General features: G+C 35.3%; 1 protein-coding gene and 1 non-coding gene across 3 annotated transcripts; both read left to right on the top strand.

Moving 5' to 3' along the window:
* The first annotated feature begins 15,814 nt into the window (after positions 1 to 15,814).
* On the top strand, positions 15,815 to 121,088 carry LOC126967651 (orexin/Hypocretin receptor type 1-like). Of its 2 annotated transcripts, none has more exons than XM_050812227.1 (8): positions 15,815 to 15,967; positions 68,787 to 69,334; positions 77,354 to 77,501; positions 85,075 to 85,216; positions 93,014 to 93,126; positions 107,482 to 107,581; positions 112,791 to 112,903; positions 118,412 to 121,088. In XM_050812227.1, exons 2-8 carry the CDS (start codon positions 68,828 to 68,830, stop codon positions 118,603 to 118,605), a joined length of 1,317 nt encoding a protein of 438 aa, XP_050668184.1. In that variant the 5' UTR covers positions 15,815 to 15,967; positions 68,787 to 68,827; the 3' UTR covers positions 118,606 to 121,088. The 2 variants fall into 2 exon arrangements, with proteins under 2 accessions (XP_050668184.1, XP_050668185.1); XM_050812228.1 differs by lacking the exon at positions 15,815 to 15,967 and adding an exon at positions 50,014 to 50,158.
* Trnaa-ggc (transfer RNA alanine (anticodon GGC)) lies at positions 20,035 to 20,107 on the top strand. The gene has a single exon. It is a non-coding gene; the product is annotated as a tRNA-Ala (tRNA).
* Positions 121,089 to 131,441: the final 10,353 nt, after the last annotated feature.

The raw sequence follows: 131,441 nt of genomic DNA, 5'->3' as shown, positions 1-131,441 counted from the left end.
ACAGGAACAGTGGAAATATGCCATTCCCGATACTTTTAGTGCAGCCCTCGTATGTTCTTCTCACGAGCTGAACTTTTTACGAACATAATATGGTAAATTTAGTAATTTAAATGAAATATTTGTAGTGATGATTCAAAAGTGCTTAGTTTAAGCCTATTTGAATATAGTTTATATGACTTTGACTTAGATCAACGAAATGTAGAAATGAAAAACTAGTCACTTTTGTATAGCTGAATATTTTTGTTTAATCTCCAAATTATGTTTCTAATCATAGAAGTTACGTAGACTGTACATAATATTGCCAAACAGTCTCCCGCCGCGTCTGTCTGTCTGTCTGTTCACGATAAACTCAAAAACTTTCAAACCGTGTCATAACATACGCATGATAACTACTTAATAACAATATAAATGCTCACAAAGCAAGCTTACTAAACGATTCTATATAATGCAATACAGTAGATTTTATATAAAGAATAAAATTATATTCCAAATTACATTCATAAGATTATAAAATCTTTATATGAAGAATTATTATTAGGTGGACCATCTATTTTCCAAACTTCTTTATCCTCTATATATGGTGGAAGCCAAAATCAACAGTAAATTTATTTAATTTATTTAATACATTAAGAAAAACAGCAAGTAGACATCGAATGTTCACTAGCAAAACTTTGCTGTGAAAAAAGTAAAAGGCATTATATTTTATAATATTTATCTAAAACGTAGGAGATACTTTGTTAAATTATTTAGTAAGTTATATCGGATTTTTACGAGTTTTTCCTTTCATTTCTGATAAAATATGAATGTAACGCTAAAGGTACAGTTTTTATAATTCTCCTCCTTTGCACACGAGTCGGCTAGATTGTGCGTACCACATCGGCGCCTATTTCTGCCGTGAAGCAGTAATGTGTAACATTATTGTGATTCGGTCCTAAGGTCGCCGTAGCTAGTGGAATTACTGGGCAATTGAGACTTAACATCTTATGTCTCAAGGTGACGAACGCAGTTGTAGTGCCGCTCATAATTTTTGGGTCTTTCATGAATCCTGAGCGGCACAGCATTGTAAAGGGCAGGGCGTATCGTCATTTATTCTCGTCCCTCATTTTCATAAAACGAGAAGAAGAAATTGCCTCAAGTGTTTTCCATTTCTGTCTAAATTGATATAATTTTTCTTTACTGGCTTCACTCATCCTGTTGTTCCTATGCATTTTAATTCACCTTCTCTTGCTTTTCTACTACCTGCCTACTCTAAATTGTGGAAGATTTTGTCGATTATGGGTTAGCATTCTTGCAATATGCTCAACTGACGCAGTTAAATTGACGAAGCCATGCAAAAAAGTAAGCATATTTTACGACTCATGCGTTCATTGATATTAATTAAAACAAAAAAAATATACACTAACTTTTGGACTACATATTCACAATTACAATATATAGCAAAATATTTATAATACAGGGTGAACCAAAAGTCCGTTTACATTTGAATCGGTTGCCACGTCTAGCACTGGCGGCGAAGGGGGGTGGAGGGGTTACGCATTGCAAGAGCGGCCAATGGGAATTTAGTGCCATGGCGTAGTTTAGCTGTAGTCGATGTGCATTTTGTGTACGCGAGTACTATCGAAACAACGATTCTGCGACCTTAGCTCAACGAAAGTTTTGCAATCATTACAAGTTACGACACAAAAATCAAGCTCCATCAGGTGTGTTAATTTAATAATGGGTGCTCAAGTTTGAGAAGACGGGTTCAACATTGGATTTACCTCGATCTGGCCGGCCTAGAACATCGAGGGACCCCCAAAAACGTGGAGCGAGTAAAATCGTCTGTTCGTGACCAACCTGGACTATCAACTCGAAAGCGGTCTGCTGCCCTTAACGTGCCAAGATAATGATGTATTAAACCGCATTCTCAAGAAAGATTTAAGTCTACATTCCTATAAAATCCAAATGGAGCAGGAATTAAGGCCTCAGGACCATGCCACTAGGTTGCAGTTTGCGAACGAAATGGTAGAGCGATTCACCAGTTTTACAAACATTTTTTTCTCAACTAGGCACACTTCCACCTAAATGGGCATGTTAATAGACAAAATTTTCGTTATTGGAGTGACACTATGTCATGGTGATCAAAAACCCTTGCATTCCAGCCAACCAACCCAGTAACTGTTGACGAATTTAAGGATCGTATTCGCACAGAAATCCAAAACATCTCAACAGAAACATGTAAAGCTGTCATCGAAAATTTCCGCCCTAGATTGCAGCAATGCCAGAATAATGAAGGATTGCATATGGATGATGTGATTTTTAAGAAATAAATTCCCCTTTTGTTTACTATCGAAAACAATAAACAGTTTTGATCTACTGTAATTAGTTTTTTTTTAATCATCATTCCAATTATAAACGGACCTTTGGTCCACCCTGTATTTATATGATAGCAAAATAATTTTAAAACAAAAATATTTTCTTATTTTTTAAAGGACGGATGTTTCTTGTCGGAGCCACCGGACAATAATGAATTAAAAGATCACGCAAATATTTAGTGGGTGCTCATTGTGTATAACTATCATAGGCTGAGATCTATCGAGCAAACTTAGTCTATGCTCAGACTTTACTCACGTAAAACTTACGGCCTTATTAATCTGAAGCTGTACCAATATACCCGATAAGACATTCTTATCGCCTTATATTGGGTGAATTGAAATTTCCATACAAACTTCTATCGCTGGTAAGCCCGTCGTCCCATTGACAGACAGCGTGTACGGATAAGGTGAGTTACCGTCGATAAGTTTATTGGGACAGAAAAGTCAACGATAGTTACGATTTTTATCTCAAGTAAGAGATAGACTGAATATTGGGAACGGCCGTTAGTCGATAGTAAGCTTAGCATATTCTTTGATTTCGTTTTTGTAGTTATTTGACAGCAATCAAGTAAGGATCCCTTAGGCCGATAGCGTGAAATACTTAGGCACTCAACTAGATAGACGTTTAACATGGACTAAACATATTTTCACTAAAAGGAAAGCCCTGGGGCATAAAATGAGAAATTTGTATTGGCTTCTAAATCGAAAATCTAAATTAACACTACAAAATAAGCTTCTTCTATACAAAATCATAATTAAACCGATATCGACATACGGAATACAACTATGGGGCACAGTCTCAAACTCGAATATTGAAATACTGCAACGGTTCCAATCCAAAATACTTCGAATGATCACTAATGCTCTATTGTACATTAAAAACGAACGTCTACATCGAGAGTTAAATATAAAAACTATAAAAAAGGAAGTAGTAGAGTCACTACGGACTTATCAGAAACGCATGCAAAACCACCCAACCCGGCACATCATTTATAAGATTGAAAAGACGAGCACCACAAGATCTGATGAACAAGTGGATTATGAATAATATTTGGGCAAATAACTGGATTCTGCTCCAAACACGACCCTTCGTACAAATACCTAAAGTCCAGCTAAATTTTATTATTGACAGATTACAGGAAAAATAAAAGTTAAAAAAAAATATACTGAGCTAAGACAAGTTCGCCTTATATCACATCTAGCTAAGGTTAAAGTTAAAGTCTAAGTTTCTTATTTGCCAGAAACATTCACAAGTAAAGTTGTTACAAATTTAAGAGCAGGCACATGTTTCGTCTTGAGAGACATGCAAATATTTTTGTGGTTTCTTTTCACAATATTATAAACCTTACCAATCAATAATTACTCCTACATTTCATTTGACCAGTGGGAGGATCCTTTGCACAGGATGCCGGCTAGAATATGGGTACCAAAACGGCGTCTATTTCTGCCGTGAATCAGTAATGTGTAATCATTACTGTGTTTCGGTCTGAAGGGCGCCGTAGCTAGTGAAATTACTGGGCAAATGAGACTTAACATCTTATGTCTCAACGTGACGAGCGCAGTTGTAGTGCCGCTCAGATTTTTTTGGGTTTTTCAAGAATCATGAGCGGCACTGCATTGTAATGGGCAGGGCGTATCAAGTACCATCAGCTGGAGGTCTGCTCGTCTCGTCCCTTATTTTCATGAAAAAAAATATTAGACCAACGTAAAGCCTACTAAAAGACCCTACAATACACAATTACAATAATTAATGAAATGCTAAAAGATAATGTAGTAAAAATAATCACAAAAAATATAATATTATTTGTAAAAATAGTATTGGTGCCAGTTACAACTTCGTTTGATAATATTCGTTTATAGAGTAAAACAATATTTTTTAATAGTGTTAATAATTTAAATCTATTTAACACTGTCTGTTCTCTTATTTCTTTTGGTAATTTATTAAATATTTTTACACACACATGACAGTTTTAGTTCAGAATAAGAAGCATTTTTAATTTATTACAAACATAATATTTTTTTTTAATATCAAAACTATGTCATGTTAAATAGTATTGGTAAACAGTAAATAATTTTTCATACAATTTTTATCTAGATTGAATTATTAAAAATGGCTCCAACTGTAAATGTTAAGCGTATTTTGGTTATTTTTTTCGCAATGTCTATCAAAGATAGTAATGTACAGGAAAAATGAATTTTCTTCTCATTTTCTGTAGATATGATGACTTACGGTACGTAGACGGGGTCGCTAACTATGAGCCTTATGAGAAAGCTCATGGTCGCTCAGAGGGAAATGGAGAGGGCTATGTTCGGAGTTTACCTGCGAGATCGAATCAGAAATGAGGAGATCCGTAGGAGAACCAAAAGTTACCGACATAGTTGATCGACCAAATGATTGTGAAACTGAAGTGGCAGTGGGCAGGGTACATAGTTCGACGGACAGATGGCCGTTGGGGCAGTAAAGTCCTCTACGGCCACGTACCGGAAGACGCAGTGTTGGTAGGCCCCCCACAAGATGGACCGACGATCTGGTCAAGATTGCCGGAATACGTTGGATGTGGGCAGCGTAGGATCGTCGTGGAAATATTTGGGGGAGGCCTTTCTCCAGCAGTGGACGTCTTACGGCTGATAAAGAAGAAGAAGAAGAAGATATATAATCATTTTTTATAAGAATTAAAGCTTTATACAAACCGTTAAGAAATGGTTTGAATTATACGCTGTTTTGGTAATTTCTTTGGATAGCGGCCTTAACGTAACTTAAATCTAAGTACGCTCTATTTTCAACCTAAGACTTTGAGCAGATAATACAACTTACCAGCTGGCGGGAGATGTGGTCGATGTGTAACTTATTTTCTTAAATAAATAGTTCAACTAGAAAGGGCTACTAATAACCACGTCATGTCATATTTCAGTCACATAAATCATTGCCAACATTGCCGAACGCCAATTGCTAATGGTGTAATTTTGCTTAACATTAAGCTGTCCCAAACAATAATCATTCAAATTGTACAAACACGATAATCGTATTTCTGTCAGAGAGATTTAGGCAGGATGCACTCGAGCGACTCTGCGATTAAAACAAGCGACCAGTGACAAACTGAGTCGCGTAAAAAAGCTAATAGATATAATAACAATCAATGAGACAATTCACTCATATTTTCTAGCCCCAAATGAGATATATTTTTATGCATAGCCTGTACTATAGTGGCCCGACAACGATTTATTTAATATTTATTTATTTATTTTACAAACATTGTGTTTGAAATAACGTTTAACTATATTTCAGCTATAATTAGTGAAAATGGTACATTTATTATTAATAATAATATTTTATGTGACTTATTGTTTAGCTTTAGTCGCCATAACTTTTGTAATTCTCGTGTGTGAAAACAAATAGGTATAAAGGTTATGACGTAAAGATATATATTAGATAATACATAATTTTACTTCCACCAACTTCAGGCATTCATAAAACAATAGAAGTAGTTCTAGGTCATTAGTTTATTTTGCATCTTATGATAATACATTCACGCGATAAAATGAGCGCAGCTGAGAAAAATGCGTTCGTGGAATCGTTTGTATGTAACCATCCTAACATATGACTCAACCTGTTGGTTATTAATATTTTTGTTGAGTTATTTCTATTTGGTGATTTGTACCGGTGGTCTACCTCCCAGTAAAAACAAAGTTTATTTTAAGAGTAATGGTAATTGTGCTTACGAAACTGAATTTTTCGATGTTGAAACTAGACAACAGTATTATTAATATCTCTAGATGCGATGTATAAATTCAAACTCAAAAGGTTCATGGATCGAGTATACGATAATTTATATTTATATTATAGTTAAGTCTATATTACTTTTGATGAAATAATTTATATTACTTAAACACGACTCATATATTTGATGACCTTACAAACTAATTTGTTATGTATATTACAGCCATTATAAAATTCTATTTGATAGAAAAGAGTGGCCATTGAGTTCCTTATATGATCTTCTCACGAGCTGAACTTTTAACGAACATAATATGGTAAATTCAGTAATCTATATATATAAAAATGAATTGCTGTTCGTTAGTCTCGCTAAACCACGTACCGAAAGACGCAGTGTTGGTAGGCAAGATGGACCGACTAGATAGTCGGTTGACCAGAAGGTCAAGATCGTCGGAATACGTTGGATGAGGGCAGTGCAGGACCTATCGTCATGGAATTCTTTGGGGGAGGCCTTTGTCCAGCACTGGACGTCTTCCGGCTGATGATGATGATACAGAAGGAACGTTTAATGAGCTAGAACACACGCCAAATGATGATATGGTTTCATTATGATTTTGCCCCACTAGAACGTGAAAACCATATTATTATGTCAGTCGCTATCATATAAAAGTCATACGAGCCGCATCAATAACTCACCCTTCAGAGCATGTCACTGCGTCATCGTCAAATTAATTTAGCAAATGTGTATTTTACGACATATACGACGCCGAACATGTTAACATTTATAATGGTATAAACCTTATAATATTCTCATACTATTAAAGAAGCATTACTATAGATTAAATTTTAATATATTAGATCATTTTATTTTAATCATTTACTTAGAAACAAAATGACATACCGATATATACATACTATTCTGCGCAGCAGTTTGTCAGCAGTAATTCTCGTGTTTCGCATATTATAAATAATATCTGGACGACCGAGCCTTGCTCAGATTTTTAAGAATGTACAAAACTTGAACAAAAAAAAAGTAATAGGACATCTGAATTAGAACCTTGGTCTTCTGCTTTCCGGATCACCCAATGTCACATCTGAGCTATTATAGTCTTGTATATATATATAGTGGCAAAATTTACCTTTGCATTCTAAGGTAATTGTAGCTGTTTCTTAGTAAAAATACGGATCAAACTACTTTTCTTTAAATTGAAACCTAGCTAGATCGATTTATCGCTCCCGAAATCCCCTGTATACAAAATTTTATGAAAATCGTTGGAGCCGTTTCCGACATTCAGATTATATATATGCATGAATTACTCGTTTAAAGATATAAGATTTGTCTCGAAACCAATAATATGTTTTTATGTGTGACAATTTAATAGTCCCTACCAAATTTTCTTAAGTCTATTTACTATGGACTTTGTACTAAGTAGGTAATTTTTTTTGTTTTGCAATTAGACAATTGTGGCGCTATATGGGTATTATTAATGTAGGTATTACCCATTGCATACCGTAATAACATAAAATTTTAGGTACCACTAGCTTCTTTTTGTTAGATAGCTGAGTTGAGTAGGTATGCACTCTCTTTACTACGAATTACGATATACCTATCTCGACATTTTATATCTATACGTTAAGTTTTTTTTCCTAAATCGCGATTTTTCATAAAAGCATCTTTAAATCGGCAATTGGGAAATCGTAAGGACTTGCTCCAAATTTAGTGAGTTCATTGAGTGTAAATTCTAATAAGATTTGTCTTTACCATATTCGACACGTCTTTCGCCGTTACACGAGGCATCATCAGGATATGTACACTCGCCAAATTCTAGCACGAGACTGTCGAGTCACTCAAGTCGAGAATCTTAGCGAGATTTAATCTCAATAAAACTAACAACATTTGGATAGTTATGGATATCCGCAAAGTCACGTCTAATTTAATAAATTTTTATAAACACTTAAGTTTTATATCTCTTTTTTATGAAAATAAGGGACGAGACGAGCAAGACGTTCAGCTGACGGTAATTGATACGCCCTCACCACCCATCACAATGCAGCGTCGCTCAGGACTCTTGGAAAATCCCAAAAATTCTGAACGATACTACAATTGCGCTCGTCACCTTGAGACATAAGATGTTAAGTCTCATTTGCCCAGTAATTTCACAAGCTACGGCGCCCTTCAGACCGAAACAAAATAATGCTTATCCATTACTACTTTACGGCAGACAAAGGTGCCGTTGTAGTACCTACCCATAATCTAGCCCGCATTCTATACCAAGGAGCCTCCCACTGGTATATCATTGTTAAATACTTAGTCAGGCCATAAATACTGTTACAATTAAAAATAAACAAAAAATTACATTTGAATTTGGAATCTGTCAATATTATATGATTGTTCTTTAAGTTTTCTCGTTTTCTCATTTTGGCGCCAATACATTGTACAATATTAAAATGGAGTGAATAAATATACCGAATCGCTGTGATTGCATTATACAAAGTAGGTATGGAGCCAAATGCTACTTTTAAGACTGTCCATACGCTTGGTTTAAGTAAAATATTTATGTACCGGACTATTAATAGGTACAATGAGCCCTCCTCTGTTTGTGACAGAAAAAGATCTGGCCATCCACGAAGTATTCGAACGAAAAAGGTGGTCAAAGCAGTGAGGGAAAGAATTCGAAGAAATCCTGTCCGAAAGCAAAAGATTTTGTCTCGGGAGATTAAGACAGTAACTAGAATCATGTCGTATTTTAAAAGATGACGAATGACTTGCAGCCTATAAGAGACGTACTGGTCATTTCTTAACTGGTAATTTAAAAAAGAATAGGTAAAATCGAAACTACTACTGAAGCGGTACGCAAAGGGAGGTTCACAGACAAATTTTGTTTTCGGAATTTTTTTACAACTGAGCAACATTTTAATAAACAAAATGACCGTATTTATGCTCAAAGCTTCGTAAGGAAGCTTCCCAATTAGTCGACAGAGTGCAACGTGGGCACTATCCGACTTCAGTGACGGTTTGGTGGGGTATTAACTATGAAGGCGTGACTGAGCCATACTTTTCTGAAAAAGGTATCAAAGCATCGGCACAAGTGTATCAAGATACCATTCTTGAGAAGGTAGTGAAGCCCCTTAACAACACCATGTTCATTAACCAAGAATGGTCCTTGCAGCAAGACTCGGCGCCGGGTCATAAAGCTCGGTAGGTACGCAGTATTGGTTGGAAACGAACGTTTCGGACTTCATCAGAGCTGAAGACTGGCCGTCGTTTAGTCCCGATTGGATTATGTGAGGTTTAGAGAGTATGGCTTGCTCCAAACGCCATGATAATTTGAGTCCTCAAACTATCCGTACGATTAGCAGTGAATAATTTTCATGTTTATAAAATAGTTTAAAGGCAGTCCAATACAGTTTGCAGCCAATGGAGACGAACTCGAATAAGCTTTTTATATTTTAAATTGTTTTATATTTATGTATTAAACTAACACACTGTAAAAGTAATAAATGTTATTTGCAATAGAATATTTTTTTCAGTATTTATGGCAAGACGAGGTACTTTTACATAATTATTAAAATAGACATTATGTTAAAAGCCTGGTAGTGACAGCAGCCCGCTACTCTTTGTGCTAAAATCTAAATCATTAATCAATGTTCCAACCATTACATGAAATAATTACTCTATTTACATTAATGACGGCTTTCTTTCTTTTATGATGTTATTGATTTATAATTTTAAAATATATGTTTATAAAACATAAGCCAAACACAAAAGTATATTATTTGAATGGAGTGAAAAGAGACGAGACGTTATCTTGAACTCATGAACCCTGATGAAGGATCTCCGAATGGTCCAACACTAGTCGGTACCCACACCGATCAACCGTGAGTAAAGCCGTGTTAATATATTAAGTTATTATGACATTGTCTAGATTTAGGATGTTAATGAAAACAAGTAAATACACCGACTCGGACAGGTTAGGTGAAGGGGGATTCGAATCCCGCGAATCGCTTTTCATTTTTCTTGTTTAAATATGAATGCTGATACACAAATAGTATGCAACTTGTAAAAGTTGATTAAAATAATCCAGTTGGGGTTGAGATATCGCTTCATTGTGTGTCTTCTTCCGCATGTATCACGGAGTGTTCTGAAGAGCTGTTTGCCCTGGTTCTTGCCGCCGAATTCCTCCTTCTGTCCACCATCTAGCGTTCGTCGGTTTTCAAGGAAATTTCTTCCACGTACAACAAACTGTGGAATGGGTTTCCTTGTGCGGTATTTCCGGGACGATGCGACATTGTACTCAGCTTGGTTGTACGTGGAAGCAAGTTCCTTGAAAATCGCCCAGTACAGGAGTACCAGGTATCTAGATAGTGAGAATGATATCGTAATTTGTGGCGTGTCGTGCGAAGGTGGAATTCGGCGTTAGGGATCAGGTGAAACAGCACTTCGAAACACTCCCCGTGATAAATGAGGAAGAAGACATACAATGAAGCGACATCTCTACGCAACATCAAGTGATCTAGCCGTTCACAAACCACTGGGTCCCCGACAATTCAATTTATAATTAGTCACGGACAATGAAAACAAGTCTTGTTACCTTGAATTACAAAATAACAAGTTTAACAAGCAGTGCGACTGAGGGTTAGCCCTAAAAAATGAGATCTCAATTTTACCAAACCACCTAGAAAATCCATAACTAGTTATTTGTCAAACCGAAATAACATTTCAAGTGTGAACGATGAATGGCCCTATAAATTGTTATATTTCTATCGCAATTGGGTTTCAGAAATATTTTCTCTAGACTCTAATGGGTTGGGAAAATGATTTTTCGTTCTCGTCGTTCATTTTACATGAAAGTTCAAGATTTTCTTTCCGCGTTTATTTACCTTAAATAATAATATCCGAACAACCGAGCCTTGCTCGGATTTTTAAGAATGTACAAAACTTCAACAAAAAAAACTAATAGGACATCTGGATTCTATCCGGGGTTTTCTGCTTTCCGGATCACCCAATGTCCCACCATATTATAGTCTTGTATATAGTGGCGAAATTTACCTTTGTATTCATTAGAATATAACATTAGTTATTGCAGCTGTTTCTCATTAAAACACGGATAAAACTATAAATTTTTTTAATTGAAACCTAGATAGATCGATTTATCGCCCGAAATCCCCTGTATACTAAATTTTATGAAAATCGTTGGAGCCGTTTCCGAGATTCAGATTATATATTACATTGCTCGTTTAAAGATATAAGATTAAATAAAATTTGCCATTTTGTTCGATGACAGTTGGTCATCTTGTAGGCAATGACATGATCCCGTTGCCGTTGTTGATGTTAATCTGATACTGCCTAAAGAATTCTAAAGAGACCGAAAACGGTGGGAATCTACAGGTCCAAGAACAGGGCTATGTGATGGATACATTAACACCTTTAAGCCAACTCTCTTAATTTCTGCTGAGTGGAGTTTTGTGTGTGGTCGTTATCAATGTCAAAGCCAATAAACCAGCGGGAGGCTCCTTTTCACAAGATGCTGGCTAGTTTATACGTACCACAATGGCGCCTTTTTCTGCCGTGAAGCAGTAATGTAAAAGCAGTAATGCTTGTTTCGGTCTCAAGGGCACCTACCTCATTTTCCCAGTAAAATTACTAGGAAAATGAGACTTAAGAGCTTATGTCTGAAGATGACGAGCGCAATTGTATCGCCGCTCAGAATTTTTGAGTTTTTCAAGAGTCCTGAGCGGCACTACATTGTAATTGGCAGGGCGTACCAATTACGATCAATTGAACGTTCTGCTCGTCTCGTTCCTTATTTTCATAAAAAAACTTTATTTTACCTTTAGAGCTTGAACTCATTGTTTGTGTAAGGATACTTCGTGAACATGATGATCGTCATTACTGTCGGTATTTGCATCCAACAAATACAATGATTTATTAACTATAACAGGTGACCTGGCACCACAAGCAGCACCGTTCACTAGTTGACGCATGGAGACGACCCGGCAGGCGACACCGCCGCAAGCAATGCCATTCAGTGAGCATGACGAACCACCAATACCTACCAGTATTACGAAATACTAAACTTCATGCTTTAATATTAGATATCATCATTCATTAGCAGTAGAGACTGCAAATAACTGATGATATCCGATGATATGATATCTGATGATCCGAATCGATAATTCTGCCCACGGTAAAAGGAACGAGCCTTTATTGCGTTCACTTCTCCGAACTTGCACTTCGCTGATCTGCCACTGTTCCTCTTGCTGATGGCGGTGCCTTCAGCAGATATCTTCTTCTTCTCCTGGATAACTTTCCACTAATCACTACTTCTTCTTTCTTCCTTCTTTTCCTTTTCACTTTCGAGTCTGAACTAGAACACTTTTCCGCTGAGCTACGAGTATTGTTGACGGAGCTGTCGAATTTATCCAAGCCTTGAAGTTTGACAACTCACGTCACGTATGTCGAAGCGTTGCTACTCAACGATCCCACCATAGGAACAGCATCCTTACTTGGCATCGTCTCTGTACCCCTAGTAACGAGATTCTCAGTACATTGGCGGCGGATTTGATCTGTTCCATTTTCAAGCACTGGCACTCAGTACACCGGGAGGCGAACAAAAAATAGCCCTGATACAAAAGGTACGACCAATTTGTCTATGCATTTTTTTTTGTATTGGGTTTATACCTGAATAATGAAGACTATTGGCCCTACAAATAAAATTAACATAAAGTTATACTTTAGAATAAACAAAGAATATGCAAAATGTTTACAAATGGACATGTTGATTATGATTGGTTTATTCGGACGTATAACGTTTCCCGCGGCTGCTTGACATTAGGGAAACTTCAGAATTATCATTATATTGACAGTGTTGTCAGCGATATAGTCAACAATTTGCATATTCTTGATTTATTCTCAGGTATAACTTTATATCAAGTTTATTTGTAAGGCCGTATGATTATTATTATTATTTATTATTACGAGTTAACTCTGGTTTTGTCACAGTCTGTGAAGTATGTCTGGTCTTTGACCATGACTCTTTTCAGACGTTCTTATCGTAAGTGATCCCTTTTTCCAGTTAACAATCTCTTCAAAAACGGTTCCGTTTCATTTCGTCTCAATAAAGAATTGCAAATGACTACACACTTCATAGAGTTTCTTTCAGTGAGGTCGTACGATACGTGTGTGTTTTTTTTTAAATAGGTCAAAACTTTTTTTTTTAATTTAAACAATCTTTATTCAATTAGGCCTAAATTAAGCGCTTTTGAATCGTCACTATAAATATGGCCTCCAATGCCCCCGCCCGGAAAAAAATAATTCAAATTCCAAATTTCTATATTTGATATTACGATATATATACAAAATTACTTATAATCTACTTATTAAAGCAATTTACAATTAAGCCTTATATATGTAGGTATCAGAAAACTTATTTCTACAACCCTATCTACGTGTTGAGGATAAAACTTTATTATGCTTAAAACCTAATACATATGGTTTGTGGGGGAAAATCCAGGAAACTGGGAAAACCTGGCTATTTGGGCCTGGCGTCGCTGTAAAAGCCTTTAGGGCTTTCAGCATAGAAGAGGCTTTCAGTCGGTATACACCCCCTGGTGTTTACACCCGAGCCCGACATATGGGCCCCGTTTCGGGGTTTCAATACGTAAATGTTATTATAATTTTTATTATTTATTAATATTTTCATCCTTTCCAAAAAAAAAATAACGATACATATTTCTTTAAAATATTGTATTTACCATTTGTTCGGAAGAAGTAGAAGTGAGAATAACATACAAGAAACCCATCGGCCACTCTTTATTGGATGTAAATTAGTTTGTAAGGTGCTGCATCCAATATATGAATCGTGGTAGTAACAATTTACCAGTGGGAGGATCCTTTGCACAGGAAGTCACAACGGCGCGTATTTCTGCCAGCATTATTGTGTTTCTGTCTAAAGGGCGTCGTAGCTAGTGAAATTACTAGGCAAATGAGACTTAACATCTTATGTCTCAAGGTGATGAGCGCAATAGTAGTGTCCCTCAGAATTTTTGGGTTTTTCAAGAATCCTGAGCGGCACCGCATTATAATGGGAAAGGCGTACCAATTACCATCAGCGGAACGTCCTGCTCGTCTCGTACCTTATTTTCATAAAAAAAGCGTTTTAAATTCCAATTATTTCATAAAAAGTAATAAAGAATAAACTGTATAAATATAAATTATCCTATCGTAATGGATGCATCAACCTTTAGAGCTTGGATTCATTGTTTGTGGTCAGTTCCCGCTTTATAAAAAATGGCATCCATTGTATCCGTAACAGAGAGTGATAAATCTTTTTTCATCTGTGAGGCGAAACTCCTCCGAAATTCGGTTAAACCAGTCTATATGAAATTTTGTTTGTAGATATACAAACAAAATTTACCCGATAGGGTAGGTCTAAGAATCGGCCAAGATCTATTTTTATATCTCTATATGATAAGGGTGACCCACGTCTTAATATTTTTTTATGTTTTTGACATAATATTCAATCACAAATTTCCATCCATCTACAATCAAAACCTATTTTTATATAATTTTTATATTATTCTTTTCCATCCACAGGGTTGACCGGAATAGGGTTGTAAGATGGCAATTGAATACAATAATTGTGGTACGATATATTTGGTAGCTCTGTGAATTGGTCATTATCTATTTTTAAAACACCAATAAATTTTTATTATTAAAATTCTTCTTTTTGTTCTTTATATTAATACAACGTTTGCTGGGTCAGCTAGTCTTATATTTAAATTTCTGGCCTGATATCTGCTACTAAATACATTGGCCGGATGAGCTGCCGCGATGGCACTATACAGTTACGGCCGTTCCCAATATTCAGTCTATCTCCGGTTGTGTCCTACTGGAGATAGAAATCGTAACTATCGTTGACTTTTTTGTCCCAATAAACTTATCGACGGTAACTCACCTTATCCGTACATGCTGTCTGTCAATGGGAGGACGTAGGACGTATAGCTTACCAGCAATAGAATATTTTGTGGAAATTGCAATTCATGCGTCCCAATATAAGGCGATAAGAATGACTTACGGTCGTCCCCAATATAATATCTACAGTTAGATATAAATCACTACCTTCTACTGTCAGTTAGTAGCTGTCAATAATCTGAAGCTGTCCCAATATACCCGATAAGTCATTCTTATCGCCTTATATTGGGACGTGTGAATTGAAATTTATAATGGCTGTAAATTAGTTTGTATTAGGTGCTGCATCCAATATATGAATCGTATTAGTTACAATTTACCAGTGGGAGGCTCCTTTGCACAGGAAGCCGGCTAGATTATGGGTACCACAACGGCGCGTATTTCTGCCGTGAAGCAGTAAAGTGTAAACATTATTGTGTTTCTGTCTAAAGGGTTTCGTAGTTAGTAAAATTACTGGGCAAATGAGACTTAACATCTTATGTCTTATGTATAGATACTAATTGGGATATATGGCATCATTGAAAGTCAATAGCGTATTATCGATAATTCGTTATCATATATCGGTACAAAACAAAGGCGCACTCAGTTCCAGAGTTGTTAATTCGATCTATAAATGAGATAAGATAAATCCGGGGATTTTGATACCTTTTAGCCGATAATTGTAAATGATATCCATCATTACAAAAGTATTCGATAATAATTTCAAGTGATTTGTTTTGTTTTAGAATTCAACGTCTGTTTTGTCAATGGTTAATGCATAATACTTAGACAATAGATTATTAGTGCGGTACATAGAGGGTTTGTTTAAATTTATTAGATTTTATGAAGATCTTATTATGAGCTTTTGAATATAGGTACAATATATTAAGTATGTTAGCATGATGTGATGTTTACCTGACTGCCTCCAAATCTGCTTTATCAACTTGGGTAAGTATTTTGAATTTGTATATTATGAACTAAACTTATTGTATATGATGCAATTTTGTATTCGAAAACAAACAGATATATCAACGATTTTTATATTTTAAAAGAGCTTGATAAATCTCGAAAAGAAAAGTTTAAAAACATTAATGTTCTCATTTCTTTTTTACAATTTGTCAACAATATTATAATTCTTTGTTTTTATCGCGTGATCCTATTAGACTTCGAGTACCCCACATTAGAACCACTTTGTACCAAATAAACTGTCATGCTATGTGTGTAAAAATATTTAATAAATTACCAAACGAAATAAGAGAGAGGACAGTGTTAAACACATTTAAATTATTAACACCATTATAGAAATATTGTTTTGACTCAGTAAACGAATATTATCAAACGAAGTTGTAACTGGCACCAATACTACTTTTACAAATAATATTATATTTTTTGTGATTATTTTTTTGAGATAATGTATATCTCTTAGCGTTTCATTAATTATTTTAATTGTGTATTGTAGGGTCATTTAGGTATTGCTTTACGTTGGTCAAATTATATTTAAGTTTTGATTATTAGGTTTATTGTGAACCACAAAAAATATTTTCATGTCTGTCTAGACGAAACATGTGGCTGCTTTGGAATTTGTAACAACTTTACTTGTGAATGTTTCTGGCAAATAAAGAACTTTGACTTTGACTTTCAATAAATGTTACTGAAATTGTTAATGTTATTGAAAATTATTAATAAAACAACTGTGTGCATGCGAACTCTCAATTAATTAGGTGACATACGAGATAATGCAACTGCAGTTATTCAGACGGATAGAAATTAAATTTCCCAGGAGATTTATTGAAGGATCTATAGGCGCGTTATAAAAAATAAAATTTAAAAAAAATAAGTAAATTTTTCTGACGTTTGCGCCGTAGCTAGTGAAATTACTGGGCAAATGAGACTTAACATCTTATGTCTTAAGTTCTGACGAGCGCAGTGCCGCTCACAATTTTTGGGTTTTTCAAGAATCCTCAGCGGCACTGCATTGTAATGGGTAAGGCGTATCAGTAACCATCAACTGAACGTCCTTCTCGTCTCGTTCCTTATCTTTATAAAAAAAACCTGGGTCTATTCACGATATAATTAATCGCCATAACGGTGATATAAAATAGCAACCTGCTAACAGTTCGCAAACGAATTCAAAGTCGTAATACGCGGAAACTAACTAACTGCGAAAAGCACTATCATGTCGAGCCGCAACTTTTCAGCACAAGTTTACTTCGAGAAAAACTAGTCTTATAGCCAATCAGGCAACCCGTATGCTCGTTTGTCCTCCTCTTCCATAAAAATAAAGTGTGTATGTACTTATGTATGCACACAAGAAGTTATACTTCTTTGGTCTAACGAAGCAAAAATCATTAAAATGATTAATTCCTCGTGCTATTCTACGATATAAGAAAGAGAAAATTTTGTAATAAAAATGCAAAGATGGCTTTGCAATTAATTATTAAATAATGAATACGGCTGTTTGGGCTTGAACACTTTGCCTGTCCTAACAATGGACAAGAAACCAAAAAAAAAATCACTCTCATCATTCTCTCATAACGCGCCAAAAGAAGTATAACTTTAAAAACGATATATAACGACTATATATGACAAAATAATAAAGTTAATATAGTAACACTTAACATTATATGTTATGTTTTTAAAGTGATAACCGTCACTACTAGAATTAATACACAAATAAAATTTAAAAAACAAAGTTTTATGAACGATGCGGGACTCGAACCCACGACCTCCGGCGTTCCGTGCCGTTGCTCTAACCAACTGAGCCAACCGTTCAAGTAACGCAGCGTTACAAAGTCTTGTTTGCTTTGTTCAACTCTCAGGTTGTGGCTTAAATTACAGGATCTACTTAACAGTCGATAACCTGCTCAACCCCAATATTTTCATATTAGGAAATTGACTTGAGATGTCGCTCCTGTGAATCTAAACAATATGTTATGTTTTTAAAGTGATAACCTTCACTTCTAGAATTAATACACAAATAGAATTTGAAAAACAAAGTTTTATGAACGATGCGGGACTCGAACACACGACCACCGGCGTTCCGTGCCGGTGCTTTTACCAACTGAGCCAACCGTTCGAGTGACGGATCGATACAAAATCTTGTTTGCTTTGTTCAACTCTCAGGTTGTGGCTTCATGTGCAGGATCTACTTAACAGTTGATAACCTGCTCAACCCCAATATTTGCATATTAGGAAATTGACTTGAGATGTCGCTCTTGTGAATCTAAACAATATGTTATGTTTTTAAAGTGATAACCCTCACTTCTAGGATTAATACATTGTTCTTATACAGTATGTCCGACAATTTTTTAATAAGTCTCTCATACGTCCATTACACATAGACAAAACAATGTATTAACTAAACCGACCTTGATACTAATATCCTTCATATTGGAAAATTTATTGAATTAGGCGTTGCTTTGTGGAAATCCATAATTATACAAATTATTTAAGTTTTTTTTAGTGTTAATTCCGCCAATATTTGTCTTCAAAACAATTCGACAAAATCGAGACTAAGTCTCGTGCCAGATTTTGGCGAGACAACACGTCCTGAGGGTGCCTCGTGTAGAGGCGAAACACGTGTCGAATTGTTTTAAAGACAAATATTGACGGAATTAATACTAAAGAAAACTTAAATCATTTGTATCCTTCATATTGGCAAACAATGCTATACGTGCATTGATTGCAGCAAATACGGTTGACCAAAGCAAAGCCCGGACTATTGGTTATTAGTTCTCAGTATGTGATAGACTTTGACCTAAATATTCTATGAACTGTAATAGTATGGTACAAAAATTTAAATCTTAATCTTGCTTAATTACGGCCGTTCCCAATATTCAATCTATCTCTTACTTGAGATAAAAATCGTAACTATCGTTGACTTTTCTATCCCAATAAACTTATCAACGGTAACTCACCTTATCCGTACACGCTGTCTGTCAATGGGACGACGTATAGCTTACCAGCGATAGAAGTTTGTATTGAAATTGCAATTCACGCAGCCCAATATAAGGCGATAAATATGACTTATCAGGTATATTGGGACAGCTTCAGATTATTGACAACTAGTTACTGACAGTAGAAGGTAGTATTATATCTCTATCTGTAGATAGTATACTGGGAACGGTCGTAAGACGCACACGGGCTAATAATAATAAATTATAAACCTAAATGAAAACTTCTAAAAAAGCTGTACATAAAATACTCATTTGTGCCAGTGCTCCACGCTATTTTGTTTATTTTTGTCACTGTTTAATGTAAATGTTGTTATTTATTTAGTTAAATGTCTATAATGTGATAAAAGTTTAACTTTTACCGTGGTTTCATAAAACCACACAATCCTTTTTTTAATATATTACATTTTCTAATACATAAAACTAACAGCGTTGCTTTAAAAATTTATTTCAGGAAGAACTTCCCACGTCTCCGTAACATTCGTTTAAGCGTTTGTCTACAAACCCATTTATTTTGATAGATCACGTGTTGAGATTAAAGATAAACATGTCTTGAACAAAATTAGTCATTTTTGTTGTATAATTCTGAATACAGTAGAGCGTCTATAATTCGAACTATTTATAGGGAACTGTGTGTTGGGATATGGGTTTTCGGAAAACCGTTATTTTCAGATAATCGAACTACCGTATATTGATTCTACAGGATGTACTTTACCGTTGATAACCTGCTCAACCCCATTGTTTTGTATATTAGGAAATGGACTTGAGATGTCGCTCTTATAAATCTAAACATATTTGTTAAGTTTTTAAACCTTCACATCTAGGATTAATACTCAAATAACTTTGAAAACAAAATTTTTATGAACCATGCGAGATTCGAACCCACGACCTCTGGCGTTCCGTACCAGTGCTCTGCCAACTGAGCTATCATCATAAATAGCTCAATTGTTTATGCAAATATTGGGGTTGAGCAGGTTATCAACTGTAAAGTAGATCCTGTACATGAAGCCACAACCTGAGAGTTGAACAAAGCATACAAGATTTTATGACGATTCATCACTCAAATGGTTAGCTCAGTTGGCAGAGCACTGGCACGGCACGCCAGAGGTCGTGGGTTCGAATCCCGCATCGTTCATAAATTTTGTTTTAAAATTTTATTTGTGTATTAATCCTAGTAGTGAGGGTTATCACTTTAAGAACTTAACAAATTGTTTAGATTTATGAGTAGAGACGAGGGGGGGGGGTGTCATGGCTGTACATTATACCCTGGAGGTCAATTCGCAAAATCGTCAACGATATATTCGGAACTATACGATAATACCCCGAATATATCGCATCTACCCTAATGTAACAAATGTTCGTATTCTATATCGTTTATCGTAACAACATCGTAACCATAGACCAATATTTTTTGACAATGTTAAGAGTGAATAAATTATGCGTGAACAACGATTAAAAATGTAATATTATCTGTGCTATGTCGCTATTAAGTGTCAAAAGTCAAAACATAGCTTAGGCGCTATGGTCCTTAACCATGCCAGACTCTGCACCACCAATTTGCAACATTTACACAAAATGTAAATATTCAAAAATTATTTAATGAATATAATATGACCATTTAAAATTGAATAAGTAATACAAAACTTGCGGATAATAAAATGTAAAAAAAAAGTATCTCAGCCGTTCTCGACGACTTCCGATTTCTCGGGCGGCCATTTGCATTACGCATAAAAGATCAAGAAAATGACTTAAATAACTTAAGGTAGTAAAAATCCTGTTGGATAGTAAATCACATATAATTAATATTATTTATTAAATATGTATGGCAAATTTATCTATACAACTTGAAACGATAATAGCAACGACAGCCTAGAAGCTGTCGTTGAGATTATCGTAAAAGTGACGTTTGATTATTTGTCAAATTCGAATATTCGTCTCTAACATTTTCAACTAAGAGTAGGGTTAGGACCGATAATATCGAAGAATGTTTCGCTCGTTCAATCATCGTTTCGAGACTGAATACGATGTAACTAAGAGTAGGAATCGACACGACGAATGCCACGAAATATCGAATATCGATTTTAAGAGTAGGCCCCCTGGCTCTTCTTCCAATACGTTGGATGAGTATATCACGGACGAGTAAAAAATAAGGACTCCGTGTCACCTTACGTAACAGTGAGGCACCAAAACAAGCCGGTAAACGTGTAAATACATAGCCCCACGCATACACCTACACTACTACAAGCCGATCGGCCGCCATTATGAGATTTGCCATCGTCTGTAACAGATCAGTTTGCGTCGCAATAAAATATTTTAAAAATGCCGTTGTGTGAAAAAGTTTAAGAACAATAATGTAAAAGTATTTGTAGATAAATGATTATCTAAGAGGGAAAAATTGTGTAACTGGTATACCCCGTAACTGCACACACGCTTCTTATTTTACTAGTCCGTGGAGTACATGTGTTTTGTGGTTTCATTACTAGCAACTTACCATAATTGCAACTTCGTTAAGTTCCGTCCTACATTATTAGCTCCTTATAAATTGAGATCTATTCATCTCCGCTTTGACGGTATCCATCTTCTGTTGTCTCTGATTCACCTGAATTTCTACTTATATATCCTTCATTAGAATGTTTTCAAACCACCTAGTAACTGCAATAAACAAGAACGCCTCTATTACATTGTTAACAATGTTACACGAATAAGGAAATTCAATCTTGTTACTTAAAAGTTGAATGGATATCATTGTCAATGTCGGATCAAAATATATTGATGCTCGATGAGACGGCACAATTTTCTAAGACTTCATCTTATTCGAGTCCATTTCCGTGAAGAATGCAGTGTGCATTCTTATACAAGTTCCGGGAATTCGTTCTGTTATAAATAAAAATACGCCTATTGTGTTATTTTACTAAAAATTATATTCGCATATATTCATTGAACTTTTTCTTGATTTGATATGAATTTTTAATATACATGAATTTATGCAAAATAACACCAAATTCTATTTAAAGGCTTTTAATCTGTCCGACCAGAATTCTAATGTGCATTTAGTTTGTAGCATCTGATATTGTTTATTGTGTTATAATATCAATGAATTAATTTAAACACTGTATTGCACTACAAAAATGTTAAAATGTATATATAAAAGTTATGCTACCATAACTTTACTAATTAGGTTTTTTTCAGGCGAGATTTATAATGCTGAATAAAATTATGTTCAACGAGCGAGTCTTGTTAGACGACTTACGTGTGCCAAATATTGTGTTTAATTTTTAAAATGTCGTCTATTACTCTCCCTCCAACGGCAACGTTTGTTTAATCAAAAGCTCTTAAGCATGCCTCGTGTAGAGGTGCAACACGTGTAACTAAAGAAGTATAACTTCAAACAGTCTGCTAATCTGATATAAAAACTTTAATAACTCGCTGTTAAAAGCGAGTTATTCTTTACACTTGCGAATGCTACATAAATAACTACATAGCTAACATAAATAAATTCTAAACATTAAATATTCTGGTGAAAAAACAAAATTTGATGAAACAGGGGTTGAACATATTAGAGAAGAGAAAAGAATCAAGGGCTATGAAAGAAAAGTGATTGTTTTAATTTTGAGGTATTTATTAAAATTAAATTTGTCAGTCTTTCTTTTATAATTAGTAGGCACTCTAAGAAAAAATAAACCAATCAAGTAAAAAAATATTGCCTGTTATATATTATTATTTACTGTTGTCTGATGTAAAATTGGATACGAGGAGAGTTGAAAAAACCTGTTTCAAATCTCCTCAGTAAGAAAATACCTCGCAATATTTATTTAATTCACAATTAAGAAGCAAATACACAGAAGAATTGTAACTATCATGTATTATAACCCCCTTATTCATAATAGTCTGCTAACTTAAAGCATTGCTAATTCTCACTCTGTCTTCTTCTATTGACCTAAGTCAGAATGAGAAAATCCACTCCTTAGCGGCTGTTTTAAGTTAGCGGACCATTATGAATAAGGGGGTAAGTCTTTAGTTAATGTGCTTTGGTAACATATTATAAAGCTTAAACCAAATACAAAACTCTTATAAAAATAAAGGCATATTAAAAAACGTTAAAAACTCACTTTTCATGATTTTTGTCACATGGCACGCAGAACTCGAGAACCGCGAGACTTCCGCCACCTACGCAAATTCACACGTAAGCTCACGGAGGGAAGTGATTGAAAAGCGACGATATCAACTCGATAACAGTTTTAAGTTCCCAGAAATGAATACTGTTTCAAATCACCTCTGTTTCAAATCCCCTCGGTCTCCCCTACAATGAGTACTGAAACCCAGACACTTCGACCTGTTTTTTTATATGAAAATAAGGGACGAGACGAGCAGGACGTTCAGCTGATGGTAATTGATGCGCCCTGCCCATTACAATGCAGTGCCGCTCAGGATTCTTGAAAAACCCCAAAAATTCTGAGCGGCACTGCAACTGCGCTCGTCACCTTGAGATATAACTTGTTAAGTCTTATTTGCCCAGTAACTAGTTACGACGCCCTTCAGACCGATACACAGTAATGCTTCACGGCAGAAATAGGCGCTGTTGTGGTACCCATAATCTAGCCGGCATCCTGTGCAAAGGAGCCTCTCACTGGTAACAGTTCTGCGTTGCACGCGGTTCAATGGTTCGGGCAGGTGCACTTTACTAGGGGTGGGGTGGACTTGACCAAAGATGAGAGTAATAATCAATGTGTGAGAAAGCCCTAGAATATGGATCAGCTTCAAGTATGACTGTCTCTTTAATATAATATCACCCCTAGTTTATTTGAAGCTAATTCGTATTTGCTTTTCTGATTGGCACATTATTACCCAAACGATCGTTACTTATCCGAGCATTACAGTTCAGTCTTTTAAATGCCCACAAAGTAAAGTGCTCAGAGCGCATACAGAAGTTTAACTACGGAAAAATTCCGGTCACTATCAATCAAAATCACGCGATGCACTTCACCGACCGCCTGAGGTTTTTTATTAATAATAATAATAAATCATTTTATTTCAGGCTACGAGGCCCATAACATAAATTCCTTATAGTCTAACATACATACTTATATAACTTAAATCTACGTCACATTTTCGTGAGGTGAGGCGCGGGTTCGGTAACTTCCGGCGGTCGGCGACGTCCGCGATATTTGCGGAACACGAACCCCTTCGGCCACAGCTTCACGTCCAGGAAGATATATGTTCGGTCGGGACGCGAACCACAAAGGAGATCAAGTCTACTTACTACGTGACGCATCACCAACATTTCAACCCCAACCGGAACCTTGTCTTCTTCACCAAGTACTGAATAATGTCGGAGGCCTTGGTGGTTTAAGCGAGAGACGTAGATATACGTCGCTGCGATTACAGGACACAGGAGCTGATTCTGTCGTATTGGTGCTGTGCCACATTGATTACGACTCGGAGGCCTCCTCTTTTTCCACTCCACCTTAATGAAGCCATCCTTTTCAGCCTGGACTTTAGACACAGTTCTAAAAGCGGGTAAATAGTAAATAAGTCCAGCCGATTTAGAGGCCATAGGGAAAGGCACTTACATACATAAACATTAGTTCCTGCCTTTTTTTAAAAGAAAAAAAAAAATATTGGTTTTTGGTGTGATTGTTGTGAGAGCTGAAGAAAGTTAGCCCCCCAGATTTTTTATTTTTTTTTATTACATCGTTAGTTCGCCATTTGTTCTTGATTGTTGTCTATAAACATTTGTTTGTTCTCGATTTATTTATTTAAAAAAAAAATTAAAAATTTGCAATTCATTAAAATTGGTTAGGTTAGGTTATGTTAGAACAGTTAAAACAACGCACGAGCCGAGCGTAGCGTACCGCGGCAGCGGCCGGCGACTGCCAGAACCAAATAGTATGCGTTTCCCCCCATTAACAGGGGGCGGGGCTAAAGGGTATGTATTTAATTAATTATTTTTAAATAAACAACAAAAGAACAAACAATTATTTATAGCGAACAATTAACAACAAACTACGAACTAACGATATGCGATATTGAAAATTCAAAAATAGAAAAAAATTTTTTTTTGGGGGGCTAAGTTTGATGAGCCGTGATTGAGCCTCAAACAATGACCATTCATTATATTCATAGATAGAAGAAGATAGATGAAAGTTCACGAAATATATATAAACATTGATGATACTTTTCTTACAGTACATTCACCTTACGTAACCTCAAATTTGCAGATACATAATTCGTTTTCCCTAATGTTTGGTAAACATTGTCAATTAATATGGGCTTAAACTCCGCCGTGTTTACCATGTGATTATTATTGGTACAGCCCACGCTTCACCCACTCTCTCCATTTTTAACGCTAAAAGAATTCACGTACGTACTAGAGTATATATTTTGTTTCAATTATGAGGAATGCATAACATCACCACGGCGTACCTATTAGTAAAAACCTGTGCCCAATATGTATTTTAAATTTTGGTGAACCATTAAAAATGTGCATTAAAAACCATAAATCATAGAAAATAATAAAAAATAAAAAATCATAAAGAACAGTTATCGGAATAGAAAGAAAGCTGATCTCTATCCCGTTTAAGTTCTTCGCAAAAGAGTGATAGAAGTAAGTAGTAGAAGTAAGTAATAGTTAATAGTTAGAAGCAACTTGAAATTTTATCGGGGCTTCTCTTTGCAATAACCAGGATATTTTCTTTCTGTTAAAATTTTTTCTAAATCTTAAACTGCAACTCTTTTAATGCTTGGATCTGATATATACATTTCTTGATCTCTTATTTTTCTTATAATAGATTTATTTTGACTGTTATAGTTATCCTATAATATAATCTTACCTTCGCTATCAACTCTATACATATTTGGCACATGACATGTTTCTTTGGTCAATGAAGATAAATATTAATTAGTTTAATATTGAATACTCCGTGTGCATTGATATTAACTGGCTAATTGTTTACCTTGGAAATGTTCAGCTTCAGACATCCAATCTGTATAGACCATTTATCTCTTAAATAATTTGACTGTATACAAGCAAATGATTTAATAAGGTGTGCAAAGTATTAACTTTAATTTTGCAAGGTCGAATCCTAATGTATTAATAAGATCTCGCTTTCTATCAGCTCCTACACCTTTTTTTATTTGATAATTTACCATAACTTAAATGAAATACCACTACTTTTCATGGCAACCTATTTGCCAGAACAGGTTGAAAATTTTCTGTCGTACTTTATTCGGAAATTTCAGAAAACATTTTATTTTAAAGGAACACGGATCTTTCATATTTTTGTTGCAATAGATCGTTTTAGTTTTTCTGCTGGAATTCTTTCTACCTTTATTTTTAACTATGATACACTTTCATCATCACTTCAGCTGGAAGACGTCTACTGCTGGATAAGGCTGACCACCGATGGTTAAAGCATTCGTCTTGAGATACTGTGGTATTTGGGACGAGAAGCAGTACGTATTGCAGAGATTTTTTTTCTAAGTGCAAGTGCAAGTGCAAGTGCAAGTGCAAGTGCAAGTCCAAGTGCAAGTGCAAGTGCAAGTGTAAGTGCAAGTGCAAGTGCAAGTGCAAGTGCAAGTGCAAGTGCAAGTGCAAGTGCAAGTGCAAGTGCAAGTGCAAGTGCAAGTGCAAGTGCAAGTGCAAGTGCAAGTCCAAGTGCAAGTGCACGTCCAAGTGCAAGTGCAAGTGCAGGTGCAAGTGCAAGTGCAAGTGCAAGTGCAAGTGCAAGTGCAAGTGCAAGTGCAAGTGCAAGTGCAAGTGCAGGAGCAGGTATAGGTGCAGGTGCAAAGTTCACAAGTGCCAAGCATTTTGTCAAGTATTTCGCCAAGCACTTCGCCATGCACTTCGCCGAGTACTTCGCCACGTAATTTGCCAAATACTTCGCCTAATACTTCGCCAAGTACTAGGCCGATTACTTCACTGAGTTCTTCGCCGAGAACATCACCAAGCACTTTGCCGAGTACATTTCATTAATAAAGTACAAGTACACGTGCAAGTGCAAGTGCAAGTGCAAGTGCAAGTGCAAGTGCAAGTGCAAGTGCAAGTGCAAGTGCAAGTGCAAGTGCAAGTGCAAGTGCAAGTGCAAGTGCAAGTGCAAGTCCAAGTGCAAGTGCAAGTCCAAGTGCAAGTGCAAGTGCAGGTGACAACGGTGTCATCGGTGACAACGGTGACAACAGTGTCATGTTTTTTGGGTAAATAACTAAAGGAGATGCAATGAAATCTGCAACGACACCGGTCCTGCACTCTAATTGTATTCGAACATAACTCGGATTCCTTTCTAACAATTCATAAGTATGCAAGCTTACTTGAATAAGACATTTTTATTTTTTGGGGAACAAGGCCGTAATCTATATTACGCTTAAAAATTTAGTTAAGTTTACAGTTAATTGAGTAGTAATCGCGATAGTTTGTGGGGAACAATAATTTCAAACAATGTAAAGTGTTGTTATAATGTTAACTTAAACTACACTCAATAAAACTTTTTGACTAAAAAAGCTTTCAAAAGTTTACTTAAATTAATAAAAACATTTCTTTAGGTATAAAAAGGTGTCAAACTATTTACGTGGACATTACCAACTTTTTTCTGTGTAATCCATAAAACTACTTTTTTAGTCAATATAATTTTGTCGAACGTAAAAATCCACAAATAACAAATTATTACACTACTCGCTTACTGCTTGTAAGAAATGCGGAGTTTATCCAGATAGCTTAAAAAGAGACTGTGTAAGACCGATTTTTAAGAAGGGGAAACGTAAAGACTTTTCTACTAACTACGACTTATCTACTACTCGAACTATCGACCCATTACCCTTCTGTTATCGATAGACAAAATAGTAGAAAAGTTTGTCTGTGATCAAATCCATGCATTTTATAGGAAGAATGATATCATTTACGAAAATCAATATGGGTTCCAAAAAGGAAAAAGAACAACCAACCTTCTTTCTAAATTTACCGACGAAGTCAATGGATATCTAAATGAAAAATAAACATGTATTAGCACTGTTCATTGACTTCTCGCGAGCTTTTGACACCCTGAATCATGCCCAGCTGCAAAAAAAGTTAGATATGTTGGGTATACGAGGACCTTTGCTCACCTGGTGTGCGGAGTATCTTAGAAATCGCACTTATACTGTAAAAATATGCAATACCAACAGTGACACTGTTACAGCTAACGAAGGCACAACGCAGGGATCTGTCCTAGGTCCTTTACACTTTTTAGCATATGTTAACGATATGAGTAACTGTATTGATTGCACGTGCTATCTGTTTGCAGACGATACCTGCCTTCACTTTGCAGACCGAGATCCCAACAAGATCTGTGATCAATTACAGACAGACTTCAACACGTTGACCAAGTGGTGCCACGATGCAGGCCTAGTATTGAATGCAAATAAAACAAAACTAATCCACATCAGATCACCACATTTAAAATATATACAGCTTAAAAATTTTATAGCTCACAACCACAACTGTTTACACGGGCCTAGTCACCATGCTTGTAGCTGTCCCATTATCGAATTAATTGATAACTATACATATCTCGGGCTAACTATTGACTGCAAATTTAACTGGAGTCAACACATCGATCGCGTATGTAACAAGTTAAGGCAATTTCTCACAAATATAACTATCTTAAGGCATCGTGTTCCTTTCAAAATAAAATATATAATACATAACAGCTTCGCACAAACTTATATACAATACGGTCTCAGTAGTTATGGTCGTACTTCCATACCTATCTTAATAATATATATAAACTACAACTAAAAATCTTAAAAACAATTGTCTCTGGTTCTATAAAGCAAAAATATGAAAACAATGAACTAGGTAATTAAACACTGCAAAACATTACCGATACAGGACCTCTTTAAATACACAATACTTAAACAAGAATTCTTCAACGAAAATCTACGCATAAGAATGGAACACTCTATACGTACGCGGGCGATAACTTCACACCGGTTGCGCACTGAGCGAGCTAACAACTTGTACGGTGAGAGAACAACAAACTATATTGTTAATGTCGCCTAATTAATCAACTACCCTCATCTCTGTCCAATGCAGTGACCCATAAAAATATTAAACAAAAACTAAAGGAATATTTCCTAGGTAATCGTTGATCGCATTTGTAATTAATAAGATGGTGATGGAATGCCTGGGAAATGTTTGAAATATCTGTTTTTTGGTTGCTTCGTATTGAAATAAATATTGGTAAGGAACATATTATCTATAGTTGATTTCTTGTAGGTATTAGTATGTAATTAATTTACTTGTAGCCAATTGTTACTTTTTATAGATATTAATAATTGTATGTAGGTATAGAATTTAATGTTAAGATTATATTTATTTTGTAAAAAACTGAAATAAGGCGTAAACTAAGATAATGCATTGAGGTCAAACCTCTGTGGTTTTTACAATGTATCTTATTTGTTCACATTTTGTAAAATATGTATATCGATAAATAAAAAAAAAAGAACTCTCTGATAAAAATTTAGCTAATGTAATTTGATTTGCTATGACGTAAAAATTAACAAATCGACATGAGACCACTTATGCTTTTGTTCCTCTCAAGGTACGAATTTTCTACATGATATTGTGGCTTACGGATGTTTGCATAACACAATTTACCAGTGGGAGGCCCCTTTGCAAGGGATGTGTACCACAACGGCGCCTATTTCTGCAGTCAAGGATGAATGTGTCACCATTACTGTGTTTCGATCGGAAGGGCGCCGTAGCTAGTGAAATTCCTGTTCAAATGAGAATTAACATCTTATGTCTCAAGGTGACAAGCGCGATTGTAGTGCCGCTCAGAATACAATAAAAACAAATTTATCAAGAATCCTGAGCGGCATTTCATTGTAATGGGCAGGGCGTATCAATTTTCATCTGCTGAACGTCCTGCTCGTCTCGTCCCTTATTGTCACTAAAAAAAAGTGTCAACCCGCAACTCGTTCCGAAAATTAGGGTTGAGGTAAAGTTATTACTCTGCAGAGCAGCTAGTATTGTCATACTATCAGAGAGAATCCTGATATTGTAGCCTTTCACTTCCTTGATGTTTTACACACTCCCATTGAAAGATGGAGCTGAGAGTGCTCAAGTGTATTGGTATCTGGTATTCTCTCAGAAAATCACAGTTCATTTATGTGTGTATATTCTAGGAAAACTGTTAGGATGAATGTTAAAATGTTTGTGAATGTTGAAATATTAAATATTCGTTCCCTTTCACAACCTTTGTAATTGTTATAGTAAAACTAGCTGACCCAGCAAACGTTGTATTGCCAGATAAAGTAATAAAAAATAAAAAATAGATGACGACCGATCCTCAGACCTACCAAATATATCGTACAACAATATCATTATATTCCATTCCCAACTTGCAACTCTATTGCGTATCTGTGGATGGAATAGAATAATATTAAAATCGCGATACAAAAAAAGGTGTTGATCGTAGACGGTTGAAAATTTTAAGTTATATGAATTTTTTGATGTTGGATCATAAAAAATGTCAAATATTATAAAAAAAATATTTAGGGTTGGTGACTCTTATCATTTAGGGATTCTCAGACCTATCCAATTTACAGACAAACTTTCAAACAAATTGATTTAGCCGTTTCGGAGGAGTTTGTTAACAATCATCGAGATACGAGAATTTTATATATAAGATATTGCAGGAGTGAGCTCAACCCAGAGTATTTAAAAGCGTACCCCACGGTTAGATACAACCACAGCCAAGGCTTACTAAATTCAACATGACTGCCTCCGACATACATGTAAAAACATAAAGTAATATCTTACATAGCGCATATCGTTTTTAACCTAATTATAGAATAGTTAGAAACTCCAGTTTGTAGAACAGGAGAAATCAAGATCGTAAATTCTACGTCCACTTTAAGAAGGGTCGGACTCGCTTGAGTGATTGTTTTGGTGTGGATTCGTACACCCGTTTGCCCTTCTATTACTTATCCAGTATGATCTATTGTTATATTATTAATGATGGGCCGGGCTGGATGCAGGTGGCACCCCATAAATCTAATAATAACAACAGTAAGTTCCTTTATTCGCTGACCAAAATAAAGTAGAGCTCAAAGGGCCTACTCTCACTATAATGCCGTTTATTTCGGATTCGATATCCATATTGTTGAAATCATAATTTTGCGCGGCGGCCGTCTTGTATTTCAAAAATGATCCCATATTCGTTCTCTGCACCCTCTAGAACCACGGATACGATACATATAGTTCATTTAGTTTGTTTCAATAGCTATCAGATATATTTATGGAAATTATCCTAACTATAAGCATTATTAATCTACAAGTAAAATAATACGCATAGATACATCTTCCTAGATGCTAGATGCGAGCAGAAGCAATCCCAAGTCCGTCTCCCGCTTCCAGCGAATCACCCCGCTCTCGCCTGGTCATGGCCAGTATCGTCAGAAACGCATGTTTGGTTTAGGAGCGAAGTTCCTTATCCCACAAAGGAAAATCCCCAAATTTATTCCTTAGTATAAATCGCTTAACGCGACAAAATAATTTATTTTCACATCAAAACTTCGGGATATCAATAACAGTCGGAGGCTCCTATGCACAGGGCAAAGGCTAGATAATTGGTACCACAACGGCGCCTATTTCTACCTTGAAGCAGTATTATGTAAGCATTACTGTGTTTCGGTATGAGACCTAACATCTTATGTTTCAAGGTGACGAGCGCAATTGTATTGCCGCTCAGAGTTTTTGGGTTTTTTAAGAATCCTGAGTGGCACTGCGGCGTATCAATCACTATCTGATGATCACGTCCTGCTCGTCTCGTCCCTTTCTGTCATAAAAAAAGCGTTCATTACTCCGAAGTAAATGAATGGTTTTGGAACGAATTTTTCTATCCCACGAACGCATAACCCACAAATCAACCCATCAAAACTTCAGGATTTCAATAACACATTCATTATTATTAATAAAAGTGGAAGTATTCAAGTACGAGAAGAAAGACTAATGAAACTCATCACTACAGACTTTAATTAATTATAACAGTAAGGCTTTTGCGTAATTGGTCACATAAAACTGGATGTTGTAAATTAAGTGTAGCCTCGAGCTGTCCGTTAAGTTGTTTTCAATTTATTGCCAAGTAAAGATAAGTTGGGCTTTGGTAAAGTATCTATGTATAACTTAGAATAAATACACGACTAGTTTTTAATTACCAAGATAAATTGGACTATGTAGATTACATATAAAATAGTAACTATGCAGTCGGTTTTTTAACTGGAACAGACTTATTATCTATACATATAAATAAAATTGGAGTGTCTGTTTTTAATATTGAAATAACCTTTTTTTACTACATGTTTATGAATATATATACGGAACATACACAAAATAATATTTTTTACAATTTTTATCTGTCTGTTTGTTTGTTCCGGCTAATCTCTGAATTGTCTGGACCGATTTTGACGGGACTTTTATTGGCAGGTAGCTGATGTAGGAAGGATTAACTTAGGTTACGATTATTTTTACTAGTACTTGGTAGTAGTAATGTCCAAGACGCGGTCTAACTCTAAAAATAATTTATATGGCAAAACAACGTTTGCCGGGTCAGCTAGATAGTAATACTTTTAAAAAATTCTGACAAAATTATGGATATAATATTTGAAAACAATATTAATATACGTGCTGTCTTATTGTTCTTGGTACATACATCAGCTCTTATAAAGTCCGAAACTTTCAGCCAAGCTTGTGTAGTTCGTGACCAAGTGTAGTTTTGCTGGAAAATTCAAGTTACATTTTTAAAATGCGTATTGCAAAGAGGTTTTATAATACTTCTAAGATACTCTCTTTATTAAGAGTATGGTTCTAGTTCTGTATTCAGAATGGCTGGAATCTTCACTTTAAAAAAAATTAAGCTTTGTAACTCCTTGATAAGACATAACCTGACTGACAGCCACATTAATTTCGTTGACGGCAGTTGAAGGCCGCCCTTTACGAAATTCGTCATGTAAAGAAACCCGACTTCTCTCAAATTCAGCAAACAATCACCTCACGGTGCTCAAGCAAGGTGCTTTTCTCCCAAAAGCATTTTGAAGACGAGAGGCACAAATTCAAATTCAAATATTTTTATTCAAAATAGGATGTGAAATCACTTATTGAAAGTCAAAAAAACTACCACCCATTCCAAAATGAATGCCTCAGGCCTGAGAAGAATGGGCGCAACAAACTCAGCGGTTTTTTTTTTATCAAAAATATGTTTTACAATTAAAGTAACACTTACGAAGTAACAAAGTAACATTGTACAATTAAACTTATTATTTAATAGCCTAAGGGCGGTCGCTCCATTCCCAATTTGTGGTATCATTAAGAAAGTCATTTATGTTATAGTAACCTTTACCACAAAAACGTTTCTTAACAGTCTTGCGGTGAGAGAGAACTTTTAAAATCATAAAAAATCATCGCTCTAAAATCTTTTCGACTTAATTCCATTTTCGTTGCGAACGTAGAACTTTGATGTGTGATAAAAACAATTGACAAATGATTTCCCGCCCATTGTTTTTTTTATAACTAAGAAGCTTGCAACGTTTCAGAAAATATAACATTCGAAATTCAAATAGTTCCTATAGCTAGAATTGCAAAACTTTTTGTGTGCCTCATGTACAACGGTTTCAATTCTTGATTAATTAAAAAAAAAACTATTTTAAAATGCTATTTTAATTTTTATTAAAATCGGGTCCGAGGCTTCGTACTTTTTGCTATTCCTAATAATTCCAATTCCTTCGTCCGTAAATTTTGTTTTCAAAAGTTGTGTATTCATCCCAGAAGTGGGGGTTATCACTTTAAAAACATATCAAATTGTTAGATTTACAAGTGCGACATCTCAAGTCAATTTCCTAATATGCAAATATTGGGATTGAGCAGGTTATCAACTGTAAAGTAGATCCTGTCTATGAAGCTACAATCTGAGAGTTGAACATTATCAATTTATGAACTTCACTTCACTCGAACGGTTGGCTCAGTTGAAGAGCACGGAACGCGAAGGATTGCGGGTTCAAGTACCGCATCGTTCATAAATATTGTTTTCAATTTTAATTTGTCTGAGTAGTCCCAGAAAAGAGGGTTGTCACTTTAAAAAATAACAAATAATTCCTAATAGATTAGAATTGGCCGTCCAAGCCCACTTGAAAAATTCATCAGGTTGTTTTCACAAAACAATTATACATCTCTCATCGTTAAGGTAGCGTTCGAAAGAAACGTTTTCGTTGGATCGTTTTTCCTCAGGCTTACTTTGCAAATCCAACTACGACAGTAAAGTTTTTCAAGTTAATGACCCTATGACGTTTACAGATAATGTGCCTTTCTATTTGGTAACAGAATTTTCTAGAATTTCCCATACAATCTCACACTCTTTATAACGTAAGCATGATAGATTATAATAATTAAATTTTTGTAAGTCAATGTATTGAAGTGGGCGTTACTTTGTGGAAATCCATAATAATCCAAATGTTTTGAGTTTTTCTTTAGTGTTAATTCCGCCAATATTTGACGTGCCAAAATCTGGCACGAGACTTAGACAATCTGTCGTGAGGATGCCTCGTGTAGAGTCGAAATACATGTCGAATTGTTTAAAAGACAAATATTGGCGGAATTAACACTATAGAAAAACTCAAAACATTCGGATATTTTTGTAAGTCATCAAATTTTTATTTATTCAAACAAAAAAATCGCTAACTGATTGGGTTTTTCGCGAAGATGGTGCTTCGTACATTCTCCGCGTCTCTGGGCCCCACGGGCCAAGTGTCCGACATATTTGCGACGCTTGCTGTCTTCGACAGTCGAAGCAGCAGCCCCAGCACCAACTGACGTAATTTGGACATGAGATGGAGCCAGAGTGTCGACGCAAGTCGCGTCCCACACCAGTGCCCTTTCCCGTGCCCAAGCCACCAGGGTCATTCCATGAAGACGCTTGCCATCGCGGCGGATAATACCATTTGGCTCTAAAACAGCTGGTATATTAAGAGCGGCAAATGCCCTGCGGATGACTTCATTACTACTGGCGTGATGACTGACACGGCCTGCCGATTTAAGGCACGATATTATATTACTAGCTGACCCGGCAAACGTTGTTTTGCCATATAAATTGCAGATTTCTTTTCTACTTACTTCACACTTATTTTTTATTTTGGATAATAAACACTATAATTTTATAAATTATAGCCTATGAGTTATTCTGGTGTGTAAGCTATATTATTATAAAGTTTCATCAAAATCCATTCAGTAGTTTTTGCGTTAAAGAGGTCAAAACATACATACAAACTTTCACATTTATAATATTAGTAGGATTATTATTCTACTCATCAAAATTATGTTAAAACACCATCAAAGCTGACACGGGATGCGTGATGAATTCAAAACAAAACCCTATAAATTAATTCCGTACGGTAAATTTTATTGAAATATTTACAAACATAATTAATTCATTCTCAGAACATTGCCAGTTCGTTCCTACCTGATGTCAGTAACCGTTAGAGTGATACATACAAGGTTTTTGAACTGTGGACCATGAGGCTGTCCTTTTGTCCAATGTGTCTTTTCCTTAATAGAAATTCATTTCTAAAGGTTCTGTATACAAAGGAGATAATGTATGCTACTATATATATATCTGTTGGCTTTGTCTGTTATTATATTTTTTGGGTAATTGTATTGTGTTAAATAAACGTTTTTTATTCAGATCATGTATGAACATATGGAATTATGAAATTCCGTATTTTCATACCAGTTGGAGGCTTCTTTGTGCAGGATGCCGGCTAGATTATGGGTACCACAACGGCGCCTATTTCTCCGGTAAAGCAGTAATGTCTAAACATTACTGTGTTACGGTCTGAAAGGCGCCGTAGCTAGTGAAATTATTGGGCAAATCAGACTTAACATCTTATGTTCGTAGATGAGGAGCACAGTTGTAGTGCCGCTCAGAATTTTTGGGTTTTTCAAGAATCCTGAGTGGCACTGTATTGTAATAGGCAAGGCGTATCAATTACCACCAGCTGAATGTCCTGCTCGTCTTGTCAAAAAGTGTCATAAATAAAACACTATCTACCTTATAAGTTGTAAGGTTTAATCTATTTTAATTGTTATAATATAAGAGTACGAAATTTAGCAATAGACATCACATAATTTCTTACAATTGAAAGACTTTTATTAATCTACTAATTAATAAGCTTTGTATATATGGCAATTATATGCAAACTAGATGTGATGTGATGGGAAAAAAAGTTTTCACTTTACGTATTCATGTATAGATTAATGCCAAAGTATACATATTATGTTGAGTAAATTCTGACATGACGACTGATACGACCTGCCGATTTTAGGCAGGATAGCCCCTGACGCCAGTTTAAAATCAGTTTTATATTTATTATTCGTGGGGATTCGATGAAAATAGGACCATTGACATCTGGTGAACCATTATTTTAACTGCTTGAACAACGAACTGATACATAATATTGTTTTGTTAGCCGTGGTTCAATGCCCTATCGTTACTAAAATGAAATTCTTCTACGCAGCTTGCAGTAGAGTGAATTTGGAGAAATTGCGACGTTACCAAAAAGCGTTATAAGCCCTTTCGAAACGTTTGGTTAATAACGGGGTCGTTAGAATATTATGGTCAAAGCAAGTCACGCTTATTTCCACTTTTCAACCTACGCGTTAGATACTTTTTTTTTATGGAAAAGGAGGACAAACGATCATACGGGTCACCTGGTGTTAAGTGATCACGGCGGCCCTTGCCAAGCTTTAAGGAAGGTATAAGCGCTTTTTTTGAAGGATATGTCGTATCGTCCCGGAAACACCGCAAAAGGAAGCTTATTCCACAGCTCTGTAGTACGTGGCAGAAAGCTCCTTGAACTCCCGCACTGTGGAGGACCGTCACACATCCATCCAGAAGGCACAAAATGAAGCGATGTCTCTAAGCAACGTCAACTAATCCAGCCATTCACAGAGCACTGGGTCCCCGACAATTCTGCTCTACGTTGCAGCGGTCAAATGGATCGAGCTGATACTGGGGTGCGCCAGACCAGAGATGACAGCAATACTCCATGTGTGGCCGGACCTGCGCTTTGAACTGAGTAGCTCAATTTGTCTAGCAAGAGGAGAGTTGCTCGGGTGAAATCTGAGAAGAAATATGTAAATAGTTTGAAACAGAAACTGGTTGCCGCGGGATCAATTTTGAAATCAAAGATCCTGCCGGGCAAAATCATATTATGTAATTTAAAATATGTATAATATTATACGAGATTTCCACATCACGATACTTTAACAATAAAGCCCAGAGACTTGAAATTTGGTAGGAATATTTTTTTCAATGAGTAGAGTCAGCTAAGAAATTTCATTCACAAGACATTAGTTTTAGGTTTATTTATTTCATTGGATTAGATTTTTTTAATTATATTTATCATAATAATTGTTCAACAGGAATAAAAAATAAAATCTCTTATGCTCTCCAAAATCATGGAGAACATAATTAGCCGTCAGCTCTTGGTATACCTAGAGGGACACCAGTTGATCAACGACCGACAATACGGCTTTCGCCATGGTCGGTGGGCAGGTGATCTTCTGGTTTACCTAACACATAGATGGGCTGCGGCTATTGTAAATAAGGGGGAAGGCCTGGCAGTTAGCTTGGATATAGCGAAGGCCTTTGATCGTGTATGGCACAAGGCGCTCCTCTCAAAACTTCCATTATTTGGGGTTCCCCAGAGCTTGTGCAAGTGGACCTCCAGCTTCCTCACTAGGCGCAGCATACACTCATTGCTACGCAGACGACAGCACTGGTGATGCCGTATATACGGGCCATACAGGGCTCTCTCGGGAAATCGTCGACCAGTGCCGGGAGAAACTTGTGTCTTCTATCGAGCCCTCTCTTGAGAAGGTCGCGGAATGGGGTAAATTAAACCTTTTCCAATTTAACCTCCAGAAGACTCAATTTTGCGCGTTTACCACTAAAAAAACCCCATTTGTCCTATCACCGCTCTTCGAAAACACTTCCCTTAAAGCCTCGCCTAGTATCGCAATACTGGGTCTCGAAATCTCGAGCGATTGCCAATTTCGTGGCCATCTGGAGGGCAAACCCAAATTGGCTTCAAAGAAAATGGGCGTCATTAATAGAGCACGGCAATACTTCAAGCCGGCCCACATTCTAGCGCTGTACAAAGCGCAGGTCCGGCCACACATGGAGTATTGCTGTCATCTCTGGTCTGGCGCACTACAGTATCAGCTCGATCCATTTGAGCGCGTGCAACGAAGAGCAGCTCGAATTGTCAGGGACCCGGTGCTCTGTGAACGGCTGGATCACTAGGCGTTGCGTAGAGACGTCGCTTCATTGTGTGTCTTCCACCGCATTTATCACGGGGAGTGTTCCGAAGAGCTGTTTAACCTGATTCCTGCCGCCGAATTCCACCTTCGCACGACACGCCACAAGTTAGGATATCATCCCCACCATCTGGATGTGTGGCGGTCCTCCACAGTGCGGTTTTCAAGGAGCTTTCTTCCACGTACTACAAAGTTGTGGAATGAGCTTCCTTGTGCGGTGTTTCCGGGACGATACGACATGGATACCTTCAAAAAAAGCGCGTACACCTTCCTTAAAGTCCGGCAACGCTCCTGTGATTCCTCTGGTATTGCAAGAGATTGTGGGCGGCGGTGATCACTTAACAACAGGTGACCCGTACGCTCGTTTGTCCTCCTATTCCATAAAAAAAAATCTCTCAATACTATATCATTGAAAATATTCAAAATCCTTCGTACATCGTTACCTTTGTTTTTTATTCCACTATGTATTCGAAAAATAGCGATATGAAAGAGCCTTTATAAGGTGTCAATGCCCTATCTATTCATTACACATTTTTGAAGCCATCTTGGATCGAATAGGTGAATTAGGGTCGATTGGACGCTTAATGTGGTGTAATATAAAGGCAAACAAACGGGAAAGTGTGAAACGATTTTCCTTTTATGCCTCTTGAATCGTTATTCTAGTAGGCGTGCGGGAATCTTTCCATTCAACAATATTGTGCAAGAAAATCCGTATTATGTATTTTATTACATTTTGCACATTATTTACACATTGTGAAAGTGCAAATTTTTACTAAAATTTACTTTTCAATACCTTCTGTAACGAATTTGAAGAAGACTTTGTGGGAGTCTGCTTTAAAAATTAATTCTGAGAAAAAACGGTCAAACACCAAAAATAATTTATATAGGCCAAAAACGTTTGCCGAGTCAGCTAGTATTATGTATTTTTGGTAAAAGAGCGCAAAAAAAGAATGCTGGGAGAGTTTCTTGCATCGCTTCTTCTCTCTCTGAGCTCCATTTATTTCCCAAGCGGTGGTAGTGTTAGCAATGACAAATGACATCAAAAAGAATTCTAAAGGAATCCATTTTGAGAATATAAATGCCATTACAGAGTGTATGAATTTAATGTACTCAATAAGTATTTTTTTAAATTTCATTTTATTTTTTTATTTTTCAAATAACTCGAGTTAGTCATGACGTTAGTGTATAATATTGTTGCATCACTTTGAAAATATATTTTCTCATATGGCATGAGTAAATCAAATCAAAAATGTATACAGTATTTATAATTTGTTTAGGGTACCTCTTAATGAAGATAAATTTATTATTCAAACAAAACAAATCTTATATCTATATTTACAATACTACGACTACATAAAATTAAAACTATCATTACGTGGAAGCGTACCAAGAATACTGGCAGCATCACCGCGTTGGATAGCAGTAGCCTTATTGAGGCGCGAAGATAGTATTTTGAACATTCTTCGCGCCTCTGGGCCCCGAGGGCCAAGTGTCTCGACACCTCTTAATGATGAAATTTATTTATTTATCTTTATTTAGATCAATTCGGTGTCCGCTAGTCTTTAAGGCTGAGATCTATGGCGTACTTTTTTATGGATTAGGAGGACAAACAAGCGTACGGTTCACCTGGTGTTAGGTGATCACCGCCGCGCACATTCTTTTGCAACACCAGAGGAATCACAAGAGCGTTGCCGGCCTTTAAGGAAGGTGTACGCGCTTTTTTGAAGGTACCCATGTCGTATCGTCCCGGAAACACCGCACAAGGAAGCTCATTCCACAGCTTTGTAGTACGTGGAAGAAAGCTTAGACGTAGCTCAGACTTAAGTTACGTAAAACTTTGATTAGTGTGATAAAACGCGAACTTGACATATTTTTAGTTTAAGCTCATCGTGATATCAGCTGTCAAATGACTATCCTGTATGGTTGGAAAAGTTGGGAGTAAAAATAAGATATGAAAAAAAAAATTGTCAAATTTTTCTATCTCCTTTCATTTTTAGTAATACATTTCATAAATTGATCCTTATGAGCAACAGAGTCCATTGGTCCAATAATACAGGATGTATTTTATTTTAAAAAAATCATTCTGGTCGATTTCCATCAAAAGTTCAAGAAATTTTAAAAATCTAAATATGCAGTTATTGATTTCTTATAAATCGAGGGCATGACTCCTTTTACGACCTTTCTCTAAGTCTAGTAATTTCGGACTTGGTCGAATCACCGGCCTTCTCAAAAAAACACCAGGTATAAACGAAATCAAAGATTATGCTTTGCTTACATTCATTACTATTCATTACTTCTATATCTCCATAGACCCATCGCTTAGGCACCCAAAGAGATATTAAGTTGAAGTTTTTACCACACAGTTATGCAGTTAGAGCTGTAATTAATATCATATTTTTGAGTGAAACAAAACCAGAAGATATTAGTTTAAAATGTAATTTTCAACTTAATTTTTTTTTAATGAAAATAAGGTACAAGACGTGCTGGACGTTCAGCTAATGGTAATTGATACACCCTGCCCATTACAATTCAGTGCCGCTCAGGATTCTTGAAAAGCCCAAAAATTTTAGCGGCACTACAGCTGCGCTCGTCACCTTGAGACATAAGATGTTAAGTCTCATTTGTTCAGTAATTTCTCTAGCTACGGAGCCCTTCAGACCGAAACACAGTAATGTTTACACATTATTGCTTCACGGTAGAAATAGTCGCTGTTGTGGTAGCCGGCATTATATGGAACTGAGCCTCCCACTGGTGACTTTTCGTATTCTCATCAAAATCTATTTATTTACTACTTCCTTTACATTAGTCAAATCAGGAAATGGTATTGACAGAACAGCTAAAAAAGCAGTTATAGAAAAATTTGATAACAGAAACTTTACAATTCAAAATGAAATGCTATTTCAGTACCGAATTTGCGATAGGACTCAATCTTGCAATAACAAACAGAAGAAAATAAATTAATTTCTGTATTCGTACAAGTCTACTCAAGCAAGAACAACTCGCAAAACATGAAAACTCCATTAAATTCTTAAAATAGTCGGATAACCTTTTTAACCTAATTTATTATGTTTTGAGAATAATGTAAGACTAAGGTCTATTGTTGTTAGCAGTCAGCTCTAAAGAAACTGTCACAAGTATGAAATATAATAGGGCGGTAAAATGATGTGTCAGACAAAAGAGGAAATATTGCTTAAGGGGCTGCCTTCAAATATATAGTTTTTATTTTCTTTTCACTACGTTGTTTATAGATATTACAAGCTGACCCGGCAAACGCTGTTTTGCCATATAAATTATTTTTAGAGTTAGACCGTTTCTTGGACATTGGAACATTACTTTATTTTTCTAAAATAAAAGATTTTTTCTAAAATAAACGTAGCCTAAGTTCCACCTTATTAAATCAGCTACCTGCCAATAAAAGTCACGTCAAAATCGGTTTAGCCATTTCAGATATTAGCCAGAACAAACAGACGGACAAAAATTGTTAAGAATGTTATTTTGGTGTATGTTCCGTATATATATATATATATCTGAATATAATCTATCTAATATAATCTGAATCTCGGAAACGGCTCCAACGATTCTAATGAAATTTAGTATACAGGTAGTTTCTGAGGCGAGAAATCGATGTAGGTTTCAATTTAAAAAAAATTAGTTTTATACGTGATTTAATGAGAAACAGCTACAATAACCTTAGAATACAAAGTTAAATTTCGCCATTATATACAAGACTATAACAGCTTAGATGGGACATTGGGTGATCCGGAAAGCAGAAGACCTCGGTTTGAATCGAGATGCCCTATTAGTCTTTTTTGTTCAAGTTTTGTATATTTTTAAAAATCCGAGCAAGGCTCGGTCATCCCGATATTATAGTAATTATAGGAGAGTAAAATACGGTAGACCCATCGTACTATCGAGAGGAGTATTAAGAAATAGAAATTAAGAATATTATAATGGAAATGGACGTACTCTCGATTTATATAATCAATAAAAAACAAGGGAAGGGCGCTGGTGTGGGACGCTACTTGCTTCGACATTCTGGTTCCTTCTCATGTCCAAGTTACGTCAGTTGGTGCTGGGGCTGCTGCTTCGACTGCCGAAGACAGCATGCGTCGCAAATATGTTGGCCTCAGTGAGTCATACATCTTTGTGCCGTTTGGTGTCGAGACACTTGGCCCGTGGGGCCCAGAGGTGCGGAGAATGTTCAATATATATATATACATGTAGTAAAAAACGGTTATTTTAATATTACAAACAGACACTCTAATTTTATTTATATGTACATGTATAGATTACTCGAGCCTAAACACGACTTATATAACTCGATATAAAGAACACCAAAGTAGATTTTTACGCGATGTTTTTAACGATTTTATTATTTAAGAAATATGAGAATTTAAAATTAAGATTGGAAATTTTTTATCTTATTTTACTAACCTTACAAAAATATTTGTAGGAACTTGAAAAAATTACCACCAGCCTTGTATAAAACTCCTCCTCCTTCCACCAGATTACCGGATAGACTGGTTTATCGCCACTGTCCCAGAACATTATACCTAAATAGTAGCTACGACTAATTAGTTTATCGACAATTTATTTTAAAGTGTTAAGGAATTTTAAAATTTAAGAAAACTTTTTGCATGCTATCTTAAATTAGCCGAATAGAAGACACTACAATAAATTTAAGATCTATAATGTATACTGTATTATTTATTTCTTACTGTAACCAGGAAGCTACGAACCCTCACTGGCTTTCTTTCTGGGCACTGCAAGTTCAAAGTTCACTTGGTAAAAATAGGCCTCAGAGAATCCACTCTACGTAGATTTTGCCAAGAGGCGTATGAGAATCGTAAACACATGTCCTTTACACGTGGAATGTGAGGCCATCGCAATGAGGGTAGGTCACCTCAAGGCCCTCAATAACCATCCAAAATCGTCCGTCCATCTGGCTGGCTGTCTCCCAACATTCCTGAACCCCTTTCGTGGTCTCCACTCCAACAACTTTTTGCCCCATCTTCCATCGGACCTACGACAAATATGCCCCGCCCACTTAGACTTTCTAGCGGCTATGGTTAGAGAGGATATTGCGCCTCTTAAAGGAAGGCCTGTAAGATGTGATTTAGATACAAATTGGACTCCGAATTTGTACTCCGAATATCCGAATATGAAGGGAAAATTCTCTAAGCGTTGCCCAACTGCCTCATCACAATGAGCATAGTCATCGCTAGGGCGTGCGTCCAAGGGGCACAATATCTACAGATTTAAGTGCTTATTTTCCCCAACAACAATAATAATAATAACATTACCACAAATTGAAAGATATCATATAGCACTAACGTTAAGTAGTATTGCTAACTAACGCTAACTACGCTATTGAATCATATTATGTTGTTCTAATATATTTTGAGCGTTCGTCCCAACGACAACTTAATAAGGGCATTGGTTTAGACAAAGCCCTTATCACTTTATCACTTTGTCTTTGTTATAAAAGAAGCTTTATAAATAGTTTCTTGATACGATACAATACGGTCGTTGTAACAAAAATCGGTCAAAGCTTTGTAGACTCGTGTAAGGGTACACTTAGATGAGAAACCTAATTTTAAAATTAATATTTGATTTCAACGCTGACCGAAACCAATTGGATGATACATCTCATGAGAAACCTAATTTTAATTAAATTTATATTCGCTTTGAACGCTGATCGAAACCAATTGGTCAATCAATACCTACATCTCATGAGAACCTAATTTTAAATTTAATATTCGATTTGAACGCTGATCTAAACCAATTAGATGATACATCTCATGAGAAACCTAATTTTTAATATTAATATTCGATTTGAACATTGATCGAAACCAATTGGATGACATCTCATGAGAAACCTAATTTTAAAAATTAATATTCGTACTGAATGTCGATCGAAACCAATTGGATGATACATCTTATAACCTACGGTCTTTGTTAATCTACCATCCATGTCCATGTGGAATCCAGTGGGAGGTTTCATTACGCCACTTTTTTTCTACTGTGAAGTATTAGTGTGCAGGTACTATAAGTGTTTTGATTTGAAGGTCCTCTATGTTAGTTAAATGACTTGCCAGTTACATAATATTCATAATCCTTATTCATCCTCCCTTTCTTTCCCGCAAGCGCACTATAAAATGTGTCGACTTCACTCGCATCCGATTAAAGTGATTCACTTGGGACTGAAAATACGCGAACTGTTGATTTTTTGTTTATTGACAATAAGGGGTGAGACGAGCAGGACGTTCAGCTGATGAAAATTGATACGTCCATCCCATTACAATGCATTGCCGCTTAGGTTTCTTGAAAAACACCAAAAATTCTGAGCGCAATTGCTCGTCACCTTGAGACATAAGATGTTGTCTCATTTTCCGGCGCCCTTCAGACCAAAATACAATTGTTGTGGTACCCATAATCTAGCCGGCATCATGTGCAAAGGAGCCTCCCACTGGTAACACACAGCAAGTATTATGTGGGTATACATCTGTCCGACAAATACTTGAAAAAACTTTTTTATACGTCAATTTTATTGCTATCTCCTCCACATGAAATATTTAATTAAATTTATTGAACGAAATTATATTAGATAAAATAACTACTCTTAAAACAACTTCAATTGTAAAAAACCTAACAGTTTGCTGAAAAATTAGTTTATTACAACATTTTGTATAAAATATTTTATATAGCTTGGATTCACATCTACAATATAAAGAAAAATATGTAATTCGAAGTTTACTCATACAAATTCAAAATAAATCCCATAATTTTTACCTTACTGTCATACGAGACAATTTTGTATTGAGTTTGTATGTTTGTTTATATGTAAATTTATTTTATATTCTGCAATAGTTTTCATATTTTCAATAGTTTTTATCTCTGGTTAATCTACGTCATTCCATATAATATTATTATAAGAATTTACTTTTTCAGGTTTTTCAAATATAAAATTTTCTGTCCCATAATTTTTTGTCACGTAATTTTTAGCTTTCTTCGAAGCCTTTTAAAATACGTTTGTTCCTGATTTAGTAATATCCTCAGTCTGTAAATTCCTATTCTCTTTATTTTATCAAGTAACATTTGGGTTTCCATTATTATGGATAATAGAAGCTATTTATGGCAACACTTTGATCGTATCTGGATGAAAATTTGTTTAATTAAATAGCCTGGGGCGTTCTCTCCACTACAAAGGTTTGCTATCATTTAAAAAGTCACTTATGCTATGTTAGCCTATCCACAGAAACGTTTATAATATTTATTCTAAACAATTTGTAAGCCTTCTGGGATTAATCACACAAATAAAATTTTATGAACGATGCGGGACTCCAACTTGCTACCTAACGCGTTCCGTGCGAGCGCTCTTTCCACTGAGCCAACCGTTCGAGTGACGTATCGTTGATGAAATCTTGTATGCTTTGTGCAACTCTCAGGTTGTGGCTTCATTTTATTTGTGTTTATAACAATTATTTGGAATTTAAAAACACATGGGTTTTGTACATTTTCTAGAAACCTCTCAAGACAGGTCCACTGCGCCGTGTATTCGTGTTTGTTAGCTTAAAAACATGTTTTATAAACTGACTACCTACAGATTACATTTCGATTATTACTAATGAATTTAGTAATTTTTTATAACTAAAACATACTTCAAAGTTACTAATTATTAGTAATAGAATAGTTACTAAAACATCATAGATAATACAAAAAAGAATTTTTAAATCGACTGCTACAGATAATTTTGACGGTTTGTCGTATTTTACACAGATAATGTTTTAAAATTAAACATTTTTACTTTTATAGTCTGTTAATTAATATATATATTATATGTTAGCGTTCACTGAATGAAGTCGTATGATTCGTTCATTGTTTGTGAGTGGAACAAAGAAAATAGCTTGTTCCTTATATGAGTACAGCTGATAACAGAAAGACCGGTTCTTTTAAATGTTATATTGGTGGCATATGGACACTGCTATTCACGTCATTCATTTTTCATATCCGGTGAGACTATATATTATATCAACCCTTGAAAATCCCTTTCTGAGCAACGAAAATGTTTTTCATACCACTTTTTCACTCTTAAAATAATATTGAACGAATGTGATAGCAGGTATGGTCAGACCCGGAATCTTTTCCTGTTTGTTCTTTTGAGAACTAAATCAACTATTGCTAGATTTTTCTGCAACGCTTAAAATACTCTACATCAGAACTCATTTTTGAAATGAAACAAAAACAGATGCAGCAGACGGACTGTTTCGCTAACTTGTTTTGTTAAAAAATTTCACAGTGAACTCGGCTTTAGAAAAGCTTATACATGACCCAACAGAAGATATATATATCTTAAGTTAACCGAGTAGTTGTCATAGCAAGTTTATGTTTCGCCCTGGTGCTAATATTGTTATTATCACATAAAAAAGGCATAAAAAGCATTTATTACTCAAAATTGATTCCTTTAGAATTCTTTTTGATGGAATTTCTAATATACTAGATACTATTACCGCTTCGGATACAAATGGTGCTCTGAAAGAGAAGAAGCGGCGGAAGAAACTCATAGTTTCTAGAATAATCGGAAGAATGCTTATGTTATTGCCTACATTACATAATCAAGAGTATATTAAGAGTGAACAGTTATAATTATTTTTATTCAAACCTTTTTTTTTGTTTAAGAGATGGCAAACGGGCAAGAGTGATGTGAAGTGGCGAAGTAACCGCAAACAAAGGTCTACAGATGTGTTGCCGGCGTTTAAGTTCGCAGTATGCTTAAAGGTCCATTGTATCGGTTCGGGAAAATTGTAGCTGGTAATTGATTCAACAAAATGGCTGTGCGAGGTAAGAAGTATCTCGCAAAACACACGGTTGTAGAATACTAGTCGTCAACCTATGCCTAACCCCTAACCCCCCGGCGCCTATTACTGCCATGAAGCAGTAATGAGTAAGCATTACTGTGTTTCGGTCTGAAGGTCAAATAGTGAAATTACTGGGCAAATGAGACTTAAAATCTTGTCTCAAGGTGACGAGCGCAATGGTAGTGCCGCTTAGAATTTTTGGGTTTTTCGAGAATTCTAAGCGCAAATTCTCTGCCCATTGCAATGCAGTGCGCATTGCAATGGGCAGAGCGTATCAATTACCATCAGCTGAACGTCCTGCTCGTCTCGTCTCTTATTATCATTAAAAAAAAACCTGATGATTTCGCATTTTGACATAATGACCGGTGGTGGAATCCGATTGAAGGTATCAATAATCAGCCCGAACAGCTCCTCTGAATACACCCCGTGATAAAAGTGATAGAAGACGCAAAGAGAACCCTCGTTTCTTCGCATCGCCAAAGACTCAAGCTGATCGAAGACGACTTTATTTCTTTCATTCGAGCCGCTTTTTGTTTTAAGTGGTTAAATCAAGGGAAGGGATCTATAAGGGATTTAAGGAAGATCTGGGGAGCGCCTGCCCCGGTGAGAACAGTACTCCATGTGAGGCCGAATTTTCGCTATATATTCTTCTAGGTGGAGTACTTACTGAGTACACCAAGCTTTTTAGAGGCCAATTTGGCGTTCTTTTCCAAGGGACCAGGGGACTGAACGTCACTCGATATATCAACGCTCATCTTACCTTCCTTGAGTACTTAGTACTTTTTCATAGTAATTTAAATTACTTAAATATTTAAAATTTTAATAAGTCAAAAGCGCTTTAGATTAAACCTAATTGAATAAAGTTTATTTGCGGTTGTAATATAAAAAATAAGTAAACAGAAGTATTAAGTAAGTTTTTATATAGTTACTAGCTGACCCAGCAAACGTTGTATTGCCAATATTAAAATCGCGATACATGAGTAACTGTTGATTGAACATTTGAAGTTGTATATATTTTTTATGCTGACTCATAATCAAACAAAGTTAAAAAAAAATGTTAAAAAAATTCAAAAAAAAAATTTGGCGTGGACCACCCTTAACATTTAGGGTGATGAAAAATAGATGTTGTCCGATTCTCAGCCCTACCCAATATGCACTCAAAATTTCATGAGAATCGGTCAAGCCGTTTCGAAGGAGTTCAACTACAAACACCGCGACATGAGAATTTTATATATTAGATAATAATATTGCAATAGTTTACCATGAAAAGAGTAGGTATAGGAGAGACCCGATACTGGTCGCTTGTCCTTTATGCCAAAAATAATGAAACCGAATGCTGGTTCGCGGACATACTATATCCATTTTAATACTTTAAAATATTTTAAAATATCCCGAATACTTACCTACATCAATATTTTCTATTGACAAAACAGTGTCTGTCAGGTCAGCTAGTGGAATAATAAACATATGCATAATTCTATATTTAAAAATACGTTTAATTAGCCCCAAGATTATTATGAATGAACCCAACTATGAAATTAATTTCCTAGCGCGGAGTTTCCGGGAGAATACGACGCCTTCAAGTTCATAATACTAATGGATCCGACAGACGTTATCTTGTATGCACACACGTCTTAAATAAAATATTAAACTTTTTTTTAATAAGCTGTTACAGTTACTAACGTTTTGATGATTTTTTTTAATAAAACGCAATTTCAATACCAAATGTCATTAGATGTAGTTACTACACATGAACAATTCGACCAATCGACTGTGTGTAAGTATGTGTATACTTTGAGGTAAGTTATTCAACTAATAGAATATGTTAATATTTAAGAAATTAAAAAAAGAATTGTGTTTTGAAAACAATGAACTATAAAGATAAATTTATAGGTTAGAATGTTTGTTAATCATCGCTCGAGTATTATTGATACAAAAATCATGTAAAATACTCACTTGAACAACAAAATTGCAATATATATACTTATATACTATACGTACACCTCAAAACCCTTTACAAACTAATTACGTATTAATGTAATATTTCAATAAGTACGTAATTTATCTTAACAAAATCATGAATCTGAACGCAGCGCCTACTATTGGGACACACTAAAATTAAAATTAAATACTTTCGAATATTCGACACTGCGATCGCACCGGATCCAATGTAAAGCATTCCAAAATTAACAATAAGTTAAAAATTAATTAAGTAAACATTGTCCAGAGTACTGTATTTTCAATTTGAGACATTATCGAATTCAGTGGAATAGCGTAAGACGAACAGACATACATACACACAGAATAATTATATGTAAAGATGTAATATATAAATACCTGTGACTTCTCTAGTCATGCTGCGATGGTTACGAATGATTGTAACACATACGGTTATCTGAACTTCGTTTGTATTCCAAAAAAATATATAAATAACTAGCTGACCCGACAGACGTTGTTCTGTAGATAGTAAAAATACTGTTTAATAGGAACTTGCCAATAATATTTCAAAACATCAAGAATTATTACGTAAAAAATGCTCCCTGTTATTATAACGATATTGTTTCACAGCGGAACTGTCAAACCGTACGTCACTGAATTCTCTCATAGAAAATATGTGCATACAAAACAAATATTGAAATTAAAAATAATTATGGGTCCCAAATCGAAATAAAAACTATCCTATCTCTCAAGTTGGACCAAACTGCACTCCATGAAGTAATCCCCATTTAAATCCGTGCATTAGTTTAGGAGTCCATCGCGGACAAACAACGTGTCACGTAATTTATATATATTAAGATTTAAATAGTGTGTATCAAGCCTAATGTATCTGATTGCTACAATCAGTAACGAAGCTCTCACGTAGCTCGTAGCGGCCCCAACCAATCACTTCAGTCCGAGCAACAGAGATGAGTGGAGCGATTTATTCCCACTGAAACATTTACGCGTGAAGTGTTGTGGAATTTGTGTTATTGTAGTGGCTGCCCATGTAAGTTTTAAAGGCGATATTATAATAATATTATTAATCCAACTTGTAAAATAAGCGCTTTAACGTTGAATTCATGTTTCATTTTAATTATAATATCTTTGTTTCACATAAGAAATTGATACATTATTTAAAACCAAACAGTTACATATTCTGTACAACATATAAAAAAAATATACAAATAATTTTAAAATAATCAAATTATTGCCCTATTTTGTAATATTATCGTGTTTATTGTATATCTTTAATTATATGCTTATTAATAATAATATACTGGTCGGCCGAGAAGTTGTCGTGCAAAGCTAAATTTTGAATTTGGCTCATTTTATTGGCCAATGTTCTGGGAAGTTTTTAAAAATAGTTAGAAGCCATAGGCACCCCATTTTTTTTTGATACCTTGAACATTTTCATGAAATTAGCTGGAGCAGTTATCTTGAACTTACGACTCAATTCTAAACTAGTTCCGCATTGTCTAAACTATTCATAGGATTTAGGAATATAGGATAGGAAACATTTCTTATGTGGTGATTGCAACTGTAGTTAATAATTATCAACAATAAAATTAACTAAAAGTGTTCAAGAAATTAGAAAAAAGTCCTAAACCACAATTAGGTGAAAAAAGCGGATTAAAGGGGAAAAAATTATTATCTCCTAAACTACGCAAAATCGTAGAACACACATAGGGGTGATTCGGATTCTCATCACCATGAGGCTTTCAAATTTTAGCTTTGGATGTCAACTTCTCGGCCACACTGTATACTGAAATAGTAAGCCTAGATATTTTCAAACAATCCGCTTCATCTTTTTAACAAAAATTTAAAAAAAATGTCCACCACATAGAAATCCTCTTTTAGTTTTATTATTGTATAGCATTATTTGTTATTTTATCTTATTTTATTTTATTTTTACTCTTACATAGTCCATAATATTGTATTTTAAATGTATTGTTTTTCGTTTGTTTCAATTTTTGTGTTTTGTATTATGGTATTGTTTTCGATTTCATTATTCATGTTGAGTTAGCCTGTAAGTGAGGTATACTATTTCTATATTTAAATTTAAAAGTGTGCTTTAGACTAAGGATTATATTGTGTGCGACGTTGGCTTCCTAAATAAATAAAATATCTACTCTAACTCTTTTATCTTTAAATAATAAGTTATAGTTGAAAAAAACTTTTTATATACTCTTTAAATAACGCTGTTTAAAAAAATATTTATACTAAAGAAATCAGTTAAAAGCAATAATAAATTAAAAGTAGGCACTACTAGGATAAGTAGTGTCTAACGGCCGTTTTCAACAACCTATCTATCCTTAGTTTAACTTACTAGAGGTAGACAAATCTATCCTTTTACGATTACTTACGTTTCAATAACTTATTGACAGATGTACTATAACTATATTGGACATAACTATGCATAGATAAGATCTTTTCATTAAACGGTGATAGCAATGTATGCGTAACTAGAGACACTTTATTGAAAACGGCCGTGAGTCGTTTTTTCCTTTCATACAAAATTTTAAGCCCTTCATTATTCATTATGATGTCATTCTTATTTTTATTTATTTATTTATTTTTACGAAAAAAAGGGACGAGACAAGCAGAACGTACAGCTGATGGTCACCGATACGCCTTGCCCATTACAATGCAGTACCAGGATTCTTGAATGAATGAATTGCGCTCGTTACCTTGAAACATAAAGTGTTAAGTCTCATTTGCCCAGTAATTTCACTAGCTACGGCGCCACACAATACACTAAACACAATATTTTTTTCAAATTACTACTTCACGAGAGAAATAGGTGCCGTTGTGGGATCCATAATCTAGCCGGCGTCAAAAACTACCACCCATTCCAAAAAGAATTCCTCGGCGGGCTTTTCTTTTTCATAAAAAAATTTAGTTGCAAACTATGAACGTACAATTATACTTTGTATTTAATTGCCTGAGGACGGTCGCTCCATTCACAATCTGTGGCATCATTAAAAAGAAAGTAATTTATGTTATAGTAACCTTTACCACACAAACGTTTTAAATATCGTAATACTTTTGTTTTGAACATTTTCTGAGATCTTCTTGTAAAAGCATCATTAGCTAAAAAAGCATAAATAAATAAAAACACAGTTTAATAGAAAACTTAAAAATACTGTGATTAACATAAATATATTTTATAGAAAAAAAGTGTGGGGCGCATGTTAATATATTTTCAAAATGACTTTACTTTTATCAATATCTGTCAATCAACTATTTAAACAATTGACACATGGGGTACATGATTTGACAACGAATGATCTTTTATTTAAATAAATACAAACTTCAAAATACCACATAGAGATATGGCGTTTCAATTTAAGTGTAGAAGGCTCCTACTCTTGTCTTAAAGTAAATCAAATCACATTGTAAACACTTTATTCATGTAGGTCAAGGAAATTACACTTATTAAGCTTAAAAGTTTTCTTTTCTTTTTCGGAAAAAGTTGAACTTTAATGAGAAGAAGTGCCAAGAAACACACTGCTATTCTTTTAAATTAATATTTACAGCTTCATTGTTTTACAAACACAATAAATATGTCTAATTAAGTATAGTAGATGTGTCCGTATATACAAGTATAGGTCCTTTTATCTGTCTCATTCTGACAAGCGGGAGAGAAAGGGAAGTGAATACTTGTCAATAATTGTACCATATTTTATGGAAAAATATTAGTTTTACTAAATCATTTTCGCTTTTGGCCAACCCATCTTCTACAAGTAAAATAAACTTACTGGTGATAAGACACAACATCCTTTTTTGCGTCGTGAACGGATTGTTTGGGCACTTTTTTATGGCACAATTATTAGACATGGTGATTGACACACAGTTGGCTAAGGAGAAAAGTGTGCTTACATTGTCTTTAAGCACACTTTTGCGGTTCCGCTATCAGACTGCGAATAATATGTCGCTATGTATAGAACGTCATTAACAAAGTCAATATTTACTACGAAATTTTAAATTTGCGTTCAAATAAAGTTGTGTATAAAATGAATTAAACTTCTTCCTCTTTTTCTATTTCACCTGAAGCAGGCTTTAAATCAAATAATAAATGTTACGTTTCAGTATATTCTTCTTCTTCACACGGGCGCTTTCCGCAACTCGACGTCATATGCGCCTATTTTGCGTGCGAGGGTGGTAGAGGCTACTCCAACCAGCCTAGCTCCTCCAAGAAGTCACCCAACCTCTTAACGTCGCGGAAGACTTCCCGAAGAGCGCCTGGTGACCCCAGGTGCTTCGCCCTGTATTTTGCCACCTCACTGCATTCCAGCAGAACGTGAGCTGCTGTTTCCTCTGCCCCCAGGCAACCTCTGCATAGAGGACTGTCCGTGACACCTATATTAAAAAGATGCATGTTTCAGTATTTTGGCATGAAATAATATCAATTGCAATGAATTGGCATATAAAGTCGATAATTCATCACTATGTAAAAACTAGTGGACCCGATAGACGTAGTCCTGTACACACGTCTTAAACTTGAAAAATCGGTCCAGCAGTTAGAAGGAGTTCACTAACATACATGTGAGCAGGAGAATTATATTATATGGACAGAATTAAGAATCTTAACTAATCTCAAATTCACTGGAACACACAAAAAAAAATCATCAAAATCGGTCCAACCGTTTAGGAGGAGTTCAGTTACAACAAACGCACAAAATAAATATAATATTACGACTAGCTGACCCAGTAAACGTTGTATTGCCGATATTAAAATCGTGATACAAAAGTAACTGTTCATCGTAGATGAGTGAAAATTTGTAGTTGTATGTATTTTTAAATGCTGACTCATAATCAAACAAATTTAAAAAAAAATGTCAAAAAAATTAAAAAAAAAATTGGCGTGGACCACCCTTAACATTTAGGGGGATGAAAAATAGATGTTGTCCGATTCTGAGACCTACCCAATATGCACTCAAAATTCCATGAGAATCGGTCAAGCCATTTCGAAGGAGTTTAACTGCGACATGAGAATTTTATACAGGTGTCCCAAAGTTATGGGACATGAAGGGAAAGTACCTTAAATATCGCAGAAAGGCTATTTTACTGAAAGAAGACTTTATGTTATTTTTAAAAGTTAGTACTTCTGCATTCTAAGATTTTCTTAAAATTACTTGCATCGTCTGGGAATCAAACCGACTGAAATGTAAAAAAAAACCCTACTTTTATGATGCCAATCGAAAGAATGGCCAAAAACTAATAACTCTTCTTAAGTAACATAGTATTTTAAAAGAAAGGAATAACGTAAAATGAATTTTTTCCTACTTGGATTGGTACGAATGGACCGATTAGATGGCCGGCCAGATCCCCGGACCTTACACCATTAGATTACTTTTTTTGGGGATACGTGAATGATATACAAAAAACGATTCAAGAACGTGGGTGAGTTACAAACAGAATTGTGCCATATCATATCGAGTATTCACCATAAAATGATAAGAAAATCAACAGGCAGCGGACTGATTAAAATATTGGCGATTTGCGTAAGACAAGAGGGATCACATTTTGAGCATTTAATTAATTAATTTACAAAAAAATACCCACTTAATTGACTACTTTTTTTAAAAATACTATGTTACTTGAGAAGAGTTATTAGTTTTTGGCTATTCTTTCGATTGGCATCATAAGAGTAGGGGTGTTTTTTTTACATTTAAGTCGGTTCGATTCCCAGACGAGATAAGTAATTTTTAGAAAATCTTTGAATGCAGAATTACTAACTTTTAAAAATAACAAAGTCTTCTTTCAGTAAAATAGCCCATCTTCGATATTTGAGGTACTTTCCCTTCATGTCCCATAACTTTGGGACATCCTGTATATTAGATGTCTTCCGCCGCGTCTGTCTGTCTGTCTTTTCGCGATAAACTCAAAAAATACTGCATCGATTGTCATGCTCTTTTCACCAAACGATTCCGTGTTTCACGAGGAAGGTTTTAGCATATAATTTGTTTAATTTTTGTGTACATTAACAGTATTTGTTGAAGATGTCGGAATGAAATAAGCCGTCTGGGAGCTTTCAACGAAAACGCTGTCTAAATCCATTGAGATATAACAAAATAATTTATGGTGGAACTGTGTATCAAATATTTTTCTACAGAATGAATCCGCGATGGCATATCAGATCAAATCAAATCAAATCAAAATCAGTTTATTCACGTAGGTCACGGAAATGACACTTTTGAATGACAAAAAAAAAAAAATCTTATTGAATCTACCGCTACTTCGTAAAGGGTTAAGCTAATGAGAAGAAGTAGCAAGAAACTCATTGCCACTCTTTTATATCAAGATTTACATTTACATCGATTTACAAATCATTTCAATTACAATATAATATGTAAAATGTAAAATGATGCAACAGACACACTCAAACGTCAAATAGTCAATGTCTTATATAATACTAGCTGACCCAGCAAACGTTGTATTGCCGATATTAAAATCGCGATACAAAATTAACTGTTGATCGTAGATGGGTGAAAATTTGAAGTTGTATGTATTTTTAATGCTGACTCATAATCAAACAAATTTAAAAATAAAAAAGGAAAAAAAAAATAAAAAAAAATCGTGTGGACCACCCTTAACATTTAGGGGTATGAAAAATAGATGTTGGCCGATTCTCAGACCTACTCAATATGCTCACAAAATTTTATGAGAATCGGTCAAGCCGTTTCGGAGGAGTACGGGAACGAACATTGTGACACGAGAATTTTATATATAAGATTATATCATAAGTCTATCTCTTAAGGATAACATACTATATCCATTTTAATACTTTAAAAATTGGCAAATATAAAGTGGCAATGTAAAAGCGGTTTTCACAAATACGATATTAATCTTTATCATTTTATTACTACATACAATCATTAATTTCCGATGGCTTTAGACTACATTACTCCCGAATACGTAGGGTACCACATTTTTATTTCTATTGACAGAACAGCGTTTGTTGGGTCAGCTAGTAATATTATAAGTACTGAATGACAGCATTTTGGGTGACTGCCTACTCGACCCACTTATTTTAGACTCGAACCAAAGAATAACATCTGTATTTTTCTTTCTTGGTAGGTATTTTGATAGTTAGATAGAGAAGTGTCGATTTAAACGTTTACTACACAAAGAGATGTTTAGCTTGGCAACAACTTCAAAACGTTGAAACAATTTATTTTATACTTTCATGTTTTACAGTAGTATTTATACGCTATACCTATAAATATATATATATATATATATCTTGTCTTGCCATAAATACTGAAACAAACAAAAAAATTATTTATTTCTTACAAATAACATTTATTACTTTTATAGTGTGTTAGTTTAATACATAAAAATAAAACAAATTTTGAATAAAAAAGCTTAATCGAAGAAAACTCCATTGGCTGCAATACAGTCCTTTAAACGTTGAGGCCAGTTATCAATAGAACACAATCTTTCCATGGGAAAATTCTTCACTGCCACTCGTACGGATTGTTTTAGGGACTCCAAATTATCATGGCGTTCAAAACAAGCCGTAGTCTCTAAAACTGACCATAAAGCCATTCAGCCGATTAAGATCCCATTTTAATATCGCAAACTCGTCAAAACTCGTCACTAAACAACACCTGAGGTTGGCTTTGGGTAAGTGCCCTCTAAGCCTTCATCGAAAGCGACCTTCGGAGGTATTAGGTACGCGAGCAATTTTATATTTTGAACTAATAACTTCAAATAGAATAATATTATCAATATAAAAATAAAAAATCCCTGAAGATAGGACCGACCAGGCACCACAAGCCTCGCCCGTTCACGAGCATGACGCATGGGCCAGCCATCGCTTGCCTTGCACATATATTAGGGAAGGTGCCATTCATACGGTGCCGACCTTATGTAGATATAAATTCTAAAAACGAATACATTTTATGGGGCAGGATCGAACTAGGGGCAACGTGGTGAGAGCTCTCGGTTCAATATATTATGCCATGCCACACACGCCTTTTAGCCGATCGTCCACTGCTAACTCAACTAAATCAGTTTTGCTTAGCTCTCATAGCGTCAATTTTTTATACATGTGCATACTCACACACACACACACACGCCTTGGTTATCTTTTATTTATTAATATATAATATTTTTTTAAATCGATTCTGCTAATATATGATTTCATTCTATAATTAAAAAATTTAAGTAATCTTTTATGGCCTTATGATAAAACCTAGGTAAAGATTGTAAAAATAAATTTGTACGCTTTTGATTACGAATAAAAAAAATATAAAATCCATCGCACACTACGCCAGCTAAGCTACATAAAATAGCCCAACTAAGTCGAAATAACTTAAATTAACCGCCTCTCACCCCTTTAGCTTATTCCTCTGGCGCCTTTCGCTAAGATTTTTGTTTGTGTTTTTCATGTAAAATAATCTTTCTTCATTTCCTACAACGAACGTAATCCCCCACCGATCTCATAGCTTTGCTCTGCTTACACCAAAATCCGATTAATTCCACATTTCACCGCAAACTGACCATTACTAACGAAGTTTTAGCTTATTAATTCTCGATGGACAGACGGATATATTTTATAGTTTTTTTTAATGAAAATAAGCACATATGTACAGGTTAACACAGCTTGGTCCACTAATTCTACTATTTTCATTTAAATTATACCCTAAACACCCAAATTTCAATAGTGTCTCTAAATTATCATCATCTCTAAATTAAAACCTAAAGTTACGCATACTAAAAAAGAAGAGGGCAGTGTCAGTAAATTGTGCCAAAAACCATCTGTCTACGGCAAATACCTCCTCCGAGTTAATAAATGGTGCTAAACTTCATTAAAATGCATAAAAGGCATTTATTTTCTCAAAATTGATTCCTTTAGAATTCTGTTTGATGTCATTTCTAATAACTACTAGATACTACTACCGCTTCGGAAACAAATGGCGCTCTCAGAGAGAAGAAGCGGCGCAAGAAACTCTCCCAGCATTCTTTGTTTGCGCTCTCTTCAATAAAAATATACAATATTGTACAGTCATTTCTATCGCTATAAAATAATCACAATCTAGTCCCAGGCTGTTCGATCATTTAGATATTCAGCAGTGGAGTAATAGGATTTACGACAGAGCCATTTTTTTGTAAAACATTTAAATTTATTTATAGATAATGCCTGAAGAGTGGCTGGGACTTTATTATGGAAGTTTATACATTTACCCTTAAAGCTATTATGTATCTTATGAAGCCTACTAGAATAAGTTACAAGCAATCCCTTATTTCTAGTTTTATAATAATGAAAATCACTATTAAGAGCAAAAAGGTGACATTATGACAACTACTACAGTCCCCCTGAAAACTAGATCTGGAAGGTCTTGAAACACCCGATGTTTTTTTATTTAACTAAAATAATATTAAAAATGTAACTTTTACGCAAAAACCTAATGTAAAACACAGTTTCAATTACACGCGTTTTAATCCTTTAAAAAGTGTTTTATTAAAACCACTGAGTTTAATTTCTACTTAGTTTTGCTGGCGTTGGATGATCGGCTTTAGAAGTAACTCACATGAGTTTTTTTTTTTATGGAATAGGAGGACAAACGAGCGTATGGGTCACCTGTTCTTAAGTGATCACCACCGCCCACAATCTCCTGCGACACCAGAGGAGTCACAGGAGCGTTGCCGGCCTTTAAGGAAGGTGTACGCGCTTTTTTTGAAGGTACCCATGTCGTATCGTCCCGGAAACACCGCACAAGGAAGCTGTGGAGGACCGCCACACATCCAGATGGTGAGGATGATATCCTAACTTGTGGCGTGTCGTGCGAAGGTGGAATTCAGCGGCAGGAATCAGGTTAAACAGCTCTTCGGAACACTCCCCGTGATAAATGCGGTAGAATACACACAATGAAGCGACGTCTCTACGCAACGCCAAGTGATCCAGCCGTTCACAGAGCTCTGGGGCCCCGTGCCGTGCTCTATTAATGACGCCCAGTTTCTTTGAAGCCAATTTGGCTTTGCCTTCCAGATGACCACGAAATTGGCAATCGCTCGAGATTTCGAGACCCAGTATTCCGATACTAGGCGAGGTTTTGAGGGAAGTGTTGTCGAAGAGCGGTGATACGACAAATGGGGTTTTTTTAGTGGTAAACGCGCAAACTTGAGTCTTCTGGGGATTAAATTGGACAAGGTTCAATTTTCCCCATTCCGCGACTTTCCCAAGAGAGGACTCGATAGAAGACACAAGTTTCTCCCGGCACTGGTCGACGATTTCCCGAGAGAGACCTGCATATGGCATCACCAGTGCTGTCATCCGTATAGCAATGAATGTTGGAGGTGTCTAACATATCATTGATATGCAGAAGAAACAGCGTGGGAGACAGAACACAGCCTTGGGGCACTCCAGCATTCACGGGCTTCGGGTTCGAGCAATATCCGTCGACAACAACCTGTATGCTGCGCCCAGTGAGGAAGCTGGAGGTCCACTTGCACAAGCTCTCGGGAAGCCCAAATGATGGAAGTTTGGAGAGGAGCGCCTTGTGCCATACACGATCAAAGGCCTTCGCTATATCCAGGCTAACTGCCAGGCCTTCCCCCTTGCTTTCAATAGCCGCAGCCCATCTATGTGTTAGGTATACCAGAAGATCACCTGCAGACCGACCATGGCGAAACCCGTACTGTCGGTCGTTGATCAACTGGTGACCCTCTAGGTATACCAAGAGTTGACGGCTAATTATGCTCTCCAAGATTTTGGAGAGCAGGGAGGTAATAGCAATAGGCCTGTAGTTTGCCGGATACGAACTGTCTCCTTTTTTTTGGATCGGATGGACAAGGGCTGACTTCCATGAGTCAGGGACTACGCCTTTTGAATAAGAGTGCCGGAATAAACGCGTTAGCACCGGCGTCAACTCAGGGGCACACGTTCTAAGCACGATTGGAGAAATGCCATCCGGCCCGCTCGACTTCCTGACGTCCAACGAAAACAGAGCTCGCCTAACAGTTTTCTGTCTGAACTGTACTTCAGGCATAGAGCTCTGACACCGCGGGATGGTCGGCGGTTTTTTTCCGTTGTCGTCAAGAGTCGAGTTGGAGGCGTAAAGAGTGCACAAGAGATCGGCTTTCTCTTTTGCCGTATGGGCCAGGGTGTCATTCCTCATGTACAACGGCGGCATGGACGGCTGGCTGAAGTTACCAAGAGCAGCTTTCGACAACGACCAGAACTTGCGTGTTCCGGTCGGGTAACTGGAAAGCTGCTCGCCGATTTTGACGACGTGTTTTGATTTTGCACGGGCGATTTGCCGCTTATAAAATCTGGAGGCACGGTTGTATTTTATCTTAAGAACTATGCAGTTCAGATCCTTTGTGCCCAGCGCCGCAACCCAAGCTCGATACGCCTGTTTTTTGCAGTCAGATGCTGCTTTAACTGACGCATCGAACCAGGGCTGTGATCTGCCACCGATGGGTACTACAGAGTTTGGTATAAAAATATCCATACCCTGTAGTATCAGTTCGGCTACTGCAATGGCGCAGGCACTAGGATCATCCGAAGGCAAACAAACCCTGCCCCAAGGGTAGGATGCAAAAAAGGAACGCTTCCTATACCAAACTGCTGACTTGTAGTGCCATACACGGCGGGTCGCTGGTGGTATGCGACGTTGGCATCGGATAGGCACTACACTCCTGACCAGGCAATGGTCGGACGTTCCGAGAGGGGCGTCGACAAAGACCTGGTAACCATCGGGATATGTAGTCAGCAGAAGATCCAATAAGGACGGCATGTGGCTATCAACATCTGGGAGCCGCGTTGGCGACTCAACCAATTGAGACAGACCATACGCCAATGCAAAATTATGCGCAGATCGCCCTGCGTAGTCTGTGGTACGTGATCCAAGCCATTTGGCATTGTGCCCGTTGAAATCACCCAAGACTACGATTTCAGCGGAGGGGATCTGTGCAAGCACGTCGTCAATTGCCGCTTGAACGCCCAGCCCATGAGATGATCACTTTACCTTTACGTTACCACTATGGGACCTGTAGACACACGCATAGATGCGGACGCGGTCCTCTAAGTCTACGCGGAGCCAGAGACTGGACAGGTCCCTACCCTCAAAATTGCCGAGACGGCGACAGCAGATATCCTCCCTAACGTACACACATACCCCGGCATAAGGCAAAAAATTGTGCTCAATTTTGTACCCGGGGTACGTTAAATATGACGTATCGCTAGGTCGAGATATCTGCGTCTCCGTAAGGAAATACAAGGCCGGCTGCGCCGTCTCAAGGTGGTGGTGGATGGCGTTTAAGTTGGAGTGAATTCCCCTGATGTTACAAAAGTCCACATTAAGCGTGGAGCGGGGTGCCGTGGTACTACTGCCTCGTTTGTGCTCGGTCATGCGCGGTACTGTGCCCTCCCAGAATACGAGGGGCAGCCCGAGCACGAATGCTCGGGCAGGGATTCTCCGGCTCTACAGGAGCCGGTACCCTCCTGGGGTAATTTATCTTTATATACCGCTCCCATATTTTTGTTGGGGGGAAGGGGAGGGGGGGGGATTGGCCTCCTGTGCTCGACAAAAAGTTATACAAATTACTTTGTTGTATTTCATTCCAACAAATATAGCTACTTACGAAATTTCTCAGTATATCTCTTTTTGTACAAGTAACTTGATTTTCATTTACTTCAACATTTTCGCAACTTACTTGAAAATTGTACACATTTCAAGAACCGATGACAATACCATTTTCATCATCATAATCACTTCAGCCGGAAGACCATACAACCATACTACCAGTAAATAAATAAATAGACTATTACAGTCAATTTTAAGTTAGTGTACTTTATAATCCATAATAACACTAATAGAATTTTACTTTACGGGAATTTTGCGCACTTGCTTTTAATCTTACTTGATATTAGGGTGAATAGATAGATGGGCACATGGTTAAGCCACGCAGTTTCAATTTATATTGAATGTTTGCGGTTACCGTCTACTACAGAGGATATACAAATACTAAAGCAGAAACGTACAACCCGCACTTCATCATCAGGTGATGGATCCAGCAAACTGTTGCTCCACACGTAAGGCACAAGAGCAGTGGGTTCGTCACTGTTCGCTTAAATATCAATATTATTACCTTTTTTGTATCATTTGTAAATACAATTTTTCCCAAAAATTTCAACAAGTATGTCTTCTTATTCTTCTTCAACCTTGATCTACACAATACTGAGTAAAGGTCTCTTCCATTTTAGACCATTTTGTGGGGTCCTGAGTTTTCCGCATGCAGTCCTTCCCAGCTGCCCAGCCGATCGCACCAAATCGTCCGTCCATCTTGCTGGCTATCTCCCAACATTCCTGAAACCCTTTCGTGGTCTCCACTTCAACAACTATTTGCCCCATCTTCCATCGGATTTATGACAAATATGGTTCGCCCACTTCCACTTCCAAAAGGCTATGGTTTTTGCTATGTCAGTTAGTCCCGTTCTCTTGCGGATTTCGGTGTTCTGAACGTGACCGCGTATGGAACGCCATAGCCCTTTAGGAGACTTGTAGTCGGTGGACGAGCTGCCGAGTCAGCGTCCAACTCTTGGCTCCATAAACCATTACGGGTAGGACGTACTGTTCGAATTTGCGGCGCTTGAGGTTTAAAGGCACTCGTTTGTCCCTGAACACGTCCGAAAGTTTGCCGAAAGCCCCCCATCTCAACTGAATACGTCGCTTTATCTTTATCGTTCCTGTCCGGTCCTCTCGAGCTTTATAACTTGACAACAAGTATGTGTTTAGGTCCAATAATCACAACAGCTACTGCATAAACTTCAAAAGCTTTTACATGTCACAAATAGCAGAAGAAATCAACATATTATATAGGGTTGCCACTCACGGTTATAAAGCGGAAAGTATTGGAGAATATACGAGTAATGTTAAATTGACGTGTTTTTAACAAATTTGGTGAATAACCGTAGCAATTTCTTTTAATCGCGCTATTCTTTTTACACACACCTACACATATTTCTTTAATCTGAAAATGAACAATAAATAATGTTTTAGTTAGGAGTTCAATATTTAATATTATAATCCAATTCTTTTAATTGTTATTTCACTTTAGATTATACTAGCTGTTTTCCGCGATTTCAGCCCCGTAGACCCTTTAGTCAGCAAAAAAACAATGTTTGCCTCTCGCGTGATAATATGTTGTCACGACCTCTGTTTAATATTCATGCAATATTTGAAAAACTACTTTTTTAAAAGCATAGCCATCATTTTTAGTAGTCAATGTAGAGTTTTCACGTATTTCAGATTTTATACATGTATTTAATAAAGCCTTTTACAATATAAAATTTACTAATCAATGTACTATATTTTATATATTATCCCACTGCTGGGCCTCCCACTACTTCCATTCGTCCTTATTGTTTGCTGTGTGGGACCATAGCCTTCAACTTCTAACTCTCCATCTAGTACCAGGTCTACATCTTTTTCTTTTGGAATCTAATAGGTAGCAATTTGTGGCTATACTGCTCCATCTTTCGTCACTTTCGGCCCTTGATATGTGGCGTGCCAAATACCATTTTGTATTTTTTGCGATTCTTATTATGTCGTTTAGTTTACTTTTGTCCGTATTTTATTCTTCGTTAATTTGTCTTAAATCTAATACTTAATAAGTTAATTTCCATAATTCTTTGCGTCACTTTTATTCTCTTCGCTTGGTGTTGACCGCCCAAGTTTGGCAGCCATATTAGTTAGCAGCTGTTTACAGCTGTTTTTGATTTGAAGCTGATAGGGACGTCTTTTGTTTCTGAGTATATATAGATTTTGATTTATTTTTTCATACGCCATAGAAGTATAACTTCTAACGCGTGTTGATAAGTACGTACACCCTTTTTTTGGAACATACATCATGAGTATCTTCCAAAACAGAGTGTAACACGTAACATTTATGTGTTTTTAAATACTACAGGAGAGAGTGCAGTAACGATAACATAACATGCGGTTACCCTACGCTGGTATGTCCTCTTCTTCAATAAAAAAAGTTATTTAAAAATACACTTTTTATTTACATTCAATACTTACGATGATGTAAATATTTATTTTAAATAAAAAAATGAGGTATGAAATTTAGGACAGCCCTAACCCCACCATAGTAGAGCAAATGTGAATAACAAATATATCGAAGGTCACACACGTTGGTTTCGACGTGTTTACGTTACAAGCACCGCTAATAGACGTAGGACAAGATGGTTGGTTCTCTATCGTAAACAACGTAATGAATGATATTCATAATGAATGTTATGATATGAGAGCTATTTCATGTCTCATTTCGTTCAATTTTGTGATTCTAGAAACGAAGATAAAATTGATGTACTATAAGAATGATATTGTGAGATTAAAGGATTTAAAATAAATAATGAAATCAAAAATACCATTGAATCTGAAAAACAAAGTTATGGATGGTTTTCTGCTCCCCTACGACTACTACGACTTACGGTACATAAACTTGTATCTTATATCTTTAAAAGAGCAATTCTTGTATAATCTGAATCTCGGAAACGGCTCCAACGATTCTAATGAAATTTAGTATACAGGTTGTTTCGGAGGCGAGAAATCGATCTAGCTAGGTTTCAATTTTAAAAAATGTAGTTTTATCCGTGATTTAATGAGAAACAGCTACAATAACATTAGAATACGAAGATAAATTTCGCCACTATATCCAAGACTATAACAGCTTAGATGGGACATTGGGTGATCCGGAAAGCAGAAGACCTCGGTTTGAATCGAGATGCCCTATTACTCTTTTTTGTTCAAGTTTTGTACATTTTTAAAAATCCGAGCAAGGCTCGGTCATCCCGATGTTATAGTAATTATAGAAGAGTAAAATACGGTAGACCCATCGTGCTATTGAGAGGAGTATTAAGAAATAGAAATTAAGAATATTATAATGGAATTGGAAATACTATCGATTTAATAATCAATAATAAAGAATGTATTTATATTATTTTGAACACCAAATGTTAATTCTAACTATGTGTGTTACCCAGCCGTGAAATATATTTTACAGATTGTTACGTACAAATGCTCAATATTTTCTTTAAAGTTTTATTTATAGCATTGGTTTATAATATATTCAAATTTGCATCTCAGAGCTTTGTAAGCTTTGGTGGTTATTAAAATATTATTAGTTTATATACAACATTACATTACCTTATAATAATAATAATAAGCCATTTATTCAATAACGCCTATTTTACAATCAAATGTTAGTAATTTACAGTTCTTAATATCAAGTGTTAGTTTTATTTAAAGTGATCAAATTTTTTCTAAAAAGTATAATTGCGTATTTTTATACAATCTAATTAATTAATCTAATTCTAGTTACGATTATTGTAATTTTTGGAGTCGGTGTCATCCAAGATAGGTTTGTTACTACATACATAGTTATAGGTGAGATGTGCTTGAGTCGTGAGGAGGCGAGAGGCGAGAGCGGGTCGCGGCGGAAGGACACCGATTCCAAAAATAACAATTATCGTAACTAGAATTAGATTAATTAATTAGATTGTATAAAAATACGCAATTATTTTTAAACTTTTTAGTGCATATTATAGCTATTGTTTTGGAATAGTGTTTTTGAAGTCAGTTGTTTTTTTGTTACAATTTTTTTTATTTCATAAATAATTTTGGTTATTGGACCCCATTTTGGGGATAGGGCTCCCCCAACTTTTTCCATTTCTCCCTATCCTGGCCCAGATCGATCAAGTTTCTCTCCACCGCCTGCAGGATGTTATCTGCCCATCGCTGCTTTGGTGTACCAGTGCTTGTTCTACCAGGTGGTCCTTTCCATTTATTGGACTCTATTGTCTACCTTCTGTCTGTGTAGAGTGCAATGTGTCCAGCCCAATGCCATTTCAATGTTAGCGCGTGTCTCATTGTTAGTATATTTCTGTAAGTACTTTGTTTTCGTATTGTAGGTACACATTATATAAATTACTAGCGGACTTAGCTGACCTCTACTCGACGAAAGGAATATTCCTACCAAATTTCAAGTCTCTACGCCTAATGGTTCCAAAGATATCGTGATGAGTGACTATATACGTGGAAATCTCTTTTAGATATATATAGATTGACCATGGGAAATGGATTTTCTAGATTCAGACCACAAACTTTCAAGAATTGGCCTTGAGATTTGTTAATGGTCATGTCGAATGCAAGACGGATCGGAAATTGCAAAATGTTCATGAAGTAGTTGCTGCAGATCATGAAGAATTGCTATTACCATTGCTGCATTGATCTCTTCATGTCGTTGTGCCTCCATGGTGCCCATGAAATATAATTGTTAAATTTATGGTGTGCATCTTCGAGAGATTGCAATGATCCAATTCGATGGTGAATCTGTCCTTGTATCTACAAAATTAAAAGCAAAGTCCGTATTACTGATTTGTAAACACTTATTTTTAGAATTAGCATACATAATACATAGGAATAAGTATAGTAGGTATGTTATTCTTCTACTGTATTGTGTGTAAGAATATAAATATATTAATACCCTGAATGTCGGATTAGATCGTCGTTCTTAGATAATGTCTGCCCCAAATGGGGACATTTGGAAACAAACATTGTATTTTTGAGTGTTTGCTAGAAAATGTCGTGATTCGGTAGTTTCCCACTAAGGCAGCACAATCCTGGCGTTTCTCCGGAAAATACTTGCATACAACGTCCACTGACCCAATGTGAACGCTAGTATGCAAGCGGTAATCAGTACTGCAATCGTATCGAAACGCTGATCGATTCAAATCAGTACTTCGTAAATTTCTTCTTGTGCGTCGAAAATTATCTAGTTGTTGATCTCTGAGGTTTACTGGCTGCCTCGCCTTGCTCTTGTGATTCAGAAACCTGCAATTTCTTGTTCTTTGTCAGTCCAATTCGCAATCTTTCGAATCCTAGTTGCATTAAGTCTATGTCGGGAAAGATGGCACAAAAAGCTAATAGAAACTCGAAACAAACACACCCACTCAATAACATTCTAAACATAATAACGTCATTGCACCCACCAGTCAACTTCAATAACATGACGTGCACTGTCAGTTGTATTTTATTACTCATGTAGCGTGAAACTAACAAAAAACTTCATTGAATTCTTTCTATTCTCGAGATGTCATGAAAATGTCAATCCATACATAATGTATGAGAAAATAAATGTTTTTATAATAATATTTTTTCGTGATTTTTAGATATTTTATTACTTATTATCCTATTCCGGACTAAGGGAAACCCAAAAAATCAAACAACAAGAAAAATGGTCTAGCCGTTCTTGAGTTATAAATGGTGTAACTAACACGACTTTGTTTTATATATATAGATACCGATTGCTGGTATAACATACACAAAATAGTTAGGATATCATCCCCATCATCTGGATGTGTCGGTCCTCCACAGTGCGGTTTCCAAGGAGCCCTCTTCCACGTACTACAAAGCTGTGGAATGAACTTCCTTGTGCGGTGTCTCAAAGTCGATGTGACATAGGTACCTTCAAAAAACGCGCGTACCCCTTCCTTAAAGGCCGGCACCGCTCCGGTGATTCCTCTGGTGTTGCAAGAGAATGTGGGCGGCGGTGATCACTTAACACCAGGTGACCCGTATGCTCCTTTATCCTCCTTTTCCATAAAAAAATCTTGTGTTCATTGTAGTCTGAGTAATAATACTAATCTGAGTCTTAATAAAAAAAGAGTAATTTTTTTGGGATCAGAGAAAGAGATTCTAATTAAGCTTGCAGTATTTGACTCGCACACACTAGTAATAGTAATTTTAAGGTATTACGTAATATAGCTGCTTCAATTACGGTTAATTACACCAATTTCATAAGCAAAACCGTAATAATAGCAATATCAATTTAGACACAAATGGAATTTTTATAAGTACTTCAATTAGTTCATATTATCTCATGTAGATGTACGGTACGTTACGGTACGTTGATCTAAAGTAGCATGCTTAATTATATCATTATTAATAAATCAAGCAATAGGTACATGGGAAATTGGATCTTAAGAGGATGCATTAGCAGTTAATTTTCACAAATTAACACAAACGTTCTCGTCTGTTTTCTCCTTCGCTTAAAATCTGAGTCAATACTTTTTTTTAATAAGTTCAATATAATCATTAACAGTGTCTCTCTCTCTTTGCTTTTTTGCGGATCTAACGATGCGGCCAACGCGATAGAGCCGTGCTGGTCCGATGTCTAGCTTAAAAACCACCCAGCGCTTTTAAACTCGCGTTCATTAAAATGCAACGTAAATTTCTTTAATATTATTCGTGTAATGTATAAGTGACTGTAAAATCTCATTTCTTGATAGATCCGACTAAAAATTTAAATTAAGGACTGGTCTCCGCTGCGCTACAACTAGATACTTCACTTCCTAAGAATAACTGTTTTATTGTGGCTACTATTAGATGCTTGTGTGCGTGGCATCTTGACACTCAATGGTATCTTTCAAATGTTTGTAAAATACACTTCGTGTTATTTTACTTTGAAATTATTAAAAAGTTTGACAAAAAATGACATAGTATTAGTTGCCGCACTTTACGACTAAGCCTTCGCTATCTAGTTGGAGCGCAACGAAGACCAATAATTAATCCAAGCTACAAACATTTCGAATTCTTATAGCAATATTTTTGTTGCAGGCCCAAAATGGTGTGACCCGGTGGGAGTAACAGGAGACAAAATGAAGAACCTTCTAGTCATTATTGTATTTATTTTAGTAAAAACAATTATGGGTGATATTAACAAGATAGATATAGATAGTGATCTTTTTGTAGAAGATAATACTAATGGTGTAAAAGAAGACAAAGAAAGAGATAAAACAGAGTCTGAAGATGAAATCAAATTAAACAACACAGAAGTTTGTGTTGGTGCTGTAGAATTTTGTAATATGACCAAAGAAGAATATGTGATAATGTTGAAGCAATATATTTATCCACAAACGTATGAGTGGATATTAATAGGCACGCACACAGCCGTTTTTCTTGTCGGATTGGTTGGAAATTCTCTAGTGTGTGTTGCTGTGTATAGAAATCATTCAATGCGTACAGTGACAAATTATTTTCTCGTGAATTTGGCAATTGCAGACTTTATGGTGTTGCTATTTTGTTTGCCCGCTACGGTGCTTTGGGATGTGACCGAAACCTGGTTCCTTGGAGATATTTTATGCAAAATGCTGCTGTATTTTCAGGTATATAAATATAAGGTAGACTGTTTTTTTATGGAAAATAAGGGACGAGACGAGTAGGACGTTCAGCTGATGGTAATTGATACGCTATGCCCATTAAAATTCAGTGCTGCTCAAGATTCTTGAAAAACCTTAAAAATCTGAGCGGGACTACAATTGCGCTCGTCACCTTCAGACATAAGATGTTAAATTTGCCCATTAATTTCACTAGCTACGGCGCCCTTCAGACTGAAACAGAATAATGCTTACACATTACTGCATCATGGCAGAAAGAGGCGCCGTTATGGGTACCACACCCATAATCTAGCCGGCATCCTGCGCAAAGGAGCCAAAGGAGGAGTTTTAACTTGTAATATTAAGTTATGTACTTTAAATATCTACTGTCCGTTTTAATATATTTTGTTGTTGTTTTAAAATCAATACGAAAACACAGAAGTTTGGAAAATTTTAAACTATAGATTTTATTCTGCAATAAAGTTACACTAAAAAAATAACTGTAATTTATGTCAGAATCAAATGGAAATTGCAGTATGGCATGTTGAATTTTATTATGACATAAAATAAAGAGCTTGGCTTTTATAGCTGACTTTTCATGAGCAGTTGAAATTTATGTATTGGATAATGTCAGTGTTGCTCAATGAACAGGAAAAAATATGAATGGAGAGTATTATTTGCATTTTGTTCGGAAGCGAACAACGACAATCGATGTTCTTTTTTAAGGGAGAGGAGGACAAAAAACGTATGGGTTATAGTTTTTTTTTTGATTAACGAGAGTGTTACACGTTTAAATAAAACATTTTTAAAGTTTTAAAACGTTAAATGTTCAATACAGACGAGGGCTTAAAATTATCTAACACATGGGATCCAAATATCTTTAAATTAAAACCCACAATTACACACCAAAAAAGAAAAGTCAGTAAATTTTGCATCAAAACCATCTGTCTGCAGCGAATCACCACCTCCGAGGCAATAAATGGCGCTAAGCTTCATAATGACAACTATGTCAAATACTATGTTTGACTCATTTCATCTGCAGTCCCCCTGAAAACGAAGGGCAGCTAGTGAAATTACTGGGCAAACGAGACTAAACAACTTATGTCTCAAGGAGACGAGCGCAATTGTAGTGCCGGTCAGAATTTTTGGGTTTTCAATAATCCTGAGCGGCACTGCATTGTATTGGGCAGTTGTATCTGCTGAAGTTCCTGCTCGTCTCGTACCTTATTATCATAAAAAAAAAGTAGGTACGCGTTGTGTGAAGGTTGAATTCAGCGGTTGGCATAAAACCAAACAGCTCTTTATAACACTCGCTGTTATAAATACCATAGAACACTTATAATAAAGCGACGTCTCTACGCAATGCGAAGTGATGTAGCCGTTCTCAGAGCGCTGGATCTCCATATGTGGCCGAACCTGTTCGTTGTAGAGCGTTAGAGTGTGGGCCGACTTGTAGTATTGCCGTGCTCAGTTTAGTCCCAGTTTCATTGATGCCAATTTGGCTTTGCCTTCCTGTATATTTCAATTAAAATGAGATTCAATCTCAAATTTGAATATTGTTCGTGCAGCAGCATTACTTTAATTAATTCCGATATTGGACCGAATGTTCGCTCACCTTTGTGCCTTTGCACGGTCTGTAAATTTTCAAAAATCTCGAATCAAAGAAGTAATTATTGTGGTTTTTATGTTATTACGTTACAATTGAAACATTTTTTCACAAAAGAACATATTGATATCAGCATAGTAATTGAAAGAAAAAAGAAAAAAATCATATAATAATTATGTTATGCTTTACTTATTCATAAAATAAAAATATAATGTCATAAAATAATCTTTGTCAGATGTGGGTTAGTTTTTCCTCTTTAAAACCAGAACTTACATCTGACGAAATCTAACGCCTTAGACAAATCTGTCTAATAATTGAAAACAATAGTTGAAATTATTATTTGTACTCACAACAATCTGAAACTGAGCCATGTAAAACTCAATCGGCTGAGGTTATCAGATTCAAAACTCAGACCTCGGTATACCAATAGTTATTTATGCATCTGTTGTGTAATAAGGGGTGTTAAAACACGAATGTGGTTTATATAATAGCATCACATGAGTGTTTTAATAGCTAATTATCAACAGTTCCATACAAGACTTTACACCCATAATATGAATCCTCTATAAATTATTCTGAAACAGTTAGCTTACTAATAACATTAAAAAAGACGGCCCTAGTAACCTATTACATCATCAAAAAGAGTGTTGTAATGAAAAATAATGATGTAATATTGTACCGATCATTACAACACTCGTTTGGATAGATGATTTAAAGCATGGGTGTAGATAAAATACAAAACAGAATACAAGGAAAGTGTCTTGCAACATTTCTTCACTCTCAGAGTGCCTGTTTGCGTTGTAAAGGTTACATAAATGAATTTTGTTAATGATACCACAGATTGGGAATGGATCGACTGTCCTCAGGTTATTAAATGATACATTTTATTGTACGATATTAGATAAGGGGAAGCCTTTGTCCAGCAGTGGACTTCTTATGGCTGATGATAATGATGATTTTAGATTATAAGGATATTTTGATGCAAAAAAAGGAAGCCCGCCGAGTTACTTGTACCCAATTCTGCTCAGGTCTGACGCATTCTTTTGAAGTAATAAATTCTTTAGCATCGTTGTGATTTAAAAGCCGATGAAACGAAAAAGCGCGACAGTCAAAAGAGACAGACACGTAAATTCATAAGATTTAAACGTGGGAGAAAATGAGATAGGAAGCATTATACAGTGTTTTGGTACCAGGCTATCATAATTTAAGAAGATATCGTCTTACGTATGACGCGAGTATACCTTAATATATTCTGACGTCATGCACTCAACGTATAACTTCATAGATGTGAGGAGAACATAGATATGGTAGCGTTGATAGTATTGTTTTCATAGCGGTTGAAATCATGTACCAGGACTTCATATGCAGTTTAGAGGTTCATGCACAATGCAGGTTTCACTTCTGACATGTGTTCTTTGTCCGTATGGGTGTTTTATTCCGAATAGGTTGTAGTTTTTACGTTCAATATGTAAATTTAAATCCAAATTTGAATTTGAATTTAAATGTAAGTCTCATCAGTCGAGTAACTTTACTAGCTACGGTGCTGAAACACTTAAAGCCCTGTCACACTTCTAATTGACGTCATAAAAGGGCCGTTAGTATCTAGATGGCATTCTGTGCATTAAAGCTCGCTAATGGCATGAAAGGTTGCTAAAATTTTAAGACTAAGTTTCCTTAATAGTATTTTGATTTTTTTTTGATTTTTTTTTGTTATAGTCGCTAAACTATCTTGAAATTTGTAATCTTAATTATCAGTTTAAGTTCTCCAAATGACAGTTTCAATGTACAAATGCTTGATTTGTTGTTGTTGAAAACCAATAACTTTATGTTTTTTATCCCTATCCCTACTAATTTTATAAATGTGAATGTATGTTTGTTTGTTACGCCTTCACGCCTAAGCCACTCAACCGATTTCAATAAAATTTAATACAAAGAAAGAATATAGCCTTGAAAAGCACATAGGCTACCTTTTGTTGCGAAAAAAGGCTTGGAGGGGTTGAAATAGGGGATGAAAGTTTGTATGGAAGTTCGTCAGTATCAAAGATGACTCCATAAAACTTGGTTTTTTTGGCACTTGATAAGAAGTAATTTAATATTAAGTCTAGCGTTTTTAAAATTTTGACCTATGAAGGAATGAAATAAGGGATGAATATTCGAATGTATGCATGTCCAAACAACGTGACACTTTCACGCCTAACTCAATTTCGAATTCGATTTTGATTATATTTGGTACAAAGATAGATTAGACCTTGGGAAAGGACATTAGCTACCATTTTTTGGCAAAAAAAGGCATGACGAATGAAATAAGGGATGAAAGTTTGCATCGGAATTCGTCATTTTCGGAGATAAGACCATGAAACTTTGTATTTAGGCACTTGATAAGAAGTAATTTATAAACATTGAAGATTATCTCTTACAATGGGACTTACCTCAGATTATACCTTATCAAACGAAACAAAAATCAAATCTGTCCATAGACATACGAAAAACACAGACGAATGAAGCAGCTTTCGATTGATTGACAATTTAATTTCTTTCTAGTTGTTTGTAAACACTTCTTTCGTTCTTGCCACGCACAGCCACATTGTGGAATCAATAATCAGCTGCTGTTTTCCCGAACCGATACGACGTGGGGACTTCAAGAAAAGAGCATAAAGGCTGGCAACGCATATCTTGACACCTGTTGTTGTGGATGTCCATAGGTTGCCTAACCACTCCCATCCCGTGAGCCTAGAGCCCGTTTGCCTTTTTGTTATGAAAATATGGGACGTGACGAGCAAGACGTTCAGCTGACAGTAATTGATACGCCATGCCCATTACAATGCAGTGCCGCTCAGGATTCTTAAAAGATCCATAAATTCTGGGCGGCACTACAATTGCACTCGTCACCTTGAGACATAAGATGTCATGTCTCCCAGTAATTTCACTAGCCACGGCGCCGTTCAGACCGAAACACAGTAATGCATACACATGCTGCTTCACGGCAGAAATTGGCGCCGTTGTGGTTGGTACCCATTATCCGGCATCCTGTGCAAAGGAGCATCCTACTGGTAGAAATCCCACTGCCTCCTCTTATATAAAAAAAATATACAATTACCTCAAGTTAAAGAAAAGCTGCTGAAATAATTCAAAATAACTACTTAAAACAATCTCGTTTCATGAATAGATGGATTAACTAGAAATTCATTTCCATAATTAATAATTCCATTCTAAATACTACATATATTGTAAATCTACCAAGGCACGCGTGATTTCCATTTGAAACCATGTTAGCATAATACTTGTCTGTTCTCACACACATGCGGTAACTTAATATTCCATGTTTTTTAAGCGTCCCTATTTCAAAGCTTTGAGCTGCGCATATCGTGAAGTGTGAAGTGCCCGTTTAAATCAATTGTATTGTTATAAAATCCTATGGATTTCTTTTGTTATTTAGGAGTCATTAACTCGTGATTTCGAAACAAAACAAATTTCGAGTGTTGGTTTTAACTAGTATTAAAATTGTTCTATTATTGTTTCGGATTATTTTGTGATTGGGTATACATATTATTGTCGCTGTATTTTAAATTATTTGATGACAATCAACTGTTGGCAGATTCAAAAATGATTTTTTATTTATTTATTGTACCTACCATATTAGGCTTCACTTTAAATTTTGATACAAAGCTACATACGCCTGTCTCTTATAGACATCGAGAGTTGATGGGAGTTCTGACCTTTCCATAGGAGATCTGACTGCAGCTGGTTCATTTTTGAATACCAGAGGCAACCTCGATAATAGTGATAGCGTGATAATGTTGAGCAAGTGCTCCCAACGATCACTGCAAATTGTAGTAACCCAAGCATTCTTCTACCACGCTGCAGATAGCGGACGTGACGTCTGTTCCCGAAGGTCGCTTAACTATAGTAAGCCCTGGAAGCCCAAGGCGATGTCCTTATATATATATGCCTTGCGCGCAAATAGAAGCGTTAGGTCATGGTGTTAAACTACTTCACATCATCAAACACACAAACAAATAAATATCTCTTTATTCATGTAGGACACGGAAATGACATTTATAAATGTCAAAAAATTACTATTCTTATTGAATTTACCGCCACTTCGTTAAGGGCTGGGCATTCGCTTAGGGCATGCCTCACGTGCGCCGTATACTGCGCTGTGACGCCCTTGGTGGACGAAAAAGGCATAGTTAGGACATAGTAATGAAATTAGTTATTTCACTACCTAGGACACCCTTTAAACTGAAATACAATAACGTTTGCACATTATTGCTTTACCGTGCAAAGAAGCCACCCCGTGGTGAGAAACCTATTTATGATATAGTTAGACAGTTCTCATATTGGTGTAACAATACTAGCAATACAGTTATATAAGTATCAATTTCGCTCAGTTCGAGCATGATAAAATCCACACGATCGTAGTAATTTCTGAAACGATACATCGCTTTGTCAGAAAATAAAATACATTTTCTCTACAATGGATAAAAGTACTCGCGTTACAGGTATTTCACAATTCAGTATAAAATCTAGCGAAAGAATCATAGCTTTATGTTTCGATGTACTTTTATGAAGTCGATGTATGATTATTGCTAGAAGTCCAGATAAACAGTTGAGTATCTTGATCTGTTATTAAGATGATGTTTAACTACTTTAAATATCTTTAAGTTGATAATGATAAGCACATACGGTATTCGTTGTTATTTGGTTTTATGTATAGAACATTATTGGGTTTGATAGTTGATTTATTGATGTCATAAGGCACGGACGAGTAAAAAAGAAGGACTCCGCGCCGTCGTATTAGCAAGTGAAGCACCGTTATGCTAGTGTGTGTGCGGTTACGGGGGATACTAGTTACATATTTTTTTTCTCCCTTAAATAATCATATATGGCCACAAATACGTTTATAGTATTGTTTTTACACGGTTTCACAACACACGACGGCATTTTTAAGATATTTTATTGAAATGCAAACTGATCGGTCACAGACGATGACAATAATTCTCATAATGGCCGCCTATCGGCCGGTAGTAGTGTAAGTGTGTGCGTGGCGCTATGTATTTACACGTTAATCATCTTGTTTTGGTTGTAACTTTTTTTTTACTAATCCGTGGTCATAAGGATATATTTTATTTTGTTTTAAAGGTCAAAGTTATTATTTACCTATTATTTATTCAAACCTATTGTTATTTTAGTTATAAGATAAAATTTGCCGATTACTTACCGATGTTATGATATTATGATTTAATGTTATGTTTCTATTATTTTCCTTAAATTGATAAGTGTATTAGTTACTAAGAGATATATTTTAATCCAATATTTATGGTAGCAATAGACTTGGGGGATTATAAATATATAAATATTTAATTCAAGTCTGTGTCTCGGTGTCTAGAGAATACCATCGTTGAGAAGTAAAATTCCCAACATAATGCTGACTAGACACCATTTTGGTTCAGTAATGTCCATAATATTGTTATTATTAATAAGATTTCTGTAGTTTTGAACCTCATAAACCTTTTAATTATTATTATTATTAATTGTTAATAAGTGTGTGTTTGTGTTATAAAATAATAATATTTTACTTAATGGATCAGCCTTGAGCGTTTGATGTAGTATTTTTGTTGCATCACTTTACATATATTGTAATTGAAATGATTTGTAAAAAAATGAAGGTGTAAATGTTGATTAAAAAGCTATCCATAATTAAAAAAGAAATCGAAATAAGAAATCCATAATTATCCAAATACTATAAGCCTTTCTTGAGTGCTAATCGCGCTATTCATTCAATCAAGTAAGGAGGTATTTTCAGGAGATATTGACTCGATTCTGAAACGAGACTCAGTCTCGAAACACTTAGGAGAATTAACACTCAAGAAAGGCTTATAACGTTTCAATAATCCTCAATGGTTATGTCGGGTCCTCCGCAGTGCGGTTTTCAAGGAACTTTCTACCACGCACTACCAAACTTTAAAACGAACCGCCTTGTGCAATATTGCCAGGATATTATTTATGACAATAAGGGACGAGTCGAACAGGACGTTCAGCTGATGGTAATTGATACGCCCAGCTCATTACAATGCAGTGCCGATCAATTTTTTTTGAAAAACCCAAGAATTCTGAGCGGCAATACAATTACGATTGTCACCTTGAGACATAAGATGTTAAGTCTCATTTGCCCAGTAATTTCACTAGCTACGGCGCCCTTGAGACCGAAATACAATAATGCTTACACATTACTGCTTCATGAGAGAAATAGGCGCCGTTGTGGTACCCATAATCTAGCCGCTGTCCTGTGCAAAGAAGCCACTGGTAAGGATAATACGAGATACCTTCAAACAATGTGCGTAAAGCGTACACGGGGGCGATAATCTCTCTCTCTTGTTTGTCTTATTCTTCAAAACTAATTACTTTTATTTTGTCCACAGTCAGTCTCCGTGACGGTGTCAGTTCTCACCCTCACCTTCATTTCCCTCGATCGCTGGTACGCCATCTGCTTCCCGCTGAAGTTCAAGTCTACCATCAACAGAGCCAAGACTGCGATACTTATCATATGGACAGTATCATTAACTTTTAGTAAGTATTCTAGTACATATGTTATCTGTAATCTATTAATATTTTATCTGTGTCTAACGGCCATTTTCAATAACCTATCTATCCTTACTTTAACTTACTAGAGGTAGACAAATTTATCCTTTTACGCTTACCTACATTTCTATAACCTATCGACATAAAGCATTGGACTATAATTGGATGTAATTTCAGAAAATCGTTCCAAACCACAATCATGTCGAAATTAAGCTAAGAACACAAAACTGGTTATGTGATTCATATTAAAGTACAGACAAAAAATGGCAGTCCTACTGTCACTTTTTACATGTTATCATGACTTAGTAGCCCAACCCACATGTATGAAATACACTAATATTTATTAATCATTAAACACGAATTTCCAAATGTGATGCTTGTGGCTTGGAACGTTTTTCAGGAACTACTTCCAATTATATTGGACATAACTATGGATAAATAAGATATTGTTATTAAACAGTGATAGCAATATATCCGTAACTAGAGATACGTTATTGTAAACGGTCGACTCAGCAACAATCCCTTCACTGATTTGTAGAGAATATGTAAAATCGATTTAAGGAAGTAGTCACGCGCGATATTGATATACAAATCCGGATGCTTCTTGAACCTCAGTTGAGTAGGCATCATTAAGGAAACGTTGTTATAGGGAATAATCAAAAATTTGTGTCTTATTATCATAATATTGCACAGCCTTATCATTATTATAGTTTCTTAAACTGTAATTGGTTTTTTGTCACAATTTACTTTTAACGTAATGTCTAACGGCTGTTCCCAATATACTATCTATAGATAGATATAAATTACTACCTTCTACTGTCAGTAATTAGCTGTCAATAATCTGAAGCAGTCCCAATACACCCGATTAGTCATTCTTATCGCCTTATATTGGGACGCGTGAATTGCAATTTCCATACAAACTTCTATCGCTGGTAAGCTATATGTCGTCCCATTGACAGACAGCATGTACGGATAAGGTGAGTTAGCGTCGATAAGTTTATTGAGACAGAAAAGTCAACGATAGTTACGATTTTTATCTCAAGTAAGAGATAGACTGAATATTGGGAACGGCCGTTAATCTATCAATTTACAAATTTTGTATTTTTGACTTTAATTGCATTATTTACTTTTTTTTATGGAAAAGGAGGACAAACAAGGGTACGGGTCACCTGTTGTTAAGTGATCACCACACCCACATTCTCATGTAACACCAAAGGAATCACTGGAGCGTTGCCGGCCTTTAAGGAAGGTTAACGCGCTTTATTATTTACGAAGCCTTGTTTTGAGCACTTCAAGTTTTTTAAAGTGAAACTTTTATTACATCGTCTCAAACTTTTTCGTCTGTGTGTTGCATGTCGCGTGACGGTCGAGCGGCGCCTATAGTTCGCAGCAGCTGACCGTGTAGTGTATGGACTATTACTAATTTGTGCCAGTGCTCCACGCTATTTTGTTTGTTTTTGTCAGTGTTTAATGTGAATGTTGTTATTTATTAAAGTGAAACTTTTATTTGCTTTTGGTAAACAACGACACAGCTAGTGAGTCCAAAAAACTGATCAACGAGGAAACAGCAAAGAATAGTATTTAATAAGTTAGTTTCACTTTTACCATGGTTTCATAAAACCACACTGTTATTTTTTTTTATTAAAGTTATATTTATTTCTTAAATTTATAGGGCCTTAAATTAAATTTAAAAGCTTACCGGTTCTGCATCTGTATGCAGCTCCATTCCTTTTTTAATTAATGTTCAACGTGCCTCCTACTATGCGGTAGGCATTGAAATGATTACTACTTTTAATTCATTTTCATTTAATGAAATGACGTATATTTTTCACAGGGAGCTATATTTAAATTCGATGGTCTTTTTTTTATGGAATAGGAGGACAAACGAGCGTACGTGTCACCTGGTGTTAAGTGATCTACGCCGCCCACATTCTCTTGCAACACCAGAGGAATTACAAGAGCGTTGCCGGCCTTTAAGGAAGATGTACGCGCTTATTTTGAAGGTACCCATGTCGTATCGTCCCGGAAACACCGCACAAGGAAGCTCATTCCACAGCTTCGTAGTACGAGGAAGAAAGCTCCTTGAAAACCGCACTGTGGAGGACCGCCACACATCCAGATGATGGGGATGATATCCTAACTTGTGGCGTGTCGTGCGAAGGTTTGGTCTGGTCTGACTCTTTGTATTACTTGCTATTAATACGAAGTACGCTATAAATATAAGTATAGTTAAGGCTATAAGACGGCACATCGCGACAATATGTATCTTACTTATCTACTGAATTTAGCGCGACATGTGAAATTTAATTATTTTCGACTATTACTACTTTCATAGATCATATCATTTCGAACCATTTTATAAATTGTGATTTGTTACACTTACAAATTAATAAAGAAATCGGTGCTATATTCACATGGACCTTTTTTTAAAAGGTCCCGAAGTCATGTTTACTCGTGGCCGTTGGTAATTTGTATATAAACGCATCAACAACCATTCATGCGGACTCGCTCTCTAATAAAGTTGGCAATGAGGGCTATTTTAATTCTATGATAAAATCCAAATACGATCTATGATTTCATAAAGTGTGATTTTTAGTCAGTCAATAAGAACATTTGCTTCATGAGTTTCTCATAATATATAGAAACTCAACATAACCAAATTGAATGAACAAACAAACTATGGTCCCTTCACCATTGTTACGTATCTCTTCCGGGGGTAATACGTCACAACTGCCGACCAATCACAGCGCGTCATTTCATGGGACGAGGGTATAAAAGAGCGGTTTCCGGCTCATTTAACTCAGTCTCGTACCAGAGTTTGGCGAGTAATTATCTCCTTAGGATGCCTCGTGTAGAGACGAAACATGGGTCGAATTGTTTAAAGACAAATGTTGGCGGAATTAACACTAAAGGTAACTCAAAACATTTGGATAATAATCAAATGCCCCCACTCTGAACAACATTACTCAGTTATGCGTTGAAGTCTCCCATGATAACGTTGAAGTGGGAGTGTAGATGGCTGTTAGGATGTTCTCATACATGACCTCACCTTTTTCTCGGATTGCGTCGAAGTCGGGGCGGTAACCTGAATGACCTTCAACGAATACCGTTCAGTTATTCTGAGTATTGGTGTGCTACCCTAATGGCACACTCCCCACCTTAGTAACGTAGCAGACGAGAGACTTATGGACGAGAAACCCAACACCACCCTAGGACAATAGGTTGCCCAGATAGCCCCACGACATTAGATCATGGTCCGTAGTGTTTTGAGGTTATGTATTGCCAGTACGAATGGTCTTCGTATGAGGTAAATCGCCTTGCCGATCCCGAGATGCTTAGTACCCCCAGTTCCGTCGCTTATGTGGCTGCTACCATGGCCGCCACTAGTGCGGCTGCCGGGGACTGAGAGCCAGGGCCTTGTTGTGTCAGTAATGTTGCTTTTTGTAGTGTTTTGCCTTGGTGTGGTAATTACCACGCTTAGCAGGTGTTTTAGTAATCGCAATTGATGGTGATGCTCTTTCAGAAAGATGCTGCCCATCTTCCGTTCTTTGTGTTACTTAGTCGCCTTTTAACGACCCCCACGGGAGGAGATTGGGTGGGGCTATTAGGGTACGACACCACACGCACTGAAACTACCACATAATAAGATTATGACCCAGAACATCACATCTAAGTTATGAAAATGTCATCATCGAAAGTAATATGATAGTTACACGTTTAATGGTAGGGATGGCTTTATTAATATATAACCAGTGGGAGAAACCTTTGCACAGGATGCCGACTAGATTATGGGTACCACAACGGTGCCTATTTCTGCCGTGAAGTAGGAATGTGTTAGCATTATTATGTATCAGTCAGAAGGGCGCCGTAAAATTACTGGGCAAATGAGACTTAATATCTTCTTATCTGAATATCCTCAAGTAGCTTAATTGTAGTGCCACTCGGAATTTTTGGGTTTTCAACGCGTATCAATTACCATCAGCTGAACATCCTGCTCGTCCCGTCCTAAAAAAGGGATATGAGCTCGTCCTAACAAATATTTCTTTTAGATATATTAATTACAGGCTGAACAAAAAGGAAGTATTTAAAATAAGCCAGTACCGACACTGCTGCCATATCTTTTTCTTTATCTGTTCAGTTTCTCTCTTATCAAAAAATATAAGTAATTCTGTATCATTTTATTATTGAAGGTCGGCGGAAAGTTATTAGCAAAAACCTAATTTCAGTAGCTTACAAATGATTTCATTAAATATAACATGGCATTCTCAAAAATATAAATACATTTTGAAGGATATTGTCAGATAAATAACATTAATTAAACAGACAAGTCCGTCCTCGAAGATTTTGTTATACTAATTATCGAAAACATTAATTACAATGGGTATTAACAGTAAGTCGCTCATTAGTGATACTTATAATAAGGTGTTTCTAAAATGCTCAGAGTTAAATAAGACTCACAAAGGCCTTTTCTTTGATTCCATAAAATTTTATTACATATATAGATCCAGATTTTACACACACACCTTAACCTTTTTTTTTTAACGTTCTTTTTTAAACGCATTAAAATAGGCTAAATAAAATTGTGTCTTTAAACAACTTTGCATGCACATTGTTTTTTGAAAAATTGTACTAGAAATAAGCAAGTATAAAAGGCTTTTTATTTTTATTTAATAATGAATAGTTAATTTAATTAAAAAATGGCGTGCGTACAATGTACACATGTCAGAAGTGAAACTTCTCTGGAAAACTAATTTTTGAATCTCGTTTATATTAATTATCCTAATTTGTTCTCTAAACCAAATGTTTTTTGTCAATATTAGAAATTATTAGATTTTCTACTTACTCGCGGCCTCCACGATACAACGCTAGTAGGGAAGATGTTCAAATTTTTCGCGGCCGCGTGCTAAACCTGCACGATACCAAGCTAGTGGGGAAGATGTTCTACTTACTCGCATCCACGTGCTAAACCTGCATGAAACAGCGTTAGTGGTGAAGTTGTTCAACTTACTAGCGGTGCCATGTGCTTCATGCTACGTTCGCCCTCTCTCACTCTGTCTTGATCGGTCTCAATCGCCTTCTCCCTCTTCTTTGACAAAAACGCTGCACATCTTCGTGACGCTAATACTATTATTATTGCGTTTCATTCGTAAAAAAATTATCCTCATGCGCCTAAAGAAGTTTCACTTCAATAAAACATCTTATTCTTGCAAGAAAGAATTAATTACATGGCTACTTAAACACGATTATGATGAAACAGAAAATCTTTTAGCCCCGATGTTACTATAATACAAATAAATAGAGATACATATAGATTCATATAATATTAATTATAACTGAAAAGACAAGAAGAACTGAAAAGAAGAATGACACTCTCTTGGAAGCATTCATAATCATACACCAACGTATACACACACAAACATATTTTATAAATAATATAGACAATAAAATGTAGTTATATAATTATAGTTAAGAGTAGGGGGGAGGGGGTTGGGGGCAGGAGACTTACAGCAAAGGTTCTACCTAGCTCCTGTCTCCCAACTGTAGTTTAAAGTTTTAAGAATACGTAAATTGCTGTACTATTGTAACTAGACTACTAGGATGAATATACGTATTTGATTTGTTTTGATATGAGTTACATCTTAGATTGAGGATTGGTCTGCACTGCGTTTTCTTTCTAACAGTCACAATGGACATCACCAAATGTTCATAAATTTTTTAGGACCATGTTCCTCGGTCATTCTAATATCTTCAACAATCTCCCCTGCTTGATTTATGGATCGTCAAGGATTATTAACTCCACTGGGGGCGTGACTAACGAAAATTTTAAATTTATAAGGACATGAATACCCAAATACTTTTAGCATGCGATCCCATATCTGAATTGGGGTATGACCTTCTTTTATTAGAAATTTCATTTCGGCGCCATTATCAATTTTCATCACTGCAAATTTCTACCATACGCTCATACTATCTATTATCTACATGACGATGAAAACAATGAAGTGAGAAGTTATAATTCTTTTGGCGCGTCAGGGAAAATTACCAGAGTGAATTTTACGATGCGAGCGCACAGCGTCACGCAAATTCGAAACCCTGGCGTTAGCTGGTCAACTAGACTATTTGTATCATAGCTTCAGTTACCAAGCCTCTTGTAACTCATATGTCTACTGCACTATATCCTCATAAGCACATTGAGGAATTTTCTAGAAACTGTGACATTCATAATGTTAACACGAGGAACAAACATAAACTTGATATGCCTACTACACGGTTGGGTCGAGTTAGTAAGTATTTTGTTGGGCGATGTATATGCGTCCACAATGATCCCGAAAAATGTACAAAACAAATGTGTTACGAAATTTAAATGAATTGTTAAAAAACCTTTGTGTGAAAGGTTATTATAGCATAAACGATTTTCTTAATGACACCACGGACTGGGAATAAAGCGAACACCCTAAGGCTCTTTAATTAGCCCGCTGAGTTTCTTGCGCCCATTCTTCTCAGGTCTGAGGTAGTCTCTTTTGAATGGGTGGTAGTTTTTGACATTCAATAAGTGATTTAGAATCCTATTTTGAATAATAATATTTGAACTTGAATTTGATCAACAATTCGACGAGAGTTAAATAAATTTCAATTTATATAAAAGATTAAAAAAAAAACTCTTTAATTGTATAAATGTAGTTTAATGATATTTGATAACACGTTCTTTGTCTAAATTATGCGCTACAATAATATTTTCATTGGTTGTATTTAATAATTTCTTTGTTACAATATTAATTTTTTCTGCAAACGTAAAATAGAACGAGGAATAATTATTTTAAGGATTTTTGTTTTATTACGCCAAAGAAAAATAACTTCTTGTGTGTGTAGGTATATAAATACACACACATATTTTTTGTGAGTGAAGTTTAAATTTTAACTTCTATAAATAATTGAAAAATTGAAACAAACCATAGTTACTTAATAGTTTGAAGTTATCACTTTATCGCTATTACCTATGACCGTATGTTTTATGAGGTTGCTAGTTAAATTTATTTAATTGAAATTTAGGTTGACAGTTAACAATGCACTGCAATGCACGTACACTAACACAAAATGACATATATCGCGAGTGTAAAACGTAGCATCTCCCACACACTAAAGAAATAAAGCTGGCCTGTTTTCATCGGTCGTCAAGCAGCAAGAGGCTATAGAGCCTAGATAGCAACATTTTTTTTTATAACAGTAAGGGCAGACAGTAGGACATTCAGCTGATGGTAATTAATACGCCCTGCCCATTAGAATGCAGTGACGCTCAGAATTCTAGAAACCAAACCCAAAAGTTGTTAGCGGCACTACAATTGCACTCGTCACCTTGAGACATAAGATGTTAAGTTTCATTTGCCCGGTTATTTCATTACCTGCGGCAACCTTCAGACCGAAACACAGTAATATTTACACATAATATTATCACGGCAGAAATAGGCGCCGTTGTGGTACCCATAATCTAGCCGGCATCCTGTGCAAAGGAGCCTCCCACTGGTAAAATTATCAAAGCATTTACGTTTAATATCACTTCCAGATACTCCAGAGCTGGTGGTGTTGACGACTGTCAAGACAGTACCACTTCGCTTCAACTTAGAATACCTAGTTCAATGTACTGCGACCTGGTCTCCAACTAGCGACCTCGTCTGGCATATAATTAAAGTTGTTTTCATATATACGTAAGTATAATCAAGTATTTATAAGTATCTCTTAGATTTATTGGTTTAAATAATGAAATGTCTTGGTTCGATTCCTTTATAAGTCACCGTACGTTCTTTAAAAGGCATAATAAATTTTCTCTAAAATTTATTCCTCTAGAATGTCGTTTCTAATATACTAGGTACTACGCTTCGGAAACAAGTGGCGCCCTATGAGAGAAGAAGCAGCGCAAGAAACTCTACCAGAATTTTCCTCTTTTTTGCGCTCTTTTTTAATAAAAATACAATATTGTACCATCATTGCTATTGCTATAAAATAATCATAATCAAGTCCTAGCCTGTCCGATCACTTAGATATTCAGCTGTGGAGTAGTAGTATTTACGACAGAGTCATTTTTTAGCAAAATAATTTAAATTTATTAACTGCGAAACTGCTGTGTCATTATGTAACAAAAGATGTATTCTTCACATTTAAAATAGTAATAGAAATTAATAAAATGTTATTTCCAGCTATTTTTCATTCGTTTTTCTTTGTCAAATTGAGTGATGCTTACATCACAGAAGATTTCCCCAAGGAAGTACTAGCAATAAGAAAACAACTACAGGAAAAAATTATGGAAGAAAGAAAGAAAGGAAACTTCGCGGTATTAAGTTATGACAAACTAATAATCAAGGAAGATAAACACAGAAACCAGAAGAACCGCAAAAGAAAAGAATTGACATCACCAAAGGTAGCACAAAATCCACGAAAGCAATACGCTTCATATAACAAAAAAATTACAACGAATACAAGTCTCGTCAACGGTTTATATTTAATACGCTGCAGATCAGATTCATATCCATCCTCATCAAAACAACAAAACACAGGAGAGCACAGTAGTTAGCAAATAGCAATCGGCCACCAAAACAACCCGCACACAAAAGAACAAGTAAGTAACCATAACATCAGAAAAACATTTCCCAACCCGAGTGGTCTTCGTGGGAAATTAGACCAATACCCTCCATCTAAAACGTACATACAAAATTGTAAGACTAACCCAAGAAACAATCTACTAAGGATATGTACATACAATGTAAGATCCTTATCATCTTATGAAAGGTACCTAGAGTTATCACACGCTCTTGAAAACATCAATTTCGACGTTATGGGACTCTCTGAAGTAAGAAGGAACTGCAACATCGAAGAGTACACTGACCATATATTATGTTACATAGGAGAGACTAAAGGCTTATACGGAGTCGGATTCCTTATAAATAAAACTCATAAAAACAATATAGTAAACTATAAAGGAATCTCGGAAAGAGTAGCCCTCCTACAGTTAAAATTCGCAAAGCTATATCTTTCTATCATACAAGTATATGCCCCAACTGAGAAAGCACCGGAAAATGAAATAGAAATGTTCTATGATAACATCAGAACGGCTCTCGACCTATCGCACGGTACTATACTCATTATAGGAGATTTTAACGCAAAGATAGGAATGCCGAAAGAACATGAATACCCTATTATGGGCAGATACGGTTATGGTAAACGTAATGAAAGAGGTGAGCAACTTATCTCATTTGCAAATGAATTCAAAATGTCAATAATGAACACGTACTTCAAAAAAAAAGAGAGTAGAAAATGGACGTGGATATCTCCAAACCAATTAACAAAAAATGAAATTGACTTTATATTATGTAGCAAACCAAAACTTATTACAAATATAGAAGTTATTACAAATATTAACTTTGCTTCAGACCATAGACCCCTACGCGCTACATTAAACATTGGAACTCAAAAGAAGAAAAGAACAAACTTTAAAACAACTTTAAAGCACCCGACCACACTAGAAGAAATAGAACTATATATCACACAACTAAAGAAATGTTTATCAGAATTCGAGCAAGGAAAACAAAACACAAATAATGTACAAACATATTACGATACATTGGAAAAAGCTATTACCAAGGGATTAAATTTAAAACTAAATACAAAAAAGTCAAAAAATATCTTAAATGACACAACAAAAAGCCTATTGAAAAAAGATCAGAACTTATAAAAACAAAACCTAAAGATAGAAAAACTAGAAATGAACTTAGTAAAATATTCAAAGAAACAAAAAAATCAATTAAACAAGACTACGAAATATATAGAAAAAGAATAATAGAAACCAATCTGGCTAAATATAGAAGTACAAAACGGGCAAAGAAAGAATTAATATCACATAAAAAATGGATCCAAAAACTGAGTAGGGGATCAATAGAAACGAATTCAAGAATAGACATACTAGAACAGGCTACTCACTACTACAGGAAGCTATATAAATGTACGAATGGACACACAGAAAATGAAATTTTCGAGTACTCAAATATTACCGACACTGATGTTATGGAAATCAAAGACACGGAAGTTATAAAACACATAAAACAAATGAAATTTAATAAAAGTCCTGGTCCGGATGGAATCACGACCGAAGCTATAAGAATAGGAATACCCGCCATAACAACTCATCTCACTCGACTTTTTAACTTAATATTAACCACAGAAACCATACCCTTGCAGTGGACTATTTCAGAAATAATACTGTTATACAAAAAAGGAGACCCTCATAATATAACTAACTATAGACCCATTAGTCTTATGTCTAGTATTTATAAACTGTTTGCATCAATAATACTAAGCCGGATCACAGAACGCATAGATGCCACACAACCCAAATAACAGGCTGGCTTCCGATCCGGTTTCTCAACAATGGATCATATACATTCAGTCGAACAAATAATTGAGAAGTACAAAGAATATATAAAACCCTCTACATAGCCTTTGTGGACTACAGCAAAGCTTTCGATAGCATTAGCCACACAGCCATATGGAATACTCTAAATAATCTAAAGGTCAACTCAAAATACATAAAGATAATAAAAAATATATATATGAACAGTGTTTGCAAAGTTAAATTAGAAACTAAAGGAAAAGACATCAGGATTGAAAGAGGAGTCAGACAAGGAGACCCACTGTCTCCTAAATTATTCATAGCCGTACTAGAAGAAGTTTTTAACAACATAAACTGGGTGAATAGAGGTATTATGATCAACAAAGATTTCTTAAGTCATCTTCGATTTGCCGACGATATAGTCATCTTTAATGAGAACCCAAAGCAACTGGAATCTATGGTTAATCAGTTACATGAAGCAAGTGCCATAGTAGGCTTGGAAATGAATTTTGAGAAAACAAAAATTATGACAAATGGTCTATCAGTACCAATAAGCGCCGGATCACAAACACTTGACTTTGTGAATGAATATATATACCTAGGAAAGCTGATATCCTTCAATAAAATAAGTCATGAAGAGGAAATAAACCGACGAATAAATCTAGCCTGGAAAAAATATTGGAGCCAGAAGGAAATTTTAAAAGGAAACTACAGCTTGGAATTCAAAAAAACGGTAATGGAATCCTGTGTTCATCCAACTTTGTTATATGGCTGCCAAACATGGGTGTTTACGAAGAAAATACAACACTTAATTAGGACATGTCAGCGCGGAATGGAAAGAAGCATGCTTAAATTAAGAAAAATTAATAAGATACATAGCCAGAAGATAAGGAAGAAAACAAAATTAACTGATGCCTTAAATCAAGCATTAAAATTAAAGTGGCAATGGGCCGGACACATTTCCAGACTAACAGACGCTAGATGGACCATTCAGACCACAACATGGAAGGGACCTGTAGGAAAGAGAAATGTGGGCAGACCACATAAAAGGTGGACCGATGAGATAAGAGAGACTGGCGGAACTAATTGGCTCGAAAAAGGAAAAAATAGAAAGGAATGGAAAGGAATGGAGGAGGCCTTTACCCAACTGGGATCCATTTGAAAATAATCAAGAAAACTAACATAGTGCATGCATTATAACTTACTAACATAAAAGTTAATAATAAAATAATCATGTTTGTCGACTAACCGTACTAACATACTAACACTAAAATGTAGAAATCAAATGGAAAATCATTAATAAAGGCTTTATTATTATTATTATATATATAAGTATAATCAAGTATTTATAAGTATCTCTTAGATTTATTGGTTTAAATAATGAAATGTCTTGGTTCGATTCCTTTATAAGTCACCGTACGTTCTTTAAAAGGCATAATAAATTTTCTCTAAAATTTATTCCTCTAGAATGTCGTTTCTAATATACTAGGTACTACGCTTCGGAAACAAATGGCGCCCTATGAGAGAAGAAGCAGCGCAAGAAACTCTACCAGAATTTTCCTCTTTTTTGCGCTCTTTTTTAATAAAAATACAATATTGTACCATCATTGCTATTGCTATAAAATAATCATAATCAAGTCCTAGCCTGTCCGATCACTTAGATATTCAGCTGTGGAGTAGTAGTATTTACGACAGAGTCATTTTTTAGCAAAATAATTTAAATTTATTAAGTGCGAAACTGCTGTGTCATTATGTAACAAAAGATGTATTCTTCACATTTAAAATAGTAATAGAAATTAATAAAATGTTATTTCCAGCTATTTTTCATTCGTTTTTCTTTGTCAAATTGAGTGAATCTGACTTAGATTAAGGATTGGTCTCCGCTGCACTCTAACTAGATACTGCACTAACTAAGAACAATAGTTTTTTTATTACGGCAAGTATTAGATGTTTGTGTGCTTGGCATCTTGACACTCAATGGCATCAAATTTTGAAACATACGCTTCGTGTTATTTTACATAGAAATTAATATAATACAAAATACTTACTGATTTTATGTGATCCCAGTGTCTTTCTAATTTTATGTAGTATTATTTTTACAAGGTCTTACTACGCAACCCGCCATTTAAGTTTTAATTATTAGCAAAGTTTAACAGAACATGTGGCCCGTCAACGTCATAGATTGTTCGAGACTGGCTCGTGTACGCACACTTGGGCGTAACATTAGTTGCCGCACTTTCCGACTACGCATACGGTATCTAGTTGGAGCAAAGTGGAGAGCAATCCTTAATCTAAGGACCTGATAAAGAAATACGTTGCACTCAAACATTTTTGGAGCAAGATCAGCATATAATATTAGTAGATACAACATAATTGTGTACGAAATTTATTATTTTTAAATCATCTGAAAATAAATTTAATTCATCTGAAAAGAAATTTAAATCATCTGAAAATAAATAGAATATATTATATATTTTGAGGTTAGGGCCTAAATGAGTTGTTTAATGAAACAAACTATTAAGGCGAGCGGTCATACCCGGCGCGCAATGTTCACTGTCCTTATCTATATATATATAAATGAATTGCTGTTCGTTAGTCTCGCTAAAACTCGAGAACGGCTGGACCGATTTGGCTAATTTTGGTCTTGAATTATTTATGGAAGTCAAGGCAAGGAAAAGATAAAGTCCAAAATAAAATGAAAACCTTTGGTGATTTTTCAAAAACTTTATTATCGGGTTGGAGTACATTCAAAACATTTGTGAATGGAACTCGACTTCGCTCATATAGCCACCGTGGGCACGTTTGCAGCGGTCGATTCGTTGGACCCACATCACACAACGAATATGTAGACTCAAACTTTTTCACTAAACTTATTACTGCCTGTTTACTGGGGCGAGAATTACGACCGAAAATTGGAGTTAACGCTTTTAAAGTTGCGGCCACTGATGATGATTAATGAAAAGGTCTACTGAATAAACTGACAGTGACAGTTCGATGTTAAGTGAAAAGGTGCGTTCACAAACTAAATTCAAAATTGTCAAGTCCCTATTGGAAAACCCCGTATATATACATATATAATATAATCAATATCAGTAATATATAGGAGTAACGAAACTCTACCTACCAACCTACAAAACTCTATTAAATTTTCAATAAGTATCGTTTGTATATACGTCACAAAATAGTAGTTCCTATTTATATTTGAAAGGGATGGGATACATAAAACATTAGGGTCGGTAAATCAGAACCCTTTTATGGTGATCGACTTCCTTCCTACTGCTGTCAATCTGCAGATATGAAGCTTTGAAGTGACATAACTTGTGTGTAATTTAGGCAAACATTCATGTTATTAGAGTACCCTTTTCCTCTGTTTATGTTGTAACTGTTCTTTATTTCGGTGATTTCACTCGATATTTATTTATATATATATATACTAGTAGTACCCGTTGCATTCGCAACTAAAGGTTTTATCTCAATAAAATGTTTAATATGAGAATAATCATTAACACAGAGAGTTGTCATACTGAAACATGCAGGGCAAGCCTGTCAGCCATTAAGTTGGCATAGCGACATCCCATTCTGCACGGACGCACGCCAGTATAGGAAAAATATTAGTAGGATATTTTTTTTATAGAAAGGGAGGACAAACGAGCGTACAGGTCACCTGGTATTAAGTGATCACCGCCACCCACATTCTCTTGCAACACCAGAGAAATCACAGGAGCGTTGTCTGCATTTAAGGAAGGTGTACGCGCTTTTTTTGAAGGTACTCATGTCGTATCGTCCCGGAAACACCGCACAAGGAAGCTTATTCCACAGTTTTGTAATACATGGAAGAATGTTACTTGAAAACCGCACTGTGATGGACTGCCACACATCCAGATGGTGGGGATGATATCTTGTATATATTTTGTACTTTGATAAAACCGCGTGAGCCAATTACAATATAAATGAAAGTAATGAATTAAAAAATTATTTAACATCCAAATAATGTCCATAAATTACTCAAAAACGCAAGCGCTGTATTAAAATCAGACAGTTCAGAGAGACCTGGGTATAGGTGAGTTGGTGCGAGCCACAGTATGAATAACCGGATTCACGAACAATCTATGCCTGCGCCTCGAACAATAATTGTCCGGTAGAAATATTCTACATAACTCATTATGCAAACTCGGCTCATCTATATCACCTCTGCCTTGATGCCGTATCGTGGGATGTCTTCATTGTGGTTTGTGATAGTTTACTTTTGGCATAATTTCTATTACAAACGCAATTGTGCATTTTAGGTTTTTGTATGATGTTCTTAGTATTTTTTTAATTTTACATCTACTTTCTTAGTAATTTGTAATTTTGAGTATTTGTTGCATCACTTAAAATATTGGAAAAATTAAGAAGTTGAAAATATAGAGTGACAATGATTTTTGAACCTTTCCAAAATAATGATAAATTGTGTAATCTTAACTTCATTCATTTCATGATTTAAGTTACTGTATCCCTTAGCTGGGGCAGAAGTCATCCACAATGCATTTCATCGATCTGTCCTGAGCATCTCTCTTGATTTTACGCTTCTTTGCGATGTTATTTGCTTCGTCCTTAACAGTTCACCGTCAGGTTTGCTTTGGACGGCCACGTTTGCGTTTTCCTTGAGGGTCCCAGTTTAGGGGTTGCCTCGGTATATGGTTGGGATCTCTCCGGAGTGCTTGGCCTATCCAGCGGACTTTTGACTTAAATAGGTGTATTTTTTTAAACCCATATGTAAAATAATCTTTGACATTGAATTTGAATAAATGAGCTTACAGCTTGTTTGTTCATGGGTAACATAAAAAAACATTATTGTTCTTAACACTGGCCGTTGGTCTTGTCTTCCAAGAAAGGACTATTGTACTCCATTCTGTTCTGTACTTTATTGACCGAGTCCAAAATGATCCAGTTTTTCATAAGCCTGTTGATAGTATCTCAACTGTTTCCTTTTACTGTCTCAGACTTTTATTCTGTTATAAGTCTTGTATTTCTCTTTCTTCACCCTTTATCCATTGTTTGCATTGTTTATTTACTTTTGTCATTAAATTTAACTCGATCCTACTTTTGCTATTACTACAAGTTTTATTTTATTTGCTCCCAGAATCCCTCTGCTGTTGATGACAGTGGCATATCATCAAATAGTAAGAGTGCTGTGGAGTTCCGAGAAGATTCCTGGACAGGCTGAGACCACGAAATTGGCATGTGCTGAACAGAGTGAGTAATCATATATAAAAAAGAACATATATTATTTTTTTTTTATTATAATAAGGGACGAGACGAGCAGGACGTTCAACTGATGGTAATTGATACGCCATGCCCATTACAATACAGTGCCGCTCAGGATTCTGAAAAAACGACCGATAACGACGACGACTAAACCGAAATACAGTAATGCTTACACATTACTGCTTCACGGCAGAAAACGGCGCCGTTGTGGTACCCATAATTTAGCCGGCTTCCTGTGCAAAGCAGCCTCCCACTGGTAAATATATTAATATATTAATATTCAAATAAAACTGTATAAGTGGGCTTGTTACACAATATTTCATTTTCGGTCCTCTTTTGTTCCTTATTTATATCCTATATGGTAGCTGATAGGCGTATATTGTATACCGGTGATAATTGTTATAGTTTACGTATGTATCAAAATATTATTATGTTGGCATGCATTTTCAAGTTTTGTTTGAACATGTTAAGCTTATTACAACGACAAAATTTTTTACATATACAAATATTAAAAATTCTTATTGATTCTAAAATTTATTTAATTTTCAAGGTTTTGTCATACAAAGGTCAGCATAAAATGAAATAAACACAAAATGTAAATAATTTATATACTTATCAGGTTTTTTACAATGCCCAAGTTGCTTTTTCTTTCTGTTGCAATAACCTTTGAAAATCTTGTAGTTTTCTTTTATAGAGTCGAAGAAAGGTTTTGAGGGTCATGCTTGCGACATTAATAATAGTTTATCGACTTCAAGAAAAAGCTTTCCGTGCTACTTATCAGCTTAGAGAGTTTCTTTTACGTAATCATATTTATAGAATATGAAATGTATAATAGCATGTTCACAAGAATCGTCACTTTTTTACTAAGAATATTTGAGTTTTACTTACCCTAAGATTTTTTTAATGAAAATAAGGGACGAGACGAACAGGACGTTCAGTTGATGGTAATTGATACTGACCATTACAATGCAATGCCGCTCTGGATTCTTGAAAAATCCAAAAATTATGATCGGCACTACAATAATTGTCCTCGTAACCTTAAGACATAAGATGTGAATTCTAATTTCCCCATTAATTTCACTAGCTACGGCGCCCTTCAGACTGAAACACAATAATGCTTACACATTACTGCTTCACGGCAGAAATAGGTGCCGTTGGTATCCATAATGTAGCCGGCATCCTGTGTATGTCAGATAAACCTGTTACACATATCCTTAAGTCTTATGTGTAGGTTGCTAATGCTTGCTGTTGGTTATAGTTAACACTGCTGAGCCTTTTTGAACTACCACTTTTCTTTGAAGTTAAACAAGTTTTTTGGCATGGCGTGACGCATTTTTTTTGTTACTTCTCTCAGAAAAGTTATTCTTATAGCTTGTACGTTTTTGTGTAGGTTCATTTATTCAGATTAGTAGTGAATAACGAGGATTGTAAGCATATAAACTGTTTTCCACGCAAGAATTTTGTGTGTCTGTTTGTTGTTGTTGTTTGGCATTTAGTGTCGCCTTAAGGGCCGTAAGGCCTCGAATAAGCGCCGTTGGTGCGATAGGTTGGACTGTTGACTTTTAAAAATACTAACTTGTTTTCATGTAGATTATGTAGACGTCTACTGCAAAAGATTCACTTGACGGAGATAGGTGAGGCACCCGCACACCAGGGGTCAAGAGATGGGTTGTCGGCCTTTATGCTTGAAGGTCCTTAAGTATTGGGTGACTTCTTGGAGGAGCTTGGCTGGTTGGAGTAGCCTCTACCACCCTCGCACGCAAAATAGGCGCATATGACGTCGAGTTGCGGAAAGCACCCGTATGAAGAAGAAAAAGAAGTATTGGTTGGGCAAAGTTGCAGCTGGTAATTGATTCCTCAAAGTGGCTGAGATAGATAATAAAATTATAAGGGATGGTACCTGACGAAATTATAAAACGATCACATTTCGGATTTCCTAAAAAAAAAACAAATTGTAAATGTCGGTTTCCATTTGTTAAATATTTTTTGTAATAATGAAACATAAGACAACTACTTACATATAGCTTGAATAAAATATAAATTCTACAATAGTGAAGGTTGCATAAGATACAACTCCTCTTCAACTTTTCCACTCGAGGGAAAACCGGAATGAGGCATTCATCAACACTATTCTCATAGAAATTGCTTACTTTTCTTAATCCCTCAAATTCCTGTGACAAGATTTCTGAAATATATAAACAGAGAGGGACCCTCTAAACTAATCTTTATTTTCTGCCTATTGGCGCAATCCTCAATATAAAGTCTAAAATCCATAATGGAGGTATTTACAAACAGGAATCTGTTGCCGACATGGCTACATTTTGAAATATAAACTGATAAACAATTTATTCGTAACCACCCGTATGTTATACTTATTGTTTTTTTTTTTAACAGTAAGGGACGAGATGAGCAGGACGTTCATGTGATGGTAATTGATACGCCCTTTAAAATGCATGCTGCTAAGGATTCTTGAGAAACCGAACAATTCTTAACGGCACTACAGTTGCGCTCGTCACCTTGAGACATAAGATGTTAAGTCTCATTTACCCAGTTACTTCACTACTTACGGCGTCCCTCAGACCGAAACACAATAATGTTTACACATTACTGCTTCACGGCAGAAATAGGTGCCGTTGTGGTACCCATAATCTAGCCGGCATCCTATGAAAAGGAGCCCACTGGTAAAATCATCTATATACCTAATTTCACATTCCTGTGGCAAGATTTCAGAAATATATACGGAGAGGGTCCATGAAAACACAAAATATAAATTATTTTACTATCTGCTTATTGGCGCAATCCTCAATATCAAGACTAAAATCCATAATGGAGGTATTTACAAACAGGAAACTGTTGCCGACATGGCTACATATCGTAATATAAAATGATAAACATTTTTTCCGTTACCACCCGAATATATAAACAATTATTGCATTCAAATAAAGTAACATATTATACAAAATTATCATAAAGCTCAATTTATCCCGCTTGAAATAATATTTCGTGCAACGCTGGTTTTCAGACATCCCCATTCATCCCCAGAGTAAACCCTGTAAATCTTTTTATCACATAAAAAGTTTGCCTTCGAATGAAGTACTCCGAATCAGGATAATGCAAATACTTCACTTTGCATAGCATTTTGGAAGGCGATTAATTAAGATGTTTGGTCCATGTTTTGTGCCGCTTTCTTCAATCTGTATTCAATTTTCAGAGCTTTGTTGATTTCACACTTCGTAATTTCTTATTAATATTTTTTTATTAATTTTGGATCTGAAGGATATTAATATTTTTTGTCGCATAAATTACGGCACACAAATTTCATGGTTTTGTGACCCCTCCGACGTCATTCTCAGATGTCACATATTTCGCAATTTTACATTTAGAGATTTGTGAAATTATTACATCAGCGGTATTCCGGTATTGTTGTTACTGCTATTTAAATTTTTTTTTTCAATAAAATCAACATTAAATCAAACGAAGGAATGAAATTTAACAAAACATAAAAAAAAATGCAAGTTTACTAGGTACGTAGTTTAAATTTAGTGTTCTATGTTATTAAGTATAACCGATAATCCGAGATAGTAAATATTGTTTAGGCTAAATAAGCCTAAAGGGTTCTATAAATTAAATATTGTGGGTGCCCGAAGAGTTGCATTTATTCCTTCTCTTTCCTACCTGCACCCTCTATCTCCCTCTTACGGAGTAATGCGAGCGCAGCTGATCGTTGCGTTCCGCGAGGAGTATTCAATCTCATCTCAAACTCTGGTATTATGGATGTCCATGGGCGGCATTTTTTTTCTTTTCATAAGCTGAGGCATTGTCACTACTTTAGTATTATTTGCTTGGAATTGGATCAAAGATCGGACTAGTGCGTAAGCAATATACGAATTTGGTCCGAGTTTTCTAGGCCTGTATTTTCACGGGCACGGATCGGACTCTGATCGGAAGTAGTGCGAAAGCGCTCAAATCTTGATTTTAAAATCATGATTTGATTAAAATCGGCAAATATTTCGTTCGTAATATTTGAACTGCTATTGTATGTCAGACAACATACCGTATAAATCGTGGACTTTAAATATACTATTGTATAGACGACCAAGATATGACAGCCCGATAATACATGATCAATATAGTCAATGAGTGCGTTAGCAAGTGGTTTAATATTCAAAATACTAATGGCGTTATTATAAAAAAAATTATTCAAAAATTGCTTACACACGAGTTTTGTTAAACAGTGACCCAAGAGAACAACAGCCAACTAGTCAATGAGCTAACAATAATGACGTCTAAAATGGAATTTATCTTTTTCTATTACAAAACAGTGTTTAGCTTGAGTTTAACAAAAACGTTGTTAAACACAACATAAACTTAAGTGTACAGGCACAATTAAAGGAACGGAAAGCAATTTTTGACAACTGTCATCTATCTAAATCTTCGGAATATGATCTATCCGTTAGACACACTTTAGACAAGCTTCGACTCGTGTTTAAATATAAGCAATGTCTAAAGATTGTTGAACACTAAACAACACAAAGACACAGATTTGTAATAGAACTCTTATAAAAAGGCATAAAAGGCATTTATTTTCTCAAAATTGATTCCTTTAGAATTCTTTTTGATGTCATTTCTTATACTACTAGATACTACTACCGCTTCTGAAACAAATGGCGCTCTGAGAGAGAAGAAACGGCGCAAGAAACTCTCCCAGCATTCTTTTATTTGCGCTCTTTTCAATAAAAATATACAATATTGTACAGTCGCTATAAAATAATCACAATCTAGTCCCAGGCTGTCCGATCATTTAGATATTCAGCAGTGGAGTAATAGGATTTACGACAGAGCCATTTTTTTATAAAACATTTAAATTTATTTATAGATAATGCCTGAACAGTGGCTCGGACTTTATTGTAGAAGTGTATACATTTACCCTTAAAGCTATTAGGTATCTTATAAAAGCTATTATGTAAAACAAGTATTTAAAAGCTATTATGTAAAACAAGTGTTCAACACATGTTTAACTTATTTGTAATAAACACAGTAAGGAGCTAATTCCAAGCTGGCTGACTGCTTACGACTTTCGGTAACAATGTACAATAGATTCATTTTAGTCCATTCAAAAGTTATATGAGCTTTGTATTTTTTAGAGGACGCCATTTTATTTTTGGGACATATGTGGGGGGTCAATAAAAGCTTAACGCCAAGTTTGCGGGGTTGCCGCCCTAGTCCCCCGGCCACCATCATGGAAAAAGGGGTGCAAACACCGTTTTCGCATATACAAAAAAATTACCTCAGACCAATCCTATAGAAATTTTCTCACTTTTTTGCTTATAACTTCTTTAATTTCAATATTAATAATTATGCCTTTAAGATTTTTTGTAGGACGCATAGTTTCCGAGATAACGCGAAAACGGTGTTTCCACCCTTTTTCCAAGATGGCGGAAAAAGGGCTGCAACCGCACAAACTTGGGGTTAAGCTTCTATTGACCCCCCACATATGTCCCATAACTAAAACTGCGTCCTCTAAAAAATGCAATATTCGGTCCTTAAATTGTAATATTTGTAACAATGGACTATTTACCTTTTCTATGTTGCTGTGTCTCCGTAAGAGATTTTCTTCTTTGTTTGCCTATACGCTAGTATACTGTAAGTCTGAGGTAGAAAATATACATTACGCCTATCTAACCACGTTAATACACTGGCCAGCAAAAGTAAGTATCACACTTTTCAAATTTTTTTTTTTTCTTAACTATATGTAGGTAGAGATATAAGATTAAAAACGTTTTGTTGCAAATTTTATAGGCTTTAATTCTTAGAAACTAAAATTATACATTAGTAACATTTTTAACTTAAAAAAGATAAAACAATGAAAATAGACATTTTTAGTTTAGTGTAAAAAAATTAAACTAAAATGTATTACATGTTATTTAATTTTTAATAACTGGTATTGCCTCCTCGAGCTCTGATTACAGCTTCGAGCCGGTTTGGCATACTGAACACTGGGTTTCGGAGCCTATGTTGGGGAATATTCTCCCATTCTTCTACCAGGGCCTGCTTTAGTGCCCTGAGGGTAGTAGGTGGTGGTCTGCGATTTCTGACTAGCCTCCCAAGCTCATCCCAGGCGTGTTCAATCGGGTTGAGATCAGGACTTCTTGATGGCCAAGCCATCACGCTGATACCGACCTCCTGAATATACTCTTGTACGATATGAGTCGTGTGTGGCCGGGCATTATCATGCATCAGCATCGATCCATCACCCATATTTGCTAAATACGGCCCTGCATACTCATTGAGAATCACTCTCTCTGGGTTGCAATCTCACTGGGCAAAGATATGCTCTCTTGAGCATATCTTCTATGGCTACTAGCTCTGTGCGATTTTCTATGGCTACTAGCTCTGTGCGACCTTCTGAAGACATGCCAGCCCATACATGTACACTGCCTCCACCGTATTGGACTCTTTCTGAGATGCAGGCATAAATGTTATGTGCTTTTAGCATAAATTTTTAAAACAAGACCCATCAATCTTGAAAAAAATTTAAAACAGAAAGAAAAATGTGAATGGTAAAATTGTAATTCGGAAATGTCCACTTTGAAAAAGGAATGGTTTTGTTTTTGAAGTTTTTTTTCAGCCAATTCTTAAAAGAAGGTTACTGACTATAAAGTTTTTATGTACAAAATTAAATTCTCTTTGGAGTCCTTTTTATTTCGAAAGTATATCTTGTGAACTTAAAACGTTATCCCAATTTTAAAAGTGTGATACTTACTTTTGAAGGCCAGTGTAGTTGCGTCATGTACGAAAATAACCTTCCTGTTGTTTCCGTAGGCTTACAGTTACAAATGACCCTTCATTCTGAACATCTTGTTTTATCTCAGGGATAGAATTATTACAAGAAAAATAAATGTGCTGTTATATCTTATAGTCTAGATACAAGTACAATTTGTTATGTTTTTAAAGTGATAACCCTCTTTTCTAGGATTAATACACAAATAAAATTTGATAACAATATTTTATAAACGATGCGGGGCTCGAACCCACGACCTCTGGCGTTCCATGCCAGTGCTCTCCCAACTGAGCTAACCGTTCGAGTGACCTATCGTTATAAAATCTTGTATGCTTTGTTCAACTCTCAGGTTGTGGCTTCAAGTGCAATGTACATAAATTTGTAATAGCATAAAATTACTGTAACTAGATTTGAAAACAATTTGTTATTGTTTAAAGTGATAACCGTAACTTCTAGAATTAATACACAAATAAAATTTGATAACAAAATTTATGAACGACCCGCAACATCAACGCAATATTGGGGTTGAGCAGGCTATCAACTGTAAAGTGGATTCTGTAGAGTGTAGATGAAACCACTGAGAGTTGAACAAGATATACAAGATTTATCAACGAAACGTCACTCGTACGGTTCGCACAGTGGAAAGAGCACTCGCACGGAACGCGAGAGATCGTGGGTTCTAGTCCCGCATCGTTCATAAATTATGTTTTTAAATTTTATTTGCGTAGATTTAAAAATATTTAAATACATAGAACGAGAACTAAGAATGTATATTAAACGTTAATGATGTTTAGAAAAAGTAATTAAATTGTGTTTATCTACATATTGGTTCACCAACAACCTGTGATTCCCCTGGTGTTGCTGGAGAAAGTGGGACGAGCGCATTTGCAGTGTCGTTCTTTTTAAGAATTTTGGATTCAATAAACAATCCTGCGCTTCCGAAATCGCCAGTGCCCTATGTCACTAGATTTTTCAGATACACCAAAACCGAGAGCACACTATTCACTTATCAAGTTTTGACCTTTATTTTGTTTATAAGATGGTTTATTTTCCATGTTCTTAAAGCTTTCAGTTACATTTACTCAAATCCTAACTATAAGCCATCTATTAATACACATAAAATACTAATACTTAGCGAGTTTCTTGCGCCGCTTCTCCTCTCTCAGAGCGCCATTTGTTTCCGAAGCAGTAGTAGTATCTAGTATATTAGAAATGATATCAAAAAGAATTCTAAAGGAATCAATTTTGAGAAAATGAATGCTTTTTATGCCTTTTAAGCGCCAAAATCACGCCGCGGCGATGTGAGGCATACCGCGCGCGACCAGTTTCCCGGACCGGAAAGGCTACACAGTAAAGGGTAGATCATCTCACTTACCATCAGATGAACATGTTGCTCTTCTCAACACTTTTTCTCATAAAATTAAAGTTATAACGAATCAAAAGCCAATTTGAAGAATAATTATTAATTCTCCTCCATTGAGGCATTCATTCATTCCTCAACCTCTCAAAAATAATTATTTACATAACTTTTGTTATTCTACAAATGTTTTTATATTTGCAAAGCTATTTTAAGGTTATAACGCTCAGTTCAAATTGAATGGAAATATAAATTTTGCAGAAATAGAATGAGTTACTCGACTTTTTTCAATATTTTTATTAATTACATTTTTCTTTTTGTGTATTATATTGTTGGCAAGAATTTCTTTAATAAGGAAAGCGCTTATAGTTGGAAAACATTTAATTTTAATGCCCATTCTAACACGTTTTATTATTCACGATGATAATTTTACATTATGAAATTAGTGGACCCAGTTATATGTGTGATGCTACGATAAGGTAAACGAGAGAGTCATGAGGACACACGTTTCATGCAACGTTTGTCAACAATTGCTTTATTATCGAATTGTCATTATTGAAACAATTAATAAAAGTATTTACATGGAAATTAATTATACACAGTTAACATATAACACATACAGATACATTCTATGGAATTTGCAAAAATAAACTTAATTTGCTTGTAAGATTTTATAGTGTACGACTTAACAACATGTGACTTTAAATAAACTCTCGGGTGGAGTTACTTAACTGTTATCATAAAAAAAAAATAATTTCCATAATATAAATTCGGGACAAACTAACTTCTTAAAATTTATCTGACTTTGGCTTTATTTAATGTCGCCATTATATCTTGAGGCTGTGTAATTAATACGAGTCATCATTTTATACATAGTATCAATATAACAGTATACAACTAGAATCACAATCACGCTTAAAAATTGTCTGAATCATAAATCTATCTACACGTCTATAACACAGAGCTTCGTTTCAGTTGTGTTTTTACCGCGCTTTGAATACAACGCCACGCAATGTCAAAATGCTCAGTGGAAAATAATAACAGCCAATTCAAACTTAAAAATGATGGAGTGTCGTATTTTGGTTAAGTGTTCCTTTAAATTAACAAAATCATATGAAGTTTTTAATCATTTCGCTAAATAATTAGATTTCAATAGCTTAATTAAAATACATCGCCAACGAAATGTGCGAAAGAGACGGACGTCTCTTCGCATCATTAACAATGAGCTTCTTATGAGCGTATACTATAATATTTACCAGTGGGAGGATCCTTTGCACAAGATGCCGGTTAGATTATGGGTACCACAAAGGTGCCTATTTCTGCCGTGAAGCAGTTATGTGTAAGCATTATTGTGTTTCGGTCTGAAGGGCGTCGTAGCTAGTGAAATTACTGGGCAAATGAGACTTAACATCTTTTGTCTCAAGGTGACGAACGCAATTGTAGTGCCGTTCAGAATTTTTATTTTTCAAAAATCCTGAGCGGCACTGCATTGTAATGGGCGAGGCGTATCAATTACCATCTACTGAACGTCCTGCTCGTCTCGTCCCTTATTTTCATAAAAAAAGTATAAAAAACCTTTTTGAATATTACTGCCACGAAATAATGTGTTTATTTGAATGAATGTAAATCTTATCTGAACAAGTTAATGCATACGTATATACAACGCCGCGCTGACATTTTTTTGACCTTTTAATAAGCGAATTGGAGTCTAGTTGCTTACAGTACGTTAATGGTTATTATTGGTCAAGATTTTCAGTTTTGTAGCCCTACTAGCAGCAGATAGATTAATGTAGACCATATTTTATTAAACACAAAATTTTAACTCTTACTTCAATTTACATCCTAGAAGCATGTAAATTTGTTAGAAAACATTCGGACTTATACTCAACACTACCAAATAACAAGCGAAATAATAGAAATTTAAACAAATTAAAAATTCCCCAAACAAGTATGTCATTAGTGATATCGAGCCCTCACCACATGGCAATAAAAATTTATAATCACATCCCAAACGATATTAAAAATGAAAAGAAGCCTTCTCTATTTAAAAGACATCTTAAAAAATTTTTAGTTTCAAAATGCTTCTACGATTTACCCGATTTTTTTAATTACACTAAGTGTGAGAATTAGTTACAGTTAGTATAAGAATGTATTTTTAATATCATAAGAATGTATAAAATGTATAAGACTTATTTATTTTATGTATAACATTGCTGTGCCCTTGCAGGGCGTCACGTATTACCTACCCATAAATGTGCCTACCCTACTGTAAAATGTGACTTGCAATAAAATATTTTGATTTGATTTGATTACTACCGCTAGCCGATATGTAGTAATCAATATATCTATTAAACGTTCTGTAATCAAAGTCCCTCGGTTATTTCTTTTGTATTCCTTCAATTCGATCGACATGAATTGGGTAAAACGAGAATCAAACAGAAAATGCAAATTCTAAAATTACTTTTTACAAAGCTGCTATATAAATATTTATGAGTTTGTTTGCTTTTAAATGGTTTCCCTAATATTGATAAATTTTCTACTTGTTTGTGTTATGTTCTGAAGAATGTTATCAATGTGTATTTCTGGTAAGTTTTGTATCAAGGATGTCTTGCATAAAATGTATTAATTGTGTGTCTAAGAAAAAAGCGATTCACTCGATTGTATGAAACGTGCAGTCATTGATAGATTGACAGATGACGGCTATAATCTTGTAAAAAACGGAGATAGCCGAAATCAAATACGTTTTATGCAACTGTTTACTTTCAATATTAACCGGATTATACTTTGCCACCAATCAACATACTGTAATTCCTACTATTTCAAACTTATGTCAAAGTACAGCACGTTTTATACCTAAATTTTAACTAAATTTTAATTTTTACTTAGGCAGTGCTGCCTCTTATTACGTCGTATTTACATCCTCTTTGCCTATTACCGATTCTGAAAAACTCTCGCACGCTTCGATTGGTAATAAACAGTTTAAAATGACATATTTACGCTTACTTACATGATATGTATGTGCACAAACTGTAATATGCAAATATTACAGTTTGTGCACATTAAAACGCATTTATTTTCAAAATTTTTTCAAAATTGATTCCGAATTCTTTTTGAGGTCATTTGTAATACACTAGATACTACTACCGCTTCGGAAACAAATGGCGCTCTGAGAGAGAAGAAGCGGCGCAAGAAACTCTCCCAGCATTCTTTTTTTGCGCTCTTTTCTATAAAAATATACAATATTGTACAGTAATTTCTATCGCTATAAAACAATCATAATTTAGTCCTAGGCTGTTCGATCACTTAGATATTCAGCTGTGGAGTAATAGGATTTACGACAGATTTTTTTTATAAAACATTATTTTTTTATAGATAATGCCTGAACAGTGGCTGGGACTTTATTATAAAAATGTATACATTTACCCTTAAAGCTATTATGTATCTTATGATGGATTCCCTGTACGTGTAACTCTTTTGAGGTTATATAATATGATGTATCAATTGTATTTTCAACTTACCCAAGTAAACAAATTGTTATTTCTTAAAGTAGTAACCCTCACTTCTGGGATTATGATGGTGATTATTACTTATGGGATTGGGATTCGAGATATCTCGCGGTTTCGAGTCCCGATTCGTCCATAAATATTGTTTTCAAATTTAATTTGTGTAATTACCCAAGTAAGTCGAAACCTGCGAGAATTTGTAGTATATTTATTATGCAAAATGCTGAAGTTGTTGTAATCTTAATCAGTAGCTTAAAGTTATTTTCCACTTCCCTGTTGAACTTTACTTAAATAACATTAGGCGAATTGAGTAACTTTAATAAATGTTTAATTTTGTGTAATTTTAGACCTAACTAAGCAAATTATCTTTTGTTATGTTTTTGTATTATATAAAAATATGCGCAGGTTCATTTACCAAATCCATACGTAACCCTTCAGATTTTTAATTTATATTTTGGACACCTTAATACCTATAAATCTTAACTTTAATATTTTTCATAATATGCAATATATTTTTGGTCATTTCGCGAGTGGAAACTTAAAAACACATTGTTTACACTGACTTTCGGGCACTATTTTTTTAAGAAACTTATAAACATTAAGCCGTATGAACTACAACTATTTAGTTACTCTGATAGTAAACGCAGAAAAAATAAAATGTTTCACGCAGCATGCAACGGCACTTTTTGGTAATAGTATATTTAATATGGCTCCTCGACTGTATAATAAACTACCAGCATCATTAGCGGACCAAAACTTAAATATTAACTCTTTTAAAAATAAAATTAAGGAATTTTTAATGACGAAGAAATATTATTCAGTTAAAGAGTATTTAACAGACATGAATCTATAGTCATTAGAATAATTTGATTTAGATATTTCAAATTGACATTTTTAGTAAACAATTTTTATTTTTCACATTTTAATAATATTATGATAGATGGATATTTATGGAATAACTAGCTGACCCGGCAAACGTTGTTTTGCCATATATAAATTGTATTGATCTTTTCCTTGCTAGTTGATAAGAGATGGCGCTAGTTGTATTCATTAGTAACAATCACACTTCTTTTATATTTTGTATAATTCACACTATAGTTTTATAAATTATAGCCTATTTGTTATTCTGGTGTGTAAGCTATATTATTGTAAAGTTTCATCAAAATCTATTCAGTAGATTTTGCGTTAAAGAAGTTCAAACGTACATCCAGACATACAAACTTTCACATTTATAATATTAGTAGGATGTGGTTTTTAAGTTGTATGTTTTCACTGTAAACTTAGAGTAAGATTTGTAAAATATTATTTTTGCATGTCTACCCGGCAGATTATTAGCACCTATGATTGTATTGTAACACCAATGTACCCACTCAATCTATGCGAATAAATGACTTGATTTGATTTGATTTGATATGAAAATGTAAATAATATGCAATTATTTAATTTAATTGAGTGTCATGTAAATGAAATCTAAACAAAGTCTCCGGTGATTATTCATAGTAATCAATGATCTATATAAATAATTTATATCAAAGGTTTTACCGCAACTGCGTTATGGTAAATGCGTATTACGATCTCTTGGGAATTTTAAATCTCTTGGGATTGTAACACCATAAAAAGGCATAAAAATTTAATCATTATCTGTTAACTCATAATGAAACTCAATTTAGCAGTAATATTTTTTATGATAGTAAATGACGAGACGAGCAGGACGTTCAGCTGATGGTAATTGATACGCCATGCCCATAACAATGCAGTGCCTCTCAGGGTTCTTGAGAAACCGAAAAATTCTTAAAGACACTACAATAATTGCGCTCGTCACCTTGAGGCATAAGATGTTATGTCTCATTTGCCTTATTATTAGTTACAGTAGAAATATGTCTACTATGGACATGGATAGATACTATGGACTCCAAAACGGCTATACCGATGGTAGAAAAGCAAGTTCGCTAGTGTTTTGAACACAGACATCTTCGTCATGCTTGGTTACATGTCATTCCTTGTGGTTGCGTTGTGGGGCGAGTCGTTCTCTCCCATAAAATATGGCCGAGGGAAGCCATGAGTCATGCTCGTGACCGGGCGTCACTTGTGGTGGCAGAATGATCCTGTTACCGGAAGCTTTGCTTCATTTTTTGGGATTAAAGTCGCTGATAAAATGCTTGCATAATACCTTTATTTATAATTATAATAATATTTTATTGTTATTGAAATGATTTATAAAACGACGAAGCTGAAAATGTTGATTTAAAAGAAATTTTATTGAATTAGGCGTTAGTTTGCCGAAATCCATAATTATACAAATGATTTAAGTTTGTCTCGTGCCAGATTTTGGCGAGACAACGCGCCCCGAGGATGCCTCGTGTAGAGGCGAAACACGTGTCGAATTGTTTTAAAAACAAATATTGGCGGAATTAACACTAAAGAAAACTTAAATCATTTGTTTGATTTAAAAGAGTGACACTGAGTTTCCCTGCCACTCTTTTTCACTTTGTCCTCAAACTTTACCGAAGTGGTAAATGTAAAAAAACCTACGTTTAAAAAAACCGACTTCAAAAACAGAAAATTATCAAACAACTAAAAATTTAATTTAACACACCTTTACCATTAATATTAATAAAATGCTAATATTTATATGTGCTACCTATTGATAGGTTTTTAAGTCAGTGCCAAGCCAAATTTGATTAATTCATATTTTTTGTCAGCTCAACTGCGATCCCGGAGGAAGGCTGCCAAGATGCTGGTCGCTGTTGTCATCATGTTTGCTGTCTGCTACTTCCCTGTGCATCTACTCTCAGTTCTGAGGTAATATACAAATCCACAACATAGTCAAATCTATCTCCATTCAAGCAAAGGCAACCAATTAAATAGAAGCGCGGTCTCTATGTTTACTAAAGATTTATTTCTTATCCAAAATCTCTAAAACTGACTATTGATAATGAAAAAAAAAACTACGTTTAAAAAAACCGACTTTAAATACTGAAAAGTATAAAATAACTAAAGATTAAATTTCCTCTTATTCAAATATTATACCCTGAATATTAATAAAATACTATCATTTGTATGTGCTACCTACCTAAACCTATGTCGGTATGATTTTGATGCGATGGTGTTTTAAAACTCTTTACTACAATTATAATTTTAATAAATGTATGTAAGCTATACCTACTTAACCTATTTTAATTACTAAATATTTACTGAACGCTTTAAGATGCAATTTTGTAACCCACTTTATTTTAAATAGCCTCTGAGTTCCATTTAAGTGGAAATTCCTTTATGGAAAAATAAATATCTTAAACCATAAACCTCCTCCTTTTCGAAGTCGGTTCAAAAGTAGGATATGGGTTGAATTAATATCTATCTCAATTAAGGAATTTCGAATAGTAAAAGATCAAATTTAATATTAATGCTGATAGTTTTTCTGTCTTTTTTGTTTTTGTTTAATGTACAAATCTAATAAAATCGTAGATTTTCCGAATCAGTACGCTAAAGATTTTATCAAAATAATAACTGAAGGAAGCGAAAAAAAGTATATATTTTTTCATTTTGTGTTTGTCTGTTTGTAAGCGTAGTTAATCTACATAATATATACGAAATTTCAGCTGCATTGCGTATACCTATCCAAAAATTTTACCTCGCACAGGAAGTCAATTCCAGAAATTCTGGAATAACTTGCCGGCTTCCGTATTGCCAAATCAATCTTCCTACTGGTCAGGTTAGGGAAAAAGTTTCTTCATATTATAATATAATTCAAATATCAAGGTTTTTTTTCAGTGTTGTTTTACATTTAATTACAATATATTATATGTGCCGATTTGTTCGATGGTATTTTGCCATATTGTTGTAGTGAAATGGTCCTGGTGCTTCAGAAATTTTGGGATTTCTGATTTTAAAAAACGCAGCTAGTAGTTTTGGCAGTCCTCTCTTTGATTTTAATCTGACCTGCCTGAAAAAATTCGAGAAGACTGGAACAGGTGTAAATCCAAAGGTGCAAGGTCGGGGCTGTATAAAGGATGCACCAAAACCTCCCAGCTAAAATCTTTTAAATTTTACTGAGTGGCTAAAGAAGGTTTTGGCTTTTTCTGGTCCTATCATGATGTAACAACATGTTAATGCTGGTTAATTTCGTGTAAGACATGTCTTACCACCATTTGTTTGAATCAATTTCTCCCGCTTTCTCTCAATCACAATGAACAATACCCTTCCAACCCCACCATACACATTACCTTAATACAAGTTAATCTAGGTTCTGCCACAGTCTGTCAACCCTTACTGACCTTTGACCATGTGTTGTTTTGGATGTTCTTATCGAACCTGATCCATTTTTCGTCAGTTAGCAATCTTTTTTAAAATGGGTCGGTTTCTTTACGTCGCAATAAAGAATCACAAATCAGTGCACAATTCATTAGGTTTCTTCAAGGTAGTTAGTGTGTCCCCTAATCTTCGTTATTTTTTGTGTTCCTAGCTGTATTCAAATTTCCAATTCATTCAATACCCAGTTCTTCATCTTTATCTTAACTATGTCAATCTTCCTCCAATTTAAAAAAAATGGCGTCCATTTCATACGTAACAAGGCGACTATGTCGAGGTGCATCTTTGACATCATAATTCCAGGACTGAAAACGCCTAAACCAAGTTACATTAGGGCCATAAACGTGACAATATTGTTTGGTGGCTTAGTTTTTTCAAATATTATCTTTTCTGTGTTTTCAAAACCAGCTATAAATATAGTTTTAAGTACAAGCTTATACATACTATACCTATGCGAAAATACTTTTTCCCAGGCTATAATATATGAGTTAGCCCTTTAGACATAAATTTCCAAATTATTATCCTAAGCCTATATTTACAAAGACATATTTCATGCTGTCAAGTGTTCCTAATTGATTAGCTGGTTGTAATGTTGCGGGTGATGTCGTAGTATTAGGCAAATTACGAAGTGTCTATATTTAAACGGTTATTTAATTTGAATTAAATATTCAAATGTTTTTATTCATAAAAACTTATTTTAATTAATTAATGAAAGTGAAAATATAGTAGCACCCTATCAAGAGTATATGTCTCAGACCTGAAAAGATATGATGCTTTAACAATTTGACTTTCTCTCCTAATAAGTCAGTGAGAACATCGATATAATATACGCTAGATAAATATATTCCATTTTATTATGCTTCCAACTGTCCTCAGTTGTTCATATAATCGTAGGCATAAAAATGGCTATACAGACATCTATAAATGCAAATTAACATAACCGCTTAAGCGCAAGCTGATTATTAATGTTGTATAATATAGTATTTTCATTGATTAAAGCGAGTGTTACACTTTTAAATAAAACACTTAAAAAATTAATACGCGTGTAATAGTCACTATATTTACCACCTCCGTGGCAATAAATGGTGCAAAACTTCATAATAAAAACAACCTATGACAAATAATATCTTGACTCATTTCATCTGTGGTCCCCATTAAAACGACATTTGAAAAGGTCTTAAACGCCAGTTAAACTAAAATAATAATAAAAATGTAAATTTTACGCAAAATCTAATTTGAAAACAAATTTAAAATAACACGCGTTTTAAGCTTTTAAAAAGTGTTTTATTTAAATATTATATGATAGTTTATTGAATACTCACAAAAAGTATTACAAAATATACTTTAACTAAATAAGAAATTCTGACCTTATTCATGTAAATTATCTGTTCTACATAAATAGAACATTCCTATACACTGCGGATATCTTCCTAGTTCAATCAAACTATGGAATGTGTTTCCTTTTGGAAACATCTAATGCGATATGACGATACGATATTACATATTTGATCAAGTGTATGGTCTTTGTTTAGAATGTGCCGAAAATTGGAGTAAGAATTCTGTAACAAAGAAACGCGAATGAAGCCAAATCACTAAACGCGAAAAACCTATTCATACTTCTTAGATAATAAATACGTCTAGATAGCCAATGATAGCTGTGAAAACGTCGAAAAAAGAGACTTTAGAACTAACCTCAATTTTAAGGAATTCACGCACACTAACACAAAGTGTTACAAAAATCGCGAGAGTAAGTAGTTGACTCTCGCGCTAAACTAATATACCTGGCCTGTTTTTATCGGTTTCATATTTTTTTTTAATGATATGAGGGACGAGACAAAACAGCTGATGGTAATCGATACGCCCTGCCCATTACAATACAGTGCCGCTCAGGATTCTTGAAAACTCAAAAATTCGGAGCGGCACTACACTTGCGCTCGTCACCTTGGGACATAAAATGTCAAGTCTCATTTGCCCAGTAATGTCACTAGCCACGGCGCCCATCAAACCGAAACACAGTAATGCTTACACATTACTGCTTTACGGAAGAAAAATACCGATAATCTATATATCCATCCTGTGCAAAGGAGCCTCCCACTGGTAAAACAGCAAGAGACTCTATGTAGACGTATTAATTATCTAAGATCTTATTTAAAATATACTACTAACTAGATACACTATCACCTAAACAAAATAAATGATATATAAATCGACCTAGGCCTTTTACAATATAGCCAGATATAACTTCAGTCAGCAACATAGCTGTCTCATAAGTTTTGGGGTCAGACATATAATAATGATACTATTGCCTTGTTTCGACATTAGCAGTTCGCTATAGGTTATTTAACCACTACTATTTACTCAATTTATTTATTGATGGAGACAAGAGCGTATTAAATTACTCCAAATAAATAAATATGCGAGTCGATTAATTCAAAAGAAATATTTTAAATTACTCACAGAAATATTGGGTGCTTCCAGGGTTTAAAAAAGATATTTTATGCGCAAACAGTTATTTTACATCTCAAATATATTTTTGAAGAAAAACTTTTATATAAGTTATTATGTATATTTATAAGTTTAGGTATTTTTTAGTATACAGTTTTTGTTATGGAAATATAAACAGTTTCGAGAATTATTATTTATTTTAAAAAGTATGTATTTTTGAATTAGTACCCATACTATACTTTAGAGTTATACTTATATTATATTTAAAGCAGTTCTTTCCACGGATTTTTGCGGGATTAATTAGTTAAGATTTTCTCTCACCAGAAAAAAATATTGGTTAGTTTCTTTTTTATGTAAAATAAATGAAAACAAGAAGAGGATCCAATTGATCCAAAATATTATCAAGCATCAAAGCCCATAACAGTGTCGTAACAATAAAAAACGACCTAAGGTATAATAAATATAACATAACTACAATAACATTCCAAAGGCATCCTTCCTAAAAAACCAATGCACGTCCCTGCCTAGGTGACGAATATAAGCACGTTTTGCTAAGAATTTTAGGTTTTGAAGGATACTGAGCTGCACTGCACTATTCTGAGCAGGTTATCACGTGAACGTCTTATATTTTGACATGAGTGGATGACCCATTGCATGACCCAGCAACCAACCAAAGCGCAGGTCCGGACATGGAGTATTGCTGTCATCTCTGGTCTGGCGCACCCCAGTATCAGCTCGATCCATTTGACCGTGTGCAACGTAGAGCAGCTCGAATTGTCGGGGACCCAGTGCTCTGTGAACGGCTGGATCACTTGGCGTTGCGTAGAGAAGTCGCTTCATTGTGTGTCTTCTACCGCATTTATCACGGGGAGTGTTCCGAAGAGCTGTTTAACCTGATTCCAGCCGCCGCATTCCACCTTCGCACGACACGCCACAAGGTAGGATATCATCCTCACCATCTAGATGTGTGGCGCTCCTCCACAGTGCGGTTTTCAAGGAGCTTTCTTCGACGTACTACAAAGCTGTGGAATGAGCTTCCTTGTGCGGTGTTTCCGGGACGATACGACATGGGTACCTTAAAAAAAAAGCGCGTACACCTTCCTTAAAGGCCGGCAACGCTCCTGTGATTCCTCTGGTGTTGCAATAGAGATTGTGGGCGGCGCTGATCACTTAACAACAGGTGACCCGTACGCTCGTTAGTCCTCCTATTTCATAAAAAAAAACTCAGAATAAATTAATTATTATAGATTCTTTACAGATATTTGCTGGACATGGAACAGACTGACGTCATCACCTTTCTCGCCCTTATCTCACACGTCATGATTTACGCAAACTCCGCTATCAATCCGCTGATTTACAACTTTATGAGTGGTATGTTAATGGTGAAATCTCCTAAATGGTTTTATTTTGTATGTTCGCTTAACTAATCTGTCATGGAAGCTTGTTGATATCGTGAATATTAAGATCGACTAAATTGCCAGTAGATAGCAATACAGTAGTAAGTCGTTTAGCATTTTTTCGACTGATATTTGTTTTTTTCATAGAAAAGGCGGACAAACGAGCGTACGGGTCACCTGGTTTTAAGTGATCACCGCCGTCCACATTCTCTTGCAACACTAGAGGAATTTTAATAATTTAAATAAAGGAATCGTTGCCGGCCTTTAAGGAAGGTGTACGAGCTTTTTTTGAAGGTACCCATGTTGTATCGTCCCGGGAACACCGCACAAGGAAGCTCATTCCACAGCTTTGTAGTACGTGAAAGAAAGCTCCTTGAAAACCGCACTGTGGAGGAACGCCACACATCCAGATTGTGGGGATGATATCCTAATTTGTGGCGTGATAAACACGGTAGAGAACCCACAAAGCGACGTCTCTACGCAACGCCAAGTGAACCAGTTGTTCACATAGCACTGGGTCCCCGACAATTCGAGCTCTGAGTTGCACGCGGTCAAATAGATCGAGTTGATACTGGGGTGCGCCAGATATTAATTTATATTAGTTTATACTGTAATTAAATTCTATGACATATTTATAAGATCTCCGTATAGTCTCTGAAAAAATCATGAAATTTGCTGTTTTAATGTAATACTCGTAATATGTAATACTAAACTCACTCAAGTGGACCCGACAGACGTTGTTCTGTTATAAAAAAACTCTTGCGGATGGAATTTCTTTAAATCCGTTCTTAGTTGATCTCTACTCGGCGAAAGGAATATTTCTACAAAATTTCTAGTCTCTACGCCTTATGGGTGACTATTTACGTGGAAATCTCTTATACATATAGTAGTATATTTATAGTCTGTATATAAATAGAGTAGTATATTTATAGCCTGGCCATAAATATTGATAAAACTCAAAAACTTCAAATTTTTTGACTATTCTAATTACGAACGCGTTTGTTATGTGTAATGATATCCCGTCATTTCCCATATTTTTTCGAGGTTAAAATAAAATCACAATAATGATATGTGGATAATTAAAGAAAACAGAATTACAATTATGGTTTCCTCACACAAAATGGGTATGGATCTTCCAAAAATATTAGAGAGTTGCCAAAAACTATAATGCATAAAAATTTAAATTATGGCTAAAAGATAAATGCTTCTATAGTTTAAAAGAATTATAAAGTCATAGATGCTATAATAAAAAAGTAATAATTTGAGTGTGGTAGGTAAAAATATATTAAATTTAATATTGACAATCAAATATTTGTATGCCAATTTATTGCAAAAATGTGCCCTACAACTACATTTTTTTAAGAACTATGCTACCACGATTCGTAAAATTACGTAATTAAAATAAAAATAATTTTCAACTTTTTATGCTGCGGCCACGTGTAAAGCGATGAGGCAAATATTTTCAATGTCGTGACACATCTCAACAAGTTATTCGCTATGATATCATTTATAAAGTTTGGAGTTACTTTTATCCACTTATTTGGATATTATTTAATTTAATTTATAAATAGACAGCTTTTAATTTATAAATATAGGTCAGTAATTTCACTAGATACTCGCGTCATACATAAGATTCTTAATTTCACATATTCGGAAAAGTTGACGAATTCTATGATCACCTGGTACCAAAACACTGTATAATGCTTCCTATCTCATTTTCTCCCACGAAATCTTATGAATTCTGTCTCTTTTTACCGTCTCGCTTTTTCGTTTCATCGACTTTCAAATCAGAACATTGCTAAATAAGTTTTCACTTCAGTAAGAAAAAATTTGTGTGTATAAAAGTGAATCTAAAAAATAGCAAATGGTCAATTGAATATAATATCTAATAAGAAGGTTAGAACCAAACATTTAGGCAAAATTCCGGAACGAATAGTCATAGTTCCATCCAACGTTCGGTTTGCTTGATTGCACCTCAAGGAAAAACCTTTTTCCTTTTATCGCATGAAGTAGCGGACACAAAAACTGCATTATTAAGTAACTACACACTTCCAAATGAATATAAATTACGTAAAAATCAAACTACAGATAATGCCCTATTAAACGCGGTAGAGTGGTTCCGCGTTATAAGCACAACGTGCTAAAGGTGCATTTGCATATACGCGTTTTTACGATATCGTAATTCGTAATAATAATTATTAATCACAAGTCGTAACAAGTATTTCAAATTTTTGGCTAGTTTTACTATTTTATTGAGGTTTTAAATACATTACTTTAATAAAGTATTTTTTTATGAAAATAAGGGACGAGACGAGCAGGACGTTCAGCTGACGGTAATTGATGCACCCTGCTCATACAATGCAGTGCCGCTCAGGATTCTTGAAAAACCCCAAAAATTCTGAGTGGCACTACAACTGCGCTCGTCACCTACCTTGAGACATAATATGTTAAGTCTCATTTGCCCAGTAATTTCACTATCTACGGCGCCCTTCAGACCGAAACACAGTAATGCTTAAACATGACTGCGTCACGGCAGAAATAGGCGCCGTTGTGGTACCCATAATCTAGCCGGCATCGTGTTCAAAGGAGCTTCCCACTGGTATTTTACTTTGTAATAATACAATTGACACACGCAATGGTACGCGATGCTAATTATGTACAGTACAAATCATTGTAAATTTCACTATACAGATATGTACATACATATTTCTTTACAGTGTAATAGTGAATTTGCCATGAGGCAACCCCGAGTTACATGGGTCCATGTTATACGGAGGATTATAACTGTATTTCGATTTATTTAAATGATTATGTTAAGACATGTTCATAAATATTAGTAAAACTAATCAATTCATTTGTATGCAGTTTAGGTAACCTTGATCAGTAAAATAATCGAATTAATATTTTTGCTACATTCTTAATTAAAATAATGAATGAAATAAAATCGCATGATTTTGAAAATTTTAGGCTATTACAAAAAATCTTTTTCTGTATTTTTCTTAGGTGAAAACTTCTTTAGCGGCGTTGAGCACTTTTCTTGGGATGGTTATAAAACGTTAAAAAAGCATAAAAGGATAATTTTTTCAAAAAAGAATTATATTTGATGCCATATCTTATATACTAGATACTACTGCCACTTCGGAAACAAATGGCTCTCTGAGAGAGAAGAAGCGGTGTAAACTGTCGTCGGAACACGTGGCCTGATCAAAAATTCGTAAGACATTCGTTGAAATTATGGATGAAAAATTTATACTTCTTACTAATGACTAATTATAGTTCGGCTATTTTAACTTAACTTTCACTTCTGCCGGCACTCCCGGAGTGCAACGCATATTTTTTGTAGAGTGTTTTGCATCCTCATACCTACTCTTTTTGCTGTAACAAGCTGAGTTTGAATTACTTAGTCTATTTTAAAAGATTATTAAGGGGCAAAAATATTTCGTAAGGAAGTTGTCACAATAAACAATATTGTTAACGGAGTTCGGCTGGTACTAAACATCTTCTTGAGACCCTGACTGCACAAAAAGAGACTGGTGGGCATTTAAATTTGCAGTATCTTTCCGTTGCTTTGCTGCACCAATAATGTTCCCAAGAAAAATATTCAATGGCAAAAGATAATATAAACGATAGGAAGGTACTATAAAATATAACAGGGTGTAACAAAAGTTAATGTTAAGTAATCCGACAAGATATTTTTTTCAGAATATTTTCTGAATTCTTCATTGATTTTTTTTTGTGTCTGTTAACTAACCCTTATTTTCCAATTCTACTTAAAGTTTTCCTATTCACTAACTAAATTGTATTCAATGTCATCTTTTACTTTAATGAAGTTTAAGTGTCACTAGTTTTTTTTATAGCGAAAATAAGATCAAGCCATGTAGAAATACCTGTTAAGAAATAACAGTCAGAAAACATGCAGTCGATACATAGATAGATGGGCAGCGGCTATCTAAAGCAAAGTAGAAGGCCTGGATTTGCTGTCATCCCTGGCCTGGCGCACTCCAGTATCAGTATTCAGTATCCACCAATTTTCGAGCTATGACCGCGTGCAACACAGATTTGCTCGAATTATCGGGGATTCAGTGCTTAGTCAAGTCAAAGTCAAACAAACTATATTCAATTAGGCTTAAACTGACCGCTTTTAAATAGTCACTATAAATATTTCTTTTAAATTACTGTATTTACCATATGTTCGGAAAAAGTTGAGCTCGTGAGTATAACATACAACAAACTCAACGGCCACTCTTTTCAGTCAAATAGAGTATTTTTCAATGGCTGTAATATACAAAACAAATTAGTTTGCAAGGTGCTGCATCCAATATAACATGAATCGTGTTTAAATATTATAAATTATTTTATAAAAAATAATTAAGAATAAATTGTATAAATATAAATTATCGTATATTGGATGCATCATCAACATTTAGAGCTTGAATTCATTGTATATGTAAGGATGCTTCGTGAACATGATGGTCGATATTATCGTCATAAATAGTAATTGCATGAAACAAATTCAATTATTTAACTCTAACAGGTCGACCTGGTACTACAAGCAGCTCCCGTTCACGAGTTGACGCATGGACTTGTCATCGTTCCCTTTGCAGATATTTGAGAGAAGCGAACAGTGAACGGCTACATCACTTGGCGTTGCGTAGAAACGTTGCTTCATTGTGCGTCTTCTACTAAATTTATCACCTCTTTTTGTTTGACCTAGTTCGTCTCGTCGCATTGACACGGCACGAATTAGGATATCATCCCCACCATCTGGATGTGTGGTGTTCCTCCACAGTACGGTTTTCAAGGAACTTTCTTCCACGTACAACCAAGCTGTGGAATGAGCTTCCTTGTGCGATGTTTCCAGGACGATACGACATGAATTCAAAAATTAAATAAAGCGTGTACCTACCCCTTTTGTAAAAGGCCAACAACGCTACTGTGATTCTTCTAGCAAGTGAATGTGGGTGATGATGATCACTTAATATTAGGTAAATAATTAATCATCATTTGCCCCGTACGCTCGTTTGTCCTCCTCTTCATCCTCCCATTAATCTACAAATCCAACAGGTTCACAGCAGCGCAAGGAGCCGAATTTATGAAGAAACTTGTGAATCTAGCAAAATGATTGAATTTGCCATTTACGAAGCTAAAATTTTTGGGATTGTTTTTTTCTTTTATAAAAGTTATTAAAAGTAGGTGGGAGCTCCTTTGCACAGGATGCCGGCTAGATTATGGATACCACAATGGCACAATATATTTCGGTCTGAAGCGCGCCGTTGCTAGTGAAATTACTGGGCAAATGAGACTTAACATCTTATATCTCAGTTGTAGTGCCGGTCAGAATTTTTGGGTTTTTCAAGAATCCTGGGCGGCACTGCATTGTAAGGGGCATTACGTACGGGCAACTTCCTGCTTGTCTTTCATTTATGTTGCCTTACGGATTGGTGGTAAAAATTTGAGTTGAAACAATTTTATTTCTATTCAGGTAAATACCGGAGAGAGTTTCGCCGGGCGTTCTGTTGCGCTCCAACATCTCACACGGACAGTCAGACGACGATGACTCGGCTCACCTCGAGGAAGAAGGACTCTTATAGAGCTCACCTCTGCAGACAGCAGCATTACCCAAATATGTGCAACAAGTGCTTGATAACTCACGGCTATCGGAACTATATTATTTAGACCAGCTGACGCCCGCGACTTCGTCCACGTAGATAAAGGGTTTATAAAAATAATTAGCAAGTTTGGAATTGAAGATTATCTCATGTCCTATTTCGAGGAAGATTGCTATGACCTATCAAACCTTCTATTGGTATGGTTATAGCTCAGCGACGTGTATTTCTGTTTTTCACAAATCTCGCGGGAACCATAGGTTTATCCGGGATAAAATGTGCTGTCCCAAGCTCCGGTCTATTGCTGTACCAAATTTCATCAAAACATTTATCAGATTTACTAGCTTACCCGCACATCATTCACTTGAATTTATTGATGTGATGCAATTTGTGTTATAGTAAATAGTAATTGTAAAGTAAACGTAATTAACAAATAAAAAACCACTTTGAATCATTGAATATAAATATAAATAACTAGACTTACTGACTTACAATTGCCAATTAAAAGTTCGGTCAATTGGACAGTTTTTTCTGAATACTTTGTCATTGCGTGGCGTTGTATTCAAAGCGCGGTCAAAGCACAACTGAAAGTGAGAAAGATTTTGAGCGTGATCATGAGTTTAGTTGTTTAATGTACGTCAATGCATTGAATACATAATTTAAAATCCATTCTTCAACGAAATTCTGAGATAAGTCACCAGAAACATACGAAAACCAGGCCAACCATGTATTTTACACTGTGTCTCGATTAAGAGAAACGTATACAAAATAAAAATGGCAAAGGATCAATGGAATTCAACAAATAATATCAAATATACGATGTACAAAAAATTCCGTATCTAAGGCACCTTTAGATGCGGAATTTTGGATACCTTTTGAAGTTTTGGCGTGATAACACTTCAAAGAAAAGTTGTTTTATACTTTATGTATAGCATATTGATTGAAATAGATAAGATAGCGTAGAACTTTAAGCCCGTATGCGGTCAGTTGTTTTAGACAAAACATACACCACCTATTTAATTTTATCATGTTGTAATTATACTATTATTTCGATTCAAGGCCTTGCAATTTTACTAGTGGCTAGGATTTTTCTGCCGTGCAGCAGAAATCTGCAAACGTTACTTACGTATTTTAGTTTAAAGGCCGCCGTAGCTATTGGAACGTAAATCAACTCTCGTCTCGAGTCGAAGTTGCTTTAGACTTAGCGGAATCGACACTAAAGATCAACATTTATAAAATTTTAAGCCATTTACCATTGAAGCACAACGCGATAAGAACACTTTGAACTAAGCGTGTGAATGATTTTACAGATTCAATTTGGATTTCACCAACAAAAACTAAACGCAGTTAATCCTAAACGCATTTAAATGCTGACCACCGAATTTTGGATGTTCAACATATTTGATCGTGTTCAAGAGCTGTCACTGTCGTTATTGCTAGATAGATAGATACATTGACATTTAACATTTTTGATTTTTTTGTAAGCATAATGATGGCAGTCTTGACAGGTATTTGATACATTCTATTGTTCATGACATGTCAACTCAGTTTATGTCAACACGTTCAAAAGGTATTGGTGAAATAGCTTTGTGCTTAGTCGAGATCAAGACTGGCGTTTTAGCTCGCTTACGTAAAACTGAGTTTTATTTTTGTTGCACAGTTTGAAGTGTCATTGGTGAAATCGCGGCAAAAAAGTGAAAAGTTGTTTTATTCTTTATGAATAAAATGTTGGTATAGATAAGATATAGTAGAACTTATGTAGTCAGTTGATTTAGACAATTCTTACACCACCTATTTAATTTTACTATTATGATTCGAGGTCGATTTCTCAATACAAATGCAATTTTACTAGTGGCTTGGATTTTTCTGCCGTGTAGCAGAAATCTGCAAACGTTATTTACGTATTTTAGTTTAAAGGCCGCCGTAGCTATTGGAACGTAAATCAACTCTCGTCTCGAGTCGAAGTTGTTTTGTACTTAGCGGAATCGACACTAAAGATCAACATTTATAAAATTTTAAGCCCCGATTTTACCATTGAAGCACAACGCGATAAGAACACTTTGAACTAAGCGTGTGAATGATTTTACAGATTCAATTTGGATTTTACAAACAAAAACTAAACGCAGTTAAATGCTGACTTGTAAACTCAGTTTATGTCAACACGTTCAAAAGGTATTGGTGAAATCGCTTTTGTGCTTAATCGAGATCAAGACTGGCGTTTGAACTCGCTTACGTAAAACTGAGTTTTATTGAACTCAGTTTGAAGTGTCATTGGTGAAATCGCGGCAAAATAGCGATTTTAGCAAAATAACGCCAAATTCTTTTAATTTTAGTCAACTATTCGATTTGATGTTAGTTTAGATTGCGAACCTTAGAATCATTTATTTAAAACGTGTTTTCGTATCATTTATTTCTCTGTAAATATTAACTCATAGTTGGTTTAAGAGATGTAACGATTATATTAAGTTTATATGTTAATATTTTAAGGCTAATTTGGTTAAGGTTATCAATACTCTGCAGTGGTTATAAAATAAATATTTTTACCTCGATTTATCTCTGTTGATTTATTTATCTCTATCGATTTCGATCTTGATCATTTCATAAAGAATAATTCTTAAATAAAATGTTTAGAAAATCTGAAAGTGCATGCCTCATAATCTCATTTTCTACAATATTTTAAGATAAGGAAAAAATACTTTAAAAACTATAATAAATTGAATGGTGTTTTTGAAGACGGTTGTTTGTTTTTGTATTTTTTTGTTGTTTTTATTTTAAGTGAATCAGAAGTACACTAACTAATAATTTGTCTAAATATGTGTAGATCTACTAAATATTTCAATGCAGCAACGAACGTAAGCAAATGTAATTTTATAACAGACAGAAATTTTGCCACAGATCACACCCTTACTGTAACCACCATAGTCCTATTAATTATAATATTTGATTGCGACAATTACTTGACTACAACGATTATATGGTAGGTGACTCAAATATTCGGCGTAGTATCGTTAATTCGCTCCAAAAAACGGAAGAGTTCCGATACTTTGTCAAATTACAATGAGATCACACGGTAAGCATCAGCTTTCAAATAAAAAAAGTATTATCAAAATTGGTTCACCCAGTTGAAAGTTCTGAGGTTACAAACATAACGAATTGAGAGCCTCCTCCTTTTTTGAAGTCGTTTAATTATACTTAAACAACAGGGAATTGAACGCTCATATTAATTGTAATCCATAAACGGACGCGGATACATACGCGGAGATCCAGAAAAGATTGTGCCATCAAAAACATAGCTTGTGAAAAAGTCTCAAAAAAAATACCAAGTCTGTCAATTTATTTAGTCCCTACTTAAGGGTTCTTCTGTATTAACATAATTAGTTAACCTGTGGCTAACACACATTATTTTAGTATATGTATTTTATCATATGTATATACTACACAAACAATTATTTAAATATTTTATTTCATATTTATATACCTATTAAAACACAACACAATCAGGCATTACACTAAAACATAGAAAATTCAGACATTCATTACACTCATACAAAATAATTATAGTATTTATTATTTTCTGACAGAGTCGCGGTATACGCGTAGTATGCGTACCGCGACTAAATATGCGGGTAGACAAAAATATTTCTGGTCACATGATCTGAACTAAATACTTGAAGGTCATTCAATTTATTCCATTGAAGAATAAGCTCACGGATCTCATAATTGTTATTTCTTATAAACAATCTTGTTCAATTATTTCTCTATTATTGTATTTTGTATTGTGTGATTATTTTAGTATATAGTATCAGTGTTTGTGTAAGTTCTTTATAATTTATATTTTATGTACTACTTCTTAAAATGGCGTATTATAAATAGTGAAATGGTGTTGATGTTTTTCTGACAAAGGTACTGTACCCAAACTATTATATTCACACCCCATACGCTAAAAACCTAACAACATCATATAGTGACAATATCAATGTTGAATATTTTGGGCAGACAGGACCAGGAGAAATGGAATGGAAAAATTATCACTCATTGGTATCCAAGAGGTTGCACATGGAGCCAGAGGAGACCTCGAACAAGATGGGATGAACTCAAAGTCACAGCGGGCCCGAACTGGAGAAGAGTGACAGACGACAGACTCCAATGGAAAGAGCTAAAGGAGGCCTTTGTCAAGCGGCACATCGAGTTTTATTATTTATTTATTTAAAACATCACAAAATCCACAGAACTTAAATAAGGTTATAATAATACTATTTTGTAGAACTTACATCTAATAACGGATTTACAATATTTATAATAAGACATGATATTTGTGCGTGTGGGGTTTGGTGAGAGTCAGTACCGTTGAATTGTTTATTATTGTTGCATAGAGTGGGACAGATTACCGAATTTTCATAATAATAAGTCACACTGACTCAGCGGGACTTGGAATACAGACGTGTGTCTAGTGCGAACTGACGGCACTCGTAATTGTATGAATAGTTCAGTTAGCTCTGTACTGTCGATCCTACCATGAACTATGTTATGAAGGAAAGAGAGATCCAGAACGTTGCGCCTGTCCTCAAGTGTCATCATTTTATGAAACCTGCAAGATTCGGGGTAGTCCACATAATTGTGTTGTGCGCGATAGTTCAAATGTTTTAAAAATTTTGCTTGTATGTTTTCAATTTCTTGGACATGTGTTATGTTCCATATATTACTGCAATATTCAAGAATACCTCTTACGTAAGCATAATATAGTATTTTTATACATTTTATGTCTGAGAAAGGCTTACTGACGCGCAGAATGAATCCCAAATTTTTGTATGACCTGGTGACTATTTCTGACAGGTGTTCATTGAATGTCATTTTAGTGTCCATTAAACCTCCTAGCTCATGGATTAGGTTAGTTTGCTGAATGATCGTGCTATCTATATAATAATTTAAGTTGATGGTGCTTTTCTTTCTGGTGAAAGAAATAAACTTGCATTTGCTTACATTAATTTTTATTTTATTAGTCTTATAGTAATTGCTCAAATTATTTAGGTCAATTTGGACAGTCAGTTGGATTATTAATACGTAAGTAGACTTTTGTGTCGTATGCGTGAGGTATTTTGCGTATTGAAAGCATTTTCCTATATCATACAAGTATGCGGCATATAACAAAGGTGAGAGCGCCGAGCCTTGTGGTACGCCGGAAGGGTTGTCTTTGTAGTCTGAACGATGCCCACCTCCTACTACTGCCTGGCAGCGATTGCGCAGGTAAGATTCTGTCCATCTCAAGAGATCACCGCAAATACCTAGCTACTGTAACTTGCGTAGCAGGATGGTGTGGTATACTCGGTCGAAGGCTTTCTCAAAGTCCGTGTAGATCACGTCTACCTGCGTGCCACCATCCATACCCTGCAATATGTCGTTAGTGAAGATGGTTAGGTTAGTGTTAGTGGATCGACCTTTTATAAATCCATGTTGTTGTGCAGGTATATTGCAATACAACGTTCAATAAAAATGTTGATGAGCAATTTTTTCCATGAGTTTACTAACTGTATTAAGTATTGAGGTCGGACATAACGGATGTCTTCGTAACCTTCACGAGGACATCCGGTGAACAGACATGAAATAGCAATACACGTCGTACACTTGGCGTAAAATAACGCTGGTATTCCATCGCTACCGGCTCCTTTAGTAGTATCAAGGTTTTTGCGTAGTTTCATTATAAAATTTCATCAGTATAAATAGTGTGTAGTGGATCGTGAGCAACAATATTTCCAGGCAAGGATTGATCGTTAGATGAACTATTAAAATTCCTAGAGAAAAAATTGTCTCCTTTTCCGAAGAAAGTTCATCATTTCCATCGAACATCAGCTTAGGGTAGATTCTGTTATTTTTTCTTCTGGATTTAACGTAAGACCAGAGACTTTTACCAGAGATTTTGGGGCATGTCTTTATATTATTTTCTGATGATGTTATAAATGATTTATAGACGCTACGTTGCAGTGATTTAACTCTGGCTCTTAAATAGGAAAAAGTTTCATATTCTAGTTTATTATTATATTTTTTCCAATTAAAATGTGCTTTTGCTTTTTCTTTTATAAGTTTTATTAACTCACGGCTATACCAAACGGGATATTTACTCGTACTAGAGAGAGTTACGTGTGGTACAAATTGTTGCATGGCATTGTTGACTACTGTGTAGAAGTTGTTAACGGCATCCTCTACACTACATAATAAGCAGTGATGGCCAGTCAGTTGATGACAGAAACTCGTTAATTGTATTGTAATTACCTTTTTTAAATAATATACTTTTGCAAACTGCATTTTTCATAGAGGGGATTAATATGTCTACCTTTAATAAGGGACTATCTGATTTATTTACGTTCAAGGAAAAATTTGCAAAAACTAAATCTAGATTATTATTGTTTGTATGTAGTTAAATGGGGATAACCAGTGGGAGGCTCCTTTGTAGAGGATTGCGGCTAGATTATGGTTACGACAACGGCGCCGTAGCTAGTGAAATTACCGGGCAAATGAGACTTAACATCTTATGTCTCAAGGTTACGAGCGCATTTAGTGCCACTCAGAATTTTTGGGTTTTTCAAGAATCCTGAGTGGCACTGCATTGTAATGAGCATATCAATTACCATCAGCTGAACGTCCTGCTCGTCTCGTCCCTTATTTTCAAAAAAAAAAAATAAGAGACATACTCAAACTCAGAATAAAAGGGCTTATTAGAATAGAAAAATGCCCCGGGAATTTATATTTATAAGTATTATAAAATTATTATGTTCTGGATAGCTATTATTATATTTGAATTTATACTGCACTGCTTTTTAAATTATAATGTCTGATTGCAATTAAGTGCCTTCTTTTATAAATATTGGTGATGGAGGAAGAGGGAAAAACAATCAAGGGTTTTATTTCATGGTGATTGATTTTTCCTTTGAACATTGAGTGCCTTATCCTTTGATTTTTAAAACAAAAGCTAACAACCAATTCTTGATATAAATATCAATATTTAATTTCTTTTTAAGACATAAGGGTCCATTTGTAATACATAGCTATATGTCCGTAATAATTTTATTTTAAATTCTTTGATTCAAGTTCAACCTTTGGTGTTGATGTTTAAGAACCGATGAAAATACCAGTCTTTCTTAACTTCCAAGAGGTATGCCAATAATTATGAATGCGTTGCACTAAAACTATTAGAATTTCAAACTTCTATAAGCTGGCACCTTGTAATCTTATTTTTATAAGTCCGATAAAACGTAAAATCTGTGTAATGTCGTCTTTCTTATACATTTGTGGTATAAAGATGTGGTAAAAAGTAAAAGATGGGCGTTCTTCACCCCAAGGTTGCACTCTGGAATCGCTCATATTGCCAATAGCTATAAAATAGAAATATACTTAATTGGCATAACGAGTGACAATAAGGTAACTAATATATCGCAAAACACTTTCTTAACGTCATGAAGCTACATCAGTTCGTAAAAGGGCTTTCACATGGGGAGAAGAACTGATAAGAAACTCCCAGCCCATCTTTGAAATCATATAACTTAGTATAATATCATACACAGGGCATATAGTCCGACGACCGCACAAGATGGACCGACGAGATCGTCGACGTGATTTTGACCCAATGGTAAAGATCACCGGAATAGGCTGGATGAGGGCAACGCAAGAACGATTGTCATGGCGATCTTTGGAGGAGGCCTTTGTTCAGCAGTGGACGCCTCCGGCTGATGATGATGATGATAATATTATACAATTTTAGGTTGCCTGCACACAATTAGACAAGAACCATGCATCTTTATTCTCTATTTAATCTACTATTCTTAGTAGGCTTCTTTATCAAAGCTTTTTTTTATATTTTTTTTTATATGGCATAGGAGGACAAACGAGCGTACGGGTCACCTGGTGTTAAGTGATCACCGCCGCCCACATTCTCTTGCAACACCAGAGGAATCACAAGAGCGTTGCCGGCCTTTAAGGAAGGTGTACGCGCTTTTTTTTTAAGGTACCCATGTCGTATCGTCCCGGAAACACCGCACAAGGAAGCTCACTCCACAGCTTTGTAGTATGAGGGAGAAAGCTCCTTGAAAACCGCACCGTGGAGGACCGCCACACATCCAGATGGTGGGGATGATATCCTAACTTGTGGCGTGTCGTGCGAAGGTGGAATTTAGGCGCTTTAATATATTTCTTGAAATTTTGCTCAGTGAGTCCAAGTATACTGAATACCAACACCAGCTATGAAGGAGCCCTTAACTCTAACTTATGAAACGGCACGCACAGTTTATTCTTACTTCTTGAACTGAATGAATTCAAATCACAATTTTTCTTAAATTCAGCATAATTTTTTTTTCTAACATACTATTTTATATTCATATTCGGCAGCATCTGTGACTTTACATTTTGCTCTTTGCTAGTAATAAGGCTTAGGTTATGGGATTCAAATTCAAATATTTTTATTCATTGAAAGTCAATAACTACCAGCCATTCGAAAAAGTATTCCTCAGACCGGAGAAGAATGGGCGCAAGAATCTCAGCGGGCTTCTTTTTTTTTAAATATGGTAAGAAAGTAATCGTACAATTAAACTTATAGCCTGAGGGTGGTCGCTCCATTCCCAATCTGTGGTATCATAGATTAAGTCATTTATGTTATAGTAACATTTACCACACAAACGTTTTTAAATAATTCTTTTGAATTTCGTATTACATTTGTACATCGCTCCACAAAAGACTTACTAACTCCACTTAGCCGAGTAGTAGACATAAATTAACAATATCTGTCAGTTTTCATCTACTTCTCCCAGGTCGCTTGTATTATATTTACTTTTCCTTTTGTAAGTACTCAGGTTTCAGCACCATACCTTATTACGAGCACAAATCACTGATCGAATGTGGCTTTTTGTTCGGCTCGGATTTTAATTTTTAATGCAACTCTTATTGAAAATATTGTTTATTTGTAATATTTTCTTTTCAACTCGAAGCGTACCCCTCTAGTTTTCCATTGTGAAACACAGACTGATTTTTGATTCCATTATGGGAGACGTTGAAGATGGTCCTCAAATTATAGGAAGAATTTGTGCAACATTAATTAACGAGAATAACGTAAGAATGTCTAAACTATAAGTATAAAGGTAAATGTCGGTGCTACCAACAACAATTGAATGGAGTATTAGATTAATTCTGATACACCCGTGAGGAATCGAGGGAATTCTTTTAATATTATCAATATAAGGAAGTATCCTTATTGACATCAATGTGTCAAGCATTTTTATAGAAAAACTATCGATTTTAATTTTAATGCAACGTCCACTTTTGAGAAGCGTACTCGTAGTCTACATTAGTCTTATTTGCATGATTTCTCGTCTCAAGTAATAGTTAAGCACAAAATATATAAATAATATGTCGATGTCAAGAAAACAATTGTTATAAGATTTATTCATCCTGTGTATTGGCGCGCGATACTCAATGTTTGTTCTTGGGGACGATAGTTCAAAAGAAATGCATGAGCGGAAAGACCTGGCTGGGACGTGAGAGCTTACGAGACTGAGGAGCTCAGAAGTCAGCTCACCATATATCTTCTTTAAAGTTTCACAGTCTGTTATAGCTGAAGAAAGTTATATTCAAGCAACAAATCGTTGGAGTGGGCTCGGTTTTTTTTTACAGGATAATTTAATGTGCGTAAGAACTTTTTTTGAACAGTCTCAACTCATTTTTCGTTGATCGAGTAAAAAGGATTCCATATTAGGCTTGCGTATTCTAGTTGGAACTAGTATGAAACTAAACAGGAATCACAGCCAGCGCTGACAGCTTTTTGTGTGAGGAAACCAAGTGCATACTAATAATATGGAAATGAAGATTTAAGCTCTAATCTTATTTTGACGTGCTAATGCCGGCTATAGACTATAGAAGAGTAAATTTAGAGAATATTATAGAATTTCATATAGACTGGTAATATATATATCTCCAAGCTAACCTATGTTTTCCGATGTCGCCCTCTTTGGAATCATGAGATACTATTGTCAAGTTTGGACGATTCTCTACGAAATTTACTATCAAAAATATTAAATTGTTCATTGTCTGATATTTCTTGGTGCCAGGCTTCTCTGCCCATTCGTTTTGGTGGAATTGGCATCAGAAAAATATCTAGTATATCCTTACCAGCATTCTTATCTTCTGTTCACAATGTCAGCACTTTATATGATAAAATTATCTCCCCATCTTTAGGGTCCCTGCCAGTGGTGTATGCGGAAACTGCTAAAAATGCTTGGAAAGTTGCCTGTCCAAGTGAAAATTTCCCTTTAAACATGCGATCACAAAAGCTTTGGGATGAGCCACAGTGCAAAATCATTCACAAAAAGATATTATTATCACAACACAATTATTCGGGTCAGGCTCGTTTTATTGCTATTAACGAACGAGAATCAGGGTACTGGCTTCAGGCCACTCCTTCGAGTAACATAGGGACACTTCTCGATAGTTCCAGCTTCTCAATCGCAGTTGTTTAACTTGCAACTGGTGTGGGATGCGACTTGTGTGGACACGCTAGCCCCCTCTCATATTGAAAATTACAAAAACTCGTATAAGAGCTATCCAGGCGTCTAAACGATTTAACAGGTGACCCAAGATCTGGTACGTACCTCCGTCAAAGGATAAGTTTGGCTATACAAAGAGGTAACGTTGCCAGCTTCATGGGCACCTTACCTACCGATAGCGATCTTAATGATATTTTCTATTAGTAATTAATTAATTTTGTTAGATTATTTAAGTTTTATTTTATTATTAATTATATAAATAGCGTAATTAATTATTAAGTCATTTGTATATTGTAATAATTAAATATTTTTAATAAAATATATATCTTATCTAATATATAAAATTCTTATGTCGCGGTGTTTGTAGTTAAACTACTTCGAAACGGCTTGACCGATTCTCATGAAATTTTGAGTGCATATTAGGTAGGTCTGAGAATCAGACAACATCTATTTTTCATCCCCCTAAATGTTAAGGGTGGTCCACGCCATTTTTTTTTTAATTTTTTGACATTTGTAAATTTGTTTGATTATGAGTCAGAATTAAAAAATACACACAACTTCAAATTTTCACCCATCTACGATCAACGGTTACTTTTATATCACGATTTTAATATCAGAAATACAACGTTTGCTGGGTCAGCTAGTATTATATAAAATTCTCGTGTCCCGGTGTTTATTACCAATCTCCTCCGACACGGCTAAACCGATTTGTACGAAATTTTGTGCGCGTATCGGGTAGGTCTGAGAATCGGCCAACATCTATTTTTCATACCCCTAAATGATAAGGCTGATCCATCCCCAATAATCTTTTTTTTGTTTTTTAACATATTTTTTTATTTTTATTTTATTACGATTTAACATAAAAAATATATACAACTTTAAATTTTCACCCGTCTACAATCAACACCTATTTTTGTATCGTGATTTTCATATTATTCTGTTCCATCCACAGATCCGCAAAAGTGTTGCAAAATGGCAATCGAACATAGTAAATATTTCAGTACGATAAATTTTATTTACGATATATTTGGTAGGTCTGAGAATCGGTCGTCATATATTATTATACTCCAAAAATTTTAAATATTGATTTTTTTTATTACTATATACGGCAATACAACGTTTGCTGGGTCAGCTAGTATAAATATAATTATTTATATTAACTATAATAAATAGAGAGAAGAAAACAAATAGTTGATCCATACTTTAATTACATTTCGGCTAATTGGGAACATAAAACTGTATCCACACCCTAATGCTGTAAATTGTACGTTGCCCTGGATTGTCCATCATGTGGTTTTAAATTTATGGCCTTAAATTGGGTACGCTAGGCGAATTATATAAATTAGGCGGCGTTCACATAGCTCAATTTGAAAGACACAATCAGATCAAATTCAAATTTACATATTCTTATTCTAAATAGAATGTGTCAAAAACTACCACCCATTGCAAAAAGAATCCATCAGACCTGAGAAGAATGGGCGCAACAAACTTAGCGGGCATTTCACTCTATAAAAATATAAGCTTACAAAATAATATTGTACAATTAAACTCATTATTTAATAGCCTGAGGGTGGTCGCTCCATTCTGTGGTATCATTAAGAAAGTCATTTATGTTATATTAAACTTTACCACACAAACGTTTTTGAACAATTCTTTTAAATTTCTGGAATACATTTCCCATTAAAAGACTTATATCGACTTAACTGAGTAGTCTATAGTGAAGTAGTCAGGTAAAGGAATCGTAGCGATATTGCACGCAATTTACACGTGTCCATGCCACGATGTACACTGGATGCTCTGGCGTTGATCCCAGGGTTACTAGCGATCACTGATAGATGAAACTGGTGCACCAGAACTAAAGGTGTTATGGATGGCGCCGTGCGCGGTACTTCGGTCGGCGGGTTTTCTATAATCGCCAAATAGTGTGCAAAAAAGCGGTCATTGCGGAACAACGAACACCGAGTAGCTAACTGACATAAGCGTGCGAAGGATGCAGCAAAGGTGTGGGTAAAAATTAGAAGTACCCGCGTTAACACGATTGAAGTGGATCATTGTAAGACGATAAGGAAAAACAAACTTATTCAAATTCAAATATTTTTATTCCAAATAGGATGTGACATCACTTATTGAAAGTCAACAACTAATACCCTTCCAAAGAGAATGCCTCAGATGTCAGAAGAATGCGCGCAACAAACTCATCGGGATTTTTATCCCTCCAAAATATAAGCTTACAAAGTCATATTGTACAATTAAACTCATTATTTAATAGCCTGAGGGCGGCCGCTCCATTCCCAATCTATGGAATCATTGAGAAAGTCATTTATGTTATAGTAACCTTTACCACACAAACGTTTTTTAAAAATTATTTTGAATATTGTAATAC

This window comes from Leptidea sinapis, chromosome 13 (genome assembly GCF_905404315.1).
Source record: "Leptidea sinapis chromosome 13, ilLepSina1.1, whole genome shotgun sequence".
In the NCBI taxonomy this organism is placed as follows: domain Eukaryota; kingdom Metazoa; phylum Arthropoda; class Insecta; order Lepidoptera; family Pieridae; genus Leptidea; species Leptidea sinapis.
Note: the sequence above shows the minus strand (reverse complement) of the source record. Positions and strands in the feature narration are given on the sequence as shown.

Coding starts and splice junctions, on each gene's coding strand:
- LOC126967651 (XM_050812227.1), top strand. CDS start 68,828: ATGAAGAACCTTCTAGTCATTATTGTATTTATTTTAGTAAAAACAATT. Junction 69,335..77,353: donor AAATGCTGCTGTATTTTCAG/GTATATAAATAT, acceptor TTTTGTCCACAG/TCAGTCTCCGTGACGGTGTC. Junction 107,582..112,790: donor CATCTACTCTCAGTTCTGAG/GTAATATACAAA, acceptor GATTCTTTACAG/ATATTTGCTGGACATGGAAC.